Consider the following 144,179-nt stretch of genomic DNA (forward strand, 5'->3'; position numbering starts at 1 on the left):
CTATCTACTAGACGCTGTGCTCCCAGCATGCAACTCTCCTCTCCTTGACTTTGAATGCTGCTGATGTTACTTTCAAGCCACTGATGTATCTCACACTACTGGTGTGACCAGTGGTGTCTTTCTCTCTCTGTAGCAGCCTCGAAGCACCCCCTCTCTTCACTTGCAGTTACTTCCCCCCCTCCGCCCACGTCCCTGCCCCCGCCCCCAGTGGCTCTTCTTTCTCTTGTACTCTCTCCTAAGGACAGAGCAAACTCAGCTCTTCACACAGCAGGGACTGTCGTGTGGACACGGTTGGGAGTTTCTGCCACAATCGAAATACAGAAATTGAATAGGTCAGTAGGACTTGGTGAGAGCCAAGTACCTGGGGGGGGGGGGGGAGGACGACGAAGGAGTGGCATCTCTCTGTCCTGAGATCACTGTATATAATAGAATGCCATGCCAGGCAGGGTCCTTCTACTTTTCACGTGAAGTCCAGAGTTAAAAGGTTCAAAGTGTCTGGCCCCATCTTCTCTGGACCATTGCCAAGGAAGGGCCTTGTTATAGCTTGTGCATGAAACGTCCTCCGTGATTCATGTGTTGAAAGATTAGAATGTCTAACCCGAAAGGCTGGTTGAGGAACTTCTAAACCCTTCAGATATGAGAGCATCGTTGGTGGGATCTGAAGGTTGACTTTGAAAGTTATACCGGGTCTCCGGTCCCTTGTTCATTTTGTTTCCTGTCTAGCTTGAGGTGAGCAATGAAGAAAAAGAGGTGCTTCTCCTTTGTGGGGGCCAAGAGAGAAAGATCAGGTCACAGTGGGAAGTGGGGAGCCGCATTAGGACCTTCACTGGTTCAGCTAGTGTGACCAGTGGAAAGCAGGAGACTGAGCAGAGAAGACCATGTTTAGCAAAAGTAGCCGAGAGTCTGGTGGGCCGTGGGGAGTAGAGCTAGTTCACAGCCAGCTCGGAGCTGAGAACAGACAGAAGAACCTCAAGCCTTAGCATCTGCCAGGCTTGGCAGGATCTCGGTGCTGCTGGCAGCCCCTGCTGGAAATCTGTTTACCCGAGAACGAAGCATCAGATAAGCTTTGCGGTGGAAGACAGCCATGAGTTTCCATTTTAAACGCTGCAGCTGCAATTAGAGGAAGATGGGAGACGGGAGACAGAGATGGGAGACGAGGAGACGGGAGATGGGAGACGGGGACGGGAGACGCAGAGCTGATATGGCGGAACTTGAGGCTAGTGAGGAGCTTGGGGAACCTGAGGCAGATGTTTGGGTCTGGGGTAAAACCTGTTTGGTTTATTCCTGAATTTATTCCAGGGAAACACTATCTGCGCTTTAGAATTTTAGAGAAATAGTCACTGGCTTAATATTAGGTCCCAAAACTAGAAATTTGATCTTTCTTTGCTTTTTTTTTTAAACCTAGCTTCCTCTTTATTTAAGTAACATAGTTTATGTAAAGAAACTTTTGAAGAGGGAAGTTATTTTTGTCATTGTCTTTTGTTCAGGTGATTTAACCTAGGACTTTGCATGGTGTGTAAATACTCCACCACTAAGCTTAACTGTCTCAACGTTTCACTTTGAGTCGGGAACGGAGCCCAGTCTGACTTCGAGCTTGCTCTGTAGCCCAGGAGTGTCTTGAACTTGTAATCCTCCTGCCTCAGCCTCCTAAGCAGCTTTACAGGATTGTGCCACCAGGTCCAGTCAAACGCACAAACATTCTCAATATCTTTTTTAGAAATTGGCTGTTTCCATGAGATGCAGGAGGCCTGAATAAATGCATACCACAGGCTTTATCATGTATTTGGAAGCAAAGCCAATAGACCACATGCGGCATAATGTCTGTAGTGTCTGTATTAGTTACCCTTCTCATCTCTGTGAACAAATATTGGACTACTCGAATAGGAAGGATACTAAGGAAAGACTTATGCTGAGGTGTGGACTGGAGAACACAGCCTATCACAGTGGGGATGCTATCACGGTGGGGATGCTGTCATGGCTGGTCCCTGTGGCCTGCTTTCCTCACCTCACTTTGAATCAGGAAGCAGAGTTCCAAGCCAGAACCAGGGCTCAACAGTAACCCTCTAGCCCTGCTTCTACAACACTAAGTCTGATCGCTAGGCCTCCTCCCCCAAATGTATACAACCTTCCAAAGCAGCCTGTGGATATTCAAACACATGAGCCTCCCTCAGAGAGGCAAAGGGGAGGGGGAGGGGGAATGCAGGGTTTGTGGAGGGGAAACCGGGATGGGGGATATCATTTGAAATGTAAATGATTAACAACAACAACAACAACAACAACAACAACAACAACAATAATAATAATAATAATAATAATAATAATAATATACCACTACACATGATCCTCTGGCAGGGGCATTTAACTCTCAAAACCTGGCAATATAAAAGCCTGAAGGTGTTGACTCAGGCAGTTAAGAAGGCTCCAGCTGAGGCTGCAGGGCCAGAGGAATCCATGATATGAGATAAAATCCTGAGCATTGACTGTGAGGGTTCCAGATCTAAAAGTCCAAGGACCGGAAGCCCGGATGTCAGAAAACTGACATCCCAGCTGAAGGCAGAGAGACAGACAGACATGGAGTAAATGCCACCTTCCTTCTGTTCTAGTCAGGCCCTGGATGACCTGAATGATTCCTGTTCACACTGAGAATCACATGCTTCCCACACCAAGTCAAATGCTGCTCTATAAACATTCCCAGACATTCCCAGAAACTACATCATGGGTACCCGATACCTACGTGGTCCGGTCCAGTTGACACGTAACATTTTAACAGACTGTATGGAACCACAGTGTGCTGGTAAACTAACAGTCCACAGGTGTTGGGGGCAGGGGAATAAGCCATGGTTTGCTGCATTTGCTGGCTTCTGTGGTGTAAGTGTCCTCACCATGACTACTTTCAAACTCTGAGGTCCCACAGGAAGTCCCAATGCAGTGTTAGGAGTAGAAGACCATGATTATATCTCGCATACCAATATGATCTGAAATATAATGGGATAACATCAAACATCTGAGACCAAACAGAAAAAAGTGTGTGCATGGTGGGCGGGGGGGAGGGGTGGTTCAAGTAGTTCAGGCTAGCCTCAAACTTGCTATGAAACTGAGGATGGTCTTGAACTCTTAACCCTCCTGTCTTCACCTCCCAAGTGCTGAGAATCCACACATGTGTCATTACGTCCAGATCCCCAAGCAGGAAAAAATAATCAAAGTGTTATTTATTTGGGGATGGTTTGCACCTGCAGAAGCCAAGAGGCCTTGTGGGGGTGAGTTCTTTCCTTCTCCCACGTGGGTGATGGGGACTGAGCTCAGGACATCAAATTTGTTCCTGGTCTACATCTCCACACGAAGCCAAGGAGTGCTACGGTCGATTTCAAATCGACCCAGGCTTGCCTCAAACTCAGGACCTTCCTGCCTCCTCCTCGGAGTGGTATCTTAGACGTGAGCTACTCAAACCAGCTATGAGGCGAAGTGGTTGTAATCAGGAGTCTCCATATCGCCTCCCAACCCATCTTTGCTCCTCTTTATAGTGACTTTACATTTTAAATTCTATTTTATTATGTGCGCGCGCGCTCGCGGGGCCTGTGCGGGCCCCCATCTGAAGGTCAGATCTCTCCTTCCATTTTGTTGGTTCAGGCATCAAGTTCAGATCCCCAAGCTTGGTGGCAGTCGCCTTGACCAGCTGACTCAAATAAGCCCGTGCTTTTGGTTTTGAAACCTCCAACAACGTTCTTACTTTTCGTTGAAGGCCTTTCCTGGGAAATCAACTCTTCCCTGCCCCCATATTCAGCTCAGCAGCTGTACTCAATCCTGAGGGCTTCACTTTGTGTTTGTGAGACCGTGTGTCCTTAGGACAGCGGCCCGTGGCCTCGCTTGTGCGGGCGCGCTGACTCCTACGGGAGCTGTAGTGGAGCAACCTTGCTTTGCTACCATAGAAAGCAGTTTGGCTTAGACACTCAAGCTAAGAATACAAAGTCAGTAACACTAGCTCTCACGTAATATCTAAGACGAGGCTGGAGTCTCATTTTTTAAAACATAATTTTATTAGTTTTTCTGTCACTTGGAACCAAGGTATGATGATTGAAGTAGTTTCGTGTGTGTGCGCGCGCGTGTGCGCACGCGCATGTGTATATGTATACACACACATACATATTCTACTGCTATTAACCTGGCAAATGTTTATTTGTCACCTATAAAATGCTCAGTGTTCTTTCCCTGATGCCACCAGCAGCTCACCGGTATTCTTTACAAAAGGCTGGAATTGTAGGAGAAATAGCACAGCGGCCTCTGCTTAAACACCGGGGCTGTGCAGCCGCAAAGGCATCTCCCTCAGGAGGACCTAATTGAGGACTACCTGAGAGACCAAGGATTGCTGGCGCACACAATGCCAGCCAATCGGGAACTGCTGCTTAGAAGAGACGCTTTCTTAGGACCAATGGGGCGCTGGTGGAGGGTATTAAAGGAACTTGTAGCAGTGTTTAGAGGCGCTTACTGCTAGCCTCTCACCTGCTGGTGGAGTCTGTGCTGTTGATTCTGCGCCGCCACCCCTCCAACCCCCAAGAGCAGGTAGGGTCCGGCAGCAGACAGTCCAGGGCACAGGCGACATGGAGTAACTGAGTGAAATGTTTGTGTTTGGGCGGGAGGCACCTCATTGCTGTATGCTAAGTATGCCTGTCCTCAGAGACCAAGAAAAAGCAGCTGGGAGTGAACTTTGCCAGGAGGTCTTTTCAACCGCACACCTCAATTCCTGCTTTTTTCTCCACATTTCTGCTACATCTCTACATTGTTGTGATGTGTGATGGGGGAGGGAGTTCTACCCACCTGGCTCATGTATTACAGTGTCTAGTGAGGTCACCTAGTGAGAGCGCCCCGCCACTGCTTTTAGTAATCTAATAAACTTGGTGGCTGAGACAATCCTTCCGAATCAGACTACTAGCTCAGTAATCTACTGGCTATGGGGTTGGGGTCAAGTTAGTTTTTCTGACCTTGATTTTCCTCTTCTGTAAAATGGGATTCTATTTTGTTTTTGTACAATAGGTGCTCCCAGCAAATTGGAAAAGTTCAAGACAATGACACTAGGAAAATAAGTCAGAGCCCAGGGCTTCATCTTGGTGGGACCTCCTCCAGATGGTCTCTGATACTTCAGAGCCATTGGAAGTAACTTTATATTCGTGTGATATGTATCTTCCAACCGGAGCAGTACCCATCTTTAACGGTCCTGGGCATCTTTGAAATAACACTGGAATTATAGCCATGATTATTCTGCCTTATTCCTTTGCCACCCACAGTTCCCTTTTAAGGAAAGATCTCCTTGGGGACATCAACAAGGCCAGCTGCCCTAGATTCAGATTGTTAAACTTTTAATTTAGTTCTACTGTGAGAAGGACCAAATGTCTCCCCGAAGCTCTCTGATGTCTGAGCAAGTGTTAATCTTTGGAAAGGCATATTTTTTTTTCTTTCCTCTTAATGCCTTGATGCTAGCTTCTCATGAAATATTGCACTTTTAAATTAAGTAATTGCAGTCTGGCTTCTATTCCAGTGACCAAAAGGGCTTCCGAGAAAAGGACTGTCGTATACCTTCCCTTCACTACTGGGCTTCCCTGTATGATGTAAAGTCCAGTTCTGCTGAGGGTAATGGCTCCTGAAAGGAGAACATGGATTTTAGGGGTCTGCTCCTCCAATCTGCTATGTCACCTTTCGAGAACAGCTAAACAAACAGAAGATCCAGCTTCCTGTTGTTAGCTTTCCAGTGTAGGCTCATTGAAATTGCCTTACAGAAGCAGGAGCGACCAGTAAAGGCAGCCAACAAGAGGCTAAGCATGATTCCTGATGGATCTGACATCAGTACATTTGACACAGCCATCTGAAGACCCTCCCTGGGATAGAGCCCATGTAAGAGCAATCCCACACCTTATCGGCCAAGCACAGACAAGCAGCCATGCATCTGAGAGGCTCTTTGTATGTGTGGTCTCACAGCTCCTGATACAGTGCTGAGAAATGCTATGGTTATTTCCTCCTCACAGATTCCATTCTCTGGCTGGTATGACTTGGATAGATATCCCCCAGAGGTCCACATGTTCAAGGTTCCAGGATGGTGCCATGGGGAGGTAAGAGCTAATGGGAGGTCCTTAGGTGAGCAGAGGTGTATTTCAGTTGGCATGGGAGATCATAGTTTGTTTGACTTCGCTACTTTGCTATGGTGGTGCTATGTCACCAGGACCGAGGCAACTTATAGAAGAAAGTGTTTATTGGGTTTACAATTTCAGAGGGTGAGCCTATGACTATCATGGTAGAAAGCATGGTGGCAGGCAGGCAGGCAGGCATGACCCTGGAGCAGTAACAGAGCTAACACTTGATCCATAAACACAAGGTAAAGAGAAAACTAATTGGGAGTGGTTTAGGCTACTGAAATCTTGAGGCCTGCTCCCAGTGACACACCTCCTACATAACAAGACCACACCCCCTAATCCTTCCCAAACAGTTCTACCAGCTTGGGACCAAGCATTCAAATATGGGGGCCATCCTCACTCAAATGACCACCACTTTCTTCCTTGCTTTGATTCCCGCCGTATGCCGTGGATGACTTTCAAACTTTGTCACATGGCTTCTGTCATAATGGGCTGCCTCATTGGAAGCCAGAGCTATTAGGGCCACATGATCTTAGACCAGGATGCTCCAACACAGTAAGTGCAGTGGTTTAAATAGGAATGGCTCCAGAGGGGCTGGAGAGATGGCTCAGCCGTTAAGAGCAACCGACTGACTACTCTTCCAGAGGTCGTGAGTTCAATTCCCAGCAACCACATGGTGGCTCACAACCATCTGTAAAGAGATCCAATGCCCTCTTCTGGTGTATCTGAAGACAGATACAGTGTACTTATATATAATAAATGAATAAATCTTTTTAAAAAAGAAGAATGGCTCCAGAGACTCATAAATTTAGAGAATGTAGAGGAAATTAGAAGGTTGAGGAGGTGTGGCCTTGTGGGAGGAAGTGTATCACTGGGGGTGGGCTTTGAGGTTTCAGAAACCGCTACCAGGCCAATTCTTTCTGTCTGTCTGTCTGTCTGTCTGTCTCTTTTTATCTCCATCTCTGTCTCTCTCTTCCCCTCCCTCTTCTCTCCCCCTCCCTGCTTCCTTCTCTCCTCTCCTTTCTCCCTACCTTCCTGTAGATCAGAATGCAGTCCTTAGCCTCTGCTCCAGTGCCATTCATGCCCACCATGATGATAATGGACTAAACCTCTGAAACTGTAAGCAAGGTCCTAGTTGAACGCTTTACAAGAGTTGATTTGGTCGTGGTGTCTCTTCACAGCAACAGAACAGTGACTAAGACACTGAGGTAATCGTTTCTCTCTATATATATATAAATTAATTATCTCAGGATTCTGTCATAGTGACAGAAGGTTGACTTGCACGCCCCAGACCTTGCTCTTTTTTGTACGGTCTTTGCTGACCTCTCTCCTAGAGCTGAGATGACAGCTTGAAGGCAGGGATGCTCGGGAAGCCATCGTCTCTACAAGTAAAAGGCACACATCTTCCCATTTACCATTTTTATTACTTGATGGCTTAGGTACAGTCACGGGAGGGTCATGGCATAAGCAACTCTCAGCTCTGAAGCATCCTGGCATTTGATCTCGTGATGACAGTAAAGGCTTCACATAGTAAATCGTTGCCTCCTTTCAGACCTACATTGAGTCGAAGCTCTGCCCCTAATATGGTGGTGCCATGAGGAAGAGACTTGGGCAGAGAATTAGTGTTCAGTGGTGAGCTGTGAATGTCTTTATAAATAAAAAAAGGAGACAGCAGGCCTCTCTCTCTCTGCACATGCCCATAGGAAACGCCATGGCCAGACTCAGTGAGAAGCTGGCTTTTTGTAAGCCAGCAAGAATACTTTCCCAGAAAACAAGCTTCCAGAGCCTTGACCTGGGGTTCCTGGCATCCCAAACTCTGGAGAAATCAGTATCTTATCATTCAAGCCTGTGCTCTTTTGTTATGGTAGCCCAAATAACCTAGCACCACAACGAGTGCCATTCTCAACACTACACCATCAACTGTTCAGTGTAAGTCTATGGGAAAGATGGTTTGTTATGTGCATTACAAATGAGAGGTCTGACATGTGGAAAAGCCATGTGTCTCAATAGTGAGAGGTTGCACATGCCTTGCATGCACACAGACAGACAGACAGACATAGGGTGATGCAATACTGACAATCAGAAAGATGCTCTCCGAGGTGATAGGGTTGATCATTCTATATCTTGTCTTATATCTTAGTGGTGTCTCTATGGGTGTACAGATTTGTCAAAACTCATCAATCTATGCACTAACACGTATGCTATATAACTTGTCGCTCAAAATGATCACAAAATTAAAATACTTTCCTAAATGAATAAAAAGACATAAGTTGAGTCATAGTTCTGACTTCTGTCTTCACCACATATCAATTATGTGGTATGTGGTCACATAGCCTGTGACTTCATGCCTTTGGATCTTTTGAATTCCAGTTTCCCATCTTGTTCTTATTCCTTCTCCCTCTCCCCCTTCCCTTTCCCCTCCCTCCCTCCTCCCCCTCCAGATTCACATGGCTCAGGCTAGCCTCAAACTTGCTCTGTATCTGAGGATAACCTTGAACTCCTGATCCTCCTACTTTCACCTTCCAAGTGCTGAGAAAACAGGCTGCTATCTTCTTAAGAAGTATGTTAAGAGTGTTGTAAAGATCATTAATTCATTTATACATTCATGAAGTGAGCATGTGATGACCACCTGCTATATGTTCACGTCTGATCAGGTAGACAGCAAGGAACTAGCATCTGGAAAACACAGTCAAAAAAACCCAAAGCCCACCAGGGCCCCTGAAAGGACCAAGGAGCTGACTGCCTGGGGAGGGAGGAGGAAGCTGCGTGATAAAGGAAGGTCCCAGTGGGAAGCTCCCAAATTTCAAAGCGGGAAGAAAGAGAAGGTGTGCAAAGATCAGAAGGAGAAGGGCTCTGTGTGCAAAAGTCTTGAGGCCTGGGAAGAGTGTTTGCCTGGTCCACATGAGATCACGGCCTCTAACTCCTATACCACCAAAAAAGAAGTTAATAAAAAGGTGAACTTAGCACCAAGCAAACTCAACAGATGGCATGGTAAACTTGGTAAATCTCCATCAGCACGGGATACTAGGTACCATTTACATCAGTCCCTGAGTCCCCCGGGTCTGTGTAACAGTACCACAGTCTGTGTAACGTTAACAGGCTCATGGACCAGGGACAGATGGAGCCAATCCAGCTTCCAACTGCGCTCTTGAAACGGAAGACTTCTGTAAGCATTTTTAAGTTGTTCTCATGAGACGTCATGGCTAGCAGGCTGAAAAAAAAAACTGGCGATTTGCCAGCTGCCTGATTTTAAATCTAGTCCCTTCGGTGGAAAACGAAATTGAGAACAAATTTCAGAATTCTAATTGGAATCTGTCCCCTGCAGGGAGAAGTCTATTTTTATGTTTCAATGCATTACCCTGGAGAATTCTGGGAACCCAGCCTGTGTTCACATTTCATGCCAGGGAAGAAAGTGAGGGGGAGGCACCAGCTTGCCTCCTAAGGAGGAAGCCCACGCTATCCCACAGGTCTCCATTTCTCTGTGAGTTTGAGCCTCAAAATCTACTAGAAGTACAAAGAGCAGATGCCCTGCGTCCAGCCGAGGAAGAGGAGGAGGGAATGAAAGAAAAACTTCAGAGAGAAGTAGAAATAGTGAGCTTTTGTTCTGTTGACATTGTTCTGTCTATTCTGAAGAGAACTGATTTGTGTGTGAAACTTAGCCGGGGTGGGGGTGGGGGGACAACAGGAAGGTAAGGGGAGCCCTAACACAGTGTTTCTCTCAGTGTTACAACCCAGAGTCTCTGGGAGGAGAGAAATGATGTATTCAGGGAAATACAAGTGGGTCACGTTCAATGTTTGTGACTCTTGGGGAGATGAAAAACTGGACTAAACGGTTTGATAAAGTGCTGGAAACATCTGGATGCATTTATCATGTTTCAGAAGAAAAAGCCAACAGAAGGTGGGCTAGACAAGTCCAGCTCGAGATTTTAAGGAAAATGGACTTGGCATCTCCCCTAGCCCAAAGCCTCCATTATTTGAGTCACAAAGTGAATGTCCAACTCACTGGTACCAACCCGATGTCTGACACCGAAATTATTTAGGTTAGTTGGCTTCAGAGTGTTCCTCAGAGGTCCAGAGTGGCTCTTTGTGAAAGACGCACCAGTTCTCCTGTGTGCTCTCACTTTTACCGCCACTCCCACCTCAGAAATAAAGGGCAGGTAATCCAGGCCCTGAGAGTTCCAGAAAAGAGGGAAAGTGATGGGTGGTATGTGTGGTTGGAAACAGTACAGCTGCAGCCAACACAGGATTTTCTAACAGAACTGGGCTCTGTGCAACAGTATTGGTATCCGTAGGATTTTCCCACGCCTGTGTTATCTTCCTGAGATGAAATCCAGTGCTGGCTTCTCAGTGCCCCCACTCATGACATGCTCCATGTCACCAAGGGGCCATTGGTCGTGATCAATCATACTATGGCTAAGAGCAGGTGCTTCTGGGTTCAATGTCTTCATTGAGATGAAGGATAGATGACAAGAAAATTCCTGCTTGCCTTGAAAGCGTGAAGACACCGGTTGATCCCTAGAACCCCTGGGGCGAGGGGAGGGAAACCAGGCATCATGGTACACACTAATAATTCAAGAGCCAGGGAGGAGGGATGGGCAGATCCCCAGGGCTCACTAGCTATCCTGCTAGCTTATTTGGCAAGTTCCATGCCACTGAGGGACACAATGGCAGGGGGATTGTTGGGGGGAGAAAGAAGAGAGGTAAATGGTTGACCTGAGGTTGTTTTATGACCTCCATACAGTGGCCCCTCATTTGCACACGCACCTGCACACAAGTGTGCACACCTACACATGAACACACAAAAGAAAATTCTATAGTGATAGCAGGATGAATGCTCTCTCCAATCACTAATGTTCTTGAGCAAAACAAAAGAAAAAAGCATTTCTCTCTAACTGATGTGCTGCATTCCTCTCTGAAGTCCCCTGTGATATACAGTTCTTGGCAAACAGGCAGAAGGAGCAGTTCTGGAAGATTTACGCCTCAGGGACATTGAATGAGTTACCTGAATGGGAGATGTGGAAGAATCAGGCTAGTACCTCCCTCCAACTGTTACAAAAACTTTCCACATAGCCAAGGGCTAGTTAACAACAGCCTACCTCTTCCACGATAAACACTAGGGTCTGAGCTATTAACTCCAACTAAAGCAACTGCCTCAAGCAATCCAAGACAAAATGAACCATATAAAGGAAAACACGTAGATACAGCATGCAAAGGACTGGGATTTAGGGAAAACTCCAATTTGGAAGAGATCTATACATACGAGAAAGTTTTTACAAAATACGTCCCCTTGATATGTCTTAAGGGGCCATGTTGAAGGTAATATAGATATGAAAATGTTTGCTTGGTTGGTTGATTTTAAATTTACAAGCGACATTAAAAAGTGTCACAGAAAAAAAAAAAGATGAAGGGACATCTGGAGTCTCGGTTTCATGCTGCTCGCTGATACGGAGAAGAGATGACAAGAATATAAATTCCAGACTGTGTTGTGGTATGTCGCAAGGACAGTCCTTTGCGTATAAAGCATGCTTTCTACTGCTGGAAACTTCATGAAACTTAGGAAACCAGCAGAGAGAAGGTGGTGTTACAGACCACCTGTTTATGTTCCACACGATACCATAGATGGACAACCCCATTCATTCTGTAGAGAGCCATCGAAGAGATAGGTATAGGGCCGAAGACTTGATTCAGCCATTAAGAGCACTAGCTTCTCTTGCACAAGACCTAGGTTCGATTCCCAGCACCCACACCGCAGCTCACAGCCATCTCTAACTCCAGGTCCAGGGGATCGGACATCCTCTTTTGACCTCCGTAGGTACCAAGCATGAATGTGGTGCAGACAAAGACATATACACATAAAAGAAATCTGCAAAAGAAAGGAAGGGAGGAGTGGGAAGGGGGTGGTCAGCCAACCAGGAAGTATTTTTCAAACCAGTATTGTGTGAATTTGGCAGGAGCTTCCCAGTCAACCAGTGCCTTGATCTAAGACATCTGTGCTCCAGAACTGTGATGGCGACGAAATGCTGTTTGTGGCTGGTGCTTTGTGTGACAGCTCGCCCTCCAAGCTAAGACAGGATTATTTAACAGAAAGGGTGGGAATCTTGAGAGTTACTTTATACCCTGAATCTCGATATGTTTGCTTTTTTTAAAAATTTTTATCCCCCCCCCCCATTTTTAACTTTTATCCCCTTTCCCCCTGCTATGCTTTCTACGTAGGTGGATGTCTATATACAGGTGAGGGCTGGCACCAGTTAGGTCAAGGCCATGATTGGACAGTAAAATAGTAAGGTGAGGACAAAGCTTTTGTAAGGTGGGAGAGAAGGGGAAGGAGGAGAATCAAGATGGAGACGGAGAAGGGTGACCCAGATCCGGGTGGTCTTGAATTGCCAAGGTAGCTGGGATGGATTTCTGTAGGCAAATTTATCTCATCTAGGTGGGTGGGTGGTTTATATCTTTATCAACTGTGAGTTCATTGTGAGGTCATGTGGTGGATTGAGAATTTAACATATAAATCTGACTGATAAATTACAGTTTGTTGAGTCATGATTTCACTGGGTTGTTGGGAGTGTGAGCAGAGTTCGTGGCAGGGAGCCGTGATAGGCCAGCCCATACTGGACTTCTAGAGCCCTGATTTTACCGGGTAGCTGGAACCAGAGAGTTTGAGGCTATCAGAGAGTTACCCGGAGAGATACTAACTAGAGATAAATTATCGTTAGTTCCATATGGCCCCATGGGTGCCAGAACTAACTCCAGGGACCAAAGTGGCAAAGTGCCAGTCTGGAACGGTCTGTGGACTACCCTGCTCAGAGCGTACCTTGGAGCCATTGAGGTAAATGAGTGCTACTTCCTATGACTTCCTATGGCCCGCCGGAGCCGGAAGTATCAAGAAAGTGACCGCCCGAGTCAGAGAGAGCCCAGGAGAGAAGCTCGGAGCTGTACTCTCAGGAACCCATCACGCCCTTTTCTTACTGCAACACCTCATCTAGAAAACAGTGAGGGACTTGGTGTTCTTGTGGCTTTTGATCATCTCCAGGGTTGGCAGTGGTCCTTCATAAAAGTGACCAAGCTAGTTATGGTGGTACAGACATGGTAGAGATGTGATATCCGTGTGTCTGGGGACACGTCACCCTTCCTGTAGGGCAAGCTTTTGCACTAATGAGTTATCAGAGCACAGTAATGGAACAGGCTGATTCTAAGATAGCTCCCACACAGTCTCGACTCCTGGCACACATGCCCAAGTGTGCGGCCATCCCGTTGTGTTAAGTGCGTGTGTGTGCATCTGGGGGTTGGGGGGTGGGTAGGACTTGCTTCCAATCTGAAGTGTTGCAAGTTCGATGTGTGGTCACTTCCTCTCACAATTTACATCTTGTTTGTCTCTAGGGCCCCGTAAGCTTGCATGTTGGACGCTTGAGAAGCCCATCTGGCAAGAGCGTGAGGGCAGCTATTTAATCAATGAGGCTTTGGAGCAGCACACTTCAAGAAACTAAACTGTGTGTGTTTGTTCCTTTCATGTCCCTGCGATCAAATTCTCCAGCATAAACAACAAAGAAGGAGAAGATGGCTCTGGCTCGCACTTTGAGGGCTCAGGCTGTCTCTCTGGGGGTCGGGGAGAGGCTTGAGGCAGCATCTGAGTTCATTCTGTGGCAGAGGAGGAAGCAGAGGTAATCTTTCTCCAAGGACCTGCCTCCAAGGGACCAACTTTTCCAGCAAGGCTCTACCTCCCAAAGATTCCAGAACCTTCTACCAGCTGGAGACCAACTGTTCAAAATATGAGCCTGTGGGGAATTGGGAGTATTTCAGACTCAAATGATAAGATCTGCCAACAGTCCCACAAACTCGGGAAGGGAAGCTTCCCCAGCAGGCTTTCAGCAATATCTTGACTCTGACTGTAGCCAATGGCAGACCTGTGCAGGGAGCACCACGAAGCTGCCCCTTAGACACTGAAGTGTAGCTATAAAGCAGTAGATATAAGACTATCTTCCTATATAAGACTCAGTTTCTAGTGATTTGCTGTATAGGCATGGGTAGCTAATATGTCAGTCTGAGGTACTTAGATCATTTTAGAAAGCCTCAGAGCTAGTTCAAATACCCAGATAATTTCTTACCCAGAGGACTAAATTACTATATCCAGGAATGAAGTGTTTGCTCTAAAAACAAATAGCCTAGGTTACTCTCAGGACAGTGACTTCTCGGTCCCGGCCGCTTATCATCCCCTTGCAGGAGGAACTGTGTTACTCTCCATGTGGAAGCCAGGCCAGTAGGAAGGCACCTCTAGTTACAGCTCTTGGTGTCCCCGGTGGGCAGCCATGGCAGAGATCCCCTCCTTAGGGTTGTCCTGCATCATTCACTGTCTAGCGTTTTCCCTGGTGGCAATTATGTCCTATTCTGTGCTCGACGGGTCTGCAAATGCTGACATCCACTCGCAGGGTGCCCAGCTCCACAATTAAGATGCGTTTTTAATAAAAGAAAAGTTCTGTTTCTGTATCTGGTTTAGATTTTTCCCCCATTTTATTGGACAGGAAGACACAAAATGCCAGGCCATGTGGCTCATGTCCAGCCATCTGGCAACTAGAGATTCACCTCACAGGGACAGAGGATACGGCCAACTCATGGACTCCTAATGGGAAACAGAATTCATTGAAAAACTGATAATTGAAAAGCGTCGTTTCCCTTTCCTTTTAGGGGCCTCTTTCCAGATCCTTAATAAAAGCTAAAGAAACCCCCAGATAAACCAATCAGGCCTTAACCCCTCCTCTGCCTCGTGAAGCTGCCTCTGGTGGCAAAGCCAACCAGTCTTACAGACAAGGAGCCCATGAAGACAAGCAGGAGAAGGAAAGGGAGATTTTGAAGCCCCACCCCTACTTGGAGAGAACTAGTGTCAAGGCCGACAAGAGGTGACTTATAGACCTTCTAGACGTCAGTTATACAAGATGGGGGCTGATGGTGTGGATTTGTGGATGTTTGTATGATCCTTGCCTTTGGGCAAGCTGGGAGCTAGGAGGATGGATCCTTCCGTACAGAACAAAGCATCTTCGGGAGGTTGGTGGCACCCAGCTGCTGTGTGTGTAGGGTTCTTAGGATTTGAATTTAAAATGTCCCCCCAGGTGAATGTGTTCCATGTTCAGTCTCAGATGCTAAGACTATGCTAGGAAGAGATAGTGGGCTCTTTAGGAAGTAAGGGTTGGCTGGAGGAAGGAGGTCCCCCAGGGTGTGCCTTTGAAGGTTATACTCAACGCCTAGTCCCTTCTCTCCCTCTGATTCCTGCCTGGTCTGCGATGAAGAAAATGGAGGCACCTTCTGCTGTCATCATGATGCTCTGCTCAAGGGAATGGGGCCAGAATTTTTCTTAATTGGCAGCCAAGGGGACCCAGATTCCATAAAATGACCTTTGTATCTGGCTGGGAATAAGATAGAAACAAGAAAGAGGAGGCAATTTGAGTGATGCGTGGATATTTAGATAGAAGGGTGGGGTATCAAATCGAATCACCCTTAGGAGATTTACCAACATCAGCAATGGGCAGGCAGTAAGGCCTAGTGGGTAGGGAATGGACCGAAGGAGAGTTTTAGCTCTTCAGGACAAGATGACGTTTCCAGTCATAAAGGCTTCTGTGAGAAGGGTCTTGCATATAAAGAAGCGGGTTTAGTTAACATGTGACCTATGCTACATGGCTAAGGCAGGGTAGTAGGTCATATATGACTCATGCTATGTAACAGCTGTCACTCTTTCCGTGGATAAAGAGAGCAGGACCCGCTTAACGTGTAACACATGAGATATTACAATAGTCAGGACCCTTCTGACTCCTAGGCAGCAAGAGGTTATGCTGGGTGTGTTCTCGCCCTGCCTGCAATTTTCTGTGCTTAGATCCCAGTTACTCAGAAGATCTGAGTTCTCTAGAGGTAAAGGGAGCCATTTTCTGTCTCCTCTGAGTCTCTCCAGTTCGTCTGAGGTGCAGCGAGTGGCACTAGCTTCTTTGCCTCATTTTCTTCTCCTCGGGTATTTAGTTAATGTTGTGTCGTGTTGAATTAGCCACAAGTCCTCCTCAGGGAATTCAGAAATCAATGAAGTAAAATGTAGTCGATGCTAGAGATTGGGAATGTCCCCCCAAATGTCATAAGACCATGGAGGAAGCAGTAACAGATTCCACTGGTGGAGGGAAGGTTAAAAATGGCTTCTCTCATTCACCTTTCTGTGACAGTTATTTCTTTCACAGTGATATAAATATGTTCCCCACTACGGATCTTATCATCTTAGTTGTTTGTATTGTTATCTTTTACCGCGTTTTTTTTTTTAAAAAAATGACATTTGACAAAACTTTCCAAATGGCTTAGACTATTCCAAGATGTCTCAATCACTACAAAACTGTAAAATTTTAAAGAACTGTAACTGTCCCTGTGGGGATTAAGAATCATGTTCTTCAGTGTGCAACACAAATGGGAATTAATCAAAGAGAGGGGAGAGGAAACAGGAGAGGAAAATATATGACCTAATCAAAGATGCTGGCTTCTGGGGGCTTGCACAGGATATGGCTAAAATCGGACGCGTATTGACAGTGTGGTGGCTAGGCTTTAGTCGTCAGCTGATGTAGATTTAGAACCAGGATAGAAACACACCACCGGTTGTGTCTATAAGGGAGTTTTTACATTAGATTAGCTGAGGTGAAAAGACAGTACCACGCCTGTGGGCGGCAGCGTTCTATGGGTTGGTGGTCTGGACTAACTAAAAGGGAGAAAGTGTGTCAAGCACCAGTATTCATAAGTCTGTGCTTCCCAGAGAGGATTCAGTGTGACCTGTTGCTGCCTCAGCCTCCTGCTGCTGTGCCTTCCCTGGCATGATGGGCTGTACCCTCAAACTATAAGCCAGAATGAGCTCGCTGCCCCTCAGGCTGCTTATGCAAGAGATGTTATAACAGCAAGAAAGAAAACAACAAAAACAGAGGGAGAGAAGGCAGGAGGGACTAGGTGGGTTATTTTTATTGAAGATCTCCATGTATTTAATATTATTTTAACCATTTTACATTATATAATTACGTGAGTTTTGGTTCACTTCCATGATGGTGTCCAAACAACATTATTGATTCTAAAACTTTTTTTGCGGCATTTAGGATAATCCTAGAACTCCATACACACTACCTACCAGGGGCCACACCACAGCTTCCAGAACATGGTTATCTTTCAAAAGGAAAGCTGGACCCATCCTCCATTCATCTGGCAATCATCAATCTACTCATCATCTGTTTTCCTTCCCCCTTCCTTCTGGAACTCCGTGTGTGTGTGTGTGTGTGTGTGTGTGTGTGTGTGTGTGTGTGTGTGTGTGTATAAGTGTGAGCATGTGAGAGTATTATTTGTGTGAGTGTGCATGAGAGTGTGTGTGTGTTAGTGAGTGTATGAGTGTGTGAGTATGTGTGAGTGTGTGAGTGTGTGTGAGAGTGTGAGTGTGTGTTAGCGAGTGTATGAGTCTGTGAGTGTGTGTGAGGACATGAGAGTATGTGTAAGTGTGTGTGAGTGTGTGTATGTGTGGGGTGTGTGTGTGTGTGTGTGTGTGTGTGTGTGTGTGCGCGCGCGCTTGATGGTACCTATGAATCTCTTAGGCTCTATTTACTTTGCCCATGATTTTTAATTTCTTTGTTTGAGCCTGGATAATTAATTCACTTATCTTCATTTCCCTCCATTCAGACTTGTCACTAAATTCCTCTTTTGAATTTTTCACTTCAGTTTGCTGTACCTTGCAACCCTTGGATCGGTCTTAAATGCTTCCTAACTCATTGTCTCTGTTCTCTTTGGTAGGATATTGACTTCCTGGTTGGTTTTATTGTTAGTCTACTTTAGTATTTATAAATAATTGAAAACTCAGATTTTCCTCTTAACATTCCTGACATAACAGCAACAGCCTTAGCTCTAAGGCTTGGAAAATCAATGTGGACATTTTGGCAATGTAGAGCATGTATTTTAGCTCCCTACTTAAGAGTTAGGAAAAGTAAACTCAGAATAGGTTCACAGACTAGTGAGGCACACCAAGAGATGGACTTGTACTGCGACACTAGGAACTATCTGATCCCCTTATCCATGAGCATCCCTTGACTTCTGTCCCAGATACAGTTCAGCATCAGGACCATAACCCCACGGCAGCCTGAGGGTTTCTCTTGCTCTGTATACACTGAGTAAGAACCAGAAGCTCCCTTTGTGCAAATCTAGGAAAACTGAGAGCACATTATAGTGTTATCACAGGACTTTGCTTCAACAGGGCTCCTGACCTCTGTTTATTCAAGGGTCTCTCTGAACTGCCATTGATCATTCTGAGAATCAGCTGAAGTGCTAGGATTTCCTGCAAATGGAGACTAAAATCTGACTTTTGCCAGATCAGATGGACTGATGCTAGTTCTAGGGTTAGTTCTAGTCTGGTGTTTATTAGTCAGGCCATTGTTTTCATGCAATCCCATGACCGCTCATTTGGGTAACTTTTTGCCGGTCCCTTTTACAGCTAACTCGCCCATTCTGTCTCCAGACGTTCAGTATGCTATGTGTTTTCTGTGCCGGAAAGAGTATTTCCCTCAGGGGTCTCTGATCTTTACGTCAGAAGTTGCCTACCTCTGTGCTTCCCAGGGAGTGGTGTTCAGCGCTTCAAAAGGAAATGTGTTCCAGAGCACGTATAAAAAGTAAAATAAAACAAAAGTTTTTAATTAATGACTCAAGTGAAAACTTTGGGGTTTAGTAACACCGTCACGTTGTTTTTAATTTTATTTTTATTTTTATCTTATCAGTATTAATGGAGCTTTTTCTTGCATGTAAATCTGTAGACCATATGTATGCAGTGCCCACAGAAGCCAAAAGAGGGCACCAGATCCCCTAGAATTGGAGTTACAGATGGTTTAAGCTGCTGTGTGGGTGCTGGGAATCGAACCCAGATCTTCTCAAAGAGCAGCCAGTGCTTTACCTGCTGAACCACCTCTCCAGCCCATGGCAGTAACCACATTCTAAAGCTAGAAGCAGCGACTAATTACGTTACAGGAGAAGGTCCTATTGGGGACCACTGGTCTAGACTTGGATAACTACATATATAGATACTTTATTAAGGGCAGCTTTGTTACTAGAGTTTGTAAGTATTGGTTGGTGAAAGCTAGTGTAGTCTTTTAGCAGTGGTCAGGGAGATGGGGGGGGGTGAGACAGGAAGAAGAATGTCTTCGTGATACATTAGTCAGGTGCTTCTTTGTGAGAGTTTGAGAAAATGTGTGAGAAGGCAGTTTTGGCATCTGCTGCCTGAAAGCAGAAGCCTGAAGAGGCCCCGAGAGGTAGAAGCTGCAAGTCAGCGCTTACAGAGATCCAGAGTGTTCACTGGGGACTAAAGGGCAGAACCAGGATAGTACAGGGAGTTCTACTCCATCCTGGGCCACTTTTGTGCTTGGGGATGGTATGTTTCCTTCTCGGTATGTCATGGTGTGCAAGGGTCTGGAAATGTCTGGAAGGAAAAGACAGGCACCCCCAGTAATAAAGATTAGGTTAGAGAGAAGAATGTTGGAATTAGATTTTCATTTTTTTTTCTGTCGTTATAACAAAATACCCAAGATGGTGATTCATTAATACAAGATTATTTATCCCAGGGTTCTGGAGACTAGAAAGCCTAGGGACATGGTACTGATTATCTGGTGGCCACAAAAGCATGGTAGAGGGCATCATATATTGAACAATGTAATGGTACCAGCTCAGCCAGCTCTCTCTCTCTCTCTCTATCTCTCTCTCTCTCTCTCTCTCTCTCTCTCTCTCTCTCTCTCTCTCTCTCTCTCTCTCTCTCTCTTCCTGCTTGTATAGCTGTTAATACCATAATAGGAAGGGCATTCTCATTTCGTCAACTCCTAATTTACCTTCAACATATGAATCTGAGCTTGTTTACAACACATACAATGTCATCACCAGGGAAAGGGGAATCTTACTGACCCTGCAGAAACAGGCCTCCCCTTGATGGTGGGAGACAAGGAGGCAGAAACAGGCCTCCCCTTGATGGTGGGAGACAAGGAGGCAGAAACAGGCCTCCCCTTGATGGTGGGAGACAAGGAAGACAGCCATCCTGGATGGTGTGAGTGAAGGAGCTGAGAGGGTTGAGGGAGCACACTGAGGTTACAGTTTCTTTGTAAATTTGGAGGAACAGCTGATTCCCCTGTGTGGAAGAAAGGTAGACGCTTAGACGCATTTTTTTTTTAAGTAAAAGATTTATGGCATATAGGAAAAGAGCCAAAAACTCATATGGGGGTGAGTGCGAAAATTAAATGTGAACCTACCAAATTGTCTCTTTCCAAAAAGCTCGATTATGTCACATTTATGTACAAAATCATTGGCTCGTGACTTCTATATCCATGTGTAGCATGTGCTGTGATTGACTGTAGTCACCCTCGCTCATTTCCCTTGTCTGATAAACTTCCTTACTGCGACACACATTGGACCTTGCTGGTAGACGTCCATAATAAAAGATGTAAGGCATAACCAAGACATAAAAGAATATCAGAGCTGTGTGGTACACCTGAGTGACAGCCCAGTCCTCCAGCCAATCTCAGGACAAGGAGTCGAGGTTGTCCCTCTTCTGCATATGAGCGGGGGCAGAGAGGGGCAAAGGCAGAACTGAGTGTTGGTTCACTGTCTGTACAGTTTGCACTTGTAGACCTTTTATGTCCCAAAACCTCAGTTCTGTTGGATAATAGGAATCACTCCTTCATATTAATTGAAATGTCCTGTTTAAACAAATCTAATACAAACTGGGTTGCTCTACTGTTTTTAGAGGAGAGCTGTGAGGTCAGGGTCTTGTTACACAGCTCAGACTGACATCAAACTCAGGCTCCTCCTGCTTCTGCCTCCCAACTGTAGGATTATAGGTGTTCACTGCCAAGCCAGTTAGGGTGCTTGATTTTGGTAAAAAACAAAAAACAAAAAAAAAACAAAAAAACAAAAACAAAAAACAAAAAAAACCAAAAAAACTCACAGACTATAATACGTTGATTCAGCCATGTGATCAGAAGTCATTGTGATTTGAATTTCAGTCTGTCTCTTCCAACGAGATAAGTCTTGTGCTCCTGATGCAAGGATTCCAGTAACTTCTACCAGGCTGAAGTCCTACCATGCAATACAGCCCGGTGTTTAAAATGGGTGTTTATATTGGAGTAAAGAGTACAGCAGAGACAGTGTCCCGAGTGGGAATCCACCAAAGACGTTGAAATTCAACAGACTGTGAGCTTCATCCACACACTCACCATGGTCCACACCACATTCCTGGGGACTCTCATTTAAAAATTCTATGAGGCTAAAGAGGAAATGAGTCTACCTGTTCTTTGCTTACTATCGATTTGGGAAAATTCATTTTGTCTTCTGGTACCTTGAAGGGAAATAAAGCAATAGCCTGCATTTCACAGAAGGTGCTAGGACAGACTAGAGAAAATGTGTCACATGTTCTGAGTGATGCTTGGAGTCAGCCCTTTACGGAACATTAAACATTTCACTGGTATGATTAACAGGTGACAAGGGCTGTGGGGAGATGACAAGGGCTGTGGGGAGATGACAAGGCAGAAGATTATAGGACCCAGGGAAGTCTCCTTAGCAAGACTCTGGTGCACTCTGAAGACATTGATTAATGATACCGCTTGTCCCTGGGGAAGCAGCATAGCGGGAGCCCAGGTGCGCTGAGAGATGTGAACCTGGGGGTGGGGGGGGGCAGAGACTCGGGCCACATCCATCAGGGAAGGGCAGAAGATCAGGCTTGAACAGTTTCCTCAGTGTTCCAGGGTCACTCCAGCTATCTCCCCAAAGGCTCTAAATGACTTTTCCAGGCTGAAGCTGGAAATCCCGAAGCCTCCCCGATCCAAAGACACACTCATTTTTTTTTTTTTTTTACAGCCGTTGGAACCACCGCTCATGTTTATTGGAAAAGCAGACCATAAGACCTCCGTGGCTTCCACGGTTCTCTGAGTCATGGCTCTATCATCTCTAAGCTTACCATTCCCTTGGGAGGTAACAAAACGGCTTTAGTTTAATGTTCCCAGGGAGAATTAATGAGAGGGCACACCTATGTAGTGTATTATGAGTAGCACTGCTTGAAGGCCGAGTGGGGGAGGGGATGGCGATTGGTCCCACAAGAGAAGTTCTTTCCCACCAGACCCTGTCCAGCCAAGGGCACAGATTTATCCCCACCCTCACCAATACTCAGGCAGTACAAGGCACTTCTCACAGAGGTGCCTGGATTTCCTACAAGCAGAAAGGTAAGGGTGTGACAGCAATGACCACTTCTATCAGCTTCGTGTGTCCAGAGTGGGTTCTGGGTGCTTGACCGTGTGAAGCCGAAGGATTCTTTCTATTGGTGGGACAGTGTGGAAGGGCATTAGATTGGGAGAGCCATCCTCAGACGGGATGAACCGGAAGCCGCTCAGGTGGCTTCTTGATAACACAGCTGGGATGTGATCTGACACGGCCGCCCGCGGTAAGAACAGTGACTGCACCCTTATTGATTAAAAGAAAGTGTCTGCATCGGGTATGCGTAGACCTTTTATGGGGAACCTGGGCCCAGAGCGCGCGCATGCGTATTTACAGGCAGAGGCTTGAGGGTTGCGTAGAAGCTTGGGTTAGAATACCTGGGCAAAGCCCTTTGGGAGCCTAGGTAGGAACATAGAGCTTACTGTATCCCTCCAGTCAGGGAGACATTATTTGCAGAGTAGAAAATCTCAGTGTGTTGGGGTCAGCGACCTTGAACTCAAAGACATGGCAGGCTGAGCAAACACAAAGTTAAGACTCCACAGTGGCTGAGCTAGATTCCAATTTGGGAATATGGGGTGATGAAATACGGTGTGTCCATAGAAGCAATTACTCTTTAGATGAAAACATCCTGTAGGTAATCATGTCAGCTCTGGGGAGCTGGGGTGGGGAAACAGATATAATTTATCTTTACCAATTACTAGCTGCCTCAGCTCCTTGCCTGGTTCCCTTACCTGTAATGAACTCGTTAAGTCTTAACATGCTTCAGCTGTGGGAGAAATACTGACTGAAGTATGGGTGTTCTGCACATTTACATGTAGACACCATTTCTAAAAACATGGGGCAGAGTAGAACATTCCGGAATGTTTTAGAACAGTACATGTGTGTACCAGCTCTGGTGGCTGAAACGCAACACTGACTCTCTTCTGAAATAAAAGCCAAGTCCCGTGATACCTTTGTGTATACCGAGGTTCTAGACTGTTCTCTCCCCAATGAAGGGACTCTCTAGAGGCTGAGGGCCTCAAGATCCTACTGCCTTCCAGTTTTAAGGCTCTTGTGTGGCACCAGGGCAGAAAGAGGGCATGCTCCAAGTGGCCATTAAGGTTAGCACCCAAGGGGAAAGAAAGCAAGACTTGCCACGTTACCCAGTTAGACCTCTACCAAATGCCTAACGGATATCTCCTATAGTTTGAAATAAGTGTGTATATAGACCCTGCATCTGTCTGTCCTCTCAGTCAGCCGGCACAGCCAAGGCAGGCCTGCATCCACTTGCACCTGCTACCCATGCCGATATGGGGCGCGCTCGGGCTCCCGGCCCAGAGCATTCACGTGCTGCTGAGCACCTGGGCCCCCCAGCTTCTCATTGAGTTTTTGGTTCACCAGCTCCAAGTGGCGGCTGTTCTTCCGTGCCTGCCTCAGAGACCTCTTGACCTTCTTGACTCGCTCTCGGAGCTGCCTGTTCCGCTTCTCCAGGGTGGCCACCTTCTGCTGCAGCTTCTTGACATGGTCCTCTTCCTCAAACAGGGCCTTCTGCACTGAGGAGCACATGAGCTGAGGGGAGATACAGAACAAAGGGAGGGGCAGGTGAGTCTCAGAAGGTAGGACGCCGGCAATGGCCTTCAGCCAGGAGTCCTGCCTGACCTCAGATACAAACAGAACCCCCACTTGGCTCTTCTTTGTAGGAATTTTCATTTAAAATATATTCTAAGCATATGCACAAGGATATGGGTTAGTTTACAGGGAGGGGCCATGATTGTCTCTTGAACATGCTAACAGATGCTTAGCCTTGCTTGCGAAGGTAAAAGCAGTTTAAAGCCATGGTAAGTTATTATTTTCTACAGATTTATGGGTATTAGCGGGTGGTAAGGATTAGACCTAGGGCCCCGGGCATATAAGCAAGTGTTCTGCTCCAAGCTGCATCCCCGGTCCTCTTTGGATGTATAGACTGCCAGAGTCAGGATGTGGGCAGCAGAACTCTACTGGACGATATGTAGACCCCATAAGGAGCAGATGTACTCTGTCCACATAAAACTGGGTATCCTTTGACCTAGTAATTCTGAGGCTTCATCTCACAGAAATACACTCACATGTGCAAACCATCAGCCATACAAACATTTCATGCTGTTTGTTACTGACCTCCTTGTGGGGTGGGTGTTGAAGACGGGCTAAACCAGACTGTCTCCAATATGTATGTTTTAAAAATGTAAAGCCAAACACAAGGTTTTTGTTTTGTTTTAAAGGGTTGGAAACATCTTTAAAATGTTCATCAAGAGAGACCTGACTCAAAAAATCACACATAGGGCCCGAGTGCAGCTCAACCGTAAAGACTCATTTAGCAGGCACAGGGTTAGAGGAAAGTAAGTCATTACACGATTGAAGAGCTTCACGTCTTGTGTCTTTAAGGGAATAATGGGGCCCCATAGGAGCGTCACTGAAGCAAGGCGTGAGTCGTTGGTGTTCCTATAGAAAGCTCAGTACAGGATGATGTGGACATTTTGATCTGAGGACTATAGCATCTGATCCCAAGTACCTATCTATGTTTATCGGATGCTCTGAGGGAATGTACGAGCAGCCGATGATAGTGCCGTGTCCCGGGAGCAGAAGGGGCAGGAGTACGGAGAGATGGAGAATTTTCTTTCTGGCTACTCCTTGAGTCTTGTGCTATAAGCTAGATCCCACTCTCATAAGGAAGTAAGAGGTCTTCTCACCACTCACATTATCTGCCCCCACCTATCATCAAGAGCCGTACTACCACAGATCTGAGCGTCACTGTCCTCTGCTTGAAATACTCTTCTGTATCTGCCGGATCTGTGTATATGGGGTGGGGGGTCCTCCTCGTCAGATTCAACCAGCCATGTAGCAGTGAAGAGGACAGAGGAGGAGGAGGAAGGGGGGAGGGAGGGGGAGGGGGAGGAGCCAGAAACCAATGCAGTCCAGCAACTGCTTGTGCATGTTGTGTTAGGTGTTCAGCATAATCCAGAGGTGCTTGTGGTGCTTGTGTACAAATTCCGCCGACACTATACATGCTACATAAGGAGCTTGAGCATCTGCAGGCTTTGGTATCAGAGGAAGGATACCAGGACCAGTGTCCCTCATGTGCTGAGGGAAGAGTGTGTTCATCGAGCCTTAGCCACCTGCACTGCAGTACAGCAATATGGTTAAGTGGGTCCCCTCTTGTGGTGGTTTGAATACGCTTGGCGAGAGAGTGGCACTGTTTGGAGATGTGGCCTTGTTGAGGGAAGTACGTCCCTGTGGGCATGCAATTTAAGACACTAGCTGTCCTTAAAGCTCCTAGCTGCCTGGAATCTAGTCTTCTCGCTGCCTTAGGAATTCTCAGCTCCTCCAGCCCCATGTCTGCCTGGATCTCACCTTGACGATGAGGGACTGAACCTCTGAACCTGTAAGCCAGCCCCAATGTTGTCCTTTTTAGGAGTTGCCTTGGTCATGGTATCTGTTCACGGCAGTAAAACCTTAACTAAGACACCCTCAGGCCGGTTGTCCTAGTCTCTCACCCTGCCCTTCTCAGCTTCCACACACTCTAACATCGGGCAAGCTTCTTGACCTCAGTGTGGTGGACTGTGCATTGCACCAGCCACACTGCCTCTGGGACTGGAAGGTCTGTTCCCAGCTCTTTGGAGTGTTACAAGTGGACAGTCCTCAGTTGATTTTTCCGGAAGCTGCCCTGGATCACCTTCCCTTCCCTCCAGCATGTGTAGTCAAATGACTAGGTGTGACACAGGATTAGGAGCTCCAGGGACCCTTGTCTTATCTTGGAACATCTCTGAAGGGACATCTCAGTGTCACAGTGTCCCATGAGCTAGACTGGGGCCTCAGTGAAGTTGGAATTACAAATAGTTTTACCTTTTGACTGGACCTTCATCATCTCTTGCCCTCCTGTCCCCAGGCATGCCTCTAATGACAGGACTATTCTCTAAACACACTCTTGCTGGCTTCTCTCCTCTCAGAGTCTCTCCTTCAGCAAGCCTGACTGGCCAGGCACACACTGTTTTCTCACATGTAGCATAAGATTAAACACTGAGGTTGGAAGATTTAATGAGTTTTTTTCTAGAAAGTTTTTGGACTCATGTCCTAACACGTATTAAAGTCATTGTCAGCCAATAGTTGAAAAGACAGGGAGGTGGTTTAAAACCGGACCTGTGAGGTCAGACCCACCTATACATCTCCAGTCTTGCTAACAGTTTGTGTTCCACAAGCTTAACTACAAAGTATGCTGTCTCCTGGTTCCACCACCAGCTCATTGTGGTCCTTCCCATCCCCAAGTCTATGCCTTGGCCTCTCTTCCTAGAGCACCATTCTCCCTTAGCTCTCTCTCTCTGAACCTTTTTTAAATGACCAGTCTCATGTAACCCAAGCTGGTTTCAAATTTATTATGTAGCCCAGGCTAGCTGTGACTTCCTGATCTTCCTACCTCAGGGTCTGAGTGCTGGGATTCGAAGCATATGCCACTATATCTAGGTATCTGGCCATCTGTAGGCCTCCTTTCATGGTGCTGCCTATACTATGCTTGCTCGCTCTCTCTCTCTCTCTCTCTCTCTCTCTCTCTCTCTCTCTCTCTCTCTCTCTCCTGCAGTTATTCATACTAGGGATAATGAGTCTATGTGCCCTTGGCAGATCACGAATTCTTCGAGACCTAACTCAACACTGACCTTTAGGTTCTTGTTGCCTAGAAATTGTGGATATATGAAGAAAAAAAATGAGCCAGTGTTCCAAAATTGTCATTTATTAGTTTCAAGCTTCTGGAATACCAATGCTTCAGAGAGACCACATATGCAATACCACCCTCTTCTGGCCAAAATGACATACCCTACACACACACACACACACACACACACACACACACTCACACACTCACACACTCACACACACAGATGGAGGGAGGGAGGGAGGGAGGGGGAGAGAGAGAGAGAGAGAGAGAGAGAGAGAGAGAGAGAGAGAGAAGAAAAGTGGGTACAGGAAACTTGAGCAACTTATATCATTTCTATCATATATGTATGAGTAAGTACAACCTATATATGTCAACATTCCATATGTCTAAGTAGCTAGGATAAACACTTTGTATCCATTCTCCCTATATTGAGGTCTGAATACTGGTTAAGTAGCTAGGATAAACATTTAGTAACCATTCTCCCTATATTGAGGTCTGTGTACTGGTTAAGTAGCTAGGATAAACACTTAGTAACCATTCTCCTTATATTGAGATCCGTGTAGGAGTTCCGGTAGATTCTTCAGGAACAGGATAAAAGGTCAGCAAGGTCTACCAGATCAAGAGAGCCAGGTCTTTCCATTTGAACAGGATCCATTAGTATGTGCTAGACTAACACATCACAGAGAACTGAGTTGGAGGGATCACGAGACATGGGCAATCACCATGGACAAAACTTGTCCCCAGTCTTTAACATTCCTAGACCCAAGGGCAATGAAGTTCCTATTCTAGGGACTCCAGGGCAAGAAAAGCACAAGTAACACAGCCAGCCAAGAATGCCCTAATAATGGCCCGAAGAAGCCAAGATGAATCTGAGAGGCACTGAGCTGTGTTGGGGGTTGGGGTGGGCGTAGTGAAGATAAAAATAAGTTCTAAAGCAAAGTTAAATGTGTTTCTTGGTGCATCATCCCGTGGTCCTCATGGCTTCTCCCTCCTGGCAGAGGAGCAAAGCAAGACATCAAAGGACTCACAGAACTTGTCCCACACCATCAGTAGCAAAGTCATAATCCAAGACTACTGTCACAGAAGTCTTTTCCTCTTCAGCAAAGGTGCCGTGGGCATTGATACAATACCATGACACACTGAAACTGTTGCCCATAAAAGCTAATGTGGGCCCCCTGGGTTCTAGCCATCACCGCTCCCCCAAACGTGAGAGTTCCTAAGCGGAGAACTATGCTTTCCAAACACGTTTCAGAAATTCCTGTTTTCTGATTGGGCGGGGCCCCCTGGGTTTCTTGAATGTGGGAAGGATGATGGGAAGGGGTGACCGGAGTGAGCAGGATCTAAAGTGAATAAGTAAAAAATTAAAAATTAGAAAGAGACACCTAAAAAAAAAAAGAAAAGGAAAGGAAAAAGAAACTACTTTTTGTGGAATCCTTCCAAATGAACTCAATCTCTTAACATTTACTGGAAGAAAAAAAACAACAAGATATGCTTTTTGCTCATTTAGCTCTGAGGTATTTTCTTTTCTTTTCAGTAATTTGAGTTGCAGAGGGGGGAAAGCCGGGCTGGGCTGGAGCAGGTATTACATATTCTCTTTGAAGAAGAACCAACAAGAAGGATTCTGGGAGGAGCCTGGAAGCCTCAGTTCACCCTTGCAGAACCCTTGCACTTTCCCCAGGCAAAACTAGGGAGATGCCTCTCACGCTGGATGCCTTTCATGTTAGCTGCCTAAGCACCTCCCCTGGCCTGTGGCACAGTTTTCTCTAGAAGTTTCCATGAGGCTGAGAGAATGCCTGACTTTTGGGGCAGATGGGCAAACTGCCATGAGGTGGAGACTGCTCTCTGACTCTTAACATGTGACGCTGAGGCACCATGCTTCCTTATCTTCTAAAGCCGTGTCTTTCTAAAGCTGAAGAAGTCACGAGCCAATGATAGACCAACTCATTAAAAAGTAAACAAGGAATCAAGACTGGGCTGGTGTTAAGTTGGCACCGCTCAAACACAAGAACCTGAGCTCAGCTCCCTAGATGCTAAGTAAATACCTAGGTGCAGAGGTGCACACTTATAACCTTGTTGAAAGAGAGAGAGAGAGAGAGAGAGAGAGAAAGAGAGAGAGAGAGAGAGAGAGAGAGAGAGAGAGAGAGAGAGAGAAATACCTGAGTCTGACTAGCCAGCTAGCTTAGTCTGATTGGCAAGCCCTGGGTCCCAGGTCCCACTTAGAGATCCTGTCTCAAAAGAAAAAATAAAGTGTGGGGCCAGCTAGGTGATCAGCTGGTGAAGGTGCCTAACATGGATTTTGTCCTCGAGAGCCACATGGTGGAAGGAGAGAAGCATCTCCTGCAAGTTGCTTCGGCCTCCATGCAATACATACATGACATGAATGTTCAAGATACATAAGGACTACTGTAGTTAATAGATAGAGAATAACTTAAAAAGGCACCCAATGTTGGCCTCTGACTTCCACATGCATGTGCACCGTGCACATGGCTCCCTCACACAAGCAGGTATACACACACACACACACACACACACACACACACACACACAGAAAGAGAGAGAGAGAGAGAGAGAGAGAGAGAGAGAGAGAGAATTCCAAAATTGGACAGTGTAAATCATCTCCGATTGCATGTAGAGAAAGCCATTGTTGACATTTTACTGTCTGTATTTCCTACGGTTGGGTTTCTGGTCTAGGCGAGACATAAAGATTTCAAACAAATTTGGAATCATGCTGTTATTAGACTGCCTATTGTAACTTTCCCCTGGAATTTAATCGCGAGTATTTTGCTATAAAAGTATCTTTTATTTGCCTGATGTTAATAATTGTCTCTGAGCCTTACTGCCTCACTCTGATAACCTAGGCCTAGTCCTGGAGGCCTCTAGCCTCCATACAGTATTATCTAGGCCTAGAACATTTGCAGCCTCTGAGACTTACTGATGAATAAACTCACCATTTCTGGCTCTTTTTGAACTCTGGCTGACTGGTCAATCCACCTATCCTGGCTCAAACTCCTCTCCAAGCTGACTGATTCAGTCTGGCTTCTCTCTGTTTCTCCTGAATTGCTCTGCCTGGCCTCATACTAACTTTGGCAATCTATTCTAATCTTCTGGCCCCCCCCTCATTCTCTAGCTCATTTGCCTTCACCTGTGACTAGCTTGTTCTCTCTGCAACCTGTCTCTGTAAAACTGCCCCCTCCTTCTTCGTGCCCTACCTCCCTTTCCTGTCTCATGAGAGTTAGGCATATCCTATTCTGTGAAGTCTTTCTCTGATTTGTGACTTCGTCTGCCACTCAATGAGACATCACTTTTAAACACAGGTGCTTCCTTCTACAAACTAACCTTTACCTTCATCATTTGGGATTAAAGGTGAGTACTAAGGGTGTGTCTGTATTCCAGCCAGAGGGACTAAAGGTGGTTGCTAACTCAGAGCTACACCACAACTAGCAACAGGATTTTTTTTTCCAGTAACCAACACGATCTCGAGGTTCACAGTGTGATCAAATATCCTGCAACATTTTCCAGATGCTGGTCTGCATATTTCTTTCATTGAGTATCTCAATAAAAACATGTGTAGGAAGCATTGCAAGGTCCCCAGTAACTAGTCAGAAAGCCTTTCTCCTGTTAACCATAGGCTGAAGAGAGAGAGGATGGTGGGATTGGTTGCTGATACATCCTTGAGGCCAAGTGATCTTAGTGCAGCCATTTTGGTCGCCACCTCCATTGACAGGACACACTTATGCAGTGTTCCTTGTCTGAACCTCTGTAGGGTATATTCCTATCTGGTTTTCATTTCTCCAGAAGCTCAGGTTCTGTGAGAAGGTTTCAAGACCTTGAAAAAGACCTTGAGAGGCTAAGGAAATGTAGCTATGTCACAGTCTGGGATCACCTACTATTTCCAAACGAGTTTAGCTTTCTTAGATTCCTTCCTTTCCTCCCTTTCTTCCCTCTCTCCTTCCCCCTCCCTCTCTCTTTCTTTCTTTTTCTCTCTTCAGCAAACAAAACTAAACAAAATACTTGCCATTGTGTGCCAAGGCAATGTGAGGGGTAGAAGGGTTTCCCGAGTTACTTTGTAACACACCAGTAAGCATTGTATCTAACCAAAATAAAATAAAATAAAATAAAATAAAAATAAAAAAGCACAGTGCATCTAAAAATCACTATTTCATAGTAGTGGGCTTAACAAATGTGCTGCATGAGCGCCTTTCTCACAGCTGCTTTCAATTTAAATACCCACCTACAAGGACAAGACAACGTGTACTTTCTGAAATATAAAAAAACAAAAGGACTGTCCAAAAGTAACAAGGCAGACAAATAACTTGCCTTTTAAACACCTCATTCCCGTTCTTGGGATTCAAAATGAGAAGGAAGTGGGGGAGGATTTTTTAAAAAATGGAAAGCAGTGGTAATCTAACTATGACCGAACACAGACTCTGGCCCCACATGAATAAAGTTTTATGAGAATACAGTTACAATCATATGTTTTCATAGTATCTGTGGTGTTTATTGTGCTACAGTGACAGATGAGTAGTTGCCACAAAGACATTATGGTCCTTGGGCTTAAGATATTTTCTATCCAGTTCTTCATAAGGCTAGGAGCAGGGAGTATCTGAAACCAGACCTCAGGAGGAACCGATGGAGGTGAAAATGTGATAATTAACCACGGGATGGATTGGGAGGGAAGATGGTCTACAGCCGAGGAATGAAGGAAAGACAAGGAACAGACGAACATTTTAATCAGAGCTTTCAAGGACCTTGTGTGTCCACCCCTCACCCTCACCACAATCACGTTCATACCACTCTAGAACACTGACATGTGGTTTCTGTGGGTCACAACCCAGGGTACCAGTAATCTTTGTCCAAAGGTCATTGCACTCCAGCCCAGTGAACTGTGGCCAATTTCAAAAGTCCAGATGGAGAAGTAAACTTTACACAACTCTGAACTGTAGAAGGTCTAGAAACAGCAGACAGTAGAGGCCAGGATTGCTCCATCCATGCTTCAGGGGCTCAGCTGGCCTTGGCTCAGGTACCCACAGTTCTCGTTGGCCCTTCTGCAAATCGGTGGAAAAGTTAGCCTTGCTGCATCATCGTTTAATGCCAGAGAGGGGAAGAGTGTGGAAGGAGAAGGAGAAGAAGAGAGGAGAGAAGAGGAGATATGGGTGTGGAAGCAGGCAGTCCTCAAGCTGGGCCAAACCTACAACTACTGGGGAAACACCCAAACCTTGGAAGTGACAAACAGGGCAGTTCTTCTGAGGACTCTCTGGATGGACAGCCTGAGATGCCAGTGACGACATTTGACTTGTTGGTGGGTCCTTTGCTCTACCCAAAGTCAAAAGTATTGCCTTCTCTGTGCCAGGCACCCAACAGAAGCAAAGGCTGTGTGGCCTGAAGGTGAGGTGTGTGGAGAAGAGGAAGGTAGCCATGGGGTTGGATAGAAAGTTGAGAGAGAGTTGGGGTGAGAGTTATCCCCCTTTGGACAGCACTGAGTAAGGAGCTCCAGGCTCCCCATTTGGCCTGTCCAAGCCCATCTACAGGCCCTACCCCCATTTCACTTAGCCAAGGAAGGCGCTATCAAGCAACCCTGATAAAAGGGGGCTTCAGAGTTAGGCAAAACTGGGATTGGACCCTAGTTCATAGGATTTGACACCCCACATACTTGATATTTGTTACTCTGTGGGACCTGCCCCATCATCAGACACTGGGGCCTTAGTCAAAGAACCTGCCTTGGCAAAGTTTTCTCACATATAGAATAGTGTATAGCACCTGTGTGGTGGTTTGAATAGGAATGCCCACCCCCAACCCCATAGGCTCATATATTTAATGCGTGGTTATTAGGGAGTGGCACTACTTGAGAGTATCCTATTAGGAGGTGTGGCCTTGGTGGAAGAAATATGTCACTGGAAGTGGGCTCTGGGGTTTCAAAAGCTCAAGCCAAGCCCCCCCCCCCCTCTCTCCTTGCTGCCTGTGGATCCAGATATAGAACATGGTAGCCTACATACCACCATGCTCACTGCCATGATGATAATGGACTACATGCCTGAAACTATAAGCAAGCCCCAATTAAATGTTGTTTCAAATAAGAGTTGCCATGGTCATGGTGTCTCCTCACAGCCATAGAACTTTGACTAAACCTGTTTCCTGGAGGATTAAATTGGCTAATATATTAGGTTTTGACAGAGTATCTGACCAACAGTAAACGCTACCCTCACTGATTGAAAACTCTTCTCGACCATAGTAGGGCTTCTCAAACATGCAGATCTTTGCACAGATATTTCTGCTTAGAAAATCTCTATTGACCCTTCCTCACATCTTTGTATAATTGATAACATTCTTTGAATTCTACAAGTCTTTTTTTCAGTCACCTCCTCCATGAGGCCTTCCTGATTCCTCCAGGCAGAGCCCAGTAATCCCTCTTGAATCCATTTAAGTGTATCACATTGTTCTCTTCTGGTTCATCTGACTCTGTCCTGGGCCTTGAACCCTTTGAGTTAAGATCTTTGTATCCAGTGCTAAGCACATGTTTAGTCTTTAGTGAATAATGGAAGGAAAAGTTGTAAGTTGAAACAGAAACAAGTTTGAGCATGAGTTAGCAAGAGAATGATCTTTTGAGTGTTATTAGGGATCCACCATCACCCCTGTGAGTCTCTGATACCCCAGAATAAGTTTAATTTTTGACTCGTTCTGACTATATTTGGAATTGACTTTTAGGATTTCTGAAATTAGTAAATTTTCTTTTCCTGATCCTGCCTTGTCTTACTTGGCTAGGTTATTTTATACATCCTCATGTCAAATCCTGTAGAAGCAGAGCATGTTGGAAATGAGAAAAGAGCATTTGAGGGGGTGAAATGCTGTATTTCATAAGAGATCAGTGGTATAGTTAGCTTCGGCAAGCAACTTGACATAGCATATGGTTTTCTGAAGAAACCTTCTATTGAGGAACAGGGCCTCTGGCCACGTCTGTGAAGAGTCGTCTAGAATGACGATTGACATGGGAGGGTCCAGGCCACCGTGGGAGGCAGCATTCCTAGGCTTCACTAGGGCTTGGTCTTATAAGAAAGCTAGCTGAGTATGAGTGAACCAGCTAGCAGTATTCCTCCATGGTTTCTGCTTGAACCCTGATTTCCCTCAATGATGGACCATGACCAGAAAATGAGCTGAAATAAACCCTTTCCTCCATTAAGTTGCTTTTGGGCATGGTGCTTATCACAGCAACAGAAATCAGACCATTCTGGATCATCATGTGAAAGATACACCCTTGAAATGGGCAGCCCGGGTGCCTTGGGATGAAGAGGATGGGAATGAATTCTTAGATGACCAGGGTTTGAATGCTAAGAACGGGAGAGGCTGGGCTGCTGTGAGTGAATTCTCTGTCAGAGTAGGCTGGGTCTAACTAGCTATGGTTGTTACAGGGACAATAGAACAGTGTCTTTGTTACTATAAATCTACTGCAAAGTGTTTCCCAAAGTGGGTTCCACAGAAGACTCGCCTCACTGGGTGTCTGCGTGGTCAAATATAGTTCAGAAATGATGTAACGCGTGCCTTCTTCTTTGATATAATAGTTATTCACTATCTGAAACTTCCATCTAATGTCGAGAGTAAGCAACCTTCCATGTGTTCTCAAGGGAGGTGTGCATGCATTTTCTCCCATCTGTGAGAGGACTGGGAAGCACTGGCCTGTGGAATACTCTTCTGACCCCAGCTGGTCCTGACCCCAGCTGGTCCTGACCCCAGCTGGCCCTGACCCCAGCTGGTCCTGACCCCAGCTGGTCCTGACCCCAGCTGGCCCTGACCCCAGCTGGTCCTGACCCCAGCTGGCCCTGACCCCAGCTGGTCCTGACCCCAGCTGGTCCTGACCCCAGCTGGTCCTGACCCCAGCTGGTCCTGACCCCAGCTGGTCCTGACCCCAGCTGGTCCTGACCCCAACTGCTTCTCTAGATTGGTTAAGGGAAGGAAATGCTGAAATCACAGATTCTTGGGAGGGAAGGCTGCTTAGCAATTGGTACAGACGCCCTCCCCTTTCACTGTGAGTGGAGAGGAGGCTCCCACTTGGCCTGAAAAGGGAGGTTGTTTTCCATTTTTAGTGGCTCTCCTGGAATTCACTCCAAAAATTCAGCATCAGAGTAGATGGAACGTGAATCTGGTCGCGGGGAGCCATTTAGATGATGATGGCCTTTGGCATTTGCAGTCTTCTTGGTGACAGTGTCAGAAAAAATCTCTATTTTCCACTTCTTGTTGCCTCCTGAAATAGAAGCCTCCCTTAGCCAGCCATGCTAGCCAATGCTTCTTTCTACAACAGCAACAGGGGTTGCTCTACACCACAGACTGGATGATGTGGTTCATCCATGGGAGGGATGGCGTCACCCGTGGTCCCGGAATCTCAGGTGTGTAAAGATCTGATGGTTGAGTCTGCGTGTGTGCGTGCCTGCATGAGTGAGTGTGTGCGTGAGCGTGCATGTATTTCAATAATACCTCCCACTGCATGAGGGAGGGGGCGGCAGGTAGCTTCTTTAAACCTAGAAGATGACCTTGCTGCCACTGGGGTACGAGAATCTTTGTTCATTCCTGCCCTGGTCCTTGGTGTACTGGCCCTGGATGAATAGCTACAACTGAGCCACCAATGGGCTCTTTAAGCTCCACCCTTTCCACTACGGCTAATTCCTAAATGATGCTCATGCTTTGACCTCAGTGCAGGAAACATTCATGATGGATCCTTCTGATGTCAGGGTGTAGCAACGAGGCAATGGAGAGTGTCAGGCTGGACTGCAGACCAAGTGACTGTGGCACCAGCTCCACTGAGAAGAGGAATCGAACAGCAGAAATTCTTTGTTCCTACTCCATCCCACTGGCACTCCACCCCACGGGTGCAAATGACACCAGTGATACTCAGTTACTGCTGGAGAATTCAGTGGGAACTTAGCAGCTGAGAGACCGCTTGTGTTTTCTTCTTAGAGAATGGTAACTTTGCGCAAGTGGCCATGTCCAGGGCCAGACTCAGCAAAGACGGTTTATCTGGGGGAATTTATCGAACATAGGCATGTTTTATGCTCCTGAAAAGACAGGTGGCCCTGGAACTGAAAGGGGCAAAGAACTATGTTGGAAAGAGCTGGGGGTGGAATTTCTAAGACTGCTTCAAATGTGGCTTGGGTACTTGGTCACTCTCTAAATGTTTCCCTTCTTTTCCATTTCCCCTTTTTTCTCCCTCTCCTCCCCTCCCCTCCCTTCCTGTCCCAACTCTTCCTTTCTCTTCCCCTCCCCTCCCCCCCATTCTCCCTCCCTTGCCTCTCTCCCTCCCCTCCCTTCTCTCTGTCTCCCTCCCTCCCACTCCCTCTACCATGCATATGCGTTTTTTGAGGGATGGGCGTGTAGACATCAGAGGTCAATATGGCTCCCCACCTTATATTTGTTCTAGGCTCTCTCACTGATGGGAGCTCACTGATCCATCTAGACTGGCTGCCAGCAAGCCTCCTGCATCAGCTCCCCAGAGCTGGGATTAGAGTGTGAGCCTGCGCACCTGATTTTTAGAGTGCTAGGGTTCAATGTGGGTCCTCCTGCAGGCACCTTACTGATGGAGCCAGTCTCCTCCTGCCTTTCTTACCAAATCTGATTGCTGAGGGGAAAACAGAGCAGCATCGGGGAAGCCTTGAGGTCACTGTGTGTTGGCTGTGGTTACTTTAACACACTGCTGGATTTGGTCAATAATTTTATGTCCCAGAATGAAATCCCAGTTGATAATTCATTTGGTAAAAATGTGATTGGAAAATTTATAAAGAACAGAGGACAAACTCTAAGGGACGGTGATAAATGCTGCTGCCAATCCAAGGGTTGTGTTTCCTGGCATGTGTTGGCGTCAGTCTTTGTAAACTGGGAAGCTTTAATAACAGGGCAAACTTTCCACATGGAAAGCATTAGATTAAAGGACTTTACCCAGAGCACTTTACCAGGAGCTTTGGCAAGATCCTGGGATGTATGAAAGGGGTAACTGCCTGTTAGAGAAAAGTTACAATGTAAATAAGTTGTAAAATGCCTTAATTGACCTTTCCTCACATATAAACTTCCAAGTTATTCCTGCATCCCTCTCTAACCATCCGCCGTTCTCGCTTCCTTACTGAATAAAAATACCAATTATCAACGAATTGGAAACTACTGGAAAACAGGGGGGAAAGTAATCTCACTTTTCTTTTTGTGTGATTGTTTTTTTTTTAAAAAATTGGCTATGAATCAATTAGCATTCATTTTTATTTTTTAAATGATATAGGAGTATAGCTCAGTAATAAATGATTTGTCCAGCATTATGCAAGGTCCTGGGTTTGACTTCCCCCAGTATTATCAAAAATATGAACTTTCATTACAAACCATATTTATTATTCTTTAATATATAGATGTAGAGATAGATAGATAGATAATTAGATAGATAGATAATAGATGGATGGATGGACATACGGATGGATGGATGGACAGACGGACAGATAGAATGGCTAAACTGAGTGAGTTAAGTAATTGCATGATCTCTCATACTTAACTTCACAGCCTTTTTTCTTTTCAGGTTGTTTTAACCATGTGTACATGTATGGGTAGTGGCCATGAGAGTGGGTGCTGTGGAGGCCAGAGGCATCAGAGTGCCCTGGAGTCAGTTAGAGGTGATTGTGAACCACCCAATGTGGGTGCTGGAAACCAAGCTGAGGCCTTCTGGAAGAGCAGTAACAGTTCCCACTCTTAACTTTGATCCCAGCTCCTCTTTTAGCAATTTTCAAATATATAATATGCATTTAATATAATATTTATATTTATAGCTTACTAGGCACACAATATAATGTTCAATAACCATTGAATGTATTCTTCCTATGTAGTTGAAATTTGTATCCCTCCTCCCTCCCCCTCAGCCTCTAGTACACACTTTCTATCCTCTGCTTCCATAAGATCATACTTTTTACATTTTTATTTCATTTTATTTTTGTTTTGAGACAGGGTCCCTGCATAACCTGGCTGTCCTGAAACTCACTCTGTAGACCAGGATGGCCTTGAACTTAGAGATCTGCCTGCCTCTGCCTCCAAGAGCTGGAATTAACGGCATGCACCACCACACCCAGTAAAATCATTCTTTTTAGATTTTGCAAGTGGGTAAGACCACGTGCCTGTTTTATTTCACTTATATACTGTCCTTGGGCACCTTGGTTGGCTTCATAGGTTGGTGATTATAAGTAATGAAGCATTGAACATGGGGTACAGATCCTCCTGATACAACCACCCCATATCCTTCATACTCACATGTCCCCCTCCCCACAACGTTTTCCACAACCACAGTACTGATCAATAGCTATTCAACAGGGGCTCCTTTCACCCACCAACACTTACTACAGTAATTAATCTTCATTGTCAACTTTGACTGGGTTTAGAATTCTCTAGGAGACACTCTTTTCTCTGTGAGGTCATGTCCAGAGAGTATTAATGGAGCAAGGAAGAAACCCTGCACCCTGAACAAGAGTAGCACCACCCCAGGAGATAGAGGCCCAGCCAAAAGCCAAGGAGCAAGCCAGATATATGAGAGCATCCCCAGGTCTCTGCTTCCTGATGGGTACAGATGTGAGCAAGCAGGACCGCACTATTCCTAACCACCACTCCCTCACCACCATGGTGGACTGTACCACCAAACTGTGAGCCCAAATAAACTCTTCTTCCCTTAATTTGCTTCCTGTTGGGTATTTGATCAATAGCAATAAGAAAGTGACTAACTTTTACCTCTTTACAGTTATAGCCATTCCATGAGGTACGAAGTGATACAGCCATGGTGGTTTCAATTAGCATCTCTCTGATGACTAGTGGTGATGAGAATATTTTTTTGAGAATGAGAGAGGTGCCCTGGCTTTTACCACTCTCTTCCTCATTCCCTTGGGATGAAATCTCCATTCCTGTGGAAACGATTACTGGACCTTTGCTAAGGATTGGCTTGGCTCTGCAGGTCATCTCAGGTCGTGGGGACGTTTTAACAGTGTTCTTTCTTCTACTCCATGAGCAGGGATCTCTCTCCTTGACATCTCTAATTGCTTAAGTCAGTGCTGCACGTAGTTTTCATTGTAAAGAGCTTTCATGTTTTTGGTTAAATGTGTTCCTAAGAACTTTATTATTTCTTGTAGCTCCTGTAAATGGGATATTTTCTTCCCAGCTTAGGTATACTGTTGGTGTGTAGAGACACTGGTGATTTATGCATAACTTCCAGGCTCACTGGATTCATTTATTAGTTCAAATAGACTTTTTGTGGTGTCTCCTGGGCTTTGTATACCTGAGATGTCATTGCAAACACAGACAATTCCACATTTTCCTTTCCAATGCCTTTTATTTCTTTTGCCCGACTGTTCTGTGACTTCAGTTCTGTGCTGGATAGAAGTGGCCAAAACACGATTTGTGTTCACCTTTACGGATACTGAAGGAAAAGCTTTGACCATTCCATCAATGAGTGTTTGGTGTTACCTGTGTGTATGTTACACACGCGCGCGCACACACACACACACACACACACACACACACACACATCACAAGCTATGCTGTAATATGAGAGAAAGATATGCAGTGTTTGACTTTGAGAGCCTTTGTTAACTCTCTGGATATAATTTCTAATTTCATCCATTTCTCTGAGAATTGCAGTTTCATTTTTTATGAGTAAATCAAACTCCATTGTATTTATATACCATATTTTCACATCCATTCATCTCTCAATGGACATCTAGGCTGATCCCATTTCCTTTCTATAGTATGTGGCCTTTTTTGTGTTTGAATATGTTCTTTGACTGATTTATTGAAAATTTTTATCATGAAAAGACAGTAGATCTTGCCAAAGTCCTTTTTCTACATACTGAGATGACCACGTGAGTTTTGTTTGCCCCTGGATTTGTCTGTGTTAAACCACGCTTGCATCCCTGGGATAAATCCTTGACCATGGTCAATTTCTTCCTAGACATGTTGCATTTTTTTTTTTTTTGGTTCTTTTTTTCGGAGCTGGGGACCGAACCCAGGGCCTTGCGCTTCCTAGGTAAGCGCTCTACCACTGAGCTAAATCCTCAGCCCCGACATGTTGCATTTTTAAGAGTATGATTTGATTCTACCTAGTTACAATTGGTTGGAAATTACTCTTGATCCATACCATTGTGGCCAGAAGCAAAATGCTTGATATAATTTCAGTCTTCCAGAACAGTTCAACTTTTTGCCTAGCTTATCAGTCCTGCAGAATATGCCATGGGTACTTGAGAAGAAGATGGGTATATTCAGCTGATCTTAGAATGGTCTATATACAAATAAATCTTTTTAGTCTGTAAGTTTAAGTCTGTTTCATTATTGACTTTCTGTGTGTGGGAAATTCAAGTTTCATTTCTGTCGATGTGATAAAATACCCTGACAGAAATCATCTTAGGGGAAAGGGCAGCTTGTTTGCCTTATAGTCCCAAGTTACAGTCTATCAGAGCAGAGGAATTACAGTAGCAGCTCAGCTTGGAGCTCAGAGAGACTAGTCACACCCTGCCCATAGTCAAGAGCAATGAGAAACAAATGTATCGAGGCCTGTTTCTTGCTTTCTTTCTCCTCTCTTATCCAGTTCAGGATGATGTGTCTTGGGAATGGTGCCGCCCACAGTAGTCTGGGTACTTCCCATAGCAATTCACAACCAATCCATACTGTAGATCCTCTCAATAAATCGACTCTTTTCATTCTATTGTGGCTGACTTTGTCTTATTCTGCTTTTGTTTATATAATGTATTTAAGTGTAATAACCCTCATCATTTTTCAATTTCTGTTTTCATGGAATATCTACCTCTATCACTCTACTTTAAATTCATGTGTTTTGTTTTTTTTTTTGGGGGGGGGGGTTCTTTTTTTCAGAGCTGGGGACCGAACCCAGGACCTTGCGCTTGCTGGGCAAGCGCTCTACCACTGAGCTAAATCCCCAACCCCTAAATTCATGTGTTCTTGAAGGTAAACCACGTCTATTATAGATGGCATACCTTTCTGGGTCTTTTTTTTTTTCTTAATCCATACTGTCACAGTATGTCTCTTGATTACAGAATTTAGTCTTGTTACATTCATGATATATAATTATTCATGTAATTCCTACCATTTGTTATTTCCTGAATGTGTGGCCCCTTCCTTTCTCCCTTGCTGCCTGCCTTCTGATCAGGTTTGGTCAGTGTTTTTTGCTGTTGTTTTGTTTTAAAAATCACCTACTAAAGGTTTGGACTTTGTGGTTACCTAGACTTACAAAAAAGATCTTATAGTTCCAATAAGCTATTTAAAACCAATCATTAAGGGGTTGGGGATTTAGCTCAGTGGTAGAGCGCTTGCCTAGCAAGCACAAGGCCCTGGGTTCGGTCCCCAGCTCCAAAAATAAATAAATAAATAAATAAATAAAACCAATCATGAATCATTTTCCTAAAACTACAGTTTATAGCGCAAGCATGGTGGTGCACACCTTTAATTCCAGCACTTGGGAAGCAGAAGAAGGCAGATCGATGTGGGTTGGAGGCCAGGCTGGATATGAGTTCCAGGACAGCCAGAGCTATAAAGAAAAAATCTATCTCAAAAAAACAAAACCTACAGTTTGGTAATTGGGAGACAATTCAGTCAATAAAGTGCTTGCCTACAAAGTAGAAGGACCTGATTTTGATCCCTAGATCAAACCACCATGCTGGGCACAGACAGAAGGATCCCAGGGACTCACTGGCCAGCCAGTTGGTTTAACCTAATTGGTGAGCTCCAAGTTAATAAAAGACCCTGTATCAAAATACAGGTAAATAGTGTTCCTGAGGATGACACCAGAGGTATCCCTTGGCCTACATATTCATGCACACACAAATGCACCTCCATACACAACACACACACACACACATACACACACACACACACACACACACACACATTTATTTACATACATTTTAAAAACTACAGTTTGACTACTCCCCACTGACATTTTATATTTGTTTTGTTTTTTCATTTTGAGACAGAGTCGTCTCACTATAGGCCCAAGGTGGCCTCAAACAGGCTAACCTGAACTTCTGATCCTCCTGCTTCTACTTACTGACATTGCACTGGCATATGCCACCATACCAAGCTCTCGTGTTCTAATGTTACAATTTACATCTTTTTATTCACTTAATATATTATCTTAGCAATTAATATTGTTTTGTTTCTAGCATGCTAAAGATAAGTTTTGCATACATTTACATATCATTAAGCATTAGACATTTCTCAATTTGACTGTGTAGTTGCCTAACATTAATGTGTTTTTATGCTTTGTTGGCTTGCTTCTTCAGCTTGATGAAATGCCTTGAACAGTTTTTCTAAGGCAGGTGTGGGGATGACCTCCCTAGCTTTGTATGTGCTGAAGAGCCTTCACCTACCTTCATTTCTGAAGGATAGTGTTGCTGGGTATCATAGCCCATGTTTGTAGCTCCTCTTGTCTCTACTTAGCACGTGTCATTTTATCCTCTTACCCTGCAAAGCTCCTATTGAGAAAGCTTGCTGTTCTCTCACTGTAACTTCCTCAAGGGAATGGTTTCATCCTCCTGCTGCTTTTGTAATTTCACCTTTGTCTTTTATTCTCGGCAGTTACCTTGACGCAGTCTTACTTGGACTGGCATGATTGGAATGTAGATGAAGAACGCTCACAATTCAAGCCCACTTCATAGACTCAAGTACCAGACACTCCAGCAGCCCCACTGACCTTATGTCTGAACATATATTGTGTCTAGATTTGAAAGTTTTTATTTTCCTAAAGTACATTTTATGATCTTTTCTGCCTTCTCTTCTTTGAGTTACTACTGTAACTGACATTTTTTCTTTTGGAATGCTGGGCCAGACGTTCCAAAGCTTTCTCTGTTCCTTGTCGATATTTTCTTATCTGATTGTATACTTTTAAATATCCTATCTTTGAGTATATAGGTTATCTTTTCTGCTCGATCAATTCTGCCGTGGTTTGTTCCCTCGCAGTACTCATTTCCTTCATACTTCTGAGTTCTAGAACTTTTTCATTGATTTTTTTTTTTGCTTTGGTCATTAATTGTTTTCCTGACTCACTGAAGAGTTTACTGAGCTTCCTTAAGATAATTATGTGGAAAAGACTGTCAGGGAGTTCACATGTCTCACTCTCATCATAACCAATTAGGTTTTCTATTGTTTGTTGGTATTTTCGTGTTTCTTGATCTTTTTTGAGCCTTGTATTCATATGTGGTATGTACACAGGTGAAGTAGAAGCATATTCCAATCTTTGAAGACTGGTTTTACCTGGCAAAGCCCTTCGTCAGTATCCAGTCCAGAGGTTTGGGGGAAGCTGATCATGTCTGGATCTACTAGTGTCTTAGTCAGGGTTTCTATTCCTGCACAAACATCATGACCAAGAAGTAAGTTGGGGAGGAAAGGGTTTATTCAGCTCACACTTCCACATTGCTCTTCATCACCAAAGGAAGTCAGGACTGGAACTCAAGCAGGTCAGGAAGCAGGAGCTGATGCAGAGGCCATGGAGGGATGTTACTTACTGGCTTGCTTCCCCTGGCTTGCACAGCTTGCTTTCTTATAGAACCCAAGACCACTAGCCCAGGGGTAGCACCACCCACAGTGAGATAGGTCCTCTCCCTTTGATCACTAGTTGAGAAAATGCCTTATAGCTGGATCTCATGAAGGCATTTCCACAACTGAGGCTCCTTTCCCTGTGATAACTCCAGCTTGTGTCAAGTTGACACACAAAACTAAACAGTAGTTTTGGAGATTGACCTGAAGCCTAAGTCTCTATGAGCTAAAATGCCATTATGGGGTCATTAAGTCTTGGTCTGCAGAGGCCATTATTATGTTAGAGATAGAGGCCTGGTTCCTAGATGTGCTGGACATAGCTGGAACCACAGAGGTGGATCTGTGTCCTTTAACCATAGAAACTGTCATGGAGCATGAGTCTTCAGAGATAAACTTGGAGCTTTCATCCATAAGAACCAACCAGTGGGGCCTGGTGGAGTATCTGGTACTTAAATCTATACCATCAGCTTGGACCGTGGGTGTACTGCAACTCTATCCATAAAGGTTGGCTTTGTACCTAGAGCCTGAGTCTTTAAGAGCTGGCGCAGCAATGGGTGTACGAGTATGTTAGCTATTTTACTTCTTGCTATAATACTTGGTGGAAGCAACTCAGAGAATTAAGGATTTGTTTTGGCTCACAGTTTAGAGAACATAGTCCACCATGGCACAAAAAAATGGAAGCAACTATCTTATGACTGGAGTGACAGAAGCTTGGGGGTAGCTAGTATATTTCAACAGCAGACAGGAGATAAGTATGGTCCACCAAGTAGGCCCCACATTCAAAATGTTCTTAAAACAATGCCACTAGCTAGGACCAAACATAAACCTGTGGGAGACATTTCACATTTGAATCATAACAACTTGGATGAGCATGCTAGGTATGCTCTGTACAGCAATGAGCAGGTCCTTCCCAGTGTTTTCAAGCATCAGATTAGACTAGGGCAGGCCTGAAACCTGGGATTCTGTGGGCTAAACTTCATGTCTGAAGTGAAACTCAAGGCAAGGTCACAAGGACTAGCCTGAGAGAGGGCAAAGCCTGTGGCGGGTATGGGCTTTAAGACCCTCATCCTAGCTGCCTCAAAGTCAGTCTTCTCCTGGCTGCCTTCCAAACAAAAGATGGAACTCTCAGCTCCTCCAGCTCCTGTCTGCCTGAATACTGCCATGCTCCTGCCTTGATGATGATGGATTAAACCTCTGAACCTGTAAGCCAGCCCCAATTAAATGTTGCCCTTTATAAGACTTGCATTGGTCATGGTGTCTGCTCATATCAGTAAAACCCTAACTAAGACAGAAGTTAGTACCAGAGGCTGGGGTATTGCTGTGATAGGCCTGACCATGCTTTTGTTTGGAGGACCGTGGTTTGGGGATTTGGGATTTGGACAGCAATGAAATGCTTTAAGTGGAGCTTAATGGGCCATCCTAGTAAAATATAGAAGACTTTGTTGCTCAGAGTGTTTTGAACTGTGCAGACCTGGCCAAGAAGTTTTAGTGAGGAAGGATTTCAGTATGTGGCCTAGAGACTGTTTCTGTGGTGTTTTGGTGAAGAATGTGGCTGCTTTTTGCCCCTTGTCTGAAGAGTCTGCCTGAGGCTGAGGTAAAGAGATTTATATTAATTGCATTGACAAAGGAAGTCTCAAAAGAGCCCAGCAGAGACTTTGTTCTCTGGTCAAGTCTAATGAAAAGCATTTTTGAACAAGCATAACAAGCTTACAAAAGAAAAATATAAAATATATTATTCGAGTATTAAAGGAGCACCAGGAAATGAAAGGAACTTGAATCCTGTGTTCAAGGATATTAAATTGAACTAAGCCAATGGTGAGCTTAGGGCAAGATTCCACCCAGATAAATTCAGGTCCAGGCATGGTAGTACAAGTCTTTAATCCCAGGAGGCAAAGGCAAGCAGATCTCTGAGTTCGAGGCCAGCCTGGTACAGAGCAAGTTCCAAGTAGAGAAAGACTTAAATCCAGATGTGGTGGACCACACCTTTTATCCCAGCACTTGGGAGACAGGTATGCAGATCTCTGAGTACAAAGTCAGTCTAAAGAGCAAGTTCCAGGACAGCCAAGCTTAGGTGATGAAGGAGTTGAAAAACAGAAAGTAGGTGATAATTTAATAGAATGAGGGGCCATGTTCTAGCCCCAGCAAGCAGCAGATCTCGGCAGTTTCGGCCATGAGGCTCTGGCTTTACAGTCAAGAGGAGAAGGACACTACTGGGACAACTGATGATGGTCAGCTGGAACTAAGAAATTAGTGTCGATTAAGAAGGGACCAGCATCACTGAGGTGAAATCTTCTCGGAAGTGTTTTCTGAGAGCACAAAGAAGCACACAGTTCCAGAGACAGACAGCAGTAAAACCCTAACTAAGACAGTACTGCTACTTCTCAATCCATTCCCTTAGCTCTTGTGACGTTACATTTTATATGTGGAGAATTGTTCAAATTGATGTTTCTATGAGAGAGGTGCATGCCAGAAAGTCATACTCTTCTGTCTTATTTTTAAAATACTCACTTCCCTCCCTCAACTTTTCTCCTTCTCTTCCCCTCCCTTCTCTATACGTGGGTATGGGGTGCCTACCACGGCTCTGTGTCTGGATCTCCCTTTGTACCTTGTTTGAGGCACAGTCTCTCCTCTCTGTTTCAGCACTGTGTACTTTGCCTATGAGCATTTATATGTGTGCTAAGAGTCCAAACTTGAGTTGTCAGGCTTGGAGGGCAAGCACTTCCACACGCTGGGTCATCTCCGGTTATATTCCTAAAGAGGCGGTGGTGTCTTATTTGGGGATTGGCAATTTTGCTCTTTTTAAGTTTTTTTTTACATGAAAACATCATAACCCAATAGCTGAGTAGCCAAATGGCCACAGTCATTTTATTCAAGATGATCCCTTCATTTGTTTAACTATATACTCTATATTAGATTCTCAGGTTGCTTTCACATTCCTTATTGATTTAAGTGGTGTTAAGAAATTTAACCGACTACATTTTCCATTATGGGAATTATCCTTTAAAATGGATACTTGAGGTTAGACTTGGTAGTACAGGTCTTTAATCCCAGCATTTGGGAGGCAGAGGCAGGTGGATCTCTGTGAGTTCCAGGCAAGTCTGAATTATATAATGAGACCTTTATCCAGCAATCCAGAGGTTGATCAATCAATTAAAAAGTAAAATTAGTATTGAAAGTGAAATTACTAGAGATAAAGGACATTTCTTCGGGTTTTGCTTTATGTTACCAAGGTGTTTCCAGCAAGCATCCGTCTGGTAAAAGGTTTGCTTCTTTATGTGTTTCTTTAATCTGCCTTTTGTTTACCTGGGTACCTGGTGTGGAATGTATGAATAAGTAAACAGCAAACCAGAGATTTGCTTTTATTTTCTCCAGCACTCATCCCTTCTCTGCCCTCCCTCATTGTCGCCTCCTTCTCTAGAATTCTCACTTTATTATTCCTACTAAGGTCTGATTGGACCTACTCTGTCCCATTTAGCTATGGGTCCATCTGCCAACACCATGTGGCTTTTATTAGTTATATAATATAACACGTGATAGGAAATTTTTCCCCCCCAAAAAAACTGTCTTGGCCAAAAATCTTTAAATGCAGAAGGATTCTATAAAGATCTTAAAATATAATATGAAACTTATACAGTGCCACACATACTTTGAACGTACGAAAAGCCGCAGACTAATAGTTGACGAGTGCAAAGTTATGCTTGAAAATTTAACTCAAAGTCTGTGTTCCCTCCGGTCAGTCCACTGATCAAGATCTTTTTCCTAAATATGCTATTGATTCGACCATTCTCTTAGCACCAGTTGGGGACCAAAGACGTGATATCTTATGTTTCATTGTGGACTTAACCTCTCGATGGTGTGTTTTCCCTCCTCGCATGATCTATATAGAAAATATATATGCACAGATGTTTATAAACCAAGGATGAGCCCTGCAGATTAGAAAAGTAAAAGTTTTAAGAACTTTAATTCTCGCCAGTGTGGGGGCAGATACATCGTATGCACCCAACTGAATAATGCCATGCACAGATTAAAGGACGAGAGAGGAGATTCCTCCAATAGGTTCTACCAAGTGAAGAGAGCTCCCACCTTCAGAATCATCCATGTGATATGCCACTCATAAAAAATACACACATAACTGTATTGGGGTGGGGGGGTTATAAGGTTTTTTCCTCTTAACATGGCTCTCTCTGGGGAGTGGGGCGAGGACTTCAGAAGGAACCATTGAGAAGGGTCTTCTGACCCACGGTTCGTGTCATGGTGATTTTAGGGAAGCTTGTATCTCTGTAGACATAGTACATTCACACTGGCTTCACCTATGTACATGGAGATGAGTGTTGTGTTCAGAGTTATGGCCTAAGGAGGGGTGATGCCCCTTGGGCTGCATTCACTCAGATTCCTCATGGTTCCTGAGTCGCATGCACGGGAAAGACACGCCACCCCTGCACTGTGCCAGCGCACTAGCACGAGCTAGCCTTCAGCTCACAGGGACAAGCGCTGGGACTAAGTCCTCACCCAGCAGAGAGAACGGATTTTTGCAGTCGCTTTTGTTGTTGTTGTTGTTGTTAAAAAGCAGTGCTTCAGTGAGAAAGGAGGCACAAGAATGGACAGCGAGTGGCTGGGTACCTGATCACGAATGACGCTGAGGCTTCCTAACCACGGCTTACAAATCCTATCCGGCAGGTTAGGGTGGGTCCTGTCAAGGGATAAGCATTTGCTAAGCCGTCTGAGGCTTCGGGACATCAAGTGCACACACATGCCCGAAGCCAGCTGTACGGGGAGGAGGGCGAATTAAGAGTTATTGAGCTGCCTAGCAAGAACCGGTGCTTGGGAGTCTGTTCGGTTCTTGCAACTAATCCAAGTTCAGTTGCTAGCATCGTATTGGGAGCTCACAACTCCCTGTAACTCCAGCTCTAGGATTTCTGATCACTTCTTGTGGACTCCTTGGGCACTTACACACACACACACACACACACACACACACACACATACACACATACACACACACACACACACACACACACACACACACACACACTGGAAAATTATCTTTAAAAACAAACGATAAAAATTTTTTGGCCTGGGGCAGGAAGCTCCCCCAAGCTTGGGGCTTTCTTCTGGTGTTGGGGATGGAATTTATTGAAAATAACTATGTCCCAGGCACTGTGCAAGGACTTTGGATAATATTTTTTTATTAAGTTTTGACATCCAACCCATATCATTGTTTGGGCCCTTTTTCCTTATTTTATAGGTTAGACAGATAAGCGTCTGAGAGCTGGTAGCACTTACAGAGCAGGGTACAGTGATGGGAGATGGAACTCAGCCCTACAGACCATCTGTTGTTAAAGGTCGCAGGACTCATGCTTGTAAACTCCACGGTAGGTTGACTGTCTGAGAGCCCTTGGGATCATAAAATAAGCTGAATTCTCCGGGCTGTGTGGACACAAAGCCAGTGGCCTCAGCACTCCCTGGCTCTCACCGACGTACACAAACACTCTCCTTGGGAACCACCTCCCCTCCCTACTACTCGCAAGAAAAACACTCGCAAGAAAAACACTCACAAGCAAACTACGCGTCGGGATCTTGGCTAGGGACGTGGTGGTTTTGCTCTCCCGACATAAAAACCGAAAACCGCCATTCCAGATGACTGGCTTCTCATCTACTTGTATAATCCCACTTGCAAGTAGTCTGGGCATTCACTATAAAGTGAATTAAGGAGGCAGCTTAAGTGTGGGAAGATGTCAGTCAGAGCTTTTAAAAACTCAGAGTTAATGAACATCAAATTCCACTGTGGTCTGACAGAGGGTGACCTTTTGACTCGAAATGTTGTATGTCCTCTGGACTGGAGCTGCCTCTATGTCGGGCTTCTGCCTCCAAGGCTGCCTGAGCCTGTCTGCTGGAAGGGGTCAGTCAGCTCCAGCCCCAGATCCCTCTGAACTTGAGTGAGGAATCCTTGCCCACAGCCAGGCTCCACTGACTAAGGGGAAACAAGTTTATCTTTTGGATGTTGTTATGGTTTTTTTTTTAAAGATGTATTTATGTTATTTATATGAGTACACACTGTAGCTGTCTTCACACACCAGAAGAGGGCATCAGATCCCACTGCAGATGGTTGTGAACCACCGTGGGTTGCTGGGATTTGAACTCAGGACCTCTGGAAGAACTGTCAGTGCTCTTAACCACTGAGCCACCTCTCCAGCTCATTGTTGTGGATTTTTATGATGATAAAACTACGTAACGAAGTTTTTCTTCCATTCACACTGCTTGTACAACCTGTCTCTGGTACTCTCTTCCTCTTGCAACCCCACACTGGCTTTGTTTGTTGTGGTAAATAATCAAGCCAGGAAGTATGGTGTCTTACCCATGCTTAAGTGTACAACTGAATGGCAGGCACACAGGAGTTGGTTGCAACTCCCACACATTAACTTTTACCTCCTGGGTATTCCCACACTGCCCTAAGGCACCTGCTTAGTTTCTCCTTCATTACAAAGTAACTTTGTCTTCCAGATACTATGTTGCTTTCTTACAAAAGTGCTGCGCTGTCCTTTGGAGTTCATTTTGGCCTCTGCCCACCAAGCAAGCAAAAAGGAGTCAAGATAATTGTTAGTCTGATCATGAACCCAACAAGTCTATAGGCTGTGGAGGTGGCTTGGTCAGTAAAGCATTTACCACATAAGCATGGAGAATCTGAGCTCCGAGCCCCAGAACCCAAGTAAAACGCCAGGCAGGTTAGGCAGATAAGTGGATCGTTGTAGTTCACAGGCCAGTTAGCAAAGTTTGGAGCCAGTGAGAGACCCTGTTTCAAACCAAAGGTGGAAGGTGCCTGAGAACCAACAGAGGCATTGCTCTGTGACCTCTATGTTAACTGACACCCATGTGTATACACACACACATGAACATTACACGCACATACGAATAGACACATAGGCACACATATATGGTTTGCAAAACCATTGTTCTGCATTCCAGAAGCTGTCTTTTCCTGAGACTCTCCCTGCCAGGTCCTCTTTCTCGATTCCTTTTCTCTCCAACCCTTCCTCACTCCCTGGAAGCATTGCCTTCGGTGGGAAACCGGAATATTTAAGTTATTCCAGGATGTGGTGCAGAGTCCGAGCCAGACTGGCTGCTGTCTGAATCCTAATGGGCTTCAGTGTGTAACCTCTTCCCTGTGGCTGAATCTGGCACAAAGTGCTGACTTCCCTGTCATGTCGGAATGTGCAGAGGATGCTTCCCCCAAATACCAATTTACAGGCCAGAAGGGGGCCTGGGGCCTTCAGAACTTGGAAAAACAGTGTCTCGTTCCAAGAATTGACAAGCAGTCCAGTTTACAAACTTACAACAACATCCCCTCTCTTCCCTCTCCACTTTCTGAGTAAGATATATTATTTAAAAAAATAAAAAACCTTGATAAAACTGATGAATAAATCCCTTATTTTTAAAAGTTGGTCAGGGAGAAGAGAAGAAGCCCATCTGTACTCTCTGAAAGCCTCAGAGCACAGGAAAACAACCGGGGAGACAAAACCAAGCTGGGATAACCTTCCCCAGACTCCCCGTGGAGTCACTGTCTGTAAGTTTAATTTTCTGGAAGGAAAAAGTGTCTAGATGATGTCCCCTACTTGGGGACACTTGCCAGCTCACTGGAGTTATGTCATGTCTCTCAGATTCCTTCAAAGAGAACTGGACATACTCCTGTTCCTCCTCTTCAGCGTCAGCACTCTGTCCCGGGAACCTAAACTCCAGCCTCACTAGACCCGTCTCACGCTGTCAAACACATTTCTGCATCTTTACTTAGATGCTCCTTCCCAGAACATCTTCCCACTAGCCCAATGGTCCCCTCTCCAAGGCTAGTGTGATACCACCTCCACATAGCCATTCCTAGATCCCTCGATGACCTCTAGCCTCCCCCGATATCCTGGGTCACATAACTTCCTTTCTTGCATCCATCCAGGAGGAGAAAGCTATTACATTTTGCTCTAGGCAGCAGATGGGTTCCCTTGGGGATATGCGCTGTGGCCGTTGGCATCTTGTTTCTACATCCACGTACTATGAAGAGTTCTATGAAGGCAGGCAGTGTGTGTGATGCCTCCCATTAGAACCTTGCCTCTGGGTCTAAACCTTTCCGGGTACTCAACGGACTTAGTCAGTAATGCTACTCCGAGCACACAGCCTTTGGACGAACATCACCTCCCCGGCTGTGTGTATCTCCACAAAAGTCGGTGAACTTACCTCAATTCAGCAGCGCCCCAAAGCCCCTGCTCCGTACAGTGGAACACTTGGCAAGCAAGAATTAACATGCCAGGTTTCAGCATTTGTACACTCAGTTTTGCGCATCGAAAGACACCGACTTTTAATGCTTAGAATCACCGTGACCTCCATTTCTGCGTTAAGCCCTTGGCCTCATTAGCATAATAGATGCACACTTCTAGGTGAGGCAGCCCTGCGGTCTTAAAGCTTTGCATTTCCTAGAAAGTTGCTAGGTAGATAAAGAACGGCATGTGGCACGTTTCACACTCCCAAGTTTGTCTTTTACCCTGGTTTAAGATCCATAGTGGGAGACCTTCCCCACTTCTGAGCAGCGACGAGTTTGCCACAGTCTTCCTTTACGTTTCGTTTCGGAACATGCTAGGCCCGTGGGTTGAGGGAGAAATCCTAGAAAGCTTTCTGAGGTGACAGCCCATCGCCAAAACAGAATTTATAACCGTGTTGCCATGGCAACCAATCTGTCACACTTCGCTTAGCCTAAGAATATTGAAATGCTGGTGATTCTGAGAACAGCCCAAGGGGAGCAGCCAGGTGCAGAGTGTGGGGGCCACCTGGGGTCACATCCATTTGTCAGCCTCCCATCCACTGCCTGTCTCCCCATCCCTCTAAATCCCCCGACTTCTTTTCACCATTGTTGTAGTATCATGGGGCTTACATCCTACAGTACCCATATGACAGCTCCCTCCTGGGCAAGAATATATATGTAGTCATTGGGCATCTGAGAGCTGTGGGGATGCTGGGAGAAGACTTTGAGAGACTAGCATGAGAGTAACTGGTGGTTTTCAGTCACGGCTTATAGTTCTTCAGTGGTAACAGCCCTAGGGTCATGGCCACCAGAGGTCTGAATGGTGGGGTTTGCCTAAAGTTCTAGAGATATCTCTTGCCAAGGGAAAGTGAGCACAAGTGTTATAATACAGCTTTGTAAGACAGAGGGACTCTAAGGCAAGCACAAGAGACCAGAAGACTCCAAGTGGAGAGAGAAAAGCTAGGTATTTTAGAGAGGACTATGGAGCAAAGAACCTTAAAGAAAAAGAATATAGCCAGTAAGTCTCTGATTTGCTTGTACTTGTCCATGCTGGTCCAAAAGAGTAAAAAGTAGTGAAGGGCTTGGGAGGTGGCTCTGTTTGTAAAAGTGCCACACAAGCATGCGGCCCCGATTCAGATCCCCCACACTCATGTCCACAGCTGGGCATGGTAGCACAATTGCTTGTAATCCCAGTGCTGGGAGGTAAAGACAAGATGGTCTCTGGGATTCGCTGACCAGCCAGCATAGCTAAAACGGGGAACTGAGGTCAATAAGAGACTATGACTCAAAAGGAAAGGTTGGCTGCAGGCCTCCACACACATGTGAACCCACATGTGTGCACAGATGTGCAGCTACACAAAAGACAAGCAAAACATAACGCAGATCCCATTTCCCCTCTTCCCAAGTGTTATCATTAGGAACCTTTAATTAATTATAAGAACAATTTCAAGCTCAGAACCCACCGACTTCACTCATCCCCAGTGGGGATCAGCATAAGAAACAAAGTAGTCACCGTAAGAAATAAGGTAGTCACCACATCCAAACAATACCTACCTTGTTAAAAAAGGGTACCTTAAGGTTTTTAGAAGCAAAGAAACAACCAGGTTCCATTGTTCCTATTAGCAGAAAGGGATTTTTCTCAGTCCTGTCTTTTACTTTGACCAAGAGCATTCGTTTCTTGTTTATTTGAGTGCTTAGCGTAGGTACATGTGCAGGGGGTGCACATGTGGAGACCAGAAGACAAATGCTAGAAGCTGGGTCTGTCTTTCTAGCTCATGGGCCCCAGGGAGCACACTCAGGATACCAGGCAGGTTCCCTAATCCCTCGAACCTTCTTGCTGGCCCCTGTAGACTCTTTATAGACACCCAACAACTAGTAAAATGAACTTCCTGTTCTGTATCCTCAAGAACTCTCAGCATGTCGCCTTTCTTGCTTTGTCTAACCAGTGGTATATATTTCGCTTTGGTATCTCCAAACTATCGTCTGTAAATACTGCATATCTCTAGGTGACACATTCTTCAGGCATGGCCACCGTACTGCCATCACATTCAAACTGTGTTAGCTAATACCCCTACGATTGTCCCACAGATACGTCAGTGCACTTAGCCTTTGGTACCCCAGAGCCTATGACTCTGCACCAATTCCCTACAGATGCCTAAGTCTGCAGATGTTCAAATCCCTTACGTAAAATGCGGGAGCATACGCGTACAACCTCCGTGCAGTCTCGTGGGTCATACATACAGTATAATGGCACAATGTCAGTGCTATGTAAATACTGGTATTGTTTAGGGAACCATAAACATCATCCAGAAAGCCTGCCCATGTTCAGTGTAGAGGCAGCTTTGTGAGTATTTCTGATGTGTGATGAACAGCTTCATAGATGTGTGTGGAGCTCTGTCATTGCGGCACAGGTATTGCACACGGTTTATTAAAATCATGAGTGATGCCAGGCCACAACTTGAAGTCATGCCTCAGCTCCCGGGTCTCCCTTTTTCTTTCTTTCTTTTTTTTTTTTAAGAAGCAACTGACTGCTTAAGAGAAACTGGGTCTTTCATGTTACAAGATGGCAAAAAGCCGGCCTGTGACTCAGAAAGGATCTCTCCACAAATGATTATAACCTCCACATAAGTAAAGAACAATGAACTGGAAGCTTAGGAGTTAATTCTCTAATATACACTCTTTGTTCCAGAAATACCCCCAAAGGGATTCAAAATTACTTTGAAGGGCTTGCATCTCATTTTCAAATGAATCCGTGTGACCTGTTTGGGCCAATTTCAACCACACAGAACCCATGGGGCCTGTTAGAATCATCTGGAGCAGAAAAAAATTTTTTTTCCAACTCAGTTTCAAGTGAAATTCAATCTACATTTAAAAAAGCACAAACAAGATATACAGGTTTTATCCATCACAGACCGCAGGGCACATCCATAAAAGTAACCACAATGGAGAAGGGACTTCAGAGCCCTCCTGGGTCTCCAAGAGATGAATGCTGCCAAGTCATAAGTAACTTACCTAACTTTCTTCTGACCTACAGGCATGTTAGGGCGTATGAGAGATGTCAGGGAATTCAGGTGTGTACACATAGGGCTTCCGTGCATTGAGACGCAGCCAAGGAGGTGGAATATCTTTGCTGTCCAAACATAACCGAATGTAGACACACCACAGGTTTGAGAAGGTAACTCATGACTGCTGTGGCTGAGGACCCAGAAGCTAGTCTGGTGGCGGCACAGGGAACTCTTGATAACACATCCAAACTCTGATCTCTCAGAGAGCTCAGCAAGCCAAGGCTGTGGGATAGAAGAGTTCCCCAGGGCCCAGCACTGGAGAGAAGGCCAAAGAGAGTTTGCAGCAGGCAGCAGCAATTATGACGAGCTTTTTCTCAGTCGTTTTCTATTAAGTCCTTCTTCCCAGCACCTCTTCTGAACCCTAATTCTCGATACCCCTGATGCATCCATTAGAGAGCTGTTCTAGTTTGCTTTCTATTGCTGTGATAAATGCTATGACCGCAAGCAACTTGGGGTAGCAGGGATTTAATTGACTTACAGGTTACTCCCAGGGAAGTCAGGGCAGGAACATGGAGACCAGAATTGATGCAGAGACTGGAAAGGGATGCTGCATAGTGGCTTGTCCCCAGACTGACATCCAGCTACCTTTCTTGAATAGTCCAGGCCAACCTTTCCAGGGATGCTATCATCCAAAGTAGGTTTGGCCCAATCAATCAATGATAAGGAAAACTGCCACACAGATAGGCCCTCTGGCCAATCTGATGGAGGCAGCTCTTCCCAGTCTGATGGAGGCAGCTCTTTATCAGAAGTTGACCTGTCCACACGTTCAAGCTGACAACTAAGGTCACACTTCATACAAACTGAAGAAACAAGCACAGACCAGTTCATCACCAGTGAGCCATCATGTTCCACAGCAGAGCTGAACTCAGCCACCAAATTCATGATATCAGGGACCTTCTTCCTGTGGCTTTCTGTAGAGGTGACTATTTAATACCAGCATCTGAGTTGTCCTCTTCACCCCAGGTCCAACCTTGACTGCGAGACCCTGCAGGGAAGGGTTTTGTTTTTGCCCAGGGCCTCTTTTGAAGTAGGATATGAAGTGCCCGGATTTCCTGTTCTTCTTACACCATTCCTCCGCAGATGTGAAGTCCTGGGGCCCTCACAGGATCCTTCTGTCACCACAGAGTCTCTTGCTCCATGAAAAACACTCATAGTCTTCCAGAATCCACAGTGAAGGGACAAGCATCTTTCCATCCATGACCACCATTATGGAGGGGTGCTTGTGACCCCAGAGAAGTAGTCCCAGGAGGCAAACATCAAAGCCATTGGGACTGGCTGGTAGAAAGGTTCTTCTGAGGGGCAATGTTAGATTTGGCTTTTTGCTGCTGAGTTTTACCTTTTGTCTCTGACATGTTAGTGCCTGCGCTCTGACAGCCTGTCTCTGCCTTCTCCTCAAGATGGGAATGACCTTAAAGGGCCAAGGACTGCTGTCTCTGTGGAGCTGTGGGAGTTCTGTAACACTCCTGGGGAAAGCCTCCTTGTATTGATGGATGACAACATTCACACGGACACCAGCTACGACCCGTGGGGAACAGAGCCCACTCTGCCCCCACTCTACCATAGATTTTCTGTTACTCCCAGCCACATGCTATTGATCCGCATAGATTTTCTGTTACTCTCAGCCACATGTATTGATCCCAGGAGGGACCCCATTCCCCCTCAAGTGGCTCCTTAGAGCATATTTTATGCCTTCTGCAGTGGTCCATCATGGTCCAACCTGACTTGAGGTTAAGTCTATAGAAAATAACCAAACACTGCTGGATCCTGAGGGATCCGTAACTTCTTGGTCACATTTCTTATATTTAAATGTACACAGTCGTCTGGGGTGGAGGGCGGAGAATATCCTAAGTGGAAATGTAAAAGGTGGGCCTTTGAGGCCTGTAAAATGTCATAAAAGCAAATTAAGGTGCTTGGACAATGGCGGCTGTTAAAAGCACTTGCGGCTCCTAGAATCGGTGGTAGCGGCAGCGTCAGGGATCTGACCCCGCCTTCTGCCTTCTTCAGCCATGCACATACACGTGGCATACACTCACATAGACACTCCCGTGTACACATAAATAAAACTAGCTAAAGTAGAAACTGGGACATTGATGTGACTGCAGGGAGAGGTAGGATTCTTGGGGACACAATGAGAAATGAGAAAGAGGTTTTGGGTTTCGAAGTGGACAGCGGGAAAGAACATGGAATCAGGGTCTCCTGGACCCCGGACCAAACCTCAGGTTCTCTATGTAGCAGATGACCTTGAACTTCTGATCCTCCTGCCTCCACCTCCCCAGTTATTAGTGAACATGCGTCACAATGCCCAGGGCTAAGAATGGAACCCAGGGCTTCCACATGCTACGCAAGCACTCTTCCAAGTGAGCCACGTTCCCAGCACTGACGTTCCCATGGCTAGACAGATGTGCATCAGAAAGCAGTTTACAAGCCGAATGCGGGAGATGACATTACTGATGGTCACCTTGCATATTAAAACCATAGCTCCTAAACGCACATAATAGAAGATAATTTCAGATTTCCCCTGTTTTCCATTGTAGCAGAAATAGAATGTGAGGTCAGCCAGTCCACAGACGGCTGGTCCATTTCTACCATGTTGGGCTCCAGTTGTTTCAGAGAGCAGCTCAGGGCGAGAAAGTGGAAGGCTTGTCTGTGGGACGGCAGAACATCTTTCAGTTTCTTTTCTATTTGGTGATAAGACGTCATCAGGTTTCACTGGGCATCCCTCAGAAATCACACACGTCCCTCATAAGAGGGATTTAACAGAGTGATGCATAGTAGACTGTCTCATAGTGTTCTTAGGGAGTGATCCTTCATGTTCAGTCTTTCTACGGTGGCACTGTAGCAGAGGTGATGGTTCCTTTAATAGAATGTGTCTGTTGCGTCCTGAGAGTCATTTCCCCTCCTGTCACTCTAACAGTTTTGTGAGACCGAACTTTCATATTTTAAACTGTTTTCTGCTGAAAATTCTTAGAATAAACTACCATTTCTCGTAACAGAACTGTGATGGACCCAACCAGGAGAGCCACAAATCCACTCAATCCTATACTGGGTTTTCTCTGTGAAGGAATTCTTAACCTAGAACCCTTACCACCCAAGAAACCTACAGGCAGCTTTCAGAGGCTATGTATGTTATTGGCTACTATATTTTTGGAAAAGTCAATAAGCTTCGTTTTCTACAGCAGTTTTGGGTTCATAGCAAAACTGAAAGGGAAAAGTGGAGACAGTTCTCATAGGTCCCCTCTCTGCATGTATACACAAAGTTCCCCCTAACAGAGGTCCCACACCACATCCATTAAGTTGCTGGTCCTGCCGGAGCACATCCCTACAAGCCAACATCTGTAGTTTGTGCTTGGGCTCACTCTTGGTTTTGTATGTTGTCCCAGTTTCAGCAAATATATAGGCATGGCTTCCAACCCCGAGGACCATGCTGCGTATATTTACTGACCTCAAACCCCCCCACACTCTAGCAATTCCTTCCTCCTCCCCACTAACCCCGGAAGCTAACAACATCTGGCTTTTCTAGAATGTCAAATAGCACGGCTCAGGTTTTAACAGTTATGAATCTGCTATATGTACCCAAATGGATGTTTTCAATTTATTAGAGACCAAGGAGCGTGCTGACGGGCCATCTGGCAAGGGTGTGCTTGTTTTCATAACTAAACAGCTGGCAAAGCAGTTGTACCTTTGTGCATCCCTACCAGCAATGACTTAGCCCATGTGTGGGTCACTGTCTTTACCGGCACTTGTGGGCCAGTGCAGTCGCTGTGTGGTAACAACTTATTATTGTTACAGCCTTGAATCCATGACAACATGATGGTGACCATCTTGGTACAGGCTCATTTGCCTCTGGTATGTTTTCTTAGTAACTTGTATTTTCAGATCTTCTGTCCATTTGTAAACCAGGCCATTCATTGTTTTTTTATTAATAGGTTTTAAAGGTTGTGTCTTCTAGCTAATTCTTTGAGGGTATGTAGATCACAATTATTTCCTCCGGGTTTGTGTCTTGCCTTGTTTTCCTTAGCATTTTTTGCAGAGAACTTATTTTGATTTTGTTTAAATTTAAATGTAAAGAATAGTTTGTCTGGGGTTGGGGATTTAGCTCAGTGGTAGAGCACTTGCCTAGCAAGCACAAGGCCCTGGGTTCGGTCCCCAGCTCCGAAAAAAAGAAAAAAGAAAAAAAAAAAGAATAGTTTGTCACCTAGTTTCGCAAATCATACATCTGTGCATCTTTTATTTCCTTTTCTTACTTCATCAGCCCTTCAATGTTTTTAGGCTATATTCATGGTGCAAAATAATGGATTTCATTTTAATCTGATACCATGCACTTTTCTCCTGCCTCCTGTTAACTCAACCACTTCCCCTGATTTTTAAGTCTTATCTTTTTAAAGGGCAGAGCCACATATGAGATGAAACATATTGTTTGCAGTTGTAAGCCTGACTTAATTCATTTAACGTGGTGATCTGCTATTCCGTTTATTTTCCTGGAAATGATGCAATGCCTGAAGGATACTATGTTGCACATATGTACAACAGCCTGTGAGTGGATGTGCGTGCTCATGCATGTGTGTGCACGCACACATGCATATGCACACACATGCATGTGCAAAACATGCATTTAGTACATATAACCAGATTCACAACTGTTAAAACCTGAGCCATTCTATTTGACATTTTAGAAAATCCAATGGTTATTAGGGGTGTTTGTGTGTGTGTGTGTGTGTGTGTGTGTGTGTGTGTGTGTGTAGGTTTTAAAGGTTGTGTGTATACACACACACAAAAAAACCATCATAGATATACACACACATATAATACCTATGATGGTTTATATATGTTCAACCCAGGGAATGGCATGATTAGAAGGTATGGCCCTGTTGGAGTAGGTTTGGCCTTGTTGGAATGGGTGTGTCACTGTGGGCATAGGCTTTAAGACACTCCTCCTAGTTGCCTGGAAGTCAGTATTCTGCTAGCAGCCTTCAGATGAAGATATAGAACTCTCAGCTCCCCCGGCACCATTATGCCTGGATTCTGCCATGTTCCCTCCTGATGATAATGGACTGAACCTCTGAACCTGTAAGCCAGCTCCATTTAAATGTCCTTATAAGAGTTGCCTTGGGGGCTGGGGATTTAGCTCAGTGGTAGAGCGCTTACCTAGGAAGCGCAAGGCCCTGGGTTCAGTCCCCAGCTCCGAAAAAAAAAAAAAAAAACAAAAAAGAAAAAAAAAAGAGTTGCCTTGGTCAAGGTGTCTGTTCCCAGCAGTAAGACCCTAACTAAGACAATATCTCATACCATATTTTCTTTATTCATCTTTTGATGGTATCCATCATCTAATCCCTTGGCTGCCTTGGGAAACTGCTATAATAGATACGGATGTCAAATACCTGTTGCATTGCTACCTGGGTTCTTTCTGATATATAGGAATGTCATAGCTGGACCATAGGGTAGCTACACCAGTTTGCATTTTCACTAGCAGCGTGTAAAGGTTCTTCCCTCTCACGCAGCACTCTCACATCCTTGTGAACACTTGCTGCTCCTTTCTTGGTGATTTCTTCATGGTCCTCATTCATTGCAACTGGAATAAAGTGAAACTTCAATGTCGTTTTGATTTACATTTATTTCCTTTGATGGATAAGGACATGGAACATTTTCACGCATTTATTGGTGATGTGTAGTCTTTTGATAACTGCCTGATTCATTTGCCTATTTACTCATTGGATTACTTGGGACTGAGGTGGTTTGAATAGGAATGGCTCCCATAGATTCATATGTTTGAATGCTTGCTCACTAGGGGAATGGTGCTATGTGACAGGAGTTAGCAGGTGTGGCCTTGTTAGAGGGAGTGTGGGGGTGGGCTTTGAGGTTCTGCCTGCTCACTGCAATTCCAGATACAGAATTCTCAGCTTCTTCTCCACACCATGTCTGCTTACATGCCACAATCCTCAAGTCTGAACTTTACAAGGTGTGGTTGTCTGAATGAAAATGACCGCCATGGGCTTTTGGGAGTGACACTAATAGGAGGTGTGGCATTGTTGGAGAGTGTGTGTCACTGGGGGTGAGCTTTGAAGTTTCAAATGTTCAAATCAGGCCCACCCAGAGATGCTCTCTTCCTGTTGTCTGTCAATCCAGATGTAGAGCTGCTTCTCCAGCACCAGGTCTGCCATGCTTCCTGCTATGACAAAAATAGACTAAACCTCTGAAATTGCAGGCAAACCCTAGGAAAATGTTTTCCTTTTTAAGAGTTGCTTTAGTCATGGTATCTTTTCACAGCATTAGAAACCCTAACTAAGACACGAGATTAAAGGCACACACCAGGTCAGGTCCTGTGTGTTAACTTCCATTCTTTCTTCTATTTTGTCTGCTAATCCATACTTTCTATGATCTTAGTCTGAGCAAGTGATTCCATTTTCTTTCCTCCCACATAAATTACAAGTGCAGTTTCTAATAACATTATAATGGTTCACAGGTATGAGGGCATCAGAACAAAATAGTCCTCATGCCCATCTCTTGTATTACTACCATTATTAATTTCACTGTACCAAACACACACACACACACACACACACACAAGTGCACACATAAGTGCACACATACATGTGCACATACATGTGTCTACACACTCACACATATGCACACTCACACACATGCATGAACACAAATGTGTGCACACACATGCACTCATGCACATGTGAGTGTGCACACACTCATATGCATACTCACACACATGCACATACACACCTGTATGCACACTGACATGCACACACGCACATACACACCCACACTTATGTGTACATTTACATGCACATACACATACACAACACACACACACACACACCCTGAGGACATGAACAGGACCAAAGCCTTCACCTCCACTAAATCCTCTGTGTCCTTCCTTCAAGTTACAAGTTTCTTCCCTATGTATTCTGAGCAATTTATTTTTCCTTCATTTGAAGGATAATCCCACAAGTTAGAGAATCCTAATTTGTTGCTTCTCTCCTCTGTAAAATGTGCCCACCCACTCTCTCCTTCCTTGCTCCTGTTTTGAGAAGGTGACATTCTTTTTCGGGGAGAGAGTAAACCTAGCTAAGATACTTTGATTTTCTGAAATTTGAATATAATACTCCCAGGTGTGGTGTTTTGGCATTCATCCCATCTGATGCTGCCTGCACTTCCTGGGTCTGTGGTTTGGTGATTAATGGGAAATATTCTGGGGTAATTGCTTTAAATATTTTTCTGTATTCCTTCTCTTATTATTTTCATTCTGGTGTCCTCTTGCTTACATTTTATAGCTATTCATGGGTCCTGTGCTTGTTCCATCATCTCCAGTCATTTTCCCCCTTGCTTTTAGTTTTGGCAGCATCCACTGCCTTCTTTCCTTACTTACGACCAATGTACCAGTGACTGCACGGAAGGCATCCCTTTATCTCCATTAGTTCTCTTCACCTCTATCATTGAGAGGCAGGCTTCACGCTATACTTCTAGCTGGCCTGGAGCTCACAGAACCCTCATCCCTCATCCCTCATCCCCTCATCCCCTCATCCTCCCTCATCCCTCATCCCCCCCGTCATCCTCCATCATCCTGGGACACCTGCCCTGGTCTCTACCATTTATTTCAGATTCTTTGTTTCTGCCTATTTATTCCATCCACCTCTTCTTAAATATCATCTGATTTTTTCACTACAGCATATTAATTATGGTTATTAAAGATTCCTGTTCAAAAGCCAACATTCTTGCCATATCAGATTCTCATTGTGATGTGTGTTGACATTTTTCTAGCTGTATTTTTCTTTAACTTTTGTTGTGCTGGGCAGGTTTTTGTTGAAATGCCGTCATACGTAAAAGAAACCGTGGTACCACACAGGCCACAGTGATGAATAGTGATCAGGCAACACTTTATGAGAAGCAATATTGAGCCTCAGTCTTTTAGAGAGCTTGTGACCTTCACACACACACACACACACACAAACACACACACACACGCATACATAAACACACACACATGCACACACACATGCATACATAAACACACACACATGCATACATAAACACACACACACACACACACACACACACACACACTTTCCAGCAAAACGGACCAAGAGAGAACATGTTTGATCTACAGTATATGCCTATAAAAACATAAAATAATAATTTTCTTTATTCCCCATGTCAGAACCACAGGGATCTTTATTTCAGTATTCATTATGATGACCTGAAAGTAAACTAACAAAATCACTGTGGAGAAGTGCCCTGCAACTGGCCCCTGGGATTTTTGACCCTTAGACGTGTGTGTTCTTTCCGATTGGCACTTTGCCAACTAGAGTGCAGCCATTCTGACCCTAATGCTGGCTTTCGTCCATGTGTTCACTCTAGTGAGTTATGTCTCTTGTATCCAACTTATCTCTTTTCTCCAATTTGGGCTGCAATTGTTTGGCCTGTGACCTCTGGTAGATTCCAGAAGAGTTCTTGAATTTAAGGCATTTTCCCCTCAGTCCTTTATTTGTTGTTTGAGTAAAATAATAACTTCTAATCTACATGATGGACTAAGAAAATGGCATTTCTGGGTAAAGATGTGCTATCTATGAATGGGCCACATCCAAATTAGACTCACAGGTTAGATGCATTTAATATATTTGGTGGACATGCAGAACACTCGCTCACACAGACTTGGGAGGCATTTTTCTCAGATGGCTTTAGATTGTGTCAAGATGACATAAAACTAGCCAGCACATAACCCATAATTACTCTGAAAAGGGGTGTATAGTTTCAACAGAGTCTGAAAGAGCTCCAGGGTGGAGACAATGTTAAAAAGCCGGTAGGATGGGAGAAGAGTTTGGTACCCATCTGATGGGTGTCTGCCCTGCTATGGGAGGACATGTTTATTAACCATATCCAAATGAAAGACCAACCTCCCCTGTGCCCTTGGATTGGGTGCTCTTCTGATGGCCTTGCAAATTCGCCTGCAGGATTTCAGGTAGGCTGAGGCATCAAGAGTCCATTATCCTTGGTCATTGCCCATACATTCTCTCCTTCCCACATGTTGCCCATCCTTTTTCTTCCCTCCCTGTGGTGGTTTAAATATGCTTGACACCCCAGTCAAATGTTCTCTTACATTGTTATGTTTTTACTCCATGTCTTAGTTAGGGATTTTTGCTGTGAAGAGAGACCATGACCAAGACAACTCTTATAAAGGCAGCCATTTAACTGGGGCTGGCTTATAGTTTCAGAGGTTTAGTCCATTGTCATCATGGCAGGATGCATAGGAACATGTAGGCAGACATGGTGCTGGAAATGCTGAGTTCTGCATCTTGATCCAAAGGCAGCAAGGAGGAGACTGTCTTCTGCAGGCAACCAGGAAGAGGGTATCTTCTGCACTAGGTGGAGCTTGGACCATAAGAAACCTCAAAGCCCATCTACACAGTGATACACTTCCTCCAACAAGGCCACGCCTACTGCATCAAGGCCACACCTCCTCCAGCAAGGCCACACCTACTGCAGCAAGGCCACACCTCCTCCAGCAAGGCCACACCTACTGCAGCAAGGCCACACCTCCTCCAGCAAGGCCACACCTCCTCCAGCAAGGCCACACCTCCTCCAGCAAGGCCACACCTCCTCCAGCAAGGCCACACCTCCTCCAGCAAGGCCACATATCATACTGCTACTCCTTGTTGGCCAAGCATTCAAACACTTGGTCTATGGAGGCCAAACCTATTCAAACCACCACACTCAGTCTCCCCAAATTCCTGGGACTTGCAGTATACAAGGTAAGTCTCCGTGCATCTTCAACCTGCCTGAAGCATGCGTCTTCCATCTACCTCCTTAAGAAACGCCTGGCTCTTTTCAACCCATCAGGACGCAGGGTTGGGAGGAAGAGTTAACATTTTCCTTCTCCAACAACAGCATTTTTTATTTAATTCCTCCACCCACATAAGTATGAGCTCTGGGACCCAGTCCATCTGCTTGTATGACCAGCTACACCTCTTCATTTTGTCCTGTGATGGCCTTCTGATCAGCAGCCCACACTTGTGAACATTCTTATCATCCAGGCTCCACATTTTTCTCTCCCACCTTTGCATCCTGGTGACACTGACACAGCAACCATATGGATGGTGTACCAAGATCTCATCTCCAGTGACCTTCAGTGGCACCAATGCTGTTTGTGTGTTAATTCCTGCAGGCAATTAATCACTTCACACATTCTTGATGTGCCTTTCTAGAGGCAGTGTGGTGTAGAAAGAAGAGGGTGGGGCTTGACATTAGCACACCTAGGTACATAAGTCCAAGATGTCAAGGACTAGCTGGGGAACCATGCACAGGTTTACTTGGTTGTTCTAGGCCCCTAAGTTGTAAGTCTTATCTTAACATTATTGTGAGAGTTGGCTGAACCATACGTGCAAAGCATCCAGCATAGTGTTTGAACACAAAGGAGTAAAATACTCCATCTTTCCAAATCACCTATCCATCACTTTCACTGACGTGTTAACCCGAGGGTTCTAGACTCTTGACAGGTTCTGTGTCCAGCCAAAATGTCTTTTATTGTGTTTGTTTGCAGAACGAATCAATGATGTGTTTTCCCTGCCTTTCTGTTCCACCAATACACTAGTACACACCTAACTAGAGATCTAGCTTCTATCCTACCACTCCAGTGTCCCCTTTGCTTATCTCAGTCAATTCCCTGCCCCGTTCCTTACCACAGTCTTGTCTGTCCTTTAACTCATCCCTTTTCCTGCTACCATTTTTCTACAGTCTTGCAAAGAGACCTTTGATTCTTATTGTGTACAAAAATAAAGAGGCTCCCAGGTAAAAACCTCAACTTTTCTCCCTACTCCGTAGATGTATCTGCAGCCTGTACTCTTCATTTGATGGAGAAGAAGGCCCCCTCTTTTGAGTTAGGCAAGTTCTTGCCCCTGTCCAACTTCAGTCCAGCTTGAAGCAGCATGAAAAAGGAAGAACCATGTTCTGTCAAAGGTGTTGTTCGTGCGGAATGGTTGGTAGAGGTGGCTTGAGTTTGCCTCAATGCCAGCCGACCTGCATGAATCAGCTAGAACCTCTGAAGAGAGCAGTCTCATTCCCATGGGGACCAAATAGAAAAATGGAACCATGGTTCTGATAAAGTCATCAAGATGCCTTACAGAGTAATGGAGTCCAAGCCTTGTCAATCCCCTCAAGAAAAACCGAACCAGCCAAGCCTGCTCATGCATGCCTTTAATCCCAGCTCTAGAGTGGCCGGTGCAGAACACCTGAAGAGAGTTCAAAGGAAACTTAGTCATGTAGCAAGAACCTGACTTTTTTAAAAATCCTTTTCATAATCATAATGTATTTATTACAAGTAATAGTTTCTTACAGTTCTGCAATTTTCCTAGACATAGTTGTTAAGTATTTATTCATCAAAGGGATTAGAGGACTTAAAGGAGGCAGAGATGGGCAGATAGATGGGTAAAATGCCCACTCCAGGGCCTTTTCCCTTTCTAATTGGAGTCCTGTGTTAACAGTAGATCCGAATGTCTGAAACAGGTTCATTTTCCAACAAAGCACGGAACTCTGACGGTGTATATTTTACTTAAAAAAGAAAATGACTCTTAAGTTTGTCAGACTATTTCAGGTATAGAGTCTTATCCCCAACACACACACACACACACACACACACACACACACACACACACACACATCCTCAAAGAGAAAGGGCATCTGGGAAAAGGAAAGTCGAAAGGGTCTTCTTTCCCCATGTGCTGAGTTTTCCTTTTCTCCTGAGAATGTGACTTCATCATTGGAAAATGCAACGTGGGGACGGCTGCTGACTGAGACTACAACAGAAGGATCTGGAAGGATGCCAGTCACAATCCTGTGAGAGCTACCCTGAGCAAAGCTCATACCATGGAAAAGCTCAGATGTTGCACCAGTGAAATCCAGGGGCGGTGTCTATAGAAATGGTCTTGGGGGTTACAATGGTCTCCTCCTCAAATGAGGGGAATCAGGCTGGAGATTTACTAGAAAGAAAAAGTAAGTTAGATGCAACATCTGGTGCATCCGAACCCAGACCTCAACTTGATCTAGTTCAGTTGCACGACTGCCTGGTGTTTAGTCTCATGTGCCTTGCCTCTGAATATAGCCAAGTTCACTTTCTGTATTCGTTGTAAGGAATACACTAAGTGATAGATAAGCCTTCAAGGTGAGCTGTTTGCTCCCCCTCTTTCTCTTCTGTCTGTAAGACTTTCAAAGAAGTAACGGGTTCTCTCATTGAAGTAATTGGCCAAAGAAACAGACTATGGCTTTATCAAAATTATTGTGTCTTTTGTTGTTTAAGGAAACGGATCCCTCTCTACAACTAAATAGCTGAGTGTATTTGCCTATGAACTTTATCAGATTAAGTATTGTCTCACAGTAACCTCTGAACCTATTTTAATCGAATGTCTTAAAGTATTCAGCACTTTGACCACTTCCCCAAATCAAACTCTAAATTAAAACCATTTGACCTCATTATTAGCTTTGAGAGTTTCCCAATGGTCCTCTAGAACATCTTGAAAAATGGTGCAGTCTCTGTCTCTCTGTCTCTCTGTCTCCACCTCTCTGTCCCCATCCCCATCTCCCTCTCCCTCTAAGTGGCACATGCCTATAATCTTACCAGTTGGGAGGTTGTAGCAGGAAAATCAGGAGCTCAAATTTATTCTTTGCTAAACAGAGTTAGAGGCTAGGCTGGGGTACATCAAACCTTGTCATAATTAAGTTTATCAATTATTTGAAAGGAATATTAAGAGTAAGTTTGTTGAATGTTAAGTCACTATATGAGCATGTCATAAATGTCTTCTGTAAAGTGCATAGCATTCTTAGAATGATGTTAACATTCGTGGTTTAGTTATTTTCTTAATTAGGGTTATCAATTGCTGTGGTAAAACATCGTGACCAAAGCAACTGGGGAAGGAAAGTGCTGGCTGCAGCTTACAGCTTGGAGTCTGTCACCTAAGGAAGTCAGGGCAGGGGGTTGAGGATTTAGCTCAGTGGTAGAGCGCTTGCCTAGCAAGCGCAAGGCAGGAACTGATCCAGAGCAGGGGAACTCTGTTTTCTAGCTTGCTCAGCCTGCCTTTTTCTAATACCCTCGACCACCAGCCCAGAGATAGCACTGTGAACCATGAGCTGGTCCTTCCTGCACAAATCAAAGAAAATATACCACTGGCTTGCCCATAAGCTAATCAGCTGGAGACATTTTCTCAGTTGAGGTCCCCTCTTCCCAAGTGGCTCTAGCTTTCATCGTCAAATCGATGTAAAACTATCCAGGACAGTCATTATCTTAGAATATTATCATGCAAATAGTGAGATTTCCATTTCACTTGGTATAATGGGTTTGCAACCAACATAATATTAAGTGCTTTTTGTTATGCCTGTGCTTTTCTGACAGATACCGCACAACGACACAGCACACATATGATATCCATAGGCAGGACTATTAGAGAAACAAGTTACTTATATTTCTTGAAACTTGAAGATCAGTTTCCAGAACTCTAATGAAGAATACCACTGCAATAAATGTCATCATGTATTATCTTATATATTTGGTTGTGAGCCTAGCCTTTAACGGCTGAGCCATCTCTCCAGCCCATCATGTATTATCTTAAGCCAGTGATGATAAACCCATTTTGTAATTAACACTGTGCACCTCCTGATTTAGAGCAGCAAATTTGCACTTAGTGTGGCATAAGTCAGCATTGAGCCTAGATTTACAAAGGGTCAAGGTCTTAAGGCTTCTATTGTTGTGACCAAACACCAGGACCAAAAAGCAAGTTGGGGAGGAAAAGGGTTTATTTGGCTTACACTTGTACATAGCTGTTCATTTTTAAAGGAAGTCAGGACAGGAACACACAGGGCAGGAACCTGCAGGCAGGAACTGATGCAGAAGCCATGGAGGGGTGCTGCTTACTGGCTTGCCTCCCCTGGCTTGCTCAGCCTGATTTCTAATAGAACCCAGGACCACCAGCCCAGGGATGGCACCACTCACTATGGGCTGGGCCCTTCCTCATTGATCAGTTATTGATAAAATACCCTACAGCTGGATCTCATGGAGGCATTTCCTTAAATGAGACTCCTTCTTCTCTGTTAACTCTAGCTTGTGTCAACATGACACACAAAACCAGCCTTTTCATGACATTGAACCTGGAGGTTGGATCTCTTAGAAACCAGAGAAAGATGGCCCTTCACCATCATTAAAAAGAACTCAGACCCAATTCTTCTCACCATTTAGACTGCGACTGCTACAAAGCTTGAGAAAGTCTTCAAATCTTTGATGGGCTTCGTCTCTAAAGAAAGTCCTGCCCGGATTCTCAGAAGTGTGCTCCATTAAGAGCCTCGAGGTAAAGCTGAGGAGGAGGGAGATTTCCCAGAAAGCCAACATCATCCCACATCGCCAGCATCATGACTTCTCACACATGAAACACTTGGTCTGGTCCTCTCCCACTGTGCTGTTTTGTTCTGTTTTTTATGTGTGGCAAGATAATGGCAATCAGTTGGGTTTCCTTAGATGTTATGTTAAGCTCAAATCTTACCTATGGTCAGGAACACATATTTTGCCCCATAAGAAAGGGAATGTGAAATCTGGTGAGAGGTTTCTGAAGACACAGTGAGCTGAGGGGTTTCCGACAGTATTGGTCCATGTTGCATTGATTAACTGTGCTGCACCATGCACACAGAGCCCTGTGCATTCTGTCACACCAGCAATGAACACTCCTGCAGCCATGCACACAAGGCCTTGTGCATGCTGTCATAGCAGCAATGAACACTTCTATTGGCTCAGATTTAAGACTGCTACACAATTTTAGGAACCATTTAATTTCTCTTTTTTCCACTAATTTACATCTTGACTGCAGCTCTTTCCCCTCAACTTTTCTATTCTTATATAATCATTATGATTTGTTACAGGAAATAAAGACTAATATTTTCCTGTGGCTGTTCCTTAGTATGTAAGGATCAAAGTAGTTTATCTGTAGTTTGTATTATTTTAGGATGTATAAGTTTAAATACTTGAGTTTCACAAACAAAAAAAATGTTAACTGAAGTTTGGCTGGTTTCGTGTGTCAACTTGACACCAGCTGGAGTTATTACAGAGAAAGGAGCCTCCCTTGAGGAAATGCCTCCATGAGATCCAGCTGTAAGACGTTTTCTCAATTAGTGATCAGTGTGGGAGAACCTAACCTATCGTGAGTGGTGCCGTCCCTGGGCTGGTAGTACTGGGTTCTATAAGAAGCAAGCTGAGCAAGCCAGGGGAAGCAAGCCAGTAAGTTACATCCCCCCATGTCCTCTACATCAGCTCCTGCCTCCAAGTTCTTGCCCTGTGTGAGTTCCTGTCCTGACTTCCTTCAGAAAATGAACAGCAATATGGAAGTGTAAGCTGAATAAACCCTTTCCTCCCCAACTTGCTTTTTGGTCACGATGTCTTTGTGCAGGAATAGAAACCCTGACTGAGACAGCTCAGGGTTAGGAAAAAATTCCCAGTGATTTCTGAAATGACCTTCAACATAGCTCTGTCACTTCATACTGTTGGTTTTATATAAAGTGCCATTCTTGGCACTGATGACTATAAAATCAAAATTATGATCAACCCTGATAAATCTACATGTGTGTCAAAGAGTTGGGGGTTGCTGGATTTTTCGTTTTGGGACAGGGTCTTACTATAATACAGTGCCCTTTTTCCCAGAACTCATAGAGATCTGCCTGCCTACAACTTTCCTAAGGGTTGGAATTAAATACTTTAATAATTTATTTATTTATATATAATTTAAATAATTAAACCTGTCTGTAGGTATAAGGAGACATTTGATTTGTGCTCATCTTTATATATCTATATTCCCAGGGTCATAATAAAAATGCAGGAAAGCCTACTGCTCATGTCACCGATAATCCAAGCATGACTCAGATTCCTCACCTGGGTCTCTTTACAGAGTTAGTCTTCTAGATTTACATGCTGATTCCTTGTTGAAATTTAACAGTAGCAAAACCTATACCAAAGGCTTTATAATTGTGCTCCAAACTGATGAAGAAAACCAGCAGAGAAAGTAACCCAGCCGTCTACAGACAAGTGCATTAGCCTCAGTCTCTGCTGTCAACAGCCTCCAGCCTTGCAGTAATTTGCTAGTGAACACTGGGTAGACACTAGTCTGGCTGCCTTACTGGTGACCCCTAACATAGAAAGCATTCCAAAGAGATTGTTGTTAGTGTCCATCTAGGAGGTATTTTTATCTATGCAAGATTTATCAGACAACACTTGTTCTGGCAACTCCTCAGTGAATGAGGGAGAGAAGAGGTCAATGTAGATGGGGGAATTTCATGTCATTGCCCTCCTAAAAGCCCTTGAAATAATCTCCCTGCTGCACCCTATCTCCCCTAGTGTCTGGAGAGCTTGTACACAGACAGTCCCTGTGCACCAAATGTTAGAAAACACAAGAGGAGGCCATCCGATCATTCAGCTGACTTTGCATCCCAACTTGCAGAATCTGTACAGAAATCAAACAGGTCCATTAGGATGGGGATGGAGAAGCCCTGGTGACCAACATCTCAGTCAACCTCTCAAGACTGAGAGACAAACCAAAGGAACTTAAAATGCAAATGGCACAGAAATCTCAACAGAAAACCAAAGACAGAGGCCACCTCTCTTATGTGGAATCTCTCTGATTTCTACTTTCAAACCTTACTTTCTGTCAGCCAGAAATTCTGCCTTTTGACCCCCAGTTTCCAAAAGAACAGCAAGTCCTGCCTCCCGTCCAGTTTCTCATGCGCCTGGTGTACGGTTAAAAACATGCCGAGTTCCAGGTGTTGGGAGGGATTGTTTAGCTTGTGAAGGGAGCTTTGTCAAGTGTTTGGTAAATAGAATTTAGAATCGAGTCTCCAACAAGCAGAATGTATAATGTGTTTCCTCAAGCTTATGCTTGTGCTGGCAACACTCTTCGTCATCTGCCTGTATCTCCACAACAAACTTTCTATGGACATCTGCCACTGGATGCTAGAAGTCCATAGGGTCTGGCATTAGTATCCCACTCTATAATGTAGCATGAAACTTAGCCTTACCATCTATGGCATCATATGCTTAAATAACCTATAATTCCCATGTGATCAAGAGCCCCAATCTGTGACTTGTTTTGTTTGGAGACTGACAAAGAACTCAGAACGTGCCTGAGTAGATTAAGACAGGTTCATGGGTCTGTGGATTGTAGCGTAGTTATTCTGTACTTTATGACTAACATCCATTTAAAAGTGAGTACGACCCACAGACCCCAAGAGGCTGAGTAACAAGGACGGCCCAGGTCTGGATGCTTGAATCTCATCGAGAAGGGGAAATAGATTAGACATTAGGGGTGGGTGGAAGCGAGGGGACTGAGTGGTAGAGGGGGATAGGAACAGTAGGGATGAGGTGGGGTGAGGGTGGAAAGAGAGAGTACTGGAAGAGACAACTGAATTAGGGAGAGAGGCATCTCTGGGACTAGCTAAAAACTGAGGACAATGGAAACAGGAATCTATGAGGGTGACTCTGGCTAAGACTTCTAGCAATGGGGTATATGGGACCTGAACTTACCATCTCTTGTAACCAGGCTTCCAATGGAGGGAGTGGGATACCAACACAGCCACAAAACCCACAATTTATCCTGACTAAAAGATATACCAGGGTAAAAGATGGAGCATAATTTGAGGGACGAGCCAACCAATGCCTGGCCCATGAGACCCATGCCATGAGCTAGAGCCTATCCCTGACACTATTAATGATATTCTGCTATATTTGCAGACAGGTAGGAGCCTAGCATAACTGCCATCACAGAGGCTTCACTCAGCAACTGATAGAAACAGATGCAGAGAGCCCAGCCCTTAAGTTCCTGCTTTTAAGCTATAGGGGTATCTGGGAAGCATCTAGCCCATGAGTGGATCTCCTAAGGAGGGCTACTGTTTAGCTAAATTACTAAAAAGCCCAGCATCACTGCTGGTGGTTCGTGATGAGCCCCCCCCCCTTCATGGCAATCCTAAGAGAGCTATGTAGTAAGTGCAGGGTTACCAAGAATACAGGCCTGCCTTGAGCTAGGTGGCCATGGGTGTTACGGCCAGGGGACATAAAACAGAAGTGGCATGGACAGTTTTGGGAACTGCAGACCTTGGGCACGCCTACAGTGGAGCATGAGGCCCTGGGTTCAACACCAGTGTGGCAAAATTGAAATGCAAACAAGTGCCTGTGCCAGAACAAGATAAGGCCAAAGTCATACAGGCTGGAATGATTCTCATTGAGCATTCCGTGTTACCTTAGCAACTGAACTGCCCTAAGTAGGTAGAGGCAACTAATGGAATGTGCGCTCATAGGTAGGAAGCTGAGTTTGATCCAGTGTTCACCTTTCAACTTCTAGAATATTCTCTGTCAAAAAGAAGGTCCTCATAAAGATTAAAGGAATGAATCATGACAACCCTAATATTCAATATTATTATTGAAATATTATTTCTCACCCTGTTTAACAAAAGAATGGTACATTCTGAAAAATGAATTGATAGGCAATTTCATTGTGGTATCAGCATTGTAGAGGAAGCTTACACAAGGCTAGAGGAGCTAGCCTTCGCTACAGCAGGCTACATGGCACGTGACATTATACCTATGGTCCATCGTGAACCACAGTATCATTGTGTAGCATGCGGCCTTATTTACAGACATAGACAAGATATCTAACACTACAAAGAAATCACATTTCACTATGGTGTAGCCCATGTGTTCACCAAACTTGCAGAGCTAGTTACAAACCAGATTGAGATCACATGCATAAAAACACCAAAACAATACATCTACCTCTAAGCAGGAAATGTTTTGATAATATGTCACCTAGAAATAATATATTATCCTAGACAGGTCTAGGATGTCTTTCCTATCACAGTTTGCCCATTCATTTCTCCCAACACCTTCTCTTCATTCTCACCCTTTTTCCAGTTTCCTTTATCTTTGCTAGTTTGAGATAGGGTCTGTCTTAGTTCAAACCATGACATTCTACTCCCTGGCCCCCACAGGCTTGTTCAAACACATGAGCCTATGGGGGCCATACCTAGACATAGCATAATAAAAAATCACATTTAGTCCAACACTCAAAGTCCCCGTAGTCTAGAGAAGTCTCAACAATGTTAAAAACCCAAAGTTCAAAGTCTCTTCTGAGATTCTTCCAATCACTTAACTGTAATCCCCCAAAGCAAGACAGGAAACCAACTGGGCAAACTCCAAACTCTGCATCTCTATGTCTAATGTCAAAGAGGTCTTCAGATCTCCAACCCCTTTTTTGTCTTTGTTGACTACAACAACCTTAGTTCTCCTGGTCAGATTCCACTCCCTGTTAGCAGCTTTCCTCAGCAGATATCACACAGCTCTGGCGTCTTGGAGTCCTCAAGGCAACTTCAGCAGTTACAGGTTCTTGTTCCAATGTCTGGGATCCACACATGGTCTTCTGGGCTCCTCCAAAGGGCTGGCATCACTTCTCCAGCTCTGCCCTCTGTAGCACTCTAGGCTTTTGCTGACTCCATTCCACTGTTGCTGCTGTTCTTAGGGGTCATCCCACGGTGCTAGCATCTCCAATATGCCGGAGTCTTCTGCTGCAAGTAGAATTCACCAATAGCCTCTCATAAGTTCTCTTCATGGTGCCAGGCTGACCCCTGCAGTCCTGGGCCCTTCAGTCCTGGGCTGTCAACTGCAACTGAGGCTGCACCATCACCCATGGCCTTCCATGGCCTCTCAGAGTGTTGAATCTCAGCTTCTCTCCATGACCCCTTCATAACTTCAAAACCAGTACCACCTGGGTGACTCTTACACATTATCAAGCACAGCTGCAGCACGAGATACAACCTTGGTTATCTCTGAAACACAGCTTCTTTGTGCTCTCAGAAAACAATTCTAAGAAAATTTCACCTCAGACATGCTGGTCTCTTCTTAATCACCACTAATTTCTTAGCTCCAGCTAACCAGCATCAATTGTCCAAGTAGTGTCCTTCTCCTCTTGACTGTAAAGCCAGAGCTAAGTGGCCAATGCTGCTGAGTTCTGCTCCTGCTGGGGTTGAAACTTGGCCCCTTGTTCTATTACATCATCACCAGCTTTCTGCTTTCCAACTCCTCCACTGCCTAAGCTGTCCTGGAACTTGCTCTTTAGACTGACTTTAAACTCAGAGATCTGCATACCTGTCTCCCAAATGGTCCACCACATCTGGATTTAAGTCTTTCTCTGCTTGGAAGTTACTCTGTACTAGGCTGGCCTTGAATGCAGAGATCTGCTTGCCTTTGCCTCCTGGGATTAAAGACTTGTACTACCATGCCTGGACCTGGATTTATCTAGGTGAGATCTTGCCCCCAAGGTCACTACTCACTTAATTCAATTTAATATCCTCGAACACAGGATTCAGCTCCATTTCACTTCTTAGTGCTCCTTTAATACTTGAGCCATATAATTTATATTTTTCCTTTCTCAACTTGCTACACTTGTTCAAATTGCTCTTCATTAGACTTGACCAGAGAACAAAGTCTCTGCCGGGCTTTTTTGAGACTTCCTTTGTCAGTGCAATTAATATAAATCTCTTTACCTCAGCCTCAGGTAGACTCTTCTGAAAAGGGCAAAAAGCAGCCACATTCTTTGCCAAAACACCACAGAAACAGTCTCTGGTCCACAAACTGAAATTCTTCGCCTCTGAAACCTCCTGGGCCAGGTCTGCACAGTTCAAATCACTCTGAGCAACAAAGTCTTCCATATTCCCACTAGGATGACCCATTAAGCTCGACTTAAATGCATTCCACTGCTGTACAAATCCAAAACCCCAAATCCACATTCTTCACAGCAATACCCCAGAGTCCCTGGTACCAGTTTCTGTCTTAGTTATGGTTTTACTGCTGTGAACAGATACCATGACCAAGACAACTCTTATAAAGGATGACATTTAATTTGGGCTGGCTTACAGGTTCAGAGGTTCAGTCCATTATCATCAAAGAAGGCATAGCATAGGAAATGCTGAGAGTCCTACATCTTCATCCAAAAGAGACTATTAGAGAAGTCTGGCTTCTAGGCAGCTAGGGCAAGCAAGGGTCTTAAAGTCCATGCCCACAGTGATACACCTAACCCAACAAGGCCACACCTCCAATAGTGCCACTCCCTAGGCAAAGCATATTCAAACCAAGACAGGGTCTGACATGGCCCAGTCTAGCCTCAGACTCACTAAGTAGCTGAAACTGGCCTTGAACTCCTGATGCTTTTGACTCTACCTGCTAAGTAATGGAATACAACTTAGGTTCCTATCTGTTGGGTTTTAATATGAAATGTCCTGCTTGGCCTCCTTTTCTAAATGCTTGCCCTTCACCTGAGAGCAATGGAGGTTCTGGAAACTTTAGTATGTAGGACCAACTTGAAGGAGGAAGGCCATGGGGTGGGTGCAGGAGGATCTCTTGACCCTGACTCTTTCCAGTTGCCCTCTGCCTCCTGTCCTCCATGAAGTGAATAGCTCTTCTTGGCTATTTGCTCTCACAGCTGTCATAGGTTAGCATTGGGGCCAAGGGAGTCAGGGCTCAACCCTGAAACCATAAACCAAAGTAATTGATTCAGCCCCTTAAGATATGTCAGGTGGAAAACGCCATCTGGAACCCTGGTGCACGGAGGCTCCCGGAAAGAGCGGCGCAGATCTTCCCGGTTGCTGCCACAGCGGAGAGGACTTAGGCAGTACCCCACGAGCAAACTTGAGCCTTGGAACCGCAGGTAGGACCAACTTTTCCCCTGCAAGAAACCTGCCTGGTGAACTCAGGACACACAGAGGCAAAATTCCTCTAGGACCGGGCACTTCCTGTGTTTACCGGAAGCCCCACACCCGCGGATCCCGGCCCGCAGCAGCTCCCTGCTCCCAAACCCCATGGGAGAGAGACCTCACCGCCTGATCAGGTGGGCACTCCTGAGGCTGCAGAGCGGAAGAGACCACCAACACTGCCCACCCCTGCCCACATCCCTAGCACAAGAGGCAACTGTATAAGGCCTCTGGGTTCCTGTAGGGGAGGGCCCGGAGCGGCAGGACCCCTGCGCCTGAGACACCGCCGGAACCTGAAGGAAACAGACCGGATAAACAGTTCTCTGCACCCAAATCCCGTGGGAGGGAGAGCTGAACCTTCAGAGAGGCAGACACGCCTGGGAAACCAGAAGAGACTGCACTCTGTGCACATCCAGACGCCAGAGGAAAACACCAAACGCCATCTGGAACCCTGGTGCACGGAGGCTCCCGGAAAGAGCGGCACAGATCTTTCCGGTTGCTGCCGCCGCGGAGAGGACTTAGGCAGTACCCCACGAGCAAACTTGAGCCTTGGAACCACAGGTAGGACCAACTTTTCCCCTGCAAGAAACCTGCCTGGTGAACTCAAGACACAGGCCCACAGGAACAGCTGAAGACCTGTAGAGAGGAAAAACCACACGCCTGAAAGCAGAACACTCTGTCCCCATAACTGGCTGAAAGAAAACAGGAAAACAGGTCTACAGCACTCCTGACACACAGGCTTATAGGACAGTCTAGCCACTGTCAGAAATAGCAGAACAAAGTAACACTAGAGATAATCTGATGGCGAGAGGCAAGCGCAGGAACCCAAGCAACAGAAACCAAGACTACATGGCATCATCGGAGCCCAATTCTCCCACCAAAGCAAACACGGAATATCCAAACACACCAGAAAAACAAGATCTAGTTTCAAAATCATATTTGATCATGATGCTGGAGGACTTCAAGAAAGACATAAAGAACTCCCTTAGAGAACAAGTAGAAGCCTACAGAGAGGAATTGCAAAAATCCCTGAAAGAATTCCAGGAAAACACAATCAAACAGTTGAAGGAATTAAAAATGGAAATAGAAGCAATCAAGAAAGAACACATGGAAACAACCCTGGACATAGAAAATCAAAAGAAAAGACAAGGAGCTGTAGATACAAGCTTCACCAACAGAATACAAGAGATGGAAGAGAGAATCTCGGGAGCAGAAGATTCCATAGAAATCATTGACTCAACTGTCAAAGATAATGTAAAGCAGGAAAAGCTACTGGTCCAAAACATACAGGAAATCCAGGACTCAATGAGAAGATCAAACCTAAGGATAATAGGAATAGAAGAGAGTGAAGACTCCCAGCTCAAAGGACCAGTAAATATCTTCAACAAAATCATAGAAGAAAACTTCCCTAACCTAAAAAAAGAGATACCCATAGGCATACAAGAAGCCTACAGAACTCCAAATAGATTGGACCAGAAAAGAAACACCTCCCGTCACATAATTGTCAAAACACCAAACGCACAAAATAAAGAAAGAATATTAAAAGCAGTAAGGGAAAAAGATCAAGTAACATATAAAGGCAGACCTATCAGAATCACACCAGACTTTTCGCCAGAAACTATGAAGGCCAGAAGATCCTGGACAGATGTCATACAGACCCTAAGAGAACACAAATGCCAGCCCAGGTTACTGTATCCTGCAAAACTCTCTATTAACATAGATGGAGAAACCAAGATATTCCATGACAAAACCAAATTTACACAATATCTTTCTACAAATCCAGCACTACAAAGGATAATAAAGGGTAAAGCCCAACATAAGGAGGCAAGCTATACCCTAGAAGAAGCAAGAAACTAATCATCTTGGCAACAAAACAAAGAGAAGAAAAGCACACAAACATAACCTCACATCCAAATATGAATATAATAGGAAGCAATAATCACTATTCCTTAATATCTCTTAACATCAATGGCCTCAACTCCCCAATAAAAAGACATAGATTAACAAACTGGATACGCAATGAGGACCCTGCATTCTGTTGCCTACAGGAAACACACCTCAGAGACAAAGACAGACACTACCTCAGAGTGAAAGGCTGGAAAACAACTTTCCAAGCAAATGGTCAGAAGAAGCAAGCTGGAGTAGCCATTCTAATATCAAATAAAATCAATTTTCAATTAAAAGTCATCAAAAAAGATAAGGAAGGACACTTCATATTCATCAAAGGAAAAATCCACCAAGATGAACTCTCAATCCTCATCTTCGGTTGGTTTATATACAAGTGTGCAATTTCTAGGCTTGAAAGTAAAATGATGCTATATGGTGCTGGATAGAGGAGCCTTATTTTTTATTATGGCAGCTTGCTATTTTTGTAACATGGTGATTTGGTTGAACACAATAAAGTACAGTAGTAACTGATCTCCCCTTCTTCCTGGATGAGTGAGGAGATGATTAAATGTTGATGTCAGCATCCTTGAGCATATTCAGATGAGCTTCTGCTTCTGTTGAAAAGGATGCTGTATTTGATTGTGGTCCGAAGCTTTGAAGCACTGCTTGGCATCTCCTTCCTTGGAGGTCTCACTGTTTAAACGTAACAGATTTGATAGCTTGTTGGTAAGGTGAGGTCCAGCTTGTCTCCACTAGGTCATCTTCATGTGAATCCGGTGGTTATACGGTTTTGTTCTAGGGATATTTCATTTTTTTAATAACGGTTTTAGCTGACATTCATGGAGAGAATGAATCCTTAGAACTGTGCCACTAGTGAAAGGAAATCCTGTCTAGAGTATATTTCTTTACAAAGCTGTGTCACACCATCCTTTGGGCCCTCTGCTGGAAAAGTAGAATCAAGTCTCAAATAATTTTAAATTGTATCCTCTAGTATTATAGATGTAGGACAGTACTGTATCATACCTCTGTGGATGTAAAATAGCTTGTACCTGCTTTATGATACGTAGTAGTGACCGTGCTTTATCAGAGCTGTTTTTAATGATGTTGCTCAGAATGTTTTCTTTCCAGATGATGATTGAGAAGCTAATTTTAAAAAAAAATGGTGCCAGGTACCACAAGAGTAACAGAACTGTGCTGTTTTCTCGGGTTTTGTTTTTTTACTTTTTTTTTTTTAATGGAGTGTGCTGGATGTCTCTACAGTTTTGTTCAGATGACTGCAGAACCTGGAAAAGCTGTTGCTGCTGTTGATGCATAACACACTGCTATTATTGGTCTTTTTATATAAATATAAATATATATATACAGATATATAATTTGAATTTTTGGAAACTTTAGCTCTGCTGTCAACTTTGGAAAAAAGTATCCCCGTTTACTGTGTTGAGTTGGCACTGTACAGAAATTAACAGCCATATTGGTCTAGAAATGTTGAACTTAAGTTTTTTCCATTTGTACAGGGGTAACACACTGTATTAAATATGTAAGGTCTTATCTACGTGCGTTTGATTACAAAAACTAATAAAGTATTCTCTAAATTTAAAAAAAATAAATCTAATTGATCAATAAAAAAAAAGAACTGTTTACCTTTCTGTGGTTCATCATGAGTCAAGAAATATTTTAGCATATATAATAAAACTACCAGTTCTATTTTAGTTTTCATGCTTTCAAAATGTTATTTGTAGAAATATTTTATTTAAAAAGTCTCTTTGTCTTGAAATCTGTTTTACAAACAAAATCACCATCAGAAAGAGATGTACACATCTTTGCAACCATTAATTAGACATTAATATGTTTCTAATGCTGTGAAAACAAAATGTTTACAATAATGTGAATTAAAGTCCCATGTGAATTATTACTCTATCTCATGTGCAGAATTCTTTATAATAAAACTTTGTTATCTTAAAATTAAAAAAAAAAAGATATGTCAGGTGTTTTGCCACAGACACAGGCAGAGAAACTAACACACTTTCTACTCTCGGAGGATGTACCTTCCCAAGGCAAAGATAGGCTAGTTCCTAGGTTCTCACCATTAGGATAGGACGGGTTGTTGGATGTAAGGAGTAGGCAAGTTCAAAGTGAGCTCTCATCCATGATTCAAGGACTTAGGATCACTGTTTTGCATTTTTGCCAAACTAACAACCCTACAGTGAAGAAAGAAAGGAAGGAAGGAAGGAAGGAAGGGAGGGGGGAGGGAGGGAGAGAGAGAGAGAGAGAGAGAGAGAGAGAGAGAGAGAGAAACAAAGAAAGGAAAAGAAAACCTTTTCATGGCTTATCACTGATACCTTTTAAAATATACCTGATTTCCTATGGCAACAAACATACATTCTTTCCACCACTTCTGCAGACCAGGAATATGGCTTTGAAGAACATTAAAGTCCCTCTCCCCAACCCCATGTGAGAAGGTGGTACACAGGTCCCAGTAGTTAGGCACAGTGGCCACTTCACACCAACACAACTTTGTTTTCCAAGATAGAAATGGGGTAGGGTAAGGTCATCTGAGGGACTTGTCTTTGTGATACTAGAAGGTATGTTAGACATACACACACACACACACACACACACACACACACAGAGAGAGAGAGAGAGAGAGAGAGAGAGAAAGAGAGAGGGAGGGAGGGAGAGAGGGAGAGAGAGAGAGAGAGAGAGAGAGAGAGAGAGAGAGAGAGAGGAGAGAGAGAGAGGAGTCTTGTGCTCTTAAAGGCAGCCCTTCCCTGCCTCCAAGAGAATGTGGCCCATCTAAGGTTAAACCACATACTAAAATAAAATTGATCCTTCTTTTGCCTAGAGCAACCCCCATGAGACCAGAGCTGGTCTTTCCCTTGGTTCCAGCAAAGACTTACTGGCCTGCCTCAGGTCTCTACCACTTTAGAGCCACACACACCATAGCCAGGAAGTATAAGTTCTAATTGACCAGGCCTGGATTCCATGGGTGCAATTAAAACCAGAGAGAATGGATGAAAGTCAGGGTACCATTTGAGAAAGGGTGATCTTCGAAAGGTCAGAGCACCATTACAAAAGCACAAGGTGGACAAAAAGAAAAATGGGGGAAAAAGTCAGTATTCCTAAGTAAGGTCAAGAACTTAGAATTAAATCATGGACCCCAGTATCATTGAATGGCATATGACTTATTAACATAGACAAGGTATATAACCCTATAAAGGAGTCATATTTCACCAAGGAGCAGCCCATGTATCCACCAAAACTTACAGAGCTGGCTACAAACCAGATTAAGAATACATCGACCTCTAGACTGAGACCATAACCACTGGTTACTATACAGCTGCCGTCATCACTCGGTTAGAGGAAGGCACCCCTCCTGCCTCACCCTTCATTCTTTGTTTATATATTTCATGTATATGAGTGTTCTGCCTGTAATATGCCCAGAAGAGGGTATTGGATCCCATTGCAGATGGTTATAACCCATCATTTGGTTGCTGGGAATTGAACTCAGGGCCTCTGAGAAGATCAGAGCAGTCCGTGCTCTTAACCGCTGAGCCATCTCTCCAGCCCTGCCCTCCACTCTTTTACAAGACAGCAGAGTCGAATATAGACTGGGCAGGTGAACGTGCCCACCAGGCAAGACTGGCAACTGGGTTCAATTCCAAGAAGCCACAGTGGAAGGAGAGGATCAACTCTCGAAGGTTGTCTTCCAACCTTCACTCTGCCACCGTACATGCAAAATATACAAAGTAAATGTAAACAGTAGGAATGCTGTGAATAATAAGTAAAAAGAAACTTATTATTCCTCAGCACAGTCCCTGACTTATAGTTGACCTGTTGCTAATTACCAAATGCTCCACCATTCCTCTGGACAGGGCTGCGGCCAGATAATAGATGGGAAAGAATCCAGAGATCATAAACAGCTCTGTAGGCTCAAGGGCATCACAGTGACCTTGGGCTTCCCTTCCTGGGCAGCCTGGGCTGATATTCTTAATGTATAGGGCAGTTGGGTGAAAAAGAAGGTACGGGGTAATACAAGTACGCCTAACCACGGGCAAGATGCCTGCAAAGACTCCTTTAGCAGACCAAGCATCTTGGAAGGGGCTCGCCCTACATCCAGAAATAGCTCCAAACTGCGTGCACAGAGTTAGAGCCTCCCGGATACCAACCCTGATTCAGCCTCATCATTGGGGTGTGTACAAATCACTTAATCCCTTAATCCCTGGCAAAAACCAGCTTCGTTATCTATGAGGGGAGAATGCATACTATAGGGTTCTTGAGAAAAATCTCACACCCCAAGGCACCATTCATTGCCTGATACCAAACGGGCACTTCCCAAGTCTGTGTCCGGAAAGGAAAAAGCAGGCGGACTAGCTCAGTGCCCCTAGACTTTTCTCAAAAAACCAAATAAAAGGGCTGGAGAGATGGCTCAATGGTTAAGAGCATTGACTGCTATTCCAGAGGTCCTGAGTTCAAATCCCAGCACCCACATGGTGGCTCACAACCATCTGTAATGGGATCCGATGCCCTCTTTTGGTGTGTCTCATATTTATGAGTACCTACAGTGTACTCATAAATAAAATAAATAATTCTTTAAAAAAACAAATAAAAATGGAATCCAAAGAGCCTAAAAAGTAGAGAAGACAATGACTCCATAAGTATTAATGTATTGATACTGTATTAATACAGTATTAATGTATTGATCTGGTTTGCAGTGCAGTGCTGCTCATCCCACATCTTGAGAAGATTTTATGTAAATGCCTTGGAGTATTTTTTCTTTCTTTCTGTGCTTTATTCCCCAGGGCCATGGACCCACTGCACAAACAGATCTTGTCTCTGTGCGTCTTCAGCCTGGAGAGGTGGAGACAGTGAGATCTGTTAGATTGGTTTCCAAAGGAAGGCATGGCAAGCAAGAGAAAGGACAGAGCTCAGGCTCATCTGAGGATCAGAAAAAGCTACCCATGTCCCCAGTAAGCAGATGAAATAGGGACACCACCCACCCCAACCCTCCCCTTGCTTGTTTGGGTTAGTGACAACTGCTTCATGGAACTTCCAAATAGCTTGCTGCAACCTGAACTTCAAAGAAACGTCTGCAAATGTCAGGAAACCCCCTTTGAACCTTTTCCCAGAGGGTAGGAGTGGCAGAAAACCCAAGCTCAGCTAAAGAGATCAGAATTTAGATATGCGTACGCCAGGTGCCAAACCAAACGGTGGACACATTGAGTTTTATAAGGGTGACTGATGAGGGTGACTGTAAATAACACAAACGTCACTCGATAAGAAGACAAACTTGATAAGAAGACAAAGTCAAACTTGAACCAAGAGGCCCGAGCGCTGGCCTAGAGGCTAAGAGCACTTGCTGCTCTTGCAAAGGACCCCAGGTTCAGTCCCCAGCACCTGGTGGTCCTTCTTTAGTTTCCCGCAACTAGTATATTTGATATAAAAAAAAATTCCACCTCCAGTGTGCAGTCTGCCATTTTAAAAAATAAACAGAAATTGGGAATCCCCAAAGTTTCTTTGGCTAATGCATTCCTGAGAAATGGCCTTGAGCTTAGAACTGCCTTTCTCTTTTCTTTCTAGGACCTGAACGTTACTGTTAGATTTTAAAAAGCAACATGAAGTGACCAAAACAAAGAAAATTGAAGTCCCAACCTACACACACACACACACACACACACACACACACACACACACACAATCAGATACAACAAGGGCTCACAGACACCATGGAGGGGGCACTTCAAATTTTACTCAAGATTTACAGTTTTTCTTGAGTATCAGGCACAGGGAGGATTATTTTTAGTTCGAGCTTACAACTTTATTAAAGACAATTTTCCCCTCTTCCTTTCATGGCTGGGACCACTATCACTCCTGTGTGGTTCTGCCAAGTGCTATGTTGTGTACATGAAGACACACGGGAAATGGAGTGGCTGTCCACACCATGCTCTCTCCCATCCTCTCCTCCCCTTGCCCTAAGTCATAGACTTTAAACTTTGCATTAAAAGACCCTGGGTGCTTTAAAAATGACCTCTACAACCACCCACTTGTAGGTTGATGTCAATATGCAGGGAGAGCTGGCACCAGTTAGGTCAGGGCCATGATTAAAAGATAAAAGCAGGGACAAAATTTTTGTGAGGCGGGAGAGGAGGAGGAGGAGAATCAAGATGGAGACGGAGAAGGACGACCCAGATCTGGATGATCTTGAATTGCCAAGATACCTGGGATGAATTTCTGTAGGCAAATTTATCTTATCTAGGTGGGCGGTTTATATCCTTATCAATTGGTTGTGAGCTCATTGTGTGGATGTATTGTGGATTGAGAATTCAACTTACAAATCTGATTGTTGGGCTGCAGTTTGTTGAGCCTTGATTTTAACAGGTTGTTGGGAGTTTATACTGTAACTAGTGGGGGGAGGGGTAGATGCTGGGAATGTAAGCAGAGTCCACAGTAAGAGAGCCACGAGATAGGTGGTCCCTGTATGAAACTGGCATGGCAGCAACCCACCTGGGTCAGGGAGTACTTGGAGGAAGCGTGGAGCTGCAGTGATAAATTAGAGCTAATTCCATTGGCCTGCTAGAGCTGGAACTAGCGGGAACCAGACCACAAGGGTACACCCGAGAACCGGTTCCCATGAATTTTTATTTTTACCTCAACACCCACTTCCTTTAGCTAGGGGAAGAGAATGATCAGGGGAAGCAGAGGCCCTGGGGAGCTGTCCCTTCTCTTTCCTCTCTGTGTATGTAGGTACACATATGTGCACACATGCTTGTGGAAACCAGAGGACAACTCCAGGTGTCATTCACATGTCTCTCACCTCTTAGAGCCTTTCTGTGCCTGGGTCTTTCACAAGCCTGGAACTTGCCTCGTAGACTAGGATGGCTGGCGGGCAGCCACCTGCCCTCCATCTTTTCCAGGGCTGGGACTGTAGATGCAGCTCGCTTGGATGCTTGGCATGGGTTCTAGGGATCCGGTTCCAGTTCTTTCTTGTGCTTTATCAAACGAGCCATCTTTACTGCCTTTCTTTTAACACGTCTAGGAACTTGAACATGCTAGGCAAAAGCCACACCCCCGGACTTCACTGGGTGGTCCCATTTCCCCTCTAGGAGGCTGCTAAGAGTTCCTCTCAAGTAAGTAGGATGCCCAAACACAGGCCAACTGTCCACTCCATCCTCCCTGCCTGAGTACCGGGTACCAACCAGATTTTCTCCTTTGTTTACCTTTAACATCCATCTTTCTTGTTCTTGTGTCCAATCACGTAGCTACTGTGACTTACGGTACCCATCCTTTAACTCCATCATCACCACCACCACCATCACCACCACCACCACCATCACCACCATCATCACCATCACCATACCATCACCACCATCATCACCACCACCATCATCATCATCACCATCACCATCACCATCACCATCATCATCACCATCACCACCATCATCATCACCATCACCACCATCATCACCATCACCACCATCATCATCACCACCACCATCATCATCACCATCACCATCACCACCATCATCATCATCACCATCACCATCATCATGAGTAACACAAGTGCACCTAATATAGCACTTCCCAAGTCTTAAGTACTGTTTAGGGGTTATGCAAGCTAACTCATTAACTTACGCTTTATGACATCTACCCATCACATAGTCCCATGAGGCTTATTAAGTTGGTAACTTACATCCATCTCCTCCCTGGACTGACTGTCCAACTCAGCCCCACCCTGTTTCTCAAGGCTGCGACTTGTGAAAGAACTATCCTTGCGATTAGTCTGGGAAAAACAAGGGTTTTTCGGTTCAAAGGTCCTTCAACTGTGAACAACCAGTCACAGCCCAAAGGGACGTGAACCTAAATGTTCAGACCGAATGCATGTGAGAGACCCACGCAGGACATTCTTTCTGACCACATCATTAAATAACAGTGTATTTCAAGTTGGGGGATGGGGTTGTTACCACAGAAGCAGGAGGGCCTAGAACCCACACCAAGCCAGTCATCCATGGTAGTATGCATCCCATCGGCCAGGATAGGAGGCAGAGATAGAATCACATTCAGAAGCTCATAGGCCAACCAACATGGCTGCACAAGGAGCAAGTACCAAGAGATCCAGTACAAAGACAGAAGTCAAGGGCCAACAGCTGAGGTTGTCCCATGACCTTCCCACACACTATATCACAAATATACCTATGTTCACACACACACACACACACACACACACACACACACACACAAAAAAAAAAAAACCTTGTCCCCATGAAGAAAAATAAAATTGGATCATCACACCATTTTCAAATTAAGTGCAACTCAAAATACTCCCAATGAGTTACAGCCTTAAATGTGAGACCTGAGACGGTGGACTATGGGTGTAGCTCAGTAGTGCCCACCTACTATGTGCCAGGCTGAACACCGCGAAAATAAAAGGTGCAAAGATGAGAAAACAAGCAAAAACCGTCTAGCAGGAAACACATCAGAACAGCAGAGAACAGAGGAAAGAGATACGGGGACTCCAGCTCACCCCACTCACAGAGCAAAGGGAGACAGTCAACAGGAGGAGCAACTCGCAGAGGGGAGAATTCCAAGCGATACCCTTGAAACAGTGTTAATAGGCAAACTACGTAATGTGCCCAAACATCTGGGTGAGGAAATAAGTGGGTTCACTTGGAAAATGAGCAAGAACTAAACAACCATTTCTCGGTGGAGGACACAGACGTGGGGCACATCTAAGAAAGACGGTCACCATCACCAAACATGAAGGGACGGAATTAACTCAGTAAAAGAGGCCTCCTCGAACTTGGCTGTTACCAAAAAGAGGAGAGGTACGTGTTTCAGTGGGGAAAAGGAGCCTGTGTATACTGTTAGGACAATAACCCTACCTAGGACAGTCACTTGTGACATGATGTACTTAAAGGATCATTAAGATAAGCCATCAGAAAAGACAAATGCCACCCGATCCCAGTTATACATAGAGTATCAAAAAGTAGAAGTCATTGAAACAGTCAAGAATGGCACCTAACAAAGGCAGGAAGTTACAGAGGCATCAGACATGAAATTCAATTAGAAAAGAATTCATTTAAATATCTTATATTTAATATTTAATATATACATAGTTATATATTTATATATTATATATGTATATAAAATAATTTAAAGAGTCTGTGGTACATCGGAGTGAATGTAGTTCATCACAATATACTATACATTTGAAAATTTCAGAAAGAGGCCAGGCATCGTGGCACACACCCTTAATCCTGGGATGCAGGAGAAAGAAGCCAGCAGACCTCTGAGTCTGAGGCCAGTGTGGTCTACAGATTTATTTCCAATGGGAGAAGGTCTGAGCAACAGGAAAAGGCTGGAGACCAAACAATGTACTGACATTATCCCTGAACAGCTACTTTAGGAATGTCGCTGGTGCAGGTCCTGTGTCAGAGACATGTGAGAGTCCACTGTGTTCTTCCAATATGGAGACCTCCAATATAACTAGGGCAGGGTTAGTCCCAGAATCACAGGGCTGGGGAGAGGGAGGTATTTTCTCCATACTAATGACAAGCAGTATTAAAAACAATGACTTCATGAAATTCATAGGCAAATGGATGAAACTAGAAAATATCATCCTGAGGTAACCCAATCACAAAAGAACACACATGGTTTGCACTCATTGATAAGTGGATATTAGCCCAAAAGCTCAGATACCCAAGATACAATTCACAGACCACATGAAGCTCAAGAAGAAGGATGACCAAAGTGCAGGTGCTTTGGTTCTCCTTGGAAGTGGGAACAAAATATTCATTGAAGGAAATACAGAGACAAAGTTTGGAGCAGAGACTGAAGGAATGGCCATTCAGAGCCCGCCCCACCTGCGGATGCAGCCTATACACACACAGCCACCAAACCCAGATAACATTGCTCATGCCAAGAAGTGCATGCTGACAGGAGCCTGATATAGCCGTCTCCTGAGAGGCTCTCCCAGAGCATGACAAATACAGAGGTGGATGCTCGAAGCCAACCATTGAACTGAGAACAGGGTCCCCATTGGAGGAGTTAGAGAAAGGATTGAAGGAGCTGAAGGGGCCTGCAACCCCATAAGAACAACAATACCAACCAACCAGAGCTTCCAGGGACTAAATCACCATGCAAAGAGTACACACGGACAGACCCACGGCTCCAGCTACATATGTAGAAGAGGATGGCCTTGTTGGGCACCAATGGGAGAGAAGCCCTTGGTCCTGCCAAAGCTGGACCCTCCCCCAGTGTAGGGGAATGTCAGGTGGGGAGGCAGGAAGGGGTGGGTGGTTGGGGAGGGGGAACAGTCATAGAATAAGGGGGAAGGGGAATGGGATTTGGGATTTATGGACAGGAAACCAGGAAAGGGGATAACATTTGAAATGTAAATAAATAAAAAATCCAATAAAATAAATGACAAGTAGTAAGTTCCCCTTTGCTCACTCTACATGCTTCCCAATTTCTAGTTGGCTTGGGCTTTCAGGGGACCCTGACCAATGCCTCATATCCCCAAGGCCTCTTACTGCACTCTTGCTCCAACCTCCAAGCTGTGTGATACGGCGCAAAAAGGCATTACGGCACAGAATCTGTGTGACCGCGTGTGTGGGTTATGGCCTCTGTGGTAGGACAAGCTAAGAGAAGAAAAATCAAAGAACCCCAGAAACTAGGTAGCATTTCAGAAAGGTAGCCAAGTGTGATCAATAGCTTCTCTACTGGTGGTGGACACAACATCCCCCAGAATAGCCAAGCCACTACAGTGAAGAGTTTATCCCAGGCCAACAATACAGCTCAGGTAAAGGTGCTTACCACCAAGCCGGAAGAGCCAAGCTTAGGCCCCAGGATCCACAGGGTAGACTGACCACCACCTGTACACCACGTGACCCCATCCCCCTCCTAGATAAATAAGTAATATGTAAAAAAAATTATATATAATTTTTTACATATTTTTAAAGCTCATCCCACTAGGAACACAGGTCCAAAGTCACAACCTTCCTGTCTGGAGTTTCCATTTATAAGACGGGGCTCTTTCTGAGCCCGGTCCAGCTGGTTGGCGTGTCCCGAGTGAGGCATAACTCAGAGAGCAGAACGCAGGTCAGCCTAGTACGGGCCAGAGGTTTCCACTGCCCTGCTGCTGGCAGGGGTTGCCCACATTCCTCTCCTCCTGTTTTTCCTCTTAGAATATGTTTTTAGTGTCCTTATCTCCAGGAGCAGAGGGGGACAGAGCCAGCTGAAGGTGGGCTGACCTAGGTGGAATTTGGAAACCATACATGTGATTGTTTTCTCCACCTAAATTCAGCCTCACGCCCCCCCATCTAAAAGCAAAGGCTGGGTGATGAGGTGGAATGGAAAGAGAGCTATTCCCCAGTGGGAACATGGAGTACTGGGAAGCTGAGGGTGTGGCTCAGAGGACTGACGGAGTTCAAGTTGTGAGTCACAGTAGAGACAAGAGCTGAGCTCGAATCCAGAAAGACTAGACTGTGTACCCCTAGGTCAGAAGGACACCCCATCCTTCAACAGAGAGAGGAGGGATGGGAAAGCAAGCTCTTCCCAGTGGAGAGGATATCCCCTGATTCTAGAGCAAGAAATGAGGGAAATAATTGGCAAATATTCCTCCATGGCAGCCCAGAAAAGCCCATGCATACGTCAGATATAATGCGTTGCTCCTACCTTCCTCGTGCCAGATGTCCACCCTTAAGGTCCAATGAGAACACTCTCTCTCCTGCTCCTGAACAGGTAGCACTACTTCTTAGGGAGAGTGAGCTCTGATTTCTGCCAGCATGTGCCCCACAAGGGAGGAGGGACAGCGGAGGGAAAGGGGATGAGGGTCCAGAGAGAGGGGAACCTGATCTGGTATTGGGTGGGGGGAAAGGACTGAAGCCCTGAAGGTCAGCAGAAATAGTGGATCTCTGGAGGAAGGAGGTTGGGAGGACCCTCTAGAATGTACCAGAGACCTGGGAGGTGAGAGACTCTCGGGACTCAAAGGTGTGGGGGACTCTAGGTGAAATGCCCTACAGTGGAGAAGGGGAACTTACTGAGCCCACCTCCAGCAGAAAGATGGGGCATCAAGTGAGGGATGGGGTTGCTATCCCACAGTCAAAGCTCTGACCCATAATTCTTCCTGTCTGAAAGAAGTGCAGGGATGGAAATGGAGAAGAACCTGAGGAAAAGAAGGTCCAGGAACAGGTCCAAAGTGGGATCCAGCTCAAGGGGAGGCCCCAAGACCTGACACCATTATTGAAACTATGGGGCATTCACAAAAAGGGACCTATCATGACTGCCCTCCAAAAGACCCAACAAGCAGCTGAAAGAGTCAGATGCAGATGTGCACCCAACCAATGAACAGAGGCTGCTGACCCCTCCAGTTGAATTAGGGAAAAGCTGGAGGAAGCTGAGGATGAGGGTAACTCTGTAGGAGGACCAGCAGTCTCAATTAACCTGGACCCCTGAGATCTCTCAGACACTGGATCACCAACCAGGCAGCATACACCAGCTGAGATGAAGCCCCCAACACATACAGCAGAGGACTCCCAGGTCTGGGTTCAATCAGAGAAGATGCACCTAACCCTCAAGAGACTGGAGGCCCCAGGGAGTTTAGAGGTCCAGTGGGGTGGGTGGGGTGGGGACATCCTTGTGGAAACACGGGGGTGAGGGGAGGTATGGGATGTGGAACTGTCCAGGGTGGGTGGGGTAAGGGAGTGGGGGAGTGGAGGGGTGGAAAGGAAAGGGAATAAAATCTGGAGTGTAAAAGTAAATAAATAAAATTTTTTAAACATTTTTAAAAAATATATTGGTATGGAGGTGGGTAGGTGAGCAAGGGTTGGTGAAAACATCGCGTCTCCTCTTCTTCTTGAGGGCACAGAAGCTTCTTGTAGGACTGATACAAGGTAAGGAACGGCAGAAGTGGATGGCCTACTAGAGTAGACAGTAGAGTAATCACTAACGTCCACCAGTGGGAGATAAAGACACTGTGGTCTGTATATACCTTTACAAGAGGAAGTCTTGTCACCTCTTCTACACAGGTGGATCTTGCAAACATTAAATGATGTAAGCCAATCACAAAAGACAAACACTGGACTGCTAAGCTGACTCTGTGGGGAAAGGCACTTGCTGGCAAGCCTGTCGACCCAAATCCCCCCAAACTCCCCACAAACCCACACACCACCCCATGGAGTTAAAAGGTCTTAGAAGCGGTGTTACTTCCTTGTATGTCAGGAAACAAAGGAGTCTGAGGTGCCTGAGATGGGGGAATTTCTAAAACTCAAACATCTAGCAAGCCCAGATGTGTCAGTTAGCAGATTGAAGATGAGCCCAGAGCGGGTGCCCCAAAATGTGCCGATGTCACCTTAAGGAATGAAAACAAAGCAACTGGCCTGTCTATATCTATCTCTTATACCTGTCTGATCTGTCTGTCCCTGCTACCTGTGTCTTGTGCTGTGTTTCTGTTCTCTGTGCCTGATGCCTGTGTGTGTGTGTGTGTGTGTGTGTGTGTGTGTGTGTGCCACACCTCTACCTAACAACACAGGCTTTTCTTGAACAATACGGAAAACAAGGGATGGGAAAGAAGTAAGGAATTCTTTCAGAAATCTTCAACAGAGTTTTATGAGGGAAAAAGTTACTTTATGGACCTAGAACAGCAAGCAAAACCACATTCTATCAACCTATGCCCATATGCTGTGTCTTCCATGTTTGGCATCTTTGCTAACCCGTTGACAGTTTTCAGAAGATACCACAACACACACACACACACACACACACACACACACACACACACACACACACACACACACACACAAACCCTGTTCTAGGAAAGGGCATGAGAGACTACATATTTCAGGTTAAAGCTGTGCATTTAGCATAGGTTGTAAAGCCTGACCACATGTGAAAACTATGGCATAGCAAATTTGATACATTGTTCTCTTAAAGGCAGGCTGAACTTAAACTTGAGGAGTCCACAGTCTTAGGTTACCTCAAGGCATACTATTAACTTAGTTACAAAGTCTGGGAAAAGTTGAGTCTCTTTGGAAACTCTTACCACAGCCAAGAATTCCTTGTAGGCTCTTCTTTCATTGTTCTCTCTCTCTCTCTCTCTCTCTCTCTCTCTCTCTCTCTCTCTCTCTCTCTCTCTCTCTCTCTCTCTGTGTGTGTGTGTGTGTGTGTGTGTGTGTGTGTGTGTGCATGTGTGCTTCTCTGGTCAGGTTCCTTTCCTAAGTTCCCCTCTTCTCAAGCCCCTGATCCAAGCAAAGACCACGCCCTCTAATAAACATCCCCCCATCAGGGTTTTCTCAACCTCTTTCCATCTCAGAAGACTTAAGGGAGGTGCCCTTACCATGCATGGCACCCCACACCTCACCCTCCCTAAAAGAACACATTCAGGCCCACACACTTTTGGCCCATGAAAACAAACCCAAGTTTCTTTTTCAGGTTTGCCCCAAGCCCAAGCTCAGAATGGGCAGGAGCATTCTGGAGTGCTAGGCAGTCCTACCTCTACCTGGTAGGCATTAGGCATTTCAGAAGCCTTTGAGGAAAGGTTTTCAAACGTGGAAATAAATCCACTAGCTCAATCCAGCCCTGCTGATGTCCCAACTAGAGGAGGTGTAGATGAATCAACTCAGAGACAATCCGATGGTCTCAGAAGTTGCAAACCCTCCCTCCCACAGATGGGAAAGCTTGCAGAACTGATTCTCAATAGCCTAGTGTCCGGTAGCCAGAAATCAAGTGGGCAAAGTCCTGCTAGCAATTTTCCTCACATATTACCATGGAAGCTTGCCACAGAAGCATATACTGTGTATAGTTAACTAGTGACTTTTACAGAAGACACAATGCATAGAGCTTCCCCATCCCTCAGTCACGTTAGCAAGAATAAGTTAGCCCACTCGCAATCTATAGGAGAGAGGTCTAGTTTCTCCTAGTTTCAGTGGGTTGGAACTAGCCAGGTCAGGCTCAGGTCCCAGAGGTATCCTCCTCCTCCACAGAGCATCACACTGTCTTCAGGACAGGAGCAGCCAACCCCAGCCCAGTTACATTTTCGTGGTTTGCCTCTAACTTCTGCGACTCCCTGTGTCAGAACGAGCTACATGGACAATGTCAGTTTGTCCTGCTAGCAGCTGGAGCGCAGAACAACAGCCCAGGTGAAGCTCAGAAGCACCCTCTGGGAATCTGACTTCTGCAGTCTTTGCCCTACCATAGCTGGATAGGGAGAGGGCAGGGGTCGGCGGCAGACACAGGGAAGGCCTGCCTGTGGGCAGGTAACCATAGAGCAGCTGGGCAGGGGTTGAGTATTCACTCACACACTCACAGAGCATTTACTGAGCGCTTAACTGTGTGCAAGTCTCATGGGGAACAAGGCACGGGGGTTGGGCCTGACAAGATATAACTTGCCACCAAGCCCAATGGCCTGACTTTGATCCAGAACCCACGTACATGCTATGGCTTGTGCATGTGCGCACACACATGTATACACACACACACACGTGTATACATACACACAGGTGTACACACACAGGTATACATACACACAGGTGTACACACAGGTGTACACACAGGTGTACACACACACACAGGTGTATACACACACACACACACACACACAGAGGTGTGTATACACACACACACTAAATGTAAGAACCCACACAGTAGGAGGGGAGAACTGAATCACACAAGTTGTCCTAATTTCCACATATATGCTATGACTTGCTCATGTGCACACACACACGTGTATACACACACACACACATGCACTAAATGTAATAAAGTCTTTTACAAAGAGCACTGGAGTCCTAGAGGAGGGAGTAGGCTGGCAAAGGAAGATGCTGTTATGGGGAATGGGGTGGTCCAGAATTCTCAGACACCAACTACAATCAGAGGAGATTTATCAAAGCAAAACTCCCCAGTCACCGGGGCCAGCAGCTTGTGAAGTGTACTTTCTACATCTGGCCCCTGGGCTTGCATTCGTCCACAGCATTACAACACAAACAGATGAAAACAGACACGTGGGCCTATATGTAGTACTGTCTATATGCAAATAATTCAGTCCTTGCTGAAATATGACCAGAGAGGAGGGGGAATGAATCCTGAATTGGCAAGGCATGGGAGACACTTGGGCACAGACAGACTGTTCTGAAAGACACATTGATGGTAGATACATGCTATTCTGTATTTGCTCCACACAAACGAAACAGCAAACATGAACCCTAGTGTAGGCCATGGAGCCTGAGTAATAACAATATCTATAACTATAGGCTGACAGATCTTTAGAGCCGTGTCCCACCGCGGTGGGGGTGTTGACAGTCAGGGAGGTTGTGCATATGTGAAGGCAGGAGGTATGTGGGAGTTTCCTGTGTCTCTATCCCACTTTGCCGTGCTATAATAAACAAAATCTATTTTCTCTCCTAGTGTGGTATGTGTGTGTGTACACAGGGGTGCTGGCAAGTGTGCACAGGTGCACGCAGAGGGTCAAGGTCAAGGTCTGATCTAATCCCTGCTTGTTCTTCGGTCTTGTTAGAGAGAGCAAGAGTCCGTCTCTCTCTCCCTGAACCTGAAGCTCACTGGTTTGTCTACACTGGCTGCAGTGAGCTTCGGGGATCCTCCTGTCTCCACCTCTTCAGCTGGGGGATTATAAGTGCACACAGCCACATCTGGCTTTTTACACGGGTTGCAGGGTCTCTATCAGGTTCCATGGTCAGCACTTTCCTGGGCTCCTGACTGAGCCATCTCCCCAGTCCCAAATCTAATTTTTTCTTTGTGACATTGTCTCATATAGCCCAAGCTGGCCTCCCATTGCTACGTAGCCAAGGATGGCCTTGAACATCTGGATCTCCTGCATGGCTGGTCGTGGACCACACTGTCCCTACACCAGTGCTTCTCCATCACCCCCATGCTCCAACCTGGACAAAGACTCTCACACACCAGCACATGGTGACACAGCATGGCAGGCGTTTGTATACCCCACCCCCATGCCTACCACCATCAGGGGTCCAGCCTCTGAAGAGGCATCCAATTAGAAGTCTAAATTCTGCTACCACAGGTTCAACCCCATTCTGCTGTGACAGGCAAATGGCCCATAAGGTCACAAGGCAGACGACCCTTTGGTACTCACCAAACCTGAGAGCCCCCTTTCTCCTGTGGGCCACTTCCTCTTCTGTGTGTCAATGTCTGTGCTGAACCCTGTGTGGACATCTCACTTAGGCCTCAAAACTCAGAAAGGGGACCGTTCTTGTAGCCTATAGGCGAAGCTAAGACTCGGTGAAGCAGAAGGACATAAACCCACTCGAGGAGTTCATAAGGGATAGAGCTAAGATGCTACCCCATCTCTGTCCCAGTCTAAACCTTGAGATGTCATTCACTTGAGTGAACACGGGGCCATCATTTCGGAATGTTGCTGTGATATACCTGATGCTCACTGGCAATGGCATACATAAAGTTCCTCATTATTTTTATTTGGTGTGTGTGTGTGTGTGTGTGTGTGTGTGTGTGTGTGTGTGTGTGTGTGCGTGCATGGGTGGGGGAGGGTAAGGGAGGGGATGCATGCACCACAGCATACATGGGGAGGTCAGACAACAACTGGCCCAAGTCTGTTTGTTCTCTCTTCCAGCTCAGTTCGCCAGCCCATTGAGCCAGCCATCCACACAGATCGTAAAGGAAGAGGGAAAACCCCCACCCTTAGAGTGGGTGCTGGTTGCTAGCATTGCAACCAGAGCATCTAAAAGCCACTATCATCAGCAGCTCCCTCCAGAAAGTGCTGCACCCCCGGCCAGAGAGAAATCCATTTGCAACAGAAATTGTCTAGAGGCTCAAGAAGTGACCTCCGTGGAGGGTTTCAATTAATTAGTGTTTCTTTTAACTGGATCCAGGCTCCCCTGGGGCCTCTCCAGTGAGATTTCCCAAAGCAGTTTTTTAAACACTGGACAATGTGCTGTGGCCTCTGTTGGCAGTCACAATATTTCATCCTAAACAGACAAGCATTAAGTGCCTATTGTTCGTCAACAGAATTGGATGTAGAAAGACCAAAGTCTTGCTTGTTAGCCGCTTCGGATAAACACTCATTGGGGTCACGCCTGGATAAATATGGGTTCTGTCTTCATCTGGAGCAACAGTGCATGTGAAGGAGCTCGGCCCTGCACTTGTGCATAGTGGGGTCTGGATGGTATCAACTCCGTGGTTTATGGGACCCAATACATCATCTGGGCAACAGCCATTCCTCGGCTCTAAAATGCGCATCTCACTCTCATTTCGGGGTGAAGGGTTCAAGGCTTTGAAATGTAAGTATTTGGGAGGAAGGAACGCATTCTTACTGCTGCCCTCTAACACATACCTTGAATTACTCTATACCACTAGCAGAAAGAAACTATAGGGCCTTTCAGAGTAGGGGAGCCTTAGTCAGTGTTTTACCGCTGTGAGAAGACACCGTGACCACAACAACTCTTACAAAGGAAAGCATGGGGCTGGCTTACAGTTTCAGAGGCTTCGTCCACTGTGATCATGGTGGGAAGCCTGGCAGCAAGTGGGTGGACAGGGTGCTGGAGAAGTAGAGTTTTACACCCAGATCCACGGGAGGCAGGCAGAGAGTGACACTGGGCCTGGCGAGCATTTGGAAGCCTCAAAGCTCATCTCCACTGACCCACTTTCTCCAAAGAGGCCACACCCACTCCAACAAGGCCACACCTACTGATCCCTGTCAAGTAGCACTGCTCCCCAATGAGCAAGCATTCAAATCTCTGAACCTCTGGGGGCCACTCCTATTCAACCTGCCACAGCCCCCAAATATAGCAGGGAGCAAAAGATACTCATGAGGAAAGAAAGAGGAAGCCAGGGTGGGCACCAAGGAAGGGAACTGAGAGCTGGGGCAAGCAACCTGGGGTTTGTATGGAGGGAATGAATGAGTGGAGGCATGGGGATAGGACAAGAAGAGGAAGGGAGGAAGGGAGAGAAGAGGAAGGGAGGAGGGAGAGAAGGGAAAGGAAGAAAGGGAGGTAGAGAAGGAGGAAGAGAGAAAGGAAGAGGAGGGGAGATGGAGGGAGGGATCAAGGAAGGGAAGGAGAAGGAGAAAGAGGGAAGAAAGGGGAAGGAGGGAAAGAAGTGGGAGGGAATCCAGAAATCACATGGTACTTGATCTCTGGGCTAAATACAACCATTTCCCTGAAAATTAGAAAGCCACCCTTCTCTTGGATCCTCTTTCCAGCCTGAGGGCCAGGACACAAAAGGCCTTTTCCCAGAGCAGACAGGACCAACTGGGAGCACATCTACGGCCCCATCTCATCTTTAAAATATTCAGGTATATTTTGGATCAAAGCAATTTCAGCTTCATTTCTCTTTGTTATCTGCATATAGATAAGCACACGTGTGTGCATGTTCATGTATGTGCAGGTATGAGTGTGCAGGTGTGTGTGTGCATGCATGCATGTAGGCCATTTTCACAATCTACAGCTCTACTCTGTGTACAGCTACTGGGCTAGCTGGCCAGTGAACCCCAGGGACTCACCTGTCCGGCCTCGGCACTTGGCTTACAAGTGCGTATCACCATAACTGCCCTTCTCTTATGTGGTTGCTGAGTCCGAACTCTGGTGTGCCAGCTTGAGTCATCTCTGAGCCATCTCCCCAGGAGCTTTCAATAGGACTCTTTGCTTGACTACAACACTATGTCCAAAACCAACCAACTAAACAACAGCAGCCCTGCTGTATGCTTTTGAAACCCCATGTCAGTCTCTGGATATTGCATACAGTTCATACAGACAGGCCCCATGCTAACAGGTATCAATCACTATGGGGTCAGTCATTGTCTTCTGCCCTCCTTTCTGACTTCCCTGACCCCCTCTGTCTCTGTTCACAACATCCTTCTGTGATGTTGCATTGCAGGGTAGGACCAGACAGCTTCCTGTCCCTGGCAGTCTTCATCCCATATCTGTGCAAAATCAACAGACTGAACTCAAGAGTCGCAGGTCACCTCTGGGTGACCCTGGAATGTGTAGGCCAACAGCATCTAGGCTTGGCTTAGCCCCCCAGCGGGTGTGGGGGGGGATGCATGACTCTGCCAGGTGTTACGGCTGATTTAACTAAAAGCAAGATTAGATACAGCCAGGGCCTCTGAGGCCAGGCAGCATCCCAGAGAAGGTGAGGCTAGGTCACTGCACTGAGTAGGCTCTTTTCTTCTTCCCTTAACCGCCCCCCCCCCCATCTGATCAGCTCTTCTTACAATGCCAGCACAGGGCTGGAGAGATGGCTCAGTGGTTAAGAGCACTGACTGTTCTTCCAGAGGTCTGGAGTTCAAATCCCAGCAACCACATGGTGGCTCACAACCATCTGTGGTGAGATCTGATGCCCTCTTCTGGTGTGTCTGAAGACAGCTATAGTGTACTTACATACAATAAATAAATCTTTAAAAAAAAAAAATCATGCCAGCCACAGCTGACAGCCACTTGCAGGTCTAGCCAATCACACAGGACACAACCTACACTCCAAAGCATGTTATGATTAAGATACGATGTTGGGCTATTGTCCTGGATTGTTTTCACGTCAACCTGACATAACTTAGGATCTTCTGGGAAAAAAAGAAATCTTCAGAAAATGCCTCCACAGGACTGAACTGTAGACAAGCCTGCAGGGCATTTTCTCAATTGTCGATCGATGGGAGGAGGGGCAGCTCACTATGGCTAGTACCATCTCTGGGCAGGGGGACCTGGAGGAGGTAAGAAAGCAGGCTGAGCACGTGATAAGGAGCGAGACAGAAAGCAGCATTCATCGAGGGCTTCTGCTTCAGTTCCAGCCTCTAGGTTCCCGCTCTGAACCCCTCCAGTGACGAACTGTCCTGTGAAACTCGAAGCAGGAAAAGCTGCTTTAGTTTATAGGGTCTTATCACAACACTAGGAACCCAGACAAGGACTGTTGGTTAGCTATTTTTAAAGATTTATTTGTGCCCTGGTGCCCACAGATGTCCAAGGGATCAGACTCTCTGGGAACTGTTAACAGATAGTTGTGAACCACCAGTGTGGGTAGCCAGGAACCAAAACTCAGTCCTCCACAAAGGCGTCCTGTGCTTGTAACCACCGAGCTATCTTTCCAGCCCCTAGATGCATTGTGATTTAAGATATTTTCAGTTTTATTGATTAATTACAATATAAGCACAGAGACAGCACATCCTGTTATAAGTAGCTTTAATTAACTATGTATTTGACACAGCCCGGTTACCCGAGAAGGGAGTGCAAACTCAGGAATTGCCCAGATCAGACTGTGGGCATGTCTAGGCGGGGAATCGTCTTTGCTGTTCATTGATATGGGAAGACCCAAACACTATCGATGGCACCATCCCCTGGCAAGCGGTCCTAAGCTAAGAAAGCTATTTGGGCAGGAGCCTGTGAGTGAGCAAGCCACCAAGTCATGTCCCCTCACGGTTCCTGCTTAAGTGAGTGATAAACCGTGACCTGGAAGTCTAAGTCACATAAACCCTTTGCTGCCCGGAGTTTAGGTCAGGGTGTTTTATCACAACTAAAGGAAGGGAGAACAATCCCAGGATCGAGAAGCCCATCCCCTTTTCCAACCCAGTCCCTGTCTACCCACATTCCCCTTCACCCACCCAGGACTCAGATGACTCAGCTGTGAATGGAGAATGCAGTCAACGTTCAGTGTGCACAGACCCATCAGAGAACAGCGACTGGACCTTTTGTCTTCCAGCATTGAGAATTATCTAATTCCTTTTTTCTTAAATTGGATATTTTTTTATTTACATTTCAAATGTTATCCCCTTTCCAGGTTTCCCATCCATAAACCCCCTATCCCTTTCTCCCTCCCTCTGCTTCTATGAGGGTGCTCCCTCACCCACCCACCCACCCTGACATTCCCCTACACTGGGCCATTGAGCCTTGGCAGGACCAAGGGCTTCTCCTCCCTTTGATGCCCATCAAGGCCGTCCTCTGCAAAAGAGACTCACACAGAAGCCACACCTGCCTGTCTGCTACCAGTGGTTCTCAACCTGTGGGTCAAGACCCCCAACCTTTTTACAGGGGTCGCATATCCGAGATCTCATATATCAGACATTTACATTAGGATTCATAACAGTAGCAAAATCACAGTTATGAAATAGCAACGAAAATAATTTTATGGTTGGGGGAGGGTCACCACAACATGCGGAACTGTATTAAAGGGCCACAGCCTTAGGAAGGTTGACGACCACTTAGACCATCAAAAGCTGCTGACTCCTGGGTATGCAGACCGAGCCGCTGCCCCACTGCCTTCTCTTTTGCAGCTCTCCACTACCTGGTCCAGGCAGCAGATCTAAAGGTGTGCAGAGTGCCGGAGACCCGTGAGATTAAAACACATGGTTTCTCAGTGACCCGTGTGTGAGAGCAAAACTATTATTTTTGAGTTTGGCGTGGTGCTCATTTCTGTAAAGTCAGCAGTTTGGGGCCACCCTGGGCTATATAGTGAGTTCCAAGCCAGGTTGGGTTACAGAGTGTGAGACCCTGTCTAAAAAAAAAAAATCACGTGTCAGGTTAAAAACAAAAATAAGGAAAATAAAAACATCCTAAGTGCAACCTAAGATAAGCGGATGAATTTTGACATAAATATAGTAGGAGCTTTGGAAAGTATCTCAGAGTTCACACTGAAACAAAGCTATGTATTTTAGGGGAAAAATGTGTGTGTGTGTGTGTGTGTGTGTGTGTGTGTGTGTGTGTGTGTATTCTAAGTGATATCAATATATCATTTGTCTTTTTCACCATGTTGGCTTTTGAAAGATGTATTTCTATTGCTTGAGTATGTGTGTGTGAATGTGTCTGTCTGTCTGTGTCTGTGTGCCATCCTACAAGGACATGTGCCCAAGAACCCCAGAAGAGGGCATCAAGTTCCCTGCAGTCAGCACTACGAGCGATTGTGAGCCAGGCACAGGTGCTGGGAACCAAACTTTGGTCCGGAAGAGCAATTCACTACTGAGCCCCTCTCTAGTCCCTACAGTCTCGGCTTCTGAACTCTTGCAAGAGCATGGGAAAGTCAAACTACCCCCACCTCGTCCAAATCAAGGCAGCCACGACAAATTCTACTCGAGAACTTTGTATTCTTCTCCGCACTGTGATTGTAAGAAAACAAACTCCTTTCCCTTCAAGTCCTTGATGAAAGGGTAAAAAGGTATTCGTTTTTCTAAAGACCCGAATACACCATTTTTAGCATTCTGTGTGAAGAAGCAGGACTTGCAGGCCTGAGGCTTCTCAGTACAGTGGTGTCTCTAGGTCAAGTGTTCACGGGATGAAGCTTTAAGTAGAGGGATTTTTAAGTTTGGTTGGGGCTGGTTCGTTTTATTCACGAAAACACTATTTTTACCTGAAAGAATGGGTGGCAAACTGTGCTTGCACAAGTGAATCTATATTGGCTCGATTTCCTTAATGAATGAATAAAGCAAGTCTGTCACAGAAAATAAGTCCATGGCTGCCCTTGCTGCTGCTGCCGCCAGTCACAACCGTTGCGCTGTCACCAAAAGTCAGAGTTTTAAGAACACTGCCACTGTAAGTCTGGGTTTTCCCAGTAGTTCAGACTTTCCAGATGAAAGTGGTATTGATATTAAATGATTTCCTAAATGTGGTAGCCAAGTACCAGTGGATCTATGCAATCTGACCTAACACGTTTTGCGCGTGCCGTTTTGCAAATCCACACACAGTTTTTAAAAGGCTAGAGCTGGAGAACTTACTCGGTGCATCAGGGTGTTTGCTATACAAGTGTGAGAACCCAACTTTGAATCTGTAGCACTTGCTCACACGAAAACCTGTGTATGGCTGCACAGCACCTGTAACCCCAACACTGGGATCCCTGGGGCTTGCCGGCTGCCAACCTGGATTCAGGTTCAATGAGAGGCCTTGTCACAAGGGAATGATGTAGGGTGTGGTAGAAGACAGCAGACACTCAGTATCCTCCTCTGACCCTGTAAAGAATGCTGTAAAGAATGATCGTGTCCAGGGACTGAGCCACTACCCAGACTATATACATGGACTGACCCTGGGCTCCAACCTCATAGGTAGCAATGAATAGCCTAGTAAGAACACCAGTGGAAGGGGAAGCCCTTGGTCCTGCCAAGACTGAACCCCCAGTGAATGTGATTGTTGGGGGGAGGGCGGTAATTGGGGGAGGATGGGGAGGGGAACACCCATAGAGAAGGGGAAGGGGAGGGGTTGGGGGATGTTGGCCCGGAAACCGGGAAAGGAAATAACAATCGAAATGTAAATAAGAAACCCAAGTTAGTAAAGATGAAAAAAATGATTGTGTTCTCTCTCTCTCTCTCTCTCTCTCACACACACACACACACACACACACACACACACACACACACACACACACGAAATACCAAAAAATTAGAGGGAAAGTATGTGGAGAGAGAACAAAAGGAAACCCCAAACACATGATATATTGATGGATTTTCGTACAGGGATTGTAAAAGTTCATTCAAGAGACCTCAGGTTCCTCGTGGAGTTTGCTGGGAGACTGCCCCCTCTGCTCTAGCATTTACTTTGCTACCAAGCTAAAAGGGGTGACTCTCATGGCCTCCCAGTAGATGCTGAAAGAACTTCTGACAAAATTCACTACATTGTTCCGGCTCTCACTAGCTATATATGTGTTGTGGAATCCTCTTAGCCATAATGAAGAATAAAATTATGTCACTCGCAGGAAAAATGGGCGCTACTAGAGATCATCCTGTTAGATGAATTAGGCCATTCTTGGGAAGATAAATGCATTTTCTCTTATTTGTGGTTCCTAGATTTTTTATAGCACTGCATGCAAGCGTGTGTGTGTGTGTGTGTGTGTGTGTGTGTGTGTGTGTGTGTATGTGTGTGTGTGTGTGTATGACAGGAAAGCAGAAATGAAACTCTAGGGGAGGGGAGAGAAGACAAACAGCAAAGTGTGGAGAGACAGGAAAGGAGACAGACAACCAAGTGTACAAGTGTGCTCACCAATGTGTGCTTGCAAGAGTCCTTAGATAACCCAGAGCCATGCACCGTGCACATATGCACAGTGAAAATGTTTTTAAGGGTATTTTTAAAACTGTCCACAAGCTACTAGAAGCTAACGTCTCTAATCTGATTAAAGAAACCTAAAAAGAAATGCAGTCAACATATTTAAAATATGCTGTCTGTACTCACCATTCCCACGCATGCTCACACTAAAGATCTTACCCAGTGCAGTAAGATTTTTTAAAAAGAGAAATAAAAGACGTACCATTTGAAGGGAGAGTTAGAAGTGTACCCTATTGGCAACATGATTATTTACTTTAAAAAATGGCAAGGAATCTACAAAATCGTTTAGAGTTCGGAGTGTTCCAATAGGTTGTCAGTAATAAGATTAATACAAAAAACTGAGTTGCGTTCCTGTCGGTTAGCAATAAAAGTTTAAAACGGAGCCTCTTGGGCTGATCAGATGGGCACAGCGGGTAAAGTACTTGCTATACACACAGGACCTGAATTACAGTCCTCGGAACTCATTCCAAGCCAGACGTGGTAACATGCACTTGGAATGAATCTCCTCAACCCTGCGCTGAGATTTCGGAAGGTGGATGAAAGCTCGTGAGCTTGCGTGGTGGACACAGTGGGAAACCACAAAGAGACCCTGTCTCAGACAAGGTGGAAGATAAGGGCTGACACCGCAGGTTGTGCACGTGTGAGTCACACACATGATCTTGTGCACATGCAAACATGCACGTATACATACACACACATGATCATGTGTATATGTTCACCTGAGCAAGCACACATGTGTGTATTTTTAAGGTACCTGTTCTTGATGTGGTGGCACACTTGTAATCTTAGGACACCGGAGGAAGCAGCAGAAGGATTGTGGGTTTTAGACCAGCCTGAACTACATGGCAAAGCTGTCTGAAAACAAAACAAAACAAAACAAAACAAAACAAAAGGTCCATATTTTGGTTTGTGTGTGAAGTGTGATTGAATGTTTGTCTGCCAGATGGGGGATGTATTTGGGGATATTGTAAGACTTTTGAGAGGGCTAACTGAAAGGAAGTGGGTCTTGGGAGACAGGCCCTGAGATTTATACTCCAGTGGGCATCCTGCCCTGTGTCAGCTGACTGCCAGCATACTGTTACCAGCTACCACACACACCACACACACACACACACACACACACACACACACACACATTACCACCATACATACAACCATCACATACACACCACACCACATACACACAACATACACACAACCACCATACACACCACCACACAAACACCACACACACACACACACAACCACCATACACACCACCACACACAACATACACACACACCACCACCACCACATACACCACCACCACCACATACACCACCACCACCATCATCCCTTCTCTGCCACAACGGACTAAATCCCCTCAAATTTTGGGCCAAATTAAATCTCATGCACACCTTCTGTTGCTTTTGGTCAGATATCTGCTCACGGCATTGAGGAAGTAACTCATGCAGTATCTGAGACAATAGCACCAAATACGAAATGGAGAAGTACAAACCAAATGCCTATCAAGTACATATGTTAAACACGACAGAGCATTAATTAAAGAAATCAAACTTTCTAGAAACAAAGATAATATATGTGGTTTGCGGAGTGGGAGATTTAGTACTGTTAATTTGTTAATTACTTCCAAACTGATCTGTAAATTCGATGCATTGGTGTGAAGTACAAATTTATTTTTAAAGATTTATTATTTATTTATTATGCTATTATTTATTATTTGCTTATCTCTCTGTGTCTGCCCCCAACTTATTCTCTGTGTGTCTGTCTGTCTGTGTCTGTCATTATATATAGTGATGTGTGTCCTAACTCTCTCATGTGTGAGGGGGGTGTGAGTGTGGGTTTGTGTATGCAAGCATTCAGGTGCTTAAAGGCAAGAACAGCATTTGAAGCCCCTGGAACTGGAGCTGGGGGCAGGTGGGAGCTGTCCAATGTGGGTGCTTGATCCTCTGGAAGAGCCAAGATAGTTCCAACTGGGAAGACATTTGTGCAGCCCCTGGATTTCCTTTGTATATCGTCAAGATATTTCCAAAATGTGTGTGAAGATGTTAAAAAAAAAGACAAGCCTAAATTACTTTGAGAGAGAGAGAGAGAGGAGAGAGAGAGAGAGAGAGAGAGAGAGAGAGAGCACAAGAGAGAGCAAGAGAGAGCAAGAGAGAACTGACAAAGTTTTACGTCCTGCAGTGTCTCTCTCTCAGTGACACGTGACTCCGTGGAGCTCAGTCCTGCCTACATGCTTTACATTTCACCAATTAGAATGCCCTGAGAGAAACCACGATGGTTTGAATAAGAATCATCCCCCTACAGGCTAATATATTTGAATATTTGATCCCTGGATGGTGGAACTCTGGGGGAAGAATTAGGAGGCATGGCCTTGTTGGAGGTTCCCAAATCCCATGGCATTCTCAATAACTCTTGGGAAGCAGAGGCAGGTGGCTCTTTGAGTTGAAAACCAGCCTGGTCTACAGAGCAAGTTTCTAGACAACCAGGACTATGCATAGAAACCCTGCTTGGGAGGGGGAAATGAACCAGACACATATCAGACAAGAGCTACAGGGACATCTACCATAATACGTGTTTCCCATGAGTGGCCCACATAGTCACAGCTCAGACACTTAGCCTCTAAGTCATCCTCCAGAGGAAGACATATTCCAGAAAAGGCACATTGTAACTGCCCACCGCCAGTCGTGGAGCCCTGTCAGAACATGGTGAGAATTTGCCACCACTCTTCTGAGACAGAGATAAAGACTAATTTTTTTAATCCTAAGTATCTCTCACATTGGATCATTGCCGCTGTTTCTAGCCTAACCCAACATTGGCCCAGAACCTCCATAGCACCTCACTTATGCTCGTGTGCACCAGGGAATTGATCTGACCCCAGCAGCCCCAGGTCCCACTCCTATGTGCTTGATCTCCCATTACACCTTTCAAGGGGTCAAAGATTTACCATCACTATTGGAACAAAGCTATTATAGATCTTAAGATCTATCAAACTGGCATGGTCTGGCTCCTGCTGTAACTCAAATCTCATACCCTTTGCACCACAAGGATCTTCTTCACTTCACGTGCCCAGCCACCACAGGGCTGCTGTCCTTTTTCTTCTATCTCTGAATCGCTGGCACCCATATTGACTTGAATTCCTCTTTACACTCTAGGTCTTATCTCAGTTTGTATCCATTCATCTGAGAAGGTTTTCTTCCCCTTCAAGTCCAAGAAAGGACCCTCAGTTGCTTAATTTCTAAAGTTGGAATGATTATTTCCCTTTAACATTATGCAATCATCCTTTGGTTATGGTACTTTGATCCGTACGGTCTTTTCATTGCGTCTGTTGTTAATCAAGACTATAAGACCACGTGACATCAGGGCCTTTGAGTTTTGCTAAGTGTTGAAACTGTAGCATCTCATACAATAGCTGCATCGCGGGGGGTCCCCAAATGTTTACTAACAATTAGACGCAGTAGTGTTTTATGCAAATTAGTTATATATATAATGATGTCAGCACTATTTGTAATGCTGTTGTATTCAAAACAACTCAAAAAACGGCACAGCGGTAGGCTCCATTACATATGACATATCACGTTGCCTCCATACAGTGGAATATTGCGCAGCCATTTAAGACTTCTTCGGATACAGAAAGATCCCTGAAATCTATACATGAATACAGCGGTGCACAGGTGAGCATGCTCAGTGCTCCGGCAGCCTATCAAAGACAACAGTAAATAATACATGGTGAACTGTTTTCACAACATCAAAACACGGATCGAATGTTCGCACAAGAAACTCATCACCATGGCTGTCTGATTGTGGGGCAGGTGAGAACTGGGGAGCGAATGTCAGAGAGGGAGATCTTCTGCTGATACCACAGGAATGTGTTGTCTCTTTGCAATTCAATTAACATACTTTTTCGAAGTGCTCCTGCCCAAAAGTTATTAAATGCTGCTGAACAGAAGAAAACGTAAACGGTTACTTATCCATTCCCATCCCTCCACTGTTCTGTGGTGGTTTGTATACACTTGGCCCAGCGAGCAGCACTATTAGGAGGTGTGGCCTTGTCGGAGTAGGTGTGGCATGGGCTTTAAAACCCTCATCCCAGCTGCCTGGAAGCCAGTCTTCTCTTAGCAGCCTTCAGATGAAGATGTAGAACTCTCAGTTCCCCCTGCACCATGCCTGCCTGGATGCTGCCATGTTCCTTCCTTGATGATAACAGACAGAACCTCTGAACCTGTGAGTCAGCCACAATTAAATGTTGTCCTTATAAGAGTTGCCTTGGTCATGGTATCTGTTTGCAGCAGTGAAAGCTTGACTGATATATATTCTCATCAATCAAGAAAGTTGGGATTAGCAGTCACCAGTCCCAGCAGGCCTTAGGAGTTACCTGGTGGGTGGGGGTGGGGTAACAGGAAGCTTTATTGAGGTGTGTGTGTGTGTGAATGTGTGTGAATATGAGCATGAAGGCATTCAGTTCCCTGGAGTTGGGGTTACAGGTGCCTTTCAAGCCTCACATGGATGCTGGATGCTGGATGCTGGGAACTGAGCTCTGGTCCTCTGCAGGAAGAGTATGTGCTCTTAACCACTGAGCCATCTTCCCCGGCCCCAGACAGGTATTTTTTGTAATTTGTAAAAACGCACTGTTGAAAGACTTTGAAACAACTACAGTCATGCTACAACTACAGACTGCTTCTCATGGTTTAAAGTGCATCGGACATACACTGTGGGACAGCGGTCTTTGCTTCTGTGGGTCTCACATTCTAGCTGAGCAAACTTCAGCTACAAGAAATGGAAGGACCTGCCCAAGGTCATCCTTCCTGACACAGAGCCGTCCAGATTTGATGAAGAGTTTACATTCCTTCTGAAGCAACCTAGAGTGAGACGGCTCCTTCCCCACGCCAAACAAGGATAGGAGACTGTAGGGGCAGCCTGACCTTCACAGGTTTTATTTTAAACCCATGACATTTTATGACAGACTGATGTAAGTCGAGTCAGGCTAGGTCTTGGTCCTAGGGGATGGTACTGGCAGAAAAGGGAAAATATCCAACTTCTGTTTTGACTGTTACACTCACCCAAGCAGGGGAGGAAAGAGAAAGGAAAAATGTTCTTGGCTGGAGTGCAGAGAATCCTGCCAGTAGAGACTGATTGCCAAAGACGTCCCCTCAAGCCCCATTAACACCATGACACCAGTGGAGAGGAGCTGAACACTTAGTGACACTCCGGATGTCTTGGCAACTTTTGAAAGCAAGATTGTGTCTCTAGGAACTAAGGAGTGGATGTGGTATTTAAAAATCTAAGTACTTGGAAGAAACCAGAGTGAGGGAGGGTTTTGCTCCTTCAGATGGAGTTGAACGGCACCCTGGATGTGCTGCACAAAAGCATCCCCATGCAAGGTTTCCCGACTGTCCCTTCCCTTAATGTCCAGATCACCTTGGTCTTTCATGACTGGAGTCTAGGTCACCCGAACAGGCTGCAAGGAAGCTTGGAGAGCAAGAGCATCAACAACAAGATGCTTGTTACACATCTATGCTACACATAAGACACTGAGAACAACAAAGGCCAGGGCCACTCACTCTCCGAACAAGTGAGGGATTAGTGGGTTCTCATTCATGAAAGCCTCCCCAGTCCAGCATTAATTCCTACTTGGAGGACAGGTGACCTAGACAACAATTCTGAACTGTCAGGAGGTTGTGAGGAAACAGGTAACACGTCTGAGATCATAGGCAAGCTCATCCCAGGAAGACAAGACAACTAGAGGCTTGCCTGCCCATAGAAAAGGTGCCTGTTGTGCTAGCCTTCTTTTCAGTTTGTGTTTGTTGTTTGTTCTGTGGTTTGTTTAGGTAGGAAGGAAGGAAGTGCCAGTCACTCTTCCTGAAACTCTTCGTCCACACAACCATTTGAATCACTCTAAGCAACCATTTGAATCACTCCACAATACAGAGAAAGACTCAAGGTTCACAGTAGAATTTTTAAAAGTGAATATATTGATTCTAAGTTAAATATTGTGTGTGTTTATTCCTCTCTCTTTCTCTCTCTCTCTCTCTCCCTCTCTCTCTCTCTCTCTCTCTCTCTCTCTCTCTCTCTCTCTCTCTCTCCCTCTCTCTCTCTCTTCTCCCCGCTCCCGTGTGTGTGTGTGTGTGTGTGTGTGTGTGTGTGTGTGTGTGTGTGTGTGTACGTGCACTCCCATGTATGGTATTCTTGTGAAGGTCTAAAGATGGCCTTCAGGTATTAGGTCTTGCCTAACCTCATTTGTAAACCCCATTTGAGACAGGGTTTATCTCCACTGACTATGCCAGACAAACTGACTGAAGAGTTTGTAAAATTTACCCTGTCTCTGCCTCCTGTTTCCCAGTAGGAGTGTGCTGGGATTAGATAGCTACACTACTGTGTCTGGCTTTTGTGTGGGTTCTGAGGGTCCTGACTCAGGCCCTTAGGTTTGTATGATATTGAGATGAATTACCCCATGTGGTATAAAGCAGTGATTTATCAACCTGTGTGTTGCCCTAAGATTTTTTTTATGCCACTTTGAGAAAGGATGACTGCAACCCCTATGTAGACACACATACTGAGCGTCCTCCAGGCACCCCCCCATCCAACGCAGACTGATAAACGACCAGAAGTAAAGGGAGTCACCCTATATATTTGTTTGGGGTGAATTCAGACTGTGGAAGCATATGAATATATTAAAATCCTATCAGGGGAACCAGACCTAAGAACTCATTAAACACACCAGACAAAAGCAAAAGGTTTTACCAGAGTTTAACCTACTTGTACATCGAGGATCAACAACCAGAGAACTCCCCAATCTCCCTGGAGCTTCAGCTCCACTGGGGACCCCTCTGTTAACTCAGCCAACACAACTGCCTGCCTGTCCACCCATTCACCCATGTGAATCTGGACCTGAAACAGCCCATGCTGGGTTTTGTCTCCTTCCACAAATCAGAGTCATTTAGGTCGAGGGAACCTTTGTTGAGAAGACGCCACCAGCAGACAAGTCTGTAAGGTATTCCCTTGGCTTGTGGTTGATGAAGGAGGGCCAGCCCACTGTGGCGGGGGGCGGGAGGGGGTGCCATCCCTGGTTGTGATGGTAAAAGAAATGAAGCTGAGGAAAACATAGGAAACACAACGATGAACACTGTTCTGCCACTGTGGCCTCTGCTGCGATTCCTGCCCTGAGGTTCCTGCCCGACTTCTCTTCGTGATGGCCTGTAAGTTGTAAGATGAAATAAATGCTTTCTCCTCCAAGTTGTGTTGGGTCCTGGTCTTTACCAAAGCAATGGAAACTAAATCAGGATACTGCAGCTTCCTGCACTCAGACCCAGACTTTCACCAAACAGCTCAACTCTACAGTCCTGCTCTCAAATCCTGACTTCAGCTGTTCTGGCTTATAGCTTTATCAGCCTAGACTCCCGCAGCCGACTTCTGATGCTTTTCACATTTTTAACCCGTGTTCCTTCTATAAACAACATGTATGCATGTATACCTACTGTGTGTGGTGTTTATTATCTGATCATCTGTCAAGTTGCTATCGTTGAAACCTCTGGATGGTGAGAGTTTATTCCTATGCAACAAACTGTTGATGTTGTAGAAAGAAACAAACATGTTCCTTTAGGCCTCCCACTAGCAGGCACACAATATGCAGCACGTGCTTTTACCCACTCAGCCAGCTTCCCCGGTCCTTAGGTTAAAATGTTAAAAGAATTAACAGCTAGGGACCATGGCACATGCCTTCCACTCTAGCACTTAGGATGCTGACCTGGGAGGACTGGGAATTTGAGACTAGCTTGACCTAGTCCAAGACCAGCCTTGGAATCCACATCATGAGACTCTGATAGATGTGCGCGCGCGCGCGCACACACACACACACACACACACACACACACACACACACACACGTATGTACACAGACACACTAGACAGACAGACAGACAGACAAATGGGTGAATGGGTGAATAGATAAATGGATGGATAGACAGACAGACGGACAGACACTTTCATCGAAGTCAAAGAGGGCAGAGAATAATAATGGAATGAAGAAAAGGCTTTTGGGATTGTGAGTGCTCCAAATAAAACCTTAAAATTGACTAAGTATCAGGTAGCATTCTAGAATGATTATCTCTCTCTCTCTTTCTCTCTCTCTCTCTCTCTCTCTCTCTCTCTCTCTCACACACACACACACACACACACACACACACACACACACACACCCCTCAGATTTACTCTTCCTCCATATGTCCAGCACCACCCTCCCACTCCATTATCTAAGAGGCCAGGGTCACTAAAGGGGAAAAGCTCTCTCCCAAGAGCAGCATCTGACCAGCAGAAATAGAGCTGCCTTCACACTGAAGCTATTCTGTGTGGCCTTGTGGTTTTATCCTCTCCCGTTTTCAATGCTGGAAAGTCTAATTCCAAACAAATGTTAATAGCTTCATCGTGTGAGCAAAAGGCTCATAAGTCATGCAGCTGAAGAGTTTTAAGGCTGAGCCCCTTAAGCTTTTGTGGAGTAATGTCTGATCTCTTAACACAAATCCATTGCTGTTGTGGATCACAAACATATGCAAAGCTCCCACAAAGTAAACCAAAACTAAGCTAATCACGTTCCTGAGAGAGTAGGTGACTGGAGTTTGGGATTCTGAGGCTTGAGTGCGTCTTATGTGACATCTGTGAAGTAGGGAACAATAAAAATAGGAAGGGAGAATCAGGAACTGGGAGGTGGCTCTATGGGTAAAAGAGCTTGCTGCATAAACACAAGGATCTGAGTTCAAATCTCCACTACCCATGTAAGAAGTGTGAGAAGCATACTCATCCCTAACTCCCAGTGCAGGGGGTGTGGGGGGAGAGATAGGAAGATATTTCAGGCTTGATGACTGCCAGTCTGTAGGCTTATGTCACTATGCAGGAGAAGGCAGACAAGATAAAATAAGACCTGTCATTGGATGAGGAGGAAGGGAGGTGGGAACAGAGGTTTGAGAAGGGAGGGATAAGACAAGAGAGGAGCTGAGAGAACATGGCGGCAGATGTTAAGATTCTTCTCTGCGCCTAGATACAGGTTGAAATGAATATTTTTAAGGGATGGGTGTGTACAGGATTTTGTGCTGTCTGGATGGGCAAATTATATCTTATCAGTTGGATCAGAGGTTATTGTGTGGTGTGTTCTTTCATGCGGCAACTTAATTGAGTTCAAGAAAAATGTATGGTGGTGGGACGCACTGGGCCCACCACAGAATTGGGATGTGTATACTGGACGTGGTAGCAACCCACCAAGGGAGCTGTGAGGGAGGGTGGGGTGGCTTGGCAGGGTGCCTCGCTGGACCAGCTTGAGGACTGCTCAGGTCAGAAAGTACTTGGGGTCAGCGTAGAGTGGATGAGATAAATTATCGCTAGGTTCAACGGCCTACCAGAGCTAGAATTAGTGAGGGAGCGACCGCAGGGTCTGTGCAAGAACTGAGTTACATGCCCCTTTTTATTATTTACTGCAACTCCAGTCTACTTCCAGGTTCAATAAAAGATACTGCCCAAGAGTGTATGTGCACTCACATGTGCACACGCGTGCGCACACACACACACACACACACACACACACACACACACACACACACAGGAAACCAGGACTAGAGAAAGCTCAGTTGGTAAAAAGCTAGACATTATGGCACACCCCTCTAATTCCAGCATGGCAGAAGCAAACATGGCAGGGACACCTGGGCCTTGATGGCCAGTCAGCCTGGCCTGCTAGGTGAGTTCCACATCGGTAAAAGACCCATGTCTCAAAATACAAAGGAGCGGAGTGGGTGACCTGAATGAGTATGGCCCCCACAAGCTCATGTTCCCAGCAGGTAGAACTGTCTAAGAAGGATTGAGAGGTGTGGCTTTGTTGGAGAAAGTGTATCAAGAGGGGTGTGCTTTGAGATTCCAAAAGCCTGGTACCATTTCCAGTTCTCTCGGTCTCCTGCTTTGGGATCAAGATACCTCTCAGCTCTTCCTACCACCATGCCTTTGCCTTGCCCATTATGAACGCTAACTCTCTAGAACCCTAAGCTTAATTAAACACTGTCCTGGTCACAGTGTTTTAGCACAGCGATAGGAAAGTAACTAATATCGGGCCAGTAATCTTCTAGCCTCCGTGTATCCCCATCCACACAGGCAAGTGCACCAGCACACACCTATATCTGTACTCACAGAGAAGAGGGGAAGAGGAGAAAACAGAGCAGGTTCTCAGGACCATGCTGCAACAAAACACGGGTTGATGAGCCTAAGGAGACTCTCAGAAAGCATGGGGGGAAAGCAAGACGACGCTAGACTGCTGTCCACAAGGCAGAACTATGCCAGGAACCTCACGGTGTGGAAAGTCTGATGAGTAACTTCGTTTGTCTGGGTAGCCTTGCCCATCACAGGCACAGCTTCTCTGTGAGAGTAAGAGAATGGCTCTTGAGGCCAGGGATCCCTGAGCTGAAGATGACGAATATCTGATAGTGATATTGATATCTGATATCTGTCTTCAGATAGTGATCACTTCACTTCAAATCTACTTTGTATAGAGGACAGGGAGTGATGGGCCAGCAGCCCACAGCCCTGTCTTGACTGAATCTCATCAGGGTCATTGTGGTAACCGCCAATGTTTGAAAAAAACGACAATTCCTAAAAGTTCCCCTTCACTGGCATTTGGCTCAGATTGGGAGATCCCTTTATATTTCCATAATCAGAGTAATCTTAACCCTTACTTAATACAACAGTTTGAGGTACTCTGTGAGCTTTAAAGGGAGTATCACTTTAAAAATCATGAAGTAGGGCTGGAGTGGAGGCCCAGCAGTTGAGAGCACCCAGAGGAAGGGGTTTGATTGCCAGGACGTAATGATGGCCCAAAAACATCCAAAAACTCCAGTTCCAGGGACTCAAACACCCTCTTTGTGATGGTTTGTAAATGCTTGGCTAGGGAGTGGCACTATTCGGAGGTGTGGCCTTTTGGAGTAGGTGTGCACCATGGGCGTGGTCTTAGGACCCTCATGCTAGCTGCCTGGAAGTCCGTCTTCCACTAGCAGCCTTCAGATGAAGATGTAGAACTCTCAGCTCCTACTGCACCATGCCTGCCTGCATGTTGCCATGATCCTGCCTTGATGATACTGGACCGAACCTCTGAACCTGTAAGCCAGCGCCAATTAAATGTTGTCCTTTATAAAACTTGCATTGATCATGCTGTCTGTTCACAGCAGTAAAACCCTGACTAAGACATCTTCTAACCTCCTCAGTATGTATTGCGTACATACATACATCCAAGAAAAATCCTCACACATACAAAACAAATCTAAAAATCACATTTTTTAAAGCACAGAATATTAGCTCTGAGAGTTCTTTTACTTCATTTCCTTTGCTTCCAAGAAAATTCCTTAAATGAGTGGTTCTCAACCTCCCTACGGCTGTGACACTTTGACACAGTTCCTCGTGTTACGGTGACCCCAACCATAAAATTATGTTGTCGCTACTTCATTACTGTAATTTTGCTACTGTTATGAATCATAATGTAGACATCTGACATATAAGATATCTGATATGCAACCCCTGTGAAATGGCCGTTAGACACTCCCACACGTGGGTTGAGAACTACTGCCCTACAGTCTCAGACTGTCAGTCACAAGAATAGTCATAATGGCTTACACACATTGAAAACTCTTAAGCACTATGCCAAGAGTTTAAATCAAATGAGTACACAATATGGCTTTGACTTTTGTCTCTGTTTTGAAGAAGGGGAACCTGAAGCGCGTGTGCCTTCTTCCCATCTCATTCCTGCTTTGTGAAGAACTCCTTATTAAGCCCAACTCTTGGGCATCCAAAGCCTGTGGGCAGATTGGCTTGTGGCTAACAGGAAGCAGACAAGGAGTATAGGGACAAGCCACAGCAGGCTACAGTCCCAAAGGCACACCCCAAGTGATTTATTTCCTCCAGGTAGATGGATCTTCCGAAACTTCCACAGCCTCCCGCCCTGGTTGGGTACCAAGGTTGAAACAGAGAGGAAGGAGAACATGTCAAATTCTAACTGGAACACTTAGGTTATAGCTCTCGCCTTTTTCCAACTTCTATTTCTAACAAGCACTTTACCCTTGAGCATGCAATAATGTCCACCAATATTTGCACTGCACTTGCGCTGTGCCAAGTTGGGAGAGAGACAGGAGGACACCTAATTTGGAACTGCATTCTTGACGCCTTCGATCATGCTACGGTATCTTCATAGACAATATGACTACACTACTGTTTTCGCCAAGTCGCAGACTGTAGCCAGTTCTTACCCTGTTGTCTTCCTGGATCTCCCAGTCACTGGAGAATGTAGTCAGCTGCTGCCCTTGGGAACAGTTAGCGAACTGGAACAGGCTGGAAAACATCCTTCTGTTCTCCTGTGTGTCTGGAAAGATGGCGTCTTGGAAATTGACTCCGTGTGGCAAGAGATTGTAATTTTCATCCATCCTAAGGGGGAAGGGTCAAAGCAGAAATGTAGGTGAGCCTATTGGAGATGGGCCAGCTTCAGTTTGGTTTACAAAGGACAGAGATGGTCTCATTAATGTCACCATGAATTCCGGCGTGGTCCTCGGGAAGGGACCTCTTCCATTAACATTCCACTTTGCACTGCTTGAGTCTAGCTTAAGGTTTTCTAAAGAAAGGAGTCTAGACAAGAGGGAAGGGAGATGTGTGCTTGCCTGCCTGTCTACTTCCCATTTGTCATAGTGCCCCTTTGCTTCCTGGTGAGCAGACAGCAGTTGCAATGTGGCCTGGATTCAAGTCTCACTGCTACACCATGGTCAGGACATGGAACAAATTTCTTCTTTAAGCACCATCGTCTCCCTGTCTGCTATGAGAAGACTGTGGTGGAATATACTGTCTTGGTAATGTCGCGGGAATTACACTGGAAAACTGTAAATGGGACTCAGAGGGTAAGAGCATTTCCTGATCAAGGGTGAGGACCCAAGGTCAAATCCATAGCACCCCCCGTATAAAGCCAGCCATGGATGTGCATGCCAGTAACACCAACACGGAGACAGGAACAGGCAGGTCGCAAGAGCCTGCTAGCCCAGGCTAGCCCAAACAGCAAGTTTCCAAGTGAATGAAAAACCCTGTCTCAAGGCAAGAAGGTGGAGATCGATAGAGGACGATTCCAGTGTCTTCCTCTGGCCTCTGCATCTGCACATACTCCAGTGTATGCACCACATACACACATAACACACATCCAACACACACAAGGATAATGAAGAACTTGGCACAGAGCGAATGCAGTCCAAATATTGGCAAACATTTTCATATGCTCAAGTGTAAAATGCCTATTAGAAATAGAAAGGAAAAAAAAGAGGTGGGAATTATAACCTAAGGGTTGCAGTTTGAATGTGAGATGTTCCCCTTCCTCTCTGTTTCAACCTTGATACCCAACTAGGGTGGGACATTTCAGGAGGTTGGATCTACCCGCAGGAAATAAATCACATGGTGTATGCTTTGGGGGCTAGATCCTGCTCTGGCCCCTTTCTATATTCCTTCTCTACTTCCTGTTTGCCACGAGGTGAAGAGCCTCTGCCTGTGGATAACCATAACCACCCGCCTCAGTGCACAGGGCCACACAGCCATGGAATGAGACAAAATAACCCCTCCCTCCTTTCCACTGAGCAGTCACAGGTAGTGAACAGGAGGCAGAGCAAGGCCAGTCCAGAGGAGGAATGCTTTGTGTGCAGTTATTAGCCTACTTCAAGGCAAGACAGTCAGCTCTATGAAAAGGCAGTCTGTCACAGCATTGTGTGACTTTCTGCCAACAGATCATCGCAAAAGAAGAAAACATTGGCTGGCCACCGCACGGTCACTGGACCATGTTGTGATTAAAGAATTAAATAATTAAGGGTTGGGGATTTAGCTCAGTGGTAGAGCGCTTGCCTAGGAAGCGCAAGGCCCTGGGTTCGGTCCCCAGCTCCGAAAAAAAGAACCAAAAAAAAAAAAAAAAGAATAATTAAATAATTAAATAATAAGCAAAAACCCAACACTGCCTGCTCTTTTCTTGAGCTTCCATTCAGCGGTGTCAGTTGTTTTATAGCTGGGCTTTCAGTGTTTCCCCTAAATAAAAACACGAGAAGGCCACCAACTCAGACTTCTCCGTTTCAAGAAAAGGCACGCTCACAGTTCTGGCTGACTTTATTTAGAAACTATAGTTTCCAGACAATTACAGAAAAGAAGAAAAGAAGAGAAGAGAAATCAACCTAATCTGGCTAAGAAGCTCAAGCCAACAGAAAGCAGAGCGCGCTCTAAACTTAGCCTGCCTTCAATGGAAAACACATGTGGTCTTGAGCCTATGGGTCCCCTCCAGCGTCGCTTACCATTTCTTTCTCAAGAGACTTCAAAAATAAACCTGCAGCCCGCGGTCAGAATCATTCCCAAGAACCTTGGTGCTGTTCTACAACTGGTAAGACTGAGACTCTTACCCATCATCATAAACCTTTGGGTTAAATCACTGACCGTCTTAAAACTTGGCTAAAATCCCATGCCCGCCCCTCTCTTTCCGCTGTTCCAGACCCATCTTGATTGCATTAGAAGCAACCCACAAGATTGGGTATCCACCTGCTGTTTTCTACCTGTGATCTAGGTCGAATGCAGTAGGCAATAAAAATGAACTGAATTTGGGAGGGACAGATGGGTTTGCTGTTGATCATAAGCCAACCTCAGTGGAACGCATCACAAGATTGGTGGTGTCTACATAGCCTATTGCCCCTCTGCACTCTTCAACGCATTGTGACTGGGGGTCTGTACCTTTCGCGTTAGCAGGCTCCCTGTAAAGCTCTGCTGAGTTGAATCACGGGGCAGCAGGTACAGCGCGTGGAGGGCGAGGGGGAGGGGCGTGGGGGCGGAGCTGCTTTCTGCCATTGAGGTGGGTAAGAAAGGAGAGCGTGAGTACATTTAACGACAGGACTTCCCCAGCTGCTTCCCTCGAGCTTCTCTCACCATTTCCTTCTCACTTTTATGCAGATGAGAAATAGTGGAGGGGAGGAGCGTGAGAGTGGACTCTGAGAGAACTGGCTCGAAAACTTACACTCCAGAAGTTCAAAGCCAGAAAGGATCCCAACAGCTGATTGCAAAGGGCATCTTTCTCAAAACGTCAAATGGGTGATTGGAAAACAATTTGATAGCTGCGTGTGGGTAGCATGAGCGTGTGATCCCAGCGCTGCCTTTAACCCCCGGTCTGTGTATATAACTCCAAAAGCATCGCTGTATCTTAAACATCTTTAGCCAGGGGTGGTCAGGATCTTCATAAAGGACAGAGCAAGGAGAAAATTTAAAAAGCCTAAGGCATGTTTTAGTTTGGGGGGAAGGGCGAAAGCGGGCCCCCAGGAGCGCTCCTGACCGGCCGATGGTGACAGGCTCACCTTACAAAGAAGAAATAGGAGTAGTCTTGGACCACCGTGTGGGAGTGGCAGGAGAAGTAGCCCAGACCTGTAAGGTTGAGCCGGGAGCCGGCGGGCACCTCCAGCATACTACCCCACGCCTGGTCACACAGCATCTCCACCTCCGCGGAGTAAAAGAGCCCTCCCTCTCCAGCTTGGTACTGCCACGGCAGGTAGTTGTAGAGGCCGGGCACCTCGGGGTGCAGCGCCAGCACCTTGGCATACACGATGGTCTCGGCCAGCTCGGCGCGGCAGCCTTCGCTCAGGGGTCTCCACTCCGACGGCAGCTGGCAGGCGCGCGCGGGCGCCGGGGAGACGGCGAGGCAGAGCGCGGCGAGCAGCAGCGGGAGCGGCATGCCGGCGGCTACGCTCTAGCCCGGGCGCATGGCCCGCCGGGTGCCGGGGGCAGCGAGGAGCCGGGGAGCCCGCAGCGCCAGTCCGGGAACCGCGGCCTGGGCGCTCAGCTGCACGCGCTCGGGAGAGCTGGGTGCGCCGCTAGCTCTACCGCCGGGATCACCATGCCCCCGGTCTTCGCCCCGCCACGCTTAAAAGGGTCGAGAGGACGCGACGGGACGGGCGGGGACTGGGGCGTGGACCGCGGCAGGGGCGGGGAGTCCGCCAACCCGACAACCGGCCCTTGCACAGCTCGGGGAAGGAAGGGACCGACCCCTGCTCCCTGGGACTCCAGGGTGACGAGACGTGCGAACTAGCTCTTGACCGCCAGACCCAGTTGGTTTGTAGCGCGCCTCTATGGGTTAGGTCAGAGCTTGCCAGGAGTAAAGAGTTGTTCCCTACGCAGGTACTCCGCGCCCGTTGCTCTCAATTTGCACGATGGAGCACTCTGAGTAAGTCTTTAAGTTTTCTACGCAAGTGATTTAGAATCAAAGCACATCGAAATCAAATCTGATTTTCTCTTCCCAGAACTTCATTAAAACAATATCTCCCCCTTCTCCTCTCTCCCTCCCTTTCTCCTTCTCTTTCTCTGCTCCTCCCTTCTCCTCATCTCATTATCCCCTCCTCCTCTCTTGTCCGTCCCCCTCTCCTCCTCTCCCCTTTCCTCTCCTTCTCCTCCCCCTCTCCCTCATCCTCCCCTCCTCTCCTCATCTTTCCTTCCTCCCCTACCTCCCCTGTTCCTTCCTCCCCTCTCCCTCTCATCTCTATCATGTACACACACAGAGAGAGAGAGAGAGAGAGAGAGAGAGAGAGAGAGAGAGAGAGTTTTCTGTAATAAAGATGTTAAAAGAGTTCCCATAAAGATTTGAAAAGTCGTGTTCATGGATTGATCGATTGACTGACGGACTGGTTTAAACTTAGCTGCTTTATACAGCTCCATATTCGGAAAGCCCTACACCTGGGAAGCAAATTCATCTGTAAATTCAAAAAAAAGCTTTTCCCTAGTTAGAGGGTGAAATGGAAGAGACCAAAACCCTCAAAAGTTCCCAGTCTCCATTTTGCTATTCTTGGTGTACTGAGAATAAATCACAAGGGGGCTGAGCGTGTAGCTCCGTGACCAGAATGCTTGCAGGGCGAGCATCGTGCCCTGAGTCTGATCTGCAGCCCCATCCCTTCATCAGATGGGCCCTGTGGCAAACACACAGTACTTGGGAGATGGAAGCAGGAAGATCAAAGTTCAGAGCTGTTCTCCACTACATAGGGAGACTTCATGGAGAGCTTCGAGTCCAGCGTGGGCTAAAGAAACTGTCCCCAAAAAAAGAAAGGAAAGAAGGAAGGAAGGGGTGAAGGAAAGAAAGAAGAGAGAGAGAGAGGGAGAGGGGAGGAGAGAGAGAGAGAGAAAGAGAGAGAGAGAAGGGAAGAAAATAAGATGCCTGTTTGTAAGTGTATTTATCATATATTTATGTTGTGGGTGTTATCTATATATCATCATAATATGCACACTGTATTTAATGCATTTTTACAACAGATTTATAAGCAAAGTTGCCCTTAAAATGGTAGACTTCTGGAGCTTCTCATTGGGGTTTGCAGGTTTGGAATCAGGAGTGGTTCCAGGACCTAGAGAGAAGAGCAGTCCTAGGACAATGAGAAGAGACTCTACAGCAGTGGAAGGAGAGTAAAGGCTGGCCGCAGCTCACAGGCCCAGCCCTTCAGGGAGTCCTGAAACCCTGGTTGGACCGTCCCTTTTGCGACTGACTGCTTGGGGTGGCTTCAGGTGTTGACAGGCAGCTTTTACAAACCCCAAATGTCGCAGAAGGGGCTTAGAAGGAAGATGGGGTGGAAGAAACCTGAGGGAAGGCTTGGGGCATTTTTAGACACTGAAAGAGACTTCAGGCGGTGTTACCCAGTTGTCAGATTTGGCGCTCTTCAGATGTCATGAGGGTCACATGAGCTTAGACTATTGTCGCTGATCCAACTGGGCTTTATTTTCACAAACCTCATGAAAGTCCCAAGCGGAAGGAAGTATAAGACAGAGGCCCTTCCCAGGCCATGGATTTCCCTGTGTCAAGTATTCAGCCTGAGACACTTCTCTCTCTCTCTCTCTCTCTCTCTCTCTCTCTCTCTCTCTCTCTCTCTCTCTCAAGGGTAGGGGCTACTGGTCAGGATTTAATCCTGCGATGTGGCCCACTAATACTTTCGGGCAAGAATTTCAAGTGAGTACCATGAGGGGTCCATGAGGCGTTAAGTTATGTAGGAAAATCTTAGTTATAAGCAAAATAAATGCAGGGGACAGCAGTGCCAAGGACTCTGTGCAGTCACCTGCCATGGGAAATACCAGACTTTCACACAATGAGTAGTGACGCTTAGGCCAAACATCAGAGGCCGCTTATCAGCACAGCCTCATTGTCTCTCATTGGCCATTTAAGCTATGAACTTTCATGGGGTTACCGCACGGACCTGCTCCGACTGTCATAATGAAATACTACAGGCTGGAGGCTTACAGGGCACAGATTTATTTCTCCCAGTTCTGGAGACTAAAAGTTCAGTCTCCAGATGCCAAGACCGGCGTCTCCAAAGACCTTTGTCCCTGAAGTGTGTGTAAATAGATATTTTGTATCCTTGCAGCAAGAGGTGGCCTTTCCTCTGTGCTCTTCTGTCTTTCTCTTACCAATCCAGTGGATTGGAGCCCCATCTTTACCAACTACTCTGGCCTTAGTTACCCCCATAAAGGTCTTATTCCCAAATACAGTTGCACAGAGGGGCAGGAGGGAGCTTTGATCCGTGAGTGTGGAGTAGGGAGGGGAAGACAGTGTAGACGCAGCCGCCGCTGTTCAGCAGGTGTCCTGCAGGTTCGCTTGAGAAAGACAGGGAGTGTGACGTAATTTATATTCCTGGCAAACAGACTCAGAGAAAGCATCGTCAAATCACAGTAATAACAGCTGCTAAGCATGAGCCAAGTACTGCTGTATGGGCTGTCCAGATTTTATCTTGACTCGGTTGCCAAACAACATTCCAGAATTGATAGATAGCTGCTCTTGTCGTCGTCGTCGTCATTTTTAAAAATCTCTGTGTGTACATGATTTTATGTGATGTGTGTGTGTGTGTGTCTGTGTGTCTGTGTGTGTGTGCATACATGCTCTCCTGCACATTCGAGTGTGTGCTTATGGGCACACAAGTTCCATGATGCACATATGAAGGTCAGAGGACAGCTTCAGATGTCGGTCCTCCTCTCCCACCATGTTTAAGACAGGATCTCATTGCTATTTGCCGCTGTGCTTACCAGACTAGCTGGCCCATGAGTGTCCAGGGATTCTCCCGTCTCCACATCCTGTCTCACCATCAGATCGCTGCGACCGCCAGCTTTATCTGGGTTCCAATCTCCAATCTACACATTTGCACAGCAAGCACTTCTCTCCCCCGATCTGCTGTCACTATGTTTATAGATAAGGGCATTTAGGCACACGGGGGTTAAAGGACTTAGTAAATACACAAGAGCTAGAAACTGACTGGGCCAGGAGTCAAACCACGTGAGCCGAGTCTCCAGAGGTCTACTCAGTTAAAGCGAATACCTAAAGACACTTCAAGACAGAAATAGAAGGTGATTTTAAAGGCAGAAGGTGGTCCTTTACTTAGCATCTACTCAAGTACATAGTAACTGCCGTGGTTTGCACTGGAACTGTCCCCCACAGGTTCATTTGTTGACCCCTTGATCCCCAGCTGGCAGTGCCACATGGGGAAGTTATAGAAGCTTAGGAGGTAGGACGTCCCTGGAGAAAGCAGGATCCTGGGGCACATCTCTGGGGGATGCACTTCATCATAGTCCCATTCCTGTATCCCTCTCTCTGTTTCCGGTTCACCACGAGGTAAGCAGCCCTTCCACCATATCTTCCACCACCATGATGGTCTGCCTCACCGTGGGCCCAGAATCGACCACATCATGGATTGCGGATTGCAATCTCTAAAACTGTGAGTCAAAATAAACAATCCTTCCCATGAGTCTCTCTTTTCGTGTTTTGGACACAGCTACTCGGAAGTGCTAGCAGCGTTAGTAAAAAGTTAGCATCAATCCCGGTGTCTTAGTTTGGGTTGCTTTGGCAACTCTTATAAAGGGAAACATTGAATTGGTGCTGGCTACAGTTTCAGAGGTTTGACCCATTATCATCATGGTGGGAAGGAGCTGAGAGTTCTGCATCTTGATCAGAAGGCAGCAGAAGGAGACCGTGTGCCGTACTGGGCATGGCTTGAACACAGGAGACCTCAAAGCCCATCTCCACAATGACATACTTCTCCCAACAAAGCCACACCCACTCCAGCAAGGCCACACCTACCTATGGGCCAAGTATTTAAAGACACGAGTCTATGGAGGAAGGATTTAGTGAGCGTGATGCTGACCTGGTGGTCACACTGTTCAGTCCTGAAGCCCCCTTCTATTTCGGCCGTATGTTCTTATGCGGACAAGATGATTTAAAGGTTGTTCTTTTCAATCTCATCTTCAAGAGCCTCGGGGCCTGGCTGGACAAGTTTTGTGTGCCTCCACTACCTTTAAAGCCTTTTCCTTCTGTTTAGACAAGTCAATAAATAAACAGCTATAGGCCTGGCTGGTGTCTCTCATCTCATAGAAACTTGACAGAATCAAAGACCTTCCAATATTACTCAAAATGTCTTTTCCTGCAGCCCCACCCAGAGCTGGTCCTCACGGACTCTCGGGCAGGTCAGTTACATTTTTTTCTTCCCTGTTGGATCTGGCAGAGAGCTGCCTTCATTTGGAGTCTCTTCCTGGTGGGGCTGCTGGTGCATCCCCTGGTGGTCTGCTGATCTGTGGAGAGCAAGATCCTCAAAGGAAGCAGGGCTCGAGATGGTAAGAAAGAAACGAAAATGCTGTATAAGTCCATATAATAATTATTGGGTTTTATAGCAAGGCAAACCATTTCTGCCCGTTGATTCCAAGACCCATCGATTGAAGTTGTGAGGTGGGGATGACATACCATCACTTCAGGGCCTTGACTGTCAACTGACCCCATGACTGAGTCTTCCTTAGTCTCTCGCATCTTTCAGAATTTGTCTGGGTGTTTCCAGGTGATGGCCCACGTGGTAAGACCAGTTGATTCTGTGGCCGTGAGCCCATCGCTGTGAGGGGAACAATAGGACACACTGATCAGAACTGGTGCTCTGAGAAATGTCATGATAGACAGGGTGTTCTGGGAGACCATTTGAAGTGGAAACTTAAAGGATCTTCGGAAAGTCAGTTGTGTCAGATGGTGTCTGGCTGGGGCAAACATGTGAAGGAGTGTTTGGCTGAGGCCTGACTATTAGTGTTAGGCCTGCCACTGCTGCTGCTAAAAATTAAAGTTATAGCCATTGATGGTGCTGCTGGCAGAGGCATGAACAGGGAAAGCATACTCGTGTCCAGAGAGTACCTAATCTCTGTCCCCTCTGAGATGGAAAAAGTTTAATATAAATAACCAGGCGGCTGACTGGCCTCTGGATGAATGCTGCATTCTTATGGGGTTACTGTTAGTCTCTTTTGACACATTAAGCTCTCAAAAGCAGTTCACAAGCCAACCTTGATGAACTGAAGCAGTGAAGAGCCTATCTCATTTCCACACAGTCACTCTGTCCACTAGGGTGACTGGGTAAAGAAACTATGTCGGGTGGTTTGCCCATCTAACTATTAAGCGTCCCCTCAATGGTCGTCACTCACATGAGACGCAGATGCAGGGACAATCGGTGACCCTTCTGAGACATCCACTCATCTTCATCCCCAGATGGCCTTCTAACCTGTCTTCTGTTTTCTCATGCCACTCTCCCAGCTTCCCCTCCATCTACACAAATGACCAGGCACTGCTCAGGAATCGTGTCGTTTTGACTAATGGAGTTCATTACAGACTACAACTCTCGGGTCACGCTCTGTCGCTGGGGAAAGTCAGAGCGGGAACTCAAAGCAGGAGAGGCAGGAAGGGAAGCAGAGGCCATGGAGGAGCGCTGCTTACTGGCTGGCTCCTCATGGCTTGCTCAGCCTGCTTTCTTAAATCATCCAGGACCACCTGGCAAGTGAACTGGACCCAGCCACATGGATCCTTATCAACAAAAACGAACTATAGACTTGCCTACAGGCAGGAAAATCTTATGGTGACCTGTTTCTCAGTTGAGAGACTCCCTCTTTCCAGACAACTCTGGCTTGTGTCAGGTTATCATAAAACTAGCCAGCAATTGCCCTTTCATATTTTAAAAATTATATTGTATAAACACAATGCTTGAAACAGTGTGGTAATTGTGAAAACTCAGTAGTCCTATGGGGAGAACAAAATAGACTTTCAGTCACTGAACTTAACATACAGTAATGCAAGAACTCGAATTGCGCCCACTCAGGGATTGGTCTATAAACTCGTGTGTTTGAACAGCAGGCTACATTTTCAAACATTCTAAGTGGCATGTGCATTGGATCTGTGAAAGAAGTGCATGGATCATCTGGGGACACACAGGAGGCTGGGATGCCCCATGCCCTGATCTTGGTGGCAGCTCCATGGTGACTCACTTTGTTTGATAAATATACAGTTTACATATTTTCTTCATATAGTTACAACTAAAGATCTTTAAAGGACAGTCTCCTTGTCTGGATTACAGTCAAGTGATTGGTCTGGCAAGTAGACTCAGATCTGTCCCCTTCCTGTACACAGAAGGAGCCAAGTGCAAAAGACTTATATCACTGCTCTCCTGAAGTTCACACCCAACAAGGCTCGGTACTCCTGTGTAAGCACAGCCCCACCCCCATCCCCAACCCCCGTAGTGACAGAAACATATAATGATATGTCAATAGAAACATAATGATATAATGTCATTATAACAGTCCCTAAGATTGGAATTCCCCGTGAACAATACACGTGTATTGCTTCTGGTACGAACACAGCAGCCCTGTGTCTGTGCTCCTGCCCCAGTGGTACGCTGATGGAAAGAAACCCTCAGCTGGTAAAGAACGAAACTAAAGCTTGTTTTGGTCTCTGTTTCTGTATGTTTCTATGCATGTGTGTGTGTGGTTGCACATGCGTGTGTGCTTGTGTGCATGCATGTGGAAGCCAGAGGACAGAATCTCAGGTGTCATTTCTCAGATACCATTCTCTCTCTCTCTCTCTCTCTCTCTCTCTCTCTCTCTCTCTCTGTGTGTGTGTGTGTGTGTGTGTGTGTGTGTATGTGTGTGTGTGTGTGTGTGTCCTGGAACTCACCTAGTAGCCTAGGCTTTCAGGCCAGCCATAAGCTTTCGGGCCAGCCAGCCAGCTCTGGGGATCTGCCTGTCTCTGCTTCTTCCCCAGTACTGGAATTATAAGTGTGCACTGCCATACCCAGCTTTCTCAACTTTGAGGGAAACTTTTTTTCGCTTGTCAGGCAAGCACTTTACTGACTGCACCATTTCCCCGAGTCTCATAGCTGCAAATGTCACCTTGGGCCGTTCATTCCTTAAACAGACCAAACTCGTAGCACTGTGTGTCCATCCATAGACAGATACTGAAGATGTAATGGCAGGTCTAACACTATTCCTGCCCTCCGGAACCTGCCCATCCTGATGATAACTCCAACTTCAGACCACTCCACTTGGCCACCTGCTGTTTTCAACCCAGAGCCATATACACACACAGACCAGAGCCATATACGTTTCTTGGTAGCAACCAAGTCGTCTGCTTCGACCCCCCTCCCCTCAAAGTGAGCAAGAAAACAAACAAAACAGCGGTTCTGAGTGTGAATCATGCTGCTAGCTCAAAGCTCAGAGCTTTCTTTTCTATGTTTCTGCCATCTTCATCTGTGTACAAAGTGACTGCTCACAGAGCCTAAACAGAGAATGAGGGACATTCTTCCTGGTTCAGTGTATCTTATTTCCTGGCCCTGCAAGGCCTTTCTGGGAGGTTCCCCCTGGGCAATGTAAACCTCAACTCATTCTTCCTTCTGGTATTCTTGGGAGGCAGGAAGCCAGAGTTATTCCACAGATAAAGAAACTGGAATCCCAGAGGCCCAGTGCATGCCCGGGTCACGTAACTATAGGCAGTTGAGGATGCTGGGAATGGGGCTTAGGTTAGGACTCCCAGCCCGAGGTCACCCAGCTCCCAAATGGGGCCTCCTTCCGAACATGTGAAGGTCTTCATGTGTGAGGCGTCCAATGGAGTCTTGCTCTCCAAACAGAATATTATGGGAAGGCAGAACAGCCCATGCATATCTCTTCCCTGCATATTAATACACTTATGGGAGGCCATTAGACGATTGTCTATAACGATTGTCTGTGGTTGTTACAAATTCATCTAATGATTAAGTGCCTGTCTCCTGCTGAGTCCACAAGTCGTTACTTTTAAGAGAGGATGGCAACAAAAAAAATATTTGGCTAATATAATCTTTTATTTTTCTTCTTTTTTTAAAAAAGATTTATTTATTTAATGTATATGAGTACACTGTTGCTGTCTTCAGACACACCAGAAGAGGGCAGCAGATCCCATTTCAGATGGTTGTGAGCCACCATGTGGCTGCTGGGAATTGAACTCAGGACCTCTGGAAGAGCAGTCAGTGCTCTTAACCACTGAGCCACCTCTCCAGCCCTCTTTTTCTTCTTTTTAACGAGACTGAGGATTGAACCTGCAACCTTATGCATGCCGGGCAAGCACGGTAGCACTGAGCATAGCTCCAGCTACCAAAGTCGAGGTTTGAACTTGACGTGCGCCGAGGAACTGTTCTGTCAGTCGTCAGCACTTTGGCTAAGGATCATTCTGGAGTCTGTGCTCCCCAGTCAGGATAACAATATTGCCAAAGCAGAAGCCGGGATGACTAGCTCTTCAAGGAGGGGATATGAAGTTCCAAGAATGCCTGCGATCATTTTAAGGCCATCAGACGAAATCCCTAACATCTCCTCGTTCAAGGGTTTAGATACCAAGTGGAACTGGTTGGCACAGGCTGAGCATTTTGACCCTCCCAATTGTCATTCAACATTTCTATTTCAAACAAATAACTTTTATATTTCAATGTGTAGATGCAGGGCCTGGTATACAGTTAAGAATAACGTGGGGGGCTGGGGATTTAGCTCAGTGGTAGAGCGCTTACCTAGGAAGCGCAAGGCCCTGGGTTCGGTCCCCAGCTCCGGAAAAAAAGAACCAAAAAAAAAAAAAAAAGAATAACGTGGAACGGGATTGTTGGGGGGAGGGCGGTGGGGGGAGGGTGGGGAGGGGAACACCCATAGAGAAGGGGAGGGGGAGGGGCTAGGGGGATGTTGGCCCGGAAACCGGGAAGGGGAATAACAATCGAAATGTAAATAAGAAATACTCAAGTTAATAAAGATGGAAAAAAAATAACGTGGAAATGCTGTCCTCCTCATTAGTCAAATTGGTATGGCTAAAAATAGACTATGAGAGCATAACCTTTTCTTGACTTGAAAAACTGATTCAACAGCCTTTAATAAGGCTGTTATCGAAATGCCTGTAACCAGGACAAAGAGAACCATTGGCCTTTGCCAACGCCTGGCTGTGTATGTCTGTCTTCCCGCGGGGGTACCCGGAGCTGGTGTGCCCAGCAAGCCGCTCGGGGGAGGGAGAACACAGTCCACAATGGAAATCCTCAGTCTGTTTTTCTCGGCTGGGAAACAGCAGGATTGGGTTGGTTGCTGTAGTTCCCAGTCTTCTGTGTACCCAGACACCTCTGGGGCACTGCTGGGAGTTGGGGACAACAGTCCAAGGTCCCCATTTCCCCTCAAGGCATTTTCCCTCAAGGCATCTAGGCACCAGGCAGGAAGGGGAAAGCTGAGCTCAGTGCAGGGGCAGAACCCACTTGGGTTCCGAGTGACTGGCAAGTGTACGGAGGGGCTGGGAGAGTAGGCGGCCTTCTCCGCGAGATTGAGGCTCTTCACGTTGAAGGTCTCACAGTGCAGTGATCCTTGATGAAGAGAGGGTCGTTGGTTGTCCAAACTGTTTTATTTGATGGCAAATGTGAATGCACATACTTTACTCAAGGCGAACCAAGGATTAAATACCTTTTATGAGAAGGAATGCACAGGAAGGGAAGCTCATTGGTTGAATGCTTGGGGCCTATCTAGATATCTCATTAGCATAAAAAACTCCAGGTTTTTATGCTACGTGACTGATTGCCATGATACACTCCTGTCGTTCTCAGTTGTGAGATTCACTGCGGTCTCTGACCTGCTCAAACTTACCAGTTGTTCTCTGTGGTGGCATGTCCACTTGCCCCACACCTAGACAAGCCACTATGGGAGCCAATACAGGTTCCTGAAGAGAAAAAGCTAAACATAAATCCACCATATGACCCATCTTACTACTCTTGGGTACTTACGTGAGGGACTCCAAAGCAGTGAGTGTGTCACTGAGACACTTGTAAATCAGTGCATACAAAGTACTGTTCACAGTAGCTATGCTATGGAACAAGCCTAGGCATCCATCTACAGATAACAAAAATGGGCTGGATAACAAAAATGTGAGATGTGTAGGTAGATAAGTAGATGATAGATAGACAGACAGACCGACAGACAGACAGATAATAGATTTTTTTTCAACCTTAAAGAAGAACAAAGTTATGTCACTCACAGGAAAATGGTAATAACTGGAGATCATCGAGTTAAGAAAATTAAGTCATTCTCAAAAAGAGAAATATCCCATATTTTCTCCCATTTGTAGTTCCTAGATTTTGCACTGACACATATAACCATATGTATGTCTGACTGGAAAGGAGAAGCTAAACGGTTTAGGACTAAAAAGAGGGATAGAGGGAAAGAGGTTTGACGTGAATTATATACTTGTATAAAATGTCTTAGGTAACCCAGTATCATTTACAAAGAGTATATGCTAATACAAAACATTTAAGAGAAAATAATAGTAAAGAGAGAAAGAAAGAAAGAAAGAAAGAAAGAAAGAAAGAAAGAGAGAAAGAAAGAAAGAAAGAGATGATTGGTTAGTGCTACCTCAATCTTGACCAGAAAAGCTTCTCTCAGAAGTGGGCATCTGTTAAGACAGAGTCATAAGTGGTCATGAACTTGGTCATGTGCTGGGAATGCATGGACGAACCATCTCTCCAGCTCCTATAAGTGGGTTTTGATATCATGTTGCTTTTATTCCTGGTTTTATTTTTAATTGCATTTTTATTTACATTTTAATTGTTATCCCATTTCCCAGTTTCCTCTCCAGAAGCCTGCTAGCCCCCTCCCTTCTATGAGGGTGCTCCCTCACCCACCCACTCCCTCCCATCTCCCCGCCCTGACATTCCCCTACACTAGGACATCAAGCCTTGACAGGACCAAGGGCTTCTCCTCCCATTGATGTATGACAAGGCCATCTTCTGCTACATATGAGGATGGAGCCATAGGTCCATCTCTGTACTCTTGGGATGGTGGTTTAGTCCCTGGGAGTTCTGGGGAGTCTGGTTGGTTGGTATTGTTGTTCTTACAGGTTTGCAAACCCCTTCAGCGCCTTCAATCCTTTCTCTAACTCCTCCATTGGGGACCCTGTTCTCAGTCCAATGGTTGGCTGCGAGCATCCACCTCTGTATTTGTAAGGCTCTGGCAGAGCCTCTCAGCAGACAACTATATCAGGCTCCTGTCAGCATGCACTTCTTGGCATCCACAATATTGTCTGTGATGTTTATGTATATGGGACACATCCCCATGTGGGGCAGTCTCTGGATGGCCTTTCAGTCTCTGCTCCACACTTTGTCTCCACACTTCCTCCTGTGAGTATTTCTGTTCCCCCTTCTAAGAAGGTCTGAAGCATCCACACTTTGGTCTTCCTTCTTCTTGAGCTTCATGCAATTTGTGAATTATATCTTGGGTATTCCTAGCTTTTAGGCTAATAACCTCTTATCAGTGAGTACATAGCATGTGTGTTCTTTTGTCACTGTTACCTCACTCAGGATGATATTTTCAAGTTCCATCCATTTGCCTAAGAATTTCATGAAGTCATTGTTTTGATAGTTGAGTAGTACTCCATTGTGTAAATGTACCACATTTTCTGTATCCATTCCTCTGTTGAAGGACATCTGGATTCTTTCCAGCTTCTGGCTATTATAAATAAGTCTGCTATGAACATAGTGGAGCATGTGTCCTTGTTATATATTGGAGCATGTTTTGTGTATATGCCTAGGAGTGGTATGGGTGGGTCCTCAGGTAGTACTATGTCCAATTTCCTGAGGAACCACCAGACTGATTTCCAGAGTGGTTGTACCAGCTTGCAATCCCACCAACAACTAAATCCAAGAACACATCAAAATTATCATCCATCACGGTCAGGTAGGCTTCATCCCAGGGATGCAGGGATGGTTCAACATATGGAAATCCATCAACATAATCCACTATATAAACAAACTCAAAGAAAAAAATGCATGATCATCTCATTAAATGCTGAGAAAACATCTGACAAAATTCAACACCCCTTCATTAATAAAAGTCCTGGAAAGATTGTGAATTTAAGGCCCATAACTAAACATAGTAAAAGCCATATACAGCAAACCAGTAGCCAACATCAAACTAAATGGAGAGAAACTTGAAGCAATCCCACTAAAATCAGGGACTAGACAAGGCTGACCACTCTCTCCCTACCTATTCAATGTGGTACTTAAAGTCCTAGCCAGAGCAATCAGACAACAAAAAGAGGTCAAAGGGATACAAATTGGAAAAGAAGTCAAAAATGTCACTATTTTCAGATGATATGATAGTATACTTAAGTGAACCCAAAGTTCCACCAGAGAACTCCTACAGCTGATAAACACCTTCAGCAAAGTGGCTGGATATAAAATTAACTCAAACAAATCAGTAGCCTTCTTCTACTCAAAGGATAATCAGGCTGAGGAAGAAATTAGGGAAGTGACACCCTTCACAATAGTCACAAATAACATAAAATACCTCAGTGTGACTCTAACCAAGCAAGTGAAAGATCTGTATGACAAGATCTTCAAGTGTCTGAAGAAAGAGATTGAGGAAGATCTCAGAAGATGGAAAGACCTCCCATGCTCAAGGATTGGCAGGATTGATATAGTAAAAACGGCCATCTTACCAAAAGCGATCTACAGACTCAATGCTTTCTGTTTTCTGCACAGGGTGGAGCGGACATACACATGAACTCACTGAGGTGAGTTAACCCACACATAATAAAGTCAACCAGATCAGTCAGCATTCCAGCAGGCAGCACTGATGGGATTACCAGAGGGAGGGGGAGAGGGAGGGGGAGAGGGAGAGGGAGAGGAGGGAGAGGGAGAGAGAGGGAGAGGAAGAGGAAGGTGGAGGAGGAGGGGGAGGGGGAGAGGGAGACAGACAGACAGACAGACAGACAGACAGGCAGGCAGGCAGACAGGCAGGCAGACAGAGACAGAAAGATAGAGAGACAGAGATAGTGGAAGGAGGGGAAGGAAGAGGGGTAAGGAAAGCCAATGAAGGTGGGAAGGGATGGGAATTTTAGAGCTATGAGAGGGAGGAATTGAGAGTGGATATGGTCAATATACATTTTATATACACATGAAATTGTCAAAGAATAAATATAAGATGAAAAATGGTTGTTTGTATGTTTGTCTGTTTTATAAAATAAAGAAAACCAGGCATGGTAGCACAAGCCTTTAATCCCAGCAGTCAGGAAGCAAAAACAATTAGCTCACTGAGTTTGAGGCCAGCCTCGTCCACACAGTGAAAAGCCAGGACAGCCAGGAAGACAAAATGGGACCTTGCCTTAAAAAAAAAGAAAAAGACACATAACTGGCAAGAAGGGAACTTCCCTAGTAAGGCAGAGCATAAACAAAGCCCCAAGCCCAGAGGAAGGCAGATCTCATTAACCTTTTCACATTCTAGTCTTGTAGGGAAATGGACAAGGAAGTCCAAGTTGGAGAGGGCTGGCCAGCGCAGCACACATGGTTATCACAGAATGGCTCTGCCCTGCACAGACACATCGTCAACAAGGTCTCTTTCCCATAGGAAGTTCAGTCTCCAGGGGAATCTGATAGAGGTCACAGCCAGTGGAAGACAGAAGGGGCACGGTCTTCCTACTTAAAGGAATATCCCCAGCTGGACTGGCTCAACTGACCAGATGCACATGGGAGACAGTGTGCACCTCCAAAGCCGCCTGAGCTTCTGTATCCATTAGCGCAGGGAGAAGGTAACAGGCAGCAGGAATCCCACAGAGAAAGTTTACAGAGACTCTGAGCAAAAGTTACAAAGACTCCATCGGCTGCTCCCCTGGTTTTGCCAGCTGCACAGACTGCAGAAAAGCTTAAAGGAGGTGTTCCCTCTGCTGTCGGAAGGATCTCCCAGGATTATGTTAGGTAGTGTGAAAAAATCATAGCTAGGACTAGAAAATCTATTAATTATTTAAACTGAAAAGAGCCGTTGAGATGGCTCACCTGGTAAAGCTGGTTGCCACCAAACTTGACTACCTGAGTTCAGGCCCCTGAGCCCACATGGTATGAGGAAAGGACTTTGAAAGCTGCCCGCTGACTTCCATGCTGTGGCACACAGATGCCACCAATACCCAGCTTACGTACAAACACACATACACAAAATGTCAAAAGTAATTTCAAGATGAATGAATGGAAAAGTGTGTAAGAAGTTTGGGTATCCCTATGTTTAATGCATTAAAAGGGTTAATAAAGATTCGACTGAAACATAAATAAAACTAAACAGTGTTATGGGTTAGTTTATTGGGGGGGGGTATGGAGAAAAAGTCCAACTGGTTCATTCATAACCAAGCCCCAAAATGATCATAATTAAAGTGTCTCTTTCTGCATTTACTGGCTTCTCGATCTGTACTCAAATTGCAAAGATGTCATGTGGTAAGAATTTCTGCATCTTCTAAGCTCGCAGGGAATTAATGTGTAGAGACTATCTAATTCTTCCGAAATTTGTATTACTTAGTTTGGTTTGTTTACGAATAAAGCTGGGCACAGTGGTGCACACCTTAAATCCCAACACTCCGGAGACAAAGGCAGGCAGATCTCAGTGAGCTCGAGGCCAGCCTGGTCTATATAATCAGTTCCAGGTAGCCAGGCCTAGATTATAAGAGCAGGCAAAACACTCATACACATTAAATAAAAATAAATTGTTTAAAAGTAGATTTGCTTTTTGGTTCCCTTAAAACGAGCCAATTCCAAGGTTCACCTTTTTTATACTTTTTTATACTTTTACTGATTTACACTTTACAAATTAATCTCTTTTGGGAGCGCAGAGAGCCCAGGACTTCATGTACACCAAGCATGTAACACTGAGCCACACCCTATCTGTCATAGCCCAGTGTCGCCCTGAGCATACGTAATCACCATCATCCATCTTCCCGCTAAGGCTCTTCTCTATGATTCAGGCCTCTCTTGGAATTAACGTCCTGTTCCTTAAAATGCCAGACTTGGAAGGAGGTTGGCTTCAAAAAAAATGTCTTATGTTTTTGTAAACTCCCCCACCCCCACTCCACCTCCCAACACCCTTCCCCATCCCCTAGCAATGGCCTCCTCCAGGTTCTTCCTCATGGAACTCACCATTGACTACAGCACTGAAGACAATGACTTCCCCTTCCCAACTGTCCTGGACTGCCATTAGCTCTCCTGGGGAGGTTACTGAGCCCCATGAGCCCTCACCCATCGATGAGGGCTCGATGTTTACTTCCGTAGTAAGTTCTGGGTCTTAGCTCAGATCCGAGCTCAGTCCTCTCACCCCTTGTCCTCGCCTAATGCCAGAGTAATCCACTCAAGAGCGTGGTTATCTTGTGCTCTGTGAAAGGAGGAGAGAACTGTAGAGTGGTCTGGAGCTGGGCCTGCCTCAGTGTGCTCTCAGCGGTCTCCCAGTCTCCCACCCACCATGGGTGGGTTCTTTCAAGTAAGACAAGTATCATGGAGGGATAAAACTATCCAGCCCTCCCTGTTGCGGTTCCTGCTCCCCCAACTCAACCCCAACTCCGACCCCGGGATTGGTTTGGTTTGATACAGTCTCCTTTTGTCTGCGGAAGTTGGTGTGGTTTTGAATCATGGTTTCCAGTAGCCCAGGGTGTCTTTAAATTCACTGTGTAGCAGAGCATAACGTTGACCTTCCTACCCTCCTGGGTGTGCTTTCCCATGAGCCGAGAATACCCGTGTGCACTTCTAGACCCTTTTTTATGTAGTGCTGGGGATTGGAACCAGGGCTTTGCACAGGTTGGCCAAGCACTTTCCCAACTACTGTTCTGTCTGTGTACCACAATTCTTCTTCCTCCTCCCACAAGAGATGAGACCCACTCCTTAGTGCCCACCCAAGACATCCACTAGGTCATATCACCAATGGACAGGCTCACTGGGCCAGACTGTCTCCCTCTCCCTCTCTCCTATCCCTTCAAACTTACATCTACTTTTTTAAAAATTAGCCTAGGTCAGCAAGAAGGCTCAGCAAATAAAGGTGCTTGCTAAGGAGCGTGACAATATACATTTGATACACATGATATCAGGAAAGAGCAAACTCCAGCAAGCTGTCCATATGTGTCCCACTTAACATACACACACACACACACACACACACACACACACACACACACACACACATTAGATAAACAAAATGTAGTGAGATTTTTAAATAGCCTTTTGTGTCTATATTTGAACATTCAAATGCAACAGAAAAACAATATATCCTGATAACACACACCGACCCATACATATACATTCTCCCTTTCTCACACACATAAATTGATATGATCTTTTAAAAAGTATTTAAGACCATCCTGTTTAGGGGAGATGAAAATCTTAATATTTTTAAGTCTCCATTATCTCCTGACAGAGTTGATGGTCAAGCTGTATTTTGTGCCAGCATCCCAATCGGTCAATTGACTGACTAATCATTCTTTCTATCTATTGATCAATCTATCTACTGTTTGTGGTGCTGGGGACAGAACAGAAGGCCTGAATATTCAGCAAATCCTCTGCCACTGAGCTATACCCACAGCCCCACAGGATTCTGGTTCCATTTTCAAACCAGTCATTTCTCTTTGTTGTTGTTGGGTTTTTTTTGTTTGTTTGTTTGTTTTGTTTTGTTTTGGTTGGTTGATTGGTTTTTGGTTTTTTGCTATTGTTGTTTTTGTTGTTGTTTGGGGAGCATTTATTTTTATTTTGTTTGTTTTGTTTTTTAATTTTTGAGAAAGGATCCTACCGGGTAGCCCTGGCTGACCTGAAACTGTATATATTCGACCAGGTTGCCCTCCACATCATGGAGCTAAGCCTGCCTCTGCTGGGATTAAAGAGCTTCCCACCCCAATGACCTCAAAGTCATTTCTTATTTTGCAAACATTTTCTTAAATGACTGGGCTCTTAAGCTGTTTCTCAGTTCTAAATTCTCTTTGAAATCTGAACAGGTCTGCATTAGCTTCCTCGTTTCTTCTGTATTTTTCCAACCCTTTCCACATCCTGCTGGGAGACTGCCTGGGCTAGCACCAGGTTCATCTGGCTTCCTGTTTCCCATGTTAGCAACAGGACAGTCATGAAAACTGTGCTAATACATTGCCTTGGCTTGTTCCCAGCTGCCGGTGGGACTCTCCTCATTGCTCCCCATTACAGCCCCTCCTATTTCTCTAAGCGATGCAAACATGCTATTCTTACTTACGTTTCTAGAGTCCTTACCTATTGTTGCATACGCCTACAGCAAAGTTGGATGGCTTATACTAATTAATTATCCCTCCTTGTTGGTTGTTGTTGGTTGGCTCGTTTTGTGTGTCAACTTGACATAAGCTGGAGTTATCACAGAGAAAGGAGCCTCAGTTGAGGAAATGCCTCCATGAGACCCAGCTGTAAGGCATTTTCTCAACTAGTGATCAAGGAGGGGAGGGCCCATTGTGGGTGGTGCCGTCACTGGGCTGGTAGTCTTGGGTTCTATAAGGAAGCAGGCTGAACAAGCCAGGGGAAGCAAGCCAGTAAGTAACATCTCTCCATGGCCTCTGCATCAGCTCCTGCTTCCTGTCCTGTGTGAGTTCCAGTCCTGACTTCCTTTAGAGGTGAACAGCAATGTGAATGTATACGCTGAATAAACCCTTTCCTCCCCAACTTGCTTCTTGGTCATGACATTTGTGCAGGAATAGAAACCCCAACAAAGACAAATTGTTACCAGGAGTGGGGACTGCTCCTACCAGGAGCCACAACAAACATTCCATTGAACTGGAAGCTCAGACTACCCCCTGGTTATTTTGGGCTTCTAATGCCTTTAAACCAACATGCTAAGAAAGGAATAGCAGTGATAGGAGGAGTGACAGATCCAGATTTCCTTGGGGAAATTGGATTGCCTCTCCATAATGGAGGTAAGAAGGTAAGAACAAATACACACATAATTGTCTGGAGTGCAGGAGATCCCTTAGGGCATCTCTTGGTACTACCGTGTGTCTTGTGATTAAAGTCAATGGGAAACTACAACAGCCTAATCCAAGCAGGATGACAAAGGACACAGACCCATCAGGAGTGAAGGTATAGGTCACTCCTCCAGGAAAAAAGCCAAGACCTGCAGAGGGTGGAGGAAATACAGAATGGGTAGTAGACAACGAAGGTAGTTATAAATACCAGCTAAGGCCATGTAACCAGTTGCAGAAACAAGGATTATAAAGTAATATGAATGTTTCTTCTGTTTTATTTTGTTAAGAACTCATTTGTCTTTCTTCTGATTTCTTTAACATCAATTGGTATTTAAGTTTCAATACCAAAAAATGTTCCCAAGGGACATTGCCCCATTGTAAATTTACAAATGTGTTTGCGATTGTACGAAGAATAGTTACATCATGTTAGGCGTGTTCATGACCTTGTTAATGTTTCATGTAGACATGAGATATTTGTGTCAAATTGACAAGGGGTGGGTTGTAGTGGCTATTCCTGGTTGTCAACTTGACTATATCTAGAATGAACTACAATCCAGAATGGGAAGGCTCACCTTTGATCCTGATCTTGAGGCTGGGAGTTACAAGTTTCTGACTTGAATCTTGGTATTGAGATCTTGAGGCAAAGTGGCTATGAATCCCAGGAGCCTACAGCAAGTTGATCTCTGAGTTCAAGGTCATCTGGGACAAAGCAAGTCCAAGATCCAGATGTGGTGGTATACACCTTTAATCTGGGCCACACTTTCTGCTGGAAACCTACATAAGGACATTGGAAGAAGGAAGGGTCTCTCTTTCTCTTTTTTGCCTACCTGCCTGCCTGGTGGGACTGAGTCACTGCTAGATCCTTGGACTTCCATTCACAGCTGCTGCTGACCATTGTTGGGGAGTTGGACTACAGACTGTAAGTCATCAACCAATTCCCTGACTATATAGAGACTACCTATAAGTTCTGTGACTCTAGAGAACCCTAACTAAGACTTTCCTGTATCCCTGTGGACTGATTGGTTTATAGGTTTTGGGGCTTTACATGCTGTTGATGTAAAGTTAAGATTTCCAGATGATCCCAAATGGGCTCCCATGTATAGCTGAACATTGAGGTATGCTGATGTAGGAGGCCTCAGTTCTTCTCCAAGTAGGATTCTCCACACGACTTCTGAGCTTTCTCATAACATAGAAGACAGATTCCCTAAAGAGCCACTAAGAGTCCAGCATGGGGGTGTACATCTGTAATCACAGCTTTGGAAGCTGAGGATAAAGGATTTTAAAGGCCAAGCTGGAATACACAGCAAGACCGAGCGGAAGGAGAAAGCGAAGTAGGAGTGGGGAGGAGAGAAAGACAGAACTAAGAAGACTGGGCGTGGGGGGAAGGTGGTAATGGGGGGAGGATGGGGAGGGGAAGCCCATATAGAAGGGGAGGGGGAGGGGTTAGGGAGATGTCGGCCCGGAAACTGGGAAGGGGAATAACAATCGAAATGTAAATAAGAAATACTCAAGTTAATAAAGAGAAGAAGAAGAAGAAGAAGAAGAAGAAGAAGAAGAAGAAGAAGAAGAAGAAGAAGAAGAAGAAGAAGAAGAAGAAGAAGAAGAAGAAGAAGAAGAAGAAAGACTGGGCGTGGTATCATGCTTCTTTAATTCCAGCACTCAGAAGACAGAGGCACAGGAACTCTACAATTCAAAGCCAGACTTGTCTACACCTTGAGTTCCAGGCCATCTGGGACCACATAGTGAGATGCCCAGCTCAATCCCAACAACAACAGCAAGGCAAGGAGGAGGAGGGAGGAGGAGAAGAAGGGGGGAGGAGGAAGAGGCTGAGCATGAGGAGGAAGAGGGAGGAAGAGGGGAAAAAGAAAACTCTTTCAGAAAAGAAGCCTTGAAGTGCAAGAACTCTTGAAGGCTGTGTATACGTCAATCAAATGTGTGTTCTCCAGTCAATACCAGCCATTCCAGGGTCGCCACGGAACAGGACCCACAGGCGCAAACACCAAGGTCGTAAAGCTCGCTGAGTAGATTCACCAGAAACTTCCAAGTCCTTCAAATAAAGCTTGATATTTTTTTTTGGATTGAATAAATGGTCTAGACTACACTGTCATTTTTTTTTTTTTATTTCATGTATGTGAGTACACTGTAGCTGTCTTCAGACACACCAGAAGGAGGCATCGGATCCCATTACAGATGGTTGTGAGCCACCCACCGTCATTTTTAAAACCCTGTTGTTGGGGCTGGAGAGAGGGCTCAGCGGTTGAGAGTGGCTTGTTGCTCTCATACAGGAGTTCAGTTCCCAGCATCTTAGAGCCACCTCTTCCCCCAGGTCCAGAGAATCCAACACCTTTTTCCTGGATTGTGTAGGTATCCATGTGCCAGAGCAAATGCACACAAACACACATGTCTACATAGATAAAAAAAAAAAGGGTTTTGTCAGCGGTAAGACAAGTAATAAATTTATTAACTTATTTTTCATTTTGGCTTCCAGAAGCTATACCTATCAAATGTGTTTTATTTTGTTTGCCATGACCACATCACCCGCACATCGGGTGGCTGTGGAATGAGTGGTCTTTTCCTAGCACCGATTATTCTCCAGCCTGAGGAGATCCTGTGCTCTGTTTTTGCACTCCGAGTCTTGCTGTCAGGTCAAGAGCCCTTTGCAAAGGAGAAATGAGTCATAAAACAGAATTTGGGCTTGGCTAGTTACTGGAAATAATACCATCATAATAACACCAAGCACCAACCCGTCTTGATGGATATTACATTTTATTTTTTTTCTCCTCTTAATCCTCATGAAGAATTAAGGTCACTCTCTCCTTAGCTCTGTAACTACATGGTTACAGTTAGGTGTGTCTTGAAATTATATACAAGAGCAATTTCCTTGTCAAGCCTTAATGACCTATAGCTTTTACAAATCGTTTTATTTTTATTTTTATTTTTGCCATAGTTTCTACAGAAATTAATTCTAGAGGCCTGTAGTCTTTACCCAGAACATTTTGAAAGAGAGTGTGGTTTTCAGATCGAGTATAATTTTGTTCTCCGCCACATGGTTAAGCTTTAAATGAGTGTTGAGAAATACAGGCGCTATGGGTGTTAGAACGCTGTGCGGTTTGTGCTGTGATTGGATGGGGGGGGGGGTGTTTTACAAAAGCAAGAGGGGGCAATAAACCTGAATTGACTTCAGTTCTCCAAAATTTAGGAAACACTCTATATCCTGATCTAATCCTTAATGAAACTACAGGTAATACATTTAAAGGGATTTAAAATGGAGCCAAGAAGCATACACACGGACCGTTCTGTACGCCATCCCAGAGGCTGTGTTTAATCTCTTAATAGTCCTTGTAACCTGAGCCTTTTCACCACTCTAGCAGGAATCTGAGATCCTGTTCGTTAGACTCTCTAATCAAAATGCCTCCAAAGAGCCCGTGATTGCAACAGGGCTGTCTGGGGTCGCTCCCCACCCCCAGGGTGTCGTTCCCTACCCTTCCATTTCCTCCTGGTGAGCAGATTTCTCTTTTCCCCCAGACCTGAAATTTCCTTTCCACTTGCGTATCTTCATCAGCAATTAAACAAAGGATACCTCCTCCTCAGGCCTCCAGCCACCGCTCCCTTTGTTTCCATGACAATCTGGGTAACTTACACGGAACTTACGAAGGCTACTTTGGTATTAGTTGCACTTCCGGTCGACTTGGAAACAAAACCGCTGAGAGAAAGTGGGAGAAAGTGACTAGTGCGGCAGCAAGCTGGACCGCAGTGGTGGCGGTGGCGGCGGAGGTGGGGCACCAAGGATGACCTTTGGAGAAGGCTCGATGTCTAGGTTTGTCAATTCCTCTGCCGGTAAACATTTCCCAGAACCCAACACTTTCTGGAGGCAAAGCGATCCCTCCACAGCAAACTCTTCCAACAGACGCTATCACATTCTGAAGAGGCTAATTAGAACCAGGCTCAACCATCAGGAATGGTTTCCATTTGTCATTTTTTTAAATTGGGAATTTCAGTACAACCTTTAAAAATGAGGCATCTTCCTCTCTGTCCCTTTCTCTGTGCCTCCTCATTGTCCTAAGGACACTAAGACACCAATCATTAATTCATTGATAACTATCAATCCCCCAGCATTCCCATGGGTCCTGATCTCATTCACTTGCCTCAGTCTAACAATGGAACTTTTATTGCGCCCATTTTATCGATTAGGAGCTAAGTGTCCCCATGTCAAAAGGTCAGAGATAACTCAGGATGTAGTATTGTGTGAGCGAATCAGGGCACATGAGGAGTTGAGCAACCCCTGCAACAGAAAGCTGTTTCCACTGTGCTTGGGAACCTGTTTCCTCTTACCCAGTGCAGTTAGAGAAACGACCCAGAGGAAATCTATACATTTCCGCTTGGGGGCTGAGGAGACAGCTTAATTGGTTTAAAAAAAAAAAAAAGTTTGCCTTGCAAGCATGAAGACCTGAATTTATCCCAAGAGTTCGTGTGTTTGTTGTGTTTTAAGCCAGAGACAGGTATGGTGGTGTGCACTTGTAATCTGAACAGGGCTGGCGTCTCTGGGACTCACTAATTAGCCAGTCTTGTATATTTGGCAAGTTCAAGTTCAGTGAAAGATGTTGTCTCAAAAAGAAGGTGGGGCCAGTAAGGGGAGGGGGAAGTGCCTGCCCCCAACCCCGATGACCTAAGTTCTATCCCCAGGCCCCAAGTAGTAGGCGAGAACAGCTCTCCCAAGTAGAACTCTGACCTCTACACACACAGAGATACATACACACACACACACACACACACACACACACACAGAATATAAACAAACAAATAAATGTAATAACAAAAGAAGGTGGATGGTGCCTAAGGAATGACACCTGAGGCTTTTATCTAGCCTACACACGTGTATACAGCACACACACACACATGCATATAGCACACAAGCACACACGCATACAGCACACACATGCATACAGCACACATGCATGCATACAGCACACACATGCATATAGCACACAAGCACACATGCATACAGCAGACACACAGAGAGACACTCGTGCAAACACAGAGGCACACACAGAGGCACACATGCACATACAAACAGTGTTGTCATTTCCGGGTGCCAGACTAGAGGGCGCTGTTGACTCTGACATCTGGGTGGCAGTCTTCCAGACTGAGGGTTTTGGGCAGAGGTGACCTCTTGAGGGCCTTGCTGCAATTTTCTGCTGTCTTTGCTCTCCCATGTCTTACATTGTTTTTTCTGCTTACTCTCTGAAAGCCACACAAAAGAACTCTGCTTTTTGGTGTGATAATGATGACAGGTCTTAGAGCTTAGCAGTTACATAACAGGTATCAGATACGCAAACCCAAATAGAGACCTAAGTCTCGACTTGATTCTGAGTTCTATGACAAAATGCTAACCCCCTTCAGAAACGCTCTACCGTATCTCCCACCCTTTGTGACCCTTTCGAAGCTTTCCATGACCCCACCAGGGCTTTTAGCTAAATCCATTAGCCAATTAAAGTCAGCAACCACATCATGCTTATACCTGCCCCACTGAACCAAGCATGTTTATTCTGTTTGGTTGATTTATGTTAGAGAAAGCACCATGTCACCTCAAGTTTTTATTATTATTCGCATGTCAAGAAGCTGTGGGTTTTATGGGCACTATTCATACTAGTCATGAGTCCTTGACTTGAAGTGTCCTGGGGCTCGCACCACACAGAAGCACAGCAACCTGCTCCACCATTAAGAAGGAAAAGAGAAGCAGGTTGCTTGTTTCCAGGAAGGCAGATGGGACTGAAGATCTTCATGCTAAGCAAAGCCAGTCAGACTCAGGAAGACTTGACTCACATGTTTTCCTGATGTGTGGAACCCAAAAATAAAAGTAAGAGACATGAAAGTAGAAAAAAGCAGCAGGAGGTGGTGTGCTGATGGCGATTACGACCAACGCATCTTACATGTGTGCACTAAGCGTGTTATACTGTGCTGCTTTGTACAACAGAGCCCAGTAAATAGAGAAACGGAAGTAGCACGGAGAGCCATAGAGTGAGTCAGGCACGGTGGTACATGCCTGGAATTCCAGCACTCAGGAAGCTGGGTCAAAAGGAGCACAAATTTGAGGCCAGGATAGATTACACGGGGAGACCATGTCTAGGGGTGAGGGGGGAAAGGACCTGAATATAGGTGGACCATTTTCTTCTAAGATAAGAAGCAGATAAGAACAGTCTAAAACCTGGATGTTCACCACCAGGATAATAGGAAAGGGGGCACTTGTAAAAAAAATAATTGCTTTGGCAGTAAGAATTATGGTAAATCTGTGTGTGTGTGTGTGTGTGTGTGTGTCTATGTCTTTCTCTGTGTTTATCTCTGTCTCTCTGTCTCTGTCTCTCTGTCTCTCTCTGTCTCTGTCTCTCTCTTTGTCTGTCTCTCTCTTTGTCTGTCTCTCTCTGTCTCTCACTGTCTCTCTCTATCTCTGTCTCTCACTGTCTCTCTGTCTCTGTCTCTCACTCTGTGTGTGTGTGTGTGTGTGTGTGTGTGTGTGTGTGTGTGTGTGTTGGTACATGGGGATGTGGGCATGCACATCAATCACATATATGGACTCA

At 45.4% G+C, this 144,179-nt stretch overlaps 1 protein-coding gene and 1 long non-coding RNA gene across 7 annotated transcripts; one reads left to right on the forward strand and one right to left on the reverse strand.

Moving 5' to 3' along the window:
- The first annotated feature begins 9,509 nt into the window (after positions 1-9,509).
- On the forward strand, positions 9,510-14,600 carry LOC148000289 (uncharacterized). Of its 2 annotated transcripts, none has more exons than XR_015642041.1 (2): positions 9,510-9,710; positions 13,497-14,600. It is a non-coding gene; the product is annotated as an uncharacterized LOC148000289 (long non-coding RNA). The 2 variants fall into 2 exon arrangements; XR_015642042.1 differs by lacking the exon at positions 9,510-9,710 and adding an exon at positions 12,720-12,945.
- Positions 14,601-18,765: 4,165 nt separating this feature from the next.
- Ccdc3 (coiled-coil domain containing 3) lies at positions 18,766-119,432 on the reverse strand. Of its 5 annotated transcripts, none has more exon segments than NM_001432312.1 (3): positions 18,766-23,891; positions 115,793-115,967; positions 118,895-119,432. In NM_001432312.1, coding segments are annotated over 3 exon segments (822 nt in total). In that variant the 5' UTR covers positions 119,269-119,432; the 3' UTR covers positions 18,766-23,618.
- Positions 119,433-144,179: the final 24,747 nt, after the last annotated feature.

This window comes from Rattus norvegicus, chromosome 17 (assembly GCF_021556685.1).
Source record: "Rattus norvegicus strain SHRSP/BbbUtx chromosome 17, alternate assembly SHRSP_T2T, whole genome shotgun sequence".
Classification (NCBI taxonomy): Eukaryota; Metazoa; Chordata; class Mammalia; order Rodentia; family Muridae; genus Rattus; species Rattus norvegicus.

What these genes read in the sequence shown, in the direction of transcription:
- Ccdc3 (XM_087591366.1), bottom strand. Translation starts at nt 119,268, where the DNA reads ATGCCGCTCCCGCTGCTGCTCGCCGCGCTCTGCCTCGCCGTCTCCCCG. An exon ending in TCCTATTTCTTCTTTGTAAG is followed by an intron (nt 115,968 to 118,894) that starts GTGAGCCTGTCA and finishes CTTCCCCCTTAG; the next exon opens with GATGGATGAAAATTACAATC. An exon ending in AGATCCAGGAAGACAACAGG is followed by an intron (nt 110,721 to 115,792) that starts GTAAGAACTGGC and finishes TACAACTTACAG; the next exon opens with GCCATCACGAAGAGAAGTCG.